The sequence below is a fragment of the Watersipora subatra genome, chromosome 9 (genome assembly GCF_963576615.1).
Source record: "Watersipora subatra chromosome 9, tzWatSuba1.1, whole genome shotgun sequence".
NCBI lineage: Eukaryota > Metazoa > Bryozoa > Gymnolaemata > Cheilostomatida > Watersiporidae > Watersipora > Watersipora subatra.
Genome location: NC_088716.1, coordinates 55,576,592 through 55,720,770, shown reverse-complemented (window position 1 = coordinate 55,720,770; position 144,179 = coordinate 55,576,592). Strand labels below are relative to the sequence as shown.

General features: G+C 36.4%; 8 protein-coding genes across 18 annotated transcripts in view; 3 read left to right on the top strand and 5 right to left on the bottom strand.

Annotated features, from left to right (window-relative positions):
* Window positions 1-7,657, bottom strand: part of LOC137403934 (uncharacterized) — a 14,874-nt gene extending 7,217 nt beyond the window's left edge. Inside the window, exon 1 of one of the 3 annotated variants that reach the window (XM_068090058.1) lies at window positions 7,235-7,657. Coding sequence is in view for 1 of the 3 variants with exons in the window: in XM_068090056.1 (XP_067946157.1) it covers window positions 6,101-6,103 (3 nt within the window). In the remaining 2 variants the exon portion in view is untranslated. Of the gene's footprint in view, window positions 1-6,100; window positions 6,124-6,596; window positions 6,621-7,234 lie in introns of those variants that run through there. The other 2 variants (XM_068090060.1, XM_068090056.1) reach the window with 2 other exon arrangements.
* A 19,018-nt stretch (window positions 7,658-26,675) lies between these two features.
* Window positions 26,676-34,473, top strand: LOC137405245 (trophoblast glycoprotein-like). The gene is made up of 6 exons (XM_068091475.1): window positions 26,676-26,827; window positions 29,227-29,401; window positions 29,987-30,144; window positions 30,364-30,512; window positions 32,392-32,513; window positions 33,513-34,473. Exons 1-6 carry the CDS (start codon window positions 26,676-26,678, stop codon window positions 33,753-33,755), a joined length of 999 nt encoding a protein of 332 aa, XP_067947576.1. The 3' UTR covers window positions 33,756-34,473.
* A 1,588-nt stretch (window positions 34,474-36,061) lies between these two features.
* On the bottom strand, window positions 36,062-51,232 carry LOC137403526 (uncharacterized). Its single transcript, XM_068089465.1, has 7 exons — window positions 50,968-51,232; window positions 50,253-50,309; window positions 45,651-45,772; window positions 44,908-45,052; window positions 40,457-40,612; window positions 38,357-38,516; window positions 36,062-36,538 (listed from the first exon to the last, which is right to left on the bottom strand). Exons 1-7 carry the CDS (start codon window positions 51,115-51,117, stop codon window positions 36,492-36,494), a joined length of 837 nt encoding a protein of 278 aa, XP_067945566.1. The 5' UTR covers window positions 51,118-51,232; the 3' UTR covers window positions 36,062-36,491.
* Window positions 51,233-54,600: 3,368 nt separating this feature from the next.
* LOC137403759 (uncharacterized) lies at window positions 54,601-61,089 on the bottom strand. Of its 3 annotated transcripts, none has more exons than XM_068089785.1 (9): window positions 61,037-61,089; window positions 60,414-60,565; window positions 59,210-59,387; window positions 57,304-57,360; window positions 56,385-56,506; window positions 55,928-56,060; window positions 55,639-55,815; window positions 55,301-55,532; window positions 54,601-55,065 (listed from the first exon to the last, which is right to left on the bottom strand). In XM_068089785.1, the coding sequence occupies exons 1-9, from the start codon at window positions 61,070-61,072 to the stop codon at window positions 55,001-55,003; spliced, it is 1,152 nt and encodes a 383-aa protein (XP_067945886.1). In that variant the 5' UTR covers window positions 61,073-61,089; the 3' UTR covers window positions 54,601-55,000. The 3 variants fall into 3 exon arrangements, with proteins under 3 accessions (XP_067945886.1, XP_067945887.1, XP_067945889.1); XM_068089786.1 differs by having other exon boundaries at window positions 61,014-61,047; XM_068089788.1 differs by lacking the exon at window positions 61,037-61,089 and adding an exon at window positions 60,972-60,993.
* On the top strand, window positions 57,657-58,490 carry LOC137404113 (adventurous-gliding motility protein Z-like). Its single transcript, XM_068090267.1, has one exon. The coding sequence runs from the start codon at window positions 57,657-57,659 to the stop codon at window positions 58,488-58,490; it is 834 nt and encodes a 277-aa protein (XP_067946368.1).
* Window positions 61,090-61,425: 336 nt separating the features above from the next.
* LOC137403659 (trophoblast glycoprotein-like) lies at window positions 61,426-75,878 on the top strand. The gene is made up of 8 exons (XM_068089647.1): window positions 61,426-61,445; window positions 66,009-66,152; window positions 66,286-66,442; window positions 68,931-69,105; window positions 69,691-69,848; window positions 70,068-70,216; window positions 74,252-74,373; window positions 75,410-75,878. The coding sequence occupies exons 2-8, from the start codon at window positions 66,020-66,022 to the stop codon at window positions 75,650-75,652; spliced, it is 1,137 nt and encodes a 378-aa protein (XP_067945748.1). The 5' UTR covers window positions 61,426-61,445; window positions 66,009-66,019; the 3' UTR covers window positions 75,653-75,878.
* Window positions 75,879-76,744: 866 nt separating this feature from the next.
* On the bottom strand, window positions 76,745-93,302 carry LOC137403657 (uncharacterized). 7 transcript variants are annotated; one of them, XM_068089639.1, is made up of 12 exons: window positions 93,042-93,302; window positions 90,173-90,244; window positions 88,316-88,344; window positions 87,554-87,607; window positions 84,707-84,857; window positions 83,684-84,544; window positions 83,555-83,578; window positions 82,150-82,197; window positions 81,688-81,741; window positions 79,802-79,845; window positions 79,129-79,576; window positions 76,745-77,238 (listed from the first exon to the last, which is right to left on the bottom strand). In XM_068089639.1, exons 1-11 carry the CDS (start codon window positions 93,211-93,213, stop codon window positions 79,145-79,147), a joined length of 1,941 nt encoding a protein of 646 aa, XP_067945740.1. In that variant the 5' UTR covers window positions 93,214-93,302; the 3' UTR covers window positions 76,745-77,238; window positions 79,129-79,144. The 7 variants fall into 7 exon arrangements, with proteins under 7 accessions (XP_067945740.1, XP_067945744.1, XP_067945742.1 ...); XM_068089643.1 differs by lacking the exon at window positions 79,129-79,576; XM_068089641.1 differs by lacking the exon at window positions 82,150-82,197.
* A 1,464-nt stretch (window positions 93,303-94,766) lies between these two features.
* Window positions 94,767-101,281, bottom strand: LOC137403655 (leucine-rich repeat neuronal protein 1-like). The gene is made up of 3 exons (XM_068089637.1): window positions 101,170-101,281; window positions 97,450-97,669; window positions 94,767-96,785 (listed from the first exon to the last, which is right to left on the bottom strand). Exons 2-3 carry the CDS (start codon window positions 97,595-97,597, stop codon window positions 94,897-94,899), a joined length of 2,037 nt encoding a protein of 678 aa, XP_067945738.1. The 5' UTR covers window positions 97,598-97,669; window positions 101,170-101,281; the 3' UTR covers window positions 94,767-94,896.
* Window positions 101,282-144,179: the final 42,898 nt, after the last annotated feature.

Sequence of the window (144,179 nt, the reverse complement as noted above, 5' to 3'; positions counted from 1 at the left end):
CTGTTGGGAGTGGCAGCTGGTGTGTTTGTCCTAGTTGACTGTCGAGAGAATGACTTTCACCTATCCATGTCGTCAGTATCTGCAGGACAAAGTCTCTGAATTCCATCGGCTTTTCCTGGCCATGCTTATTGAGCACATAAGCGTTGTACAGGGACCAGTGAAAGCATTTGCGGTCGATTCGCGTGTACCACTTATATGACTTTCGAGAGCGATCGAGTCTTGCCATTTTATCATTGAGGTCCACACCACTTATCATCTGATTGTATACGATGACGGATGGTGTGGCCTTCACTGTCAGCTTCTCACCTTTTTTATTTCTACGGATTACAGTTGGTGGCTCAGACAGCTCAGCTCTGACATAGTTTGACAGGAAGTAGATCGGTTTCTTGTCATTCCAGCGGGTTGCTACAATTCCTGTTTTCGCACACTGGAGCCACTTAGAATCCCCTTGCTCCAACCTCCGAGCTTCCGCTTTGGTGGCTATTAGCTGTTTCGGGTACTCCTTTCGGTTGGTCATACATGTACCAGTACCAGACATCTGAAGCTCACGTAGCCAGTGGAGAAGATAAGGTGACGTGTAGTAGCGATCAGTAACTACATGGTAGCCTCGACCCCAGTAACTTTGAACTAGTTTCAGTACTACTGCGGCAGAGTTTTTCACTGTGGTCAAGTCATCAAAGTCTCTGTCCTTCCCAGAATAGACATCTAGGTTTAGCGCATATCCGCTGGAAGCACAACACGCCATCCAGACTTTCACTCCCCATTTGATTGGCTTTGAAGAGTCGTAACATTTCCCACTCCAGCGACCCCGAAAAGGAATCATGCACTCGTCTACTGACAGATCCTGGGAGGGAGAGTACTCTGCTGTGAATCGCTCTTTCATGTGGTTGATGAGGAACCTGATTTTGTAAAGTCTGTCGTATTCAGGATGGCTACGATCCTGAATTGACGTCTCTTCATTACAGTAATGCAGGTAACGTTTTATCTGGTCATACCGTCGTAATGACATGACAGTTGAAGCTTTAGGCATCTGGAGAAGCTCGTACTGCGGTCTCCAGATACTTCGCTGCCTATCCTTGCAGAACATTTCTATGAATGCTCGGAGCGCGTAGAACGCTCGGAGTTCGTCTGTCTCGAGTTTAGTCCACTTTCCATAACCACTGTGGATGGTACTCTCGCTTATCTTTCGTCTGGCAGCATTCTCGTTCGTGAAATCACATACTGATTGTAAAAGTTTCTCATCGTAGAACAGCATGAAGAAGTCAGCTGGCTTTGAATCAGCAGGCATTACTCTTGTTGGTCCATGTGGTGCAGCTGGGTCAAAGTTAGGGCTGCACATTACTTTCTCAGTAGGCTGCCAGTCGAACGTGGGTGTTGGGGTATTATCCAAGTCAGACAGGATGAATCCCAGATAACCTGGTGCTGCCAGATTTCCTGAACTACCGTCATCACCAGAGGCTCCAGTAGAAATGTTGGTAGCAGTACTAGTACTAGCAGCTCCAGTATCAGTTGTACTAGTAGGTCTACTAGTAGTAGCAGTACTAGTAGAATTTGAGTCCAGCTGATCAAAATCTGAATCCGAGTCGAAATCAGCACCTAATTGTGAGTCATCATCACCAGTATCAGCATCAAAAACAATGTCCCTTGTTCTAGGATGAGCTCCAGTAGCATTGTCCACAAAATCATCTGAATCATACTCAAAATCACTAGAAAAATCCATAAATAAGCCAGCACTTCAAAATGTTACAACTTTCAACAATCAAAAATGGCCGCGTAGTTGTGAGTTTCCTTCCGTATATTTTCATTGGCCTTTACTCAGAAAACTTTCATTGTAACATGGTTCAATATTAGCCAATAAGGGAAGCTTAGCATCTCTTCAGACCTGCCAACCCAAGAGTGGGGCAATGCGTGAGATTTGGTTTTGGGGCAATTGATGTATCAATGATAGTATATATAAAATTGTGGAAATTGGGGGCAAAAATCTCACGCATTTTCATTTTTTCTTTGGGGCGATTGCGTGAGTCTCACGCCCAATGCGTGAGAGTTGGCAGGTATGCATCTCTTCTTATTGGTTGGCTACTCTAAGACTTCATTTGGATTGGACAAAGGCTGAAATTAGTCTATGCCAAATAGAGTTACACTAAAGCCTCTACAGAGGCTAGGAGGACTGTGTGCAGACAACTCCAAGCCTCCACAGAGGCTTGTATGACTGAAATGGTTAATACAAAGAACATATATACAGTTAAAGTAGCAGCTGGGACAGCTGCTAATACATTTTGTAGGAGTCGTACTTTGAAGGAAGCTTGCCACGATTGCTACGTGCACTTGTTCGTTGCGTTGACTTTGGAGTGTCTTGCTTCTTCGGTGTGCTACCGGGAGCTAAGTCTTGTGATTCATCAGGAATAGCTCGTTCATTCATGGTTGTCATTTCATCTGTTTCATCGGGTATACTTTGGACTGGCTTGATATGAGTTCTAGTTCTACGAAGGTGTGATGTGCCAGTGTCTACCATATAAGACCGTGGATGTGGTGTTTTACTTAACACTTGTCCTCTGCTCCATTCATTTTCGTCATCTGTTCTGATGACTACCTCTTCTCCTTTATGTAAAGGAAGCAAGTCTCTAGCCTGTCTATCACTGCTTAACTTTTGACTTTTTTGTCTCTCTGATAGCAAGGGATATGCGTCAGGAATCAATGGTTTTAAGGTCCTTCTAGTGTAAGGCAATGGACCGCGAATACATCTGTTAAAGAGCATTTCAGATGGACTGAAAGGTAGACCTTGGACTGGAGTTTGTCGGTAGGCTAACAATGATTGATAAATGTCCGACTTAGATTCATCAGCAGCTGCCTTTTTCAAGAACTGCTTAACTGTTTGAACGTATCTTTCGGTCATACCGTTGGATTTGGGATAACGTGGACTAGAAGTTGTAATGTTAAAGCCCCATTCGGATGCAAACTGACGTAGAGCCATACTACCAAAAGGCATGTTGTCTGCAACTACATCAATAGGTACCCCATGAACAGCAAAAATACTTTTTAATGCTAGCGTGACATCTTTGGCAGTCTTCCCTTTGATGATCCTTAGTTCTGGATAATGAGAATAAAAGTCCACCACTAGTAAGTAGCTATTGTTTTTAAACTCTAGTATGTCCATTCCAACTTTATTCCATGGTAACTTAGGTACTTCATGTGGTAGCAACGGCATTTTCTGTTGTCTATTAGAAAATCTCAGGCATATAGGACACTCAGCTACAAGTTGCTTAATCTGTTGATTCATGCCAGGCCAGTACATGCTTTGTTTCGCTCTCTCGATGCATTTATCCATTCCCAAGTGTCCTGAGTGAAGCTTTGTGAGGTATGGGCGTTGCTGAGACTTAGGGATCACTAGACGCTCACCTCTGTAAATCAATCCATCACTGAGATATAACTCATCACGTACACCCCAATATGGCTGTAACTCAATTAGAACCTGTTTTTTCACAGCCCAACACCAACCACTTAGAATTGCCGATGTTAGGAGTTTCATGGTATCATCCATGGCATAATGCATCTTTATTTCTTCTTTGGCGGACTCTTCTAACTGAAGTGAGTGAATCATGACAACATCATCTTCAATGTTATCGCTGATGCCCTCGAGATATGCCCGTGACAGAGTGTCAGCTAAGTATAGATATTTGCCAGGCACGTAGTGGATCTTTTCAACTCTGTATCTTTGTAATCTTACAAGAAGTCTCTGTAGTCTAGGTGATGCTTTGCAAAGTGGTTTCTGAACAATGGAGACCAGAGGTTGGTGATCTGTCTGAACATCAATTCCACGTCCATAAGTATAAGTGTTAAATTTTTCACACCCATATACTATAGCTAGTAACTCTTTATCAATTTGTGGATAGCCCTCTTCAGTCTTAGTTAGAGCCCGTGAGGCATAAGCTACTGGTTGATTCGCTTGAAGCAAAACTGCTCCTAGACCACCCTGAGAAGCATCTACTTGCAAAACAATGTCTTTCTCTGTGTCAAAATACTTCAGAACTGGTTCATTAGTTAGAACAGCTTTTATTTTAGTCATAGCCTCTTCTTGTTGAATGCCCCATACCCATGGAGTATCTTTCTTTAGTAGGTCTCTAATTGGTTGAGTTTCCTTTGATATATTTGGAATATATCCTCTCAGAAAATTAAGTGATCCCATGAGCCTTTGAATTCCTTGTCGGTCTACTGGGTTTGGCATCTGCTTGATTGCTCTGACCTTTTCTGGATCAGGTTTTAGCCCATGCTTGGACACAATGTGGCCCAAATAGTTAACTTCCGACTGATTATGTTGAATTTTGTCCTTGTTAAATTTAATGTTGTTCTCTCTTGCCCGTTGTAGCAATCTTCTGAGTTTTCTATCATGATCTTCTTGGTCTGTACCAGCAATAATCAAGTCATCAAAATAGATGCAAACATCAAGGTCACCAAATACTTCTTCGACTCTCTTTTCAAATACCTCTGCACTAGAGTTAATCCCAAAGGGTAGACGCTTGTAGCAGTACCTGCCAAATGGCGTATTGAAAGTTGTAAGTAGCTGTGATTGGCGATCGAGTGGAACATGCCAGTATCCTGCTTTCATGTCTACAATGGTGAAAACAGATTTTTCTGTGAACTTGAATGATATGTTTTCTAGCGTTGGAATATGATGATGCTCACGAAGAATCGCTTTATTTAACTCTTTTGGATCTAGACATATTCTGACACTGCCATCTCGTTTCTCTACCACCACCATACTGTTTACCCATGGTGTTGGTTGGTCAACTTTGGCAATTATGTCATTGGCTTCCATTTTGTCTAACTCAGCTTTCACTTTGTCTACCATACTCAGAGGTACGCGTCTTGCTCTGTTGATAACTGGTTTCACTTCAGAATTTACCCTAATAGTATGTTCTTTTTCGAGACAGCCCATTCCCTGAAAACAATCTGCATACTCCTCTAAAATGGCTTGATTGTTAACACTGTCAATTCTCTTGACTATATTCAGTTCCACACATGCTTGAAGGCCTAATATTGGTACAACATCCTCGTCAACGAGCTCAAATACGAGTTCATCTTCTGTTTTGTCAGTATTTAGCTTTAGCGTGGTTTTGCCAGCATTTGGTAGGACATCATTGGAATATGTTATAAGTCTTGCAGTGCTTTTTTGTATGATAGCCTTCAGATCTTTGGCATACTTCAATGGTAAAACATTTGCCTGTGCACCAGTATCTACTTTAAAAGTGATTTGTTTTGAAACAGAATCATGTGAAAGTTTGTATGATTTATACCATCCTTTTTTCGAATCTCTATCGTTGGCTATCATTCCAATGAATAGGTCACTAACCCCAATATCCGATCTTTTTACCGTGATTGAATTTACTTCCTTCTTGGTACCAGTACACTTTTTTCTAAAATGATTTTTCAAGCCACATTTATTGCATGTCTCTCCATAGGCAGGACATTTCCCTTTAAAGTGGTCATAACCACAAAATTTGCAGTCAATAATTTTCCTAGGCGCTGGTATAGGAGGTCCTTTACTTGTTCCGTTGCTTCTGTTTACAACTGCCACCACTTTTTCACTAGCCATTTCAGCTAACTGATTTTTTGTGACTTCTGATGCTCGGATCATATCAATGGCATCCGATTATTGCATGTCCTGCCTATGGAGAGACATGCAATAATCTGCCTATGCAGATTTATTGCATGTCTCTCCATAGGCAGGACATTTCCCTTTAAAGTGGTCATAACCACAAAATTTGCAGTCAATAATTTTCCTAGGCGCTGGTATAGGAGGTCCTTTACTTGTTCCGTTGCTTCTGTTTACAACTGCCACCACTTTTTCACTAGCCATTTCAGCTAACTGATTTTTGTGACTTCTGATGCTCGGATCATATCAATGGCATTGTTCAGGTTTACGTCTCTATTTTGCAACAATTTTTCCTTGAGCCTCTGATCTTTTATTCCAAACACACAGCGTACTAATATCATCATGTCTCGTTGCTCAGCAAATTCACATTTATTAGCTTGAGTTTTTAGCCTTTTAACAAACATATCGATAGGTTCACCTTCGGTTTGAGTCAAAGACATAAAAACATACCATTCATACAGTAGGTTTCTCCTCGGGTTGAAGTAACCTTCAAATTTTGCCAAGACATCAGGAAGGCGAGTCCTAACTTCAGGTGGCTCTGCCTCCTCATCAAATTCAAATTGATCTAATATTTCCACAGCATCCTCGCCAATGCAATGTCGTAGTATAGCTATTTGTCTCCTCCATATTGCATTATTTACCGGTGGCCAAGCCCCATGTTCATCAGCAGGCCCAGCAATGAGGTTTATTGCATCCGAATAATTTTAAAAATTCCTCCTCCATTTCCTCCAGTTTTCCGCCAAATTTCCATCCATGCACAGCTCAGCCGGTGAGGTTAATCCAAAACCATCCATAGCAACACACAAGCAGTACACAGAAATTGGAAAACAAATAAGAAGCAGGCCTAATCAGCTGATATTCAAAATATATTACTTGGCTGGGTTCTCATCAATCAGCAAATCTTGATGTATTTTGCTGCCACCATGTTATAAGTTGTGATAATTACCTAAATGTTGTCTGGTTAGTTGATGATGAAACCTAATGGCTGGCCAGCCCTAAACTATCTAGATGATGTCAATCGTTAAAGATTAAAGTTACAGTCGTAATTTATTTAGCGTTCTAGCATTTCATCAGATCCTCAGGAAGTGCTATTCTTGGCTGCATCATGGGAAGGTCTTGTAGCATCATGGGAAGAAGGGTAGACAACTCTTATCCAGACTGATTATCAATTACTAATTAATAAAGATATGATAACTCTAACAATATACAACAAGGTACACGTGTCCAGTATTAGACGAAAGTGCTCAGTACTGTTATATGGTTTTCTAGGTAATTTGACTTACTTGAATACCACACTAACATCAATGATTAATAACCACAAGTTCTACTTCAATCTAAACTATGCTTGTTGTGGTTAATTAGGCTAGGCAAGCTGTCTTGTTTATTCAATGGTTGCAAAGAGCGTGAGTATGGTACCTGACCCAGATCTTTGTGCAAGCCTCAACTATGCTAACTCTCAGATGTTTGGTATAGCAATCAGAATATCTTTTATTATTATGAACCAAAGCCTAATACACAAGTAGCAAAATTCTAAAATATAAGATAGTTAACATGCAGTGCTAAGTAAATAAAATAATCTCTTACGCCAACAGCTAGCTGTATCTGCTCTTAAGCTCGGCTTGTACGTCTACAAGTGTCACTGTCAAAAGAGGATGAGCTAATAAAAATTGTTAGCTTTTATAGGCATTCAGGATAGCCTGAGGACGGTACGTATAATGTTCGTATTATATCTTTGTGTTGTAGGAGTAAGTCCATTGGAGGGAACGCTGTCTCTGAGCCGTCATCTGATTAGCGCTATATCTGTGTCTTGAAACTGGGATTGCATAACATTGATTGGCGCTGTGTTATGTAATGGAAAAGTGCTGACTCAGGGTAAGCTCAGTTATCTTTGGTTGTGCTTGGTCATGGTTGGTAGATGTAATTGTATTCCAAATTCCTTTGGCGGTGTTGACGTGGTGTTGACGCAGCAGTTTCCAAGATTGATGTTTTCTAATTCTGACATTTTAAAATTAGAGAATCTTTTAATGTCTCTTTACATTCCCTGCTGGTATCTTGTTTTCGAAGTATTTCCATACAACAGTACTATTTCCTGAAAATTCACGGTGATAAAACAGGAACACTGCAGTCACTGCTCCACATTTTAAACACATCGTATGCAGTCCACGAAAGTGTGAAAAACTATAAAATACTTTTAACAGAAACACCATATTAAAAAACTATTGGAGAATTTTGACAACCACTTTAAGTAGGTGATACGCTTTTCACGTTAGCATGAACGAGTTAACGTAATAAAGACACATTTCTAAATGGGCAACTCTACATTAAAAAGTGATGTTGTTATCGTTTCTACCAATAATAGTTTGTTAGTGAGCGGGCCCAGCAAAACGGTATAGCCAAATGAACGTAATTATTACGATAAATTCAACATAACAAAATTATTAGAACTGAACTATTACGGTCCTCAGACAGGTACTTTAGCTGATAGTCAGAGAGCAGGATAACCCTATCTATCATAAAAATAATTTCTATTACTTTTCTCAACTTATGCAATATGATGCATACAAAATATTCTTCAATATTTATATATTGCCTGTTTGCACGTTGCACTCTGTAATCTCGTTACTTATATACTTTCATGTTTAAATTACATCTCATCAATTGGCGGAGGCGTAATAAACAAGCCGATCACTGTTGCCACTGCGACAAGGAATTTCACAGACTGTGATTGGATAATTGGAACCAAACGTCATAACCCGCCAGATTGCTCAGCAATGGCAGCCCAAACTAGGACCGTGTGTTGGGTGCCCGAGCGACTAACCTCAAAGGTTGACTTGCAACAAAATTCACATTACAGTTATTTGGTATCAAAAGATTCGCCATGTCTTACTCTATTGTGTTGTAGGTGCCAAATATGTGGGAATGTGATTAAAAGCTCGTAAAAGCTCAAAAACGAACAGAAAATCGCAGCCACACGAGACCGCCCTAGTTTGGATTCGTTTTCCAAAACAGCTAAAACGTGACGTATGTGAGCTAAAACGGCTAAAATGTGTGCAAGATAGTTTATGTTTACACTTTCATGCATCCTTATTCGTCGAACTATTTTCACAAATATACTTCACGCTTGCGATAAAAACCATGTCTATTGTTCTTACGCGTCTATTTTATCGGCATCGTAATGCTGCAACTTTGAGCACTGATATCTCAAAACATAGCATAAAAATGTGTTTACTATTTTAAACTTAGCTTGAACGATTGCATATCATCCTCTGATAAAAATGATGAGCCTTTTGGTCCGCTATGATGGTTGAAAAATGCTGTAGAAATTGTTCGCGCCATATGGCGGGAATTGTAAGTCACATGATCAGATAATGTTAGTTTCAGTTCAAGTTTGATCTATCGCGAATAGCAAACACGCTTTCTCATATTAAACTTGTTAATTTCAATTCGTCATAATGTCTAACGCGCCACATAGTGTTTGTGCAGCTGCCAAGCTGAGAAGCACCCTTTTTTTGCCAAGAGCTGAGAAAAGACCAGACCTTCACCGGGCGTGGAGCAACTGGATGAAGCTGGATGTGACAAACTTTATTTATTCGCCTGCTTACTCTTACCTTTGTTTTCGCCAGTTCAAAGACGACATGTTTTCTCACCTGTTTGCATACTCCACATATCACCAAAGCACGTGAGTAATTTATTTTATGAACTACTTGTATTAGTAGTTGTAACTCGGGTCATTTTCTAATATTCTCCTAATAGTACTGTATTAATCTATATTTAATATAACAATATTAATGTCATTTAATTGTAATATGATATTATTAGTATTTTATCTTTTTAATTACGTGTATTATTCTTATTATAATAACAAAACTAATTCATACTGCATATCTATCTGTAAAACGTAATATATTAATCTATAATTGATAAAATAATGTTGTTTCACGATTAATTTCGCCAAATTTCTTAACCCCACTCACTTATAGATATGTTATATAAAATAGTTATTGTCATTTTCTGGTATCATCGTTAATAGCATATTAATATTACTAGATGATTATTATTAGTATTAGATGAAGAGTTTGTGCCAACCACTGAAGACTGGGAAGAGTTTGAGCGCTATGTTGGCCAGCGCTATTATAAACTGTTGGTAGGTTTAACTCACCGATGCTTGTAGATTTGTATTTGTAGAATTGTAGTAACTCATATTAATGCAGACGCCATGGCCATGGTCTTGTTGAATGAATGCTTTACTTGACTCGCTGATATAGTCTCTAATAAATGTGTATATTTATAATCTCTAAGTCAACATCCCATCACTTTTTGAAGTGTGTTATTACATATAATGTTTGTGATTATGTGTGCAGATCGTGTAGATGATGGTCTGCGCGTGATAATATAATGTTCGGTAGTTGTGATAATAGCTTGAAGAAATCCATCCTTCGTATCTGGTTAAATGCGGTTAATATAAATGATTGTCGTTGTGCGATTTACTGTACATAATCGCTCAGATAGGACGGCTTCTTGATTAGTCGTCCAGACCTAGCGATCCTTGGCGTATCTGGGGTATCTTGTTCAGGTACGATACTCTGTTCCCCTCTCTTCTTTCCTTGTGGGTGATTGCTTGCTTGTCTTTCAGGTGGCGCATTCTGTTTAGGAGAGGGTGTCTCCTCTGGTACTGCTTGTATAGCCACTCGATTTCTCCGGATGACATGTCCACCCTCATTCTGCAGTAAGTACGACCGATCGGATAGGGGTTCTAGTACCGATGCCGGTTTCCATCTCTGGGCTCGGTCATTCACTGTCCGGTCTGGGCTCGGTCATTCACTGTCCGGATTAGTACCGACTGACCATGTTTTAGAGGATCTAGGTCGTGACTTCTTTTGTTGTAGCTTGTGGCTATCCGCCGTTGCCGGATGTCTCTTGCTTGTGCCACTTCCTCTCCTGACTGTATCTTGGGCCTGTAAGTCTCTTCGGGTTGCACTAGCAGGGTCCTCAACTTTCGCGAGTATAATCGTTCGCTGGGACTACAGAAGTCTCTGTTGGGAGATGCTCTCCACTCCAGCAATGCCTTCCAAGGATCTGCCGCTGTCTTGTATAAGTGCTTGACTATCTTGACCGCCGACTCTGCCTTCCCATTGCTTTGGGCGTGCGTCGGTGATGAAGTGGTGTGTTTAAATTGCCAGTCTTCAGCAAACCTTTTAAATTCGTTGCTCGCATAATATGGAGCATTGTCACTTTGTACCCAGATGGGGATGCCGTGCCTAGCAAAGATTGCTTTGCACGCCTGTATGACTGTTTCGGCTGTCTCATCTTCCAATTTGGCCACCTCGATGTAGTCTGACATATAATCCACCACAACTAAATGTGGCTTTCCTTGGTGATATAGTATGTCTGTCCCCACTTTAGCAAATGGTGTCACCGGAACTTCATGCATTCTGATAGTTTCTCTTTGGTTCTTTGGTTTGTTCAGCTGACATGGTCTGCATGCTTCGGCTGTCTTCTGTATGTTCTCGGCCATGCCCGGCCAGTAGAGGATGTCTTTAGCTCTTCTCATCATGCTTTCTGCTGCTTGATGAGCACCATGTAGTGCGTCACATATCTCTTCCACCATGTTCCCTGGTACTACAAGCCGCATGCCTCTGTATACCAGCTGTCCACGCACTGCCAGTTCCTCCTGAAAGGTCCAATAGTTTTGCAGTTCTTTGATGCAGTAATCACGTCGTTTGGGCCATTCTTCTAGTATAGTTTTCATTAGTTGTATATATGTCGGGTCTTCAGCTCCTCTGACTTTCATTCTGTCCAGTCTTACATCTGTCATATCTGTGTATTCGGTGGGATCACTGTTTTCAAGTCCCATTAGAAATACTTCTGATTTGTTGTTTTGAGAGGCTGTCATCTTCCGTATTTAGCGTTGCCCTTGATAGCATGTCAGCTACCACCTGTTCGTGTCCCGGGCGGTATTCTAGCTCCAGGCCATACCTCTGTAAAGACAACAACATCTTTTGCAGTCTTAGTGGGGACTTGTCCATCTCTTTTTTTGAAGATTGTCTCCAGAGGTCGATGATCTGACAACACAGTTATGTCTTTTTTTCCATATATATACTGGTCGAACTTCGTGCATGCAAATATAACAGCCAAACATTCTAGCTCTAGGGGATGATATTTCTCTTCTGTCCCATTCAAGGTTCTTGACGCAAAGCTAACTGGTCTGCCCTCCTGCAGGAGTACGGCTCCCAGTCCTTGGGTGGAGGCATCACATTCTATCACGGCTGGTTTGTTGGGATCATAATATCTAAGCAGCGTGTCCTCAGACAACGTAGCTACCAGTTTGTCCCATGCCTTCTGTTCTACCGCTGTGAATTTATATTCAGCACTTTCCTTCGCTATATCTCTTAGGGGCTCTGCCATTTCTGACAAGTGAGGTATGAATTTTGCCAGATAGTTTATTGTTCCCAGGAATCGCTTCACATCCTGCTTGTCTTTAGGATATGGCACATCTCGCAATCCTTGGATTTCGGAAGGATCAGGTTTGATGCCCTCTGTCGTTAGCAGGTGGCCCATGTATTTGATTTCAGACAAGTGTAGCTTCATCTTGTCTCGATTTATTTTAACACCTTTCTCCTTGAGTCTATCTAGCACTTTCACTAACTTTTCATCGTGATCTTGACGTGCTTCTGCAACGGTGTCACCAACTCCATATAACAGTATGTCATCAGCTATAACTTCTGTTCCATCTAGACCATCCAGCACCATGTGCAATCGTCGCTGGTATTCTTCAGGCGCCGAACTTAGTCCAAATGGTAAGCGGTTCCAACAGTATCTCCCCAGTGGCGTCCAGAATGTCGTGAGCTTTCTGGACTTCTCAGCTAATTTCACTTGAAGGAAGCCATCTTTGGCGTCTAACAGTGAGAAGCATCTCGCCTTTGTCAGCTTTGGCAGCACATCCTCCAATGTGGGTATAGGGTAGTGGTTTCTCACTATGGCTTAATTCAAGTCCTTTGGGTCTAGACATGGTCGTATTTTTCCGTTTGGTTTTCGAAAGGCCACCAGTGAGGAAATCCAATCTGTGGGCTCATCCACTCTTGACACTACTCCTGCCTTCTCCAGTTCTTTGATCTTGTCGATGATGTCCTCTTTTAACATTACTGGTGTTCGTCTAGGTCGGTGTTGTACTGGATTGACTGAGTCATCTATTCGGATCTCATATTCCCCCGGCATCTCCCCCAGTCCTGTAAAAACTTCTTTGTAGTGCTGTGTTATCCACTCCATGTTAATTTTCTGTTGCATTGTCTTGACTTCAGCTGCCGTATGTATTAGGCCTAATTGCAGACATGTCTCCAATCCGACAATTGGTATCTGGGACGTTTTGGGTGACACTACCTCAAATTCTATGCTCTTGAGTCCATCAAACGTCAGTAGCACCTTTCCCTCACTGCGTATTTCGGTGCCATCATATGTCACAAGGGTGACCGGGCTAGGCTTCATGGTTGGCCTGCCCAGCTTCCGATAATAGTCCGATGTAATAATATTTCTCGCTGCTGCTGTATCTAACTGACATCTGACTTCTCTGCCATCCAGATTCAGTTTAGCTATCAGCTTCTTGCCATCCTTGATTACCGTGATTGCTAGGAGTTCATCATACTCTTGGGTAGGTTCTCCCATTGTCATACACTGGTCTCCAGTTTTCCGATCCCGAGCTTTCTGCATACATGCGGCTTCGAAATGGTTCTTTCTTTCACAGTATTTGCATTGCTTACCCCATGCTGGACAATTAGATGCTCCTCTTCTGTGGTTTCGTCCACAAAATTTGCATGGCAATTGGTCTTTTCTCTCATTGTCTTGTCGCTCAGTGCTCTGTCTCGCCCCTGTTGGTTTGTCATTGCGCACATACACCTTGTGAACTCCTTCATTTAGTTCCTTTCCAACCTCTTTCATATGCTCTGTTGCCGCTGTATATTCTCTTCCTATTTTGATAGCATTGACTAGCGTTAGTCCTCCCTCGATTGCTTTCATTAGCAGCTTGTCGCACAGCTTTTTCTCATCCACACCTTCCACAAAAGCATGACATGTCAGATCGTCTGTCAGTTCACCGAGCACACATTTTCGTGCTTGTGTGCGTAATTTTGTTTCAAATTCTTCTATCGATAGGCCATCTTGTTTCATGCACAGCAACCTGTGTCTAGATATGAAACTTTCATCTTGGGGCTCACAAAATTTGTTGTATTCGGCTAGCACTTTTGCGTAATCTAGCCTGTCTGTCCCTGTGAGCGGAAAATTTTCATAAATATCATTCCCACGCTCACCTATAACCCTCAACAGTATATTTACTTTTACCCTACCCGCAGCTTCAGTTTTTTCTGTTGCTTCTAAAAATTGCTCAAATTCTCTTTTGAATTTTCTCCATCCTTCTGCCAGGTTACTATCTTTCAGCTGCTCAGGTACAAATAGTCGTTCCATGTTTCTTTAGGTTCGTTCTTCTGACACCATATAAACTGTTGGTAGGTTTAACTCACCGATGCTTGTAGATTTGTATTTGTAGAATTGTAGTAACTCATATTAATGCAGACGCCATGGCCATGGTCTTGTTGAATGAATGCTTTACTTGACTCGCTGATATAGTCTCTAATAAATGTGTATATTTATAATCTCTAAGTCAACAGCTATGTTGGCCAGCGTCAAACGCTCTCCAATTACATGTAAGATAGGGGAAACGGTCCCAACATCGACAAGTCCGAACCTAGACAAGTCCCAATCTCGACAGAGGTTGGTCCGAATCTAGACAAAGGTTGGTCCGAACATCGACAAAGGCTGATGCAGTTTTACAATAATTTAATCTTCAACAAATAATAAATGTTTTTTTTGCAGTTCTATCCTCACTTCAAAAAATAAAAATCAAAGCTACTCACTGAAGTTTAGATTTCAAATAAAACATTTTGCTAGCATAACAGTCAACCATATTTATGATTGTTACTTGTTTTAGCATTCGTTCTATATTTAGGTTGAGCAAAATATTGTTAGGCGTACATTAGCTGGGGAGTGCTGCATCAAATGGATCACAATATATTTTTGCGCAAATAAATCTTTTACATATAAATCGCTCATTTACTATGAAAATAGTAGATGGTAAAATAGTAAAACTGCTGTCGAGATTGGGCCAACCGTTGTCGATATACAAACTCGTCGAGTTTCAAACCAGTTGAGGTTCGGACTATAAACCGTAAGATAGAGCTGAACTAAACCAAACTTGACAAAATATAAAGAATATCCATAGAGTTATTACTCGCATTTTTATGTTTACAATATCATGGATTCTGATAAGGTTTTGTAAAATCTGTGTCATGATTGCATGACTATATATTTATTCTTTTTCTGATCAAGCAAATATGATATAATAACAGGAAATGATGTTGTACAAATCTTATTGCAAGTCAACTATTGTGTGGTGATTTCAGACCCGAATCCTCCTTCAAAGAGGAGAAAATAATAGTAAGTGTGACAGCACTCCAGCGACTATTTCACTGTCACGCCTGCGCCCTCCCCTGCTCATTCACGATGGTGCGAGAAGGCGGATGGGTAGAGTTCAAGGTTACATGTGCCTCCTGTCACCGATCGTACACTTGGGAAACAACTGCCAGGGTGAACAGAGCTCACGTCATCAACCCCCTGCTGGCAGCTGCATCGCTCTTTTCTGGCGGATGCCTTACGCAGAACCTCCGTTTTCTGTCGCTCCTGAACATCGCGATACCAAGCCACAGCGTTTGCCTCTACCAACAAAGAGAATACTTACATGGTGTGAGTGTTAATATTTACTCATAAACTTGGAAAATGTGAGTAAAAGCTTGGCACACTAATTGAATAACGACATTTAGAAACAATTTTCTTCTTGAAATGAAAATATGTCATCCTTCAAGCGAAATATATTATAATTTAAAATTCTGATTCTTCATCATAATATAGCACAAAAAGGGGGAAGAGGATTCTACATTCTTAGACTAATGATAATGATACAAATTAATCTTGTATAATGAAGTTTTACAATATTTTACAGTGTATTGCTGAGCAGTACACCCTGCATAACGAGGGATTGATGGCAGCAATCGATTGGGAGCTTGATTTGGCAGGTGACGGTAGATGCGATAGTCCGGGGCATTGCGCACTATACAGGGCCTACACTATGATGGATCAGAGCTGCGGTTTAATAGTCAGCAGCCATCTTGTCAAGGTAAAACTTTGACAGTTTTTACTTCACAGCCTGACAAAAACCCAAATTTTTTAGTAGTTATCAATACATAAACATGAAGTTGCTGATCTAGCTAAATAGTTCATTCAAATAATGTGAAAGTGATTGTTGGTCGTAACTTTCTTTACTTTGCAGTCAACAGAGACCACCAGCTCTAACATCATGGAGCTGGAAGGCTTCAAGCGATGCCAGTCCGATCTAATTTCCCACGGCCTGAGAGTGAGGTCTATTACAACGGATGTTGTTACAAAGGTTGTGTGCATACCGCAAGCTTGTGTTTTGGCTTATGCCGCAAATTCGTCGCCGTGAGCGACGGCCTCTACCTGCCTGCTTGGTGTCTAAGATTCGGGCTCTTTTCCCACCAACGGATGATGAAGAAGAGTTTGCAGACTTGCAAACAAGATTTGCGGCATAAACCAAAACACAAGATTGCGATATGCACACAACCTTTTCCGAGCATTTGGCGATGGCTCTCCAAATAGGAATAGATTATCTACCAAAACGATTATTGAAAAACAATAATTGCTGATCATAAAAATAATCTCGATCTTTATATAATAAAATCATAAAACTAATACACTCTCTACTGTAGTAAGTGTACAAGCCAAATATAACAGTTCTCCTTGTGTTCCACGATTTCAGAATATGTGTGTTCAACCGATGCATTAAATGTTTAACACAAGAATTGTAGATAATGCATGACACATTAGCATAGCTTTGGTGTTGTTGGCATTAAATGAAAATCCAACTCACTGTGATATCGCAGGTAATTATTCCACCCCAACTCAAGGGGTGCAGGCGCTACAAGTTCGTCCACACCAGGATGCATACACAGGTATTCATGCTCCCCGCAGTCATGGAGACGATGCGCAAACTCAGCATCATGGCAGCACAAACATTCAGGAAGAGATGGCATGTCTTGTCAGCGCTTGCAGACACACCACTCTGTAGCCGGTGGTATTAGCTCCTAAAGAAATGAACAGATATGTCTATGCAACCATAGCTAATACATCAGGTCGATGTTATCCAACAGTATATCAGTGCAGCACTAGATTAAAATTGTTAATGTTGTCATTCGAGAAAAATCTGTAATTATTTTTTCGCAATATGAAGCGATAATTATCATTACTAAAATCATATATATAATAATATTCGTTCTATCACTCTCAAGCTAAAACTATTACTACTAGCTAGCTTGGCACATAAGAGCTGGCTAGTGGCGGTGCTTACTTGCTGGGAGGTTTGATTCTGTTGAGAATCTTCTTCAGATAGAGCGTTAGGCTCGAAACGCCAGGGTCTTAACTATTCAGAATTTGACATTTTTTATGATCGCAACTGAGACATGTACACGTACGTTGAATCGTTGGACGGAATGCCCAAGCTGAAACTGTAAAGTAGCGAGCATCTATATTTGATACGGGGTCTTAGGTAAAACCCGAAGTGTTTCTCATAAACTATCGCTACGATAAGTTTTATATTGAGCTTTTTATTGGCCTTTCAATTCACGCGAGAACATCACGTGACAAGACAATAACCAAACGGCGCGGATACGTCATCGAAATCAAGAGATTCCAATCTACGGCGGCTTTTTGTTTTTGAGCTTTTAAGAGCTTTTAATCACATTTCCACATATTTGGCACCTACCACACAACAGAGTAAGACATGGCGAATCTTTTGATACCAAATAACTGTAATGTGAATTTTGTTGCAAGTCAACCTTCAAGTGATTTAGCAGTTCTATCACCTCAAAAGATAAAAACGGTAACTGAACGCGCTGACCAAACATTTGAAATCATTTACAACTATTGCTAGGTAAGGAAAACTAATTATTTTTTTGATCAAACCAAAGACCTCGTTCATTCACCACGATAGCCATTAATTCATTGAAGATTAAATCAGCCGTCAGCGTAGGTAGCAGTGAAAATTTAAAATCTATCTAATTTGATTACCACAGCTAGTTATTATGGATTACATAATTTCTTATAATCAAGCTCTACATTCTAATGAGCCTTACTAACGGAAAAAAGCCGATAATCTAAAGTTTTTATGAGATGTAGAGCACCATCTACAAACAGTCAGATAGGTTCGTAGAAACCCTATTAAAGTCATCGGAGCAACTCGCAGTGTTTGACGTATGCAAATACTACACTGAATGCTTGATGAAGATTGTTAGTGAGTCGAAATAACATAGAGCTTCTCAAGTTGCAAAGAATCTCAAACCCCTGAACAAACTAAGGTGAGATGATAGCAAACTGTTTTACTTAATACTTCGATAAATAATCAAACGATTCATCAATTGAAGATTAAATGCATTGCTTCATTGAAAATCTTGCGTTTCCTTCACCTAATCATGCTTTTCCAAAACAAAACAGCTTCTTGCTAGAGTATTGTTTGTCGGTGTTTACTGCAGTCAGCTGGATCAATGAGTGATAAGTGTTGATTATAATGAATCATTGTCAAACTTCTCAGTCCATATTGTACATATTGGTTATAAACTATACAATAAACAACTTTCTGTCATATGTATTGACACTCAGTGTTTTATACACTCAATGGCTTAATTCACTTTGTTTAATTTTTTTAGGCTAAGACGGCGGCACTACATAACATTGTTAGCTACTTAAATTATTGGGCTTCATAAATACATGTAAAATACCTCTTGTGTATTTTTTGAATAAACCAGTAATATTGGAGTATTTGTTATACAGCATGCCTCTGCTGATCATTATTAAGACTTATCTCGCCTATTTACAAAATTGTAGACTATTGCTCTTTAAAACGTCAAGCCAATTTCAAGACAACGTGTAGTACCTTCATGCAACTGTATGATTATTATGTAACTGATGTTTTGGTTAGTTTTAAATCTTTATATAGTGTCATGCAGAACTTATACTGTGTTATTGTGTTATTACATTATATTCTGGTGTATTGTATTATAATAACTGTATTATGTTGTATTGTATTGAACTGCGTTGCATTAAATTGTTTTATATGATTTATGTGTGGTATTATGTTGTGCGATATTATATATTAATACATATTTCGTTGTATTTTAATCTATCGAGTTATATTGTATTATTATTATTATAGTGCTCACATATCAATTATTACCTTACAAAAGTGTGTGATGTATGAGTTAACTAAATATTGTTGTGGCGAGGGCTGAAGGGTGTACTTCTATTCTTCTCATGTAGGGCTATGCACAATGCTTACACATCAAAATCAGTCTTGTACCTCTTCCTATTTTCAAGTTTTAAATTTATACCTACAAGATTTGCTAGATCGTTCTTTCTGATAGGTTATAATGGATAAATATTGCACCATAAACGTAAGCTCTTATATGTCCTTATGACAATTTTGTACTCATTGTATGTAATGGATGTGATTCTTTTCTTTGTAGTCAGCCGCCAGGGACTCAATATGACCGACATTTCTCATCATTATCGTATCCACTGGTCTGCCAGGAACGCTCTTCATACTCTTCACAATGGGACCTGTACAACTACTGATTGACCGGCTATGCTGTATACCTCATTGAGTACTCTGGTTGTGACGCAGACAAACTAACGAATTTAATGTTTAATATTTTAAATTAAATTATTATATTGCTGGGCGACTCATGACAAGCATAAAGTATTTATTATGCTTCTCTCAGTACTTTCCGTTGGTACATGTCATTTCTTTTTTATTTAACTGACAATTATATGCGAAATTTCTTGCTTACTTTTAGATTTATTGTACGGGTAGTGTGCAAAAACAATATTGGTGCAGTATGTTCGATGACAACTAACTTTATGGAGAATAATTAATATCATAGGACTTTGTATGTGTATTTTGATACATTGTATGATTATTATATTATATAGCATGTTTACCCATGTACACAGTCTGTTTATCATGATACATCGAAAACACTCAATTGATTCTAGAAAGCGTATTGCAAAGTATTTAATCAAACTATTAAATAGAATCTTAAAGCTCATCATCACTGTCTATATGATTACCATCTTCAACCTCATCGTTCATTTCATTGCTGCAGTCTACACAGACACTTGTGCAAGCTAAAGATGCAGTTTTGCATCATCATCGGCTTTCACATTTACTATTTTTGCATGAGCAACTAGTCCAATGGAAAAACTGCCTGGGAATAGCTCTGTGTCCATCAGGAAACCACTGCACAGCAATTTCATCGTCGTCTTTACTCCAGCCGAGATTTGTGGGACAAGCTGCATGATTAGTCGGAGACCGGATCATCAAATTCACACGAACAAAACAACAAGATACAATGGAATGTTTAACCACATCACATGTAAAATCTGGTCTGTGATGACATCTGTTAGTTACTTAGAATTTATTATCAGTCAATAGTGATTGAATCATCATATTAATATGGACATCGTTCTTGATATTCAACGACGATGAAATAATGGCTATCGTGGTGAACGAACGAGGTCTTCGGTTTGATCATGAAAATAATTAGTTCTGCTTTCCTAGCAATGGTTGTAAATAATTCCAGATGGTTGAACTTATAATGGTCAACACGTTCAGTTACCGTTTTTATCTGTTGAGGTGATAAAACTACTAAATCACTTAAGGTTAGTCGCTCGGGCACGCAACACACGATCCTAGTTTTGGCCGCTATTACTAAGCAAACCGGCGGATTATGACGTTTTATTTCAATTATCCAATCACAGTTTGTGAAATTCCTTGTCCCAATGGCAACAGTGATCGGCTTGTTTATTACGCCTCCGCCATTTGATGAGATGTAATTTAAGCAATAAAGTAGATAAGTAACGAGGTTACAGAGTGCAACGTTCAAACAGGCAATATATAAATATCGAAGAATCTTTTACACGCATCATATTGCATAAGTTGAGAAAAGTAATAACAACTCACAATTGAGTTACTCTGCTCCTAGACTATGACTGGATATCTCGCTCCATAGAGAACATAAACAGGAAAGCTATCGAATACGTCAAAGCGTCGCAAAGTTGAAAGGTAGGGCAACCCCTACATTGTGAATGGTAACTGGACTTTTGGGCGACAGTGTATACTGACTGCACGTCAATGTGACTGCACCACTTCTTTTATTTTTTACCGAGCATTTAATCGCAAGTTTTGCAGAAGTGCTGAAAGGTTTGTACAAAAATATATTATAAACTCTGATAAGAACTAGACGCGAAATTATATTTGCATGATTAAAATATATTGTGACTATTTGGATTTTGTTATGTTCCTGTATGAATAATAACACAAGATGTGGTTTATTCACTCTCATAGTATGTATTGCATTAACATGTAGAGACAACAAGGAAAGTATAACAGTAATAAATGTTACCTGTATGAATAATAACACAAGATGTGGTTTATTCACTCTCATAGTATGTATTGCACTGTTGCCTTCCAGACCTAGTTTATATAAGCCTCAGCTATGGCTATCTAATAAATAGCTAAACAAAAGCATTACTTGTATTAGAATATTTAGCTATATTAGAATAGATAGCGCAAATTTAGCTTGACTTAAGCTTTATGATGGCAATCTAACACCTCCTCACTAGTCTGGAGATAAAATGAACAGACGAAACGTTACGGATAAAATTGTGTTTGCTGTCTCCTTCTAGATGACCTGCGTGGATTATGTGGTCCATAATCACTGTGTAGAGGATGTCTAGGATTTGGTCTCTTTGGTTGACGCACTGGTTCTTCGGGAGGTACCGGAATAGGTAGCCTGTCACTATTTTTATCTGATGTTTGAAATATATCTCCAGGGTGTAGGTCTTCTTCTGTGCTAAATCTAGGTTGTATTTGTTCTACATGTCTCCTCCATGTGGGTCCGCGTGGCCATACTCTAACATTAACACTCCGCTGGCCATAGACTTTAGTCACTAATGCTGGAACCCATCAAGGCTGATTAGATCTTTTAGGGCCACAGTATAACGCATAGCATGGATCTCCAACTTGATAGCTGTGAATCTTGTTTACCGTGTCATTCAGAAGCTGTGTATTTTTAGATTGTTTTCCTTGAGCCGAATGGGCTGGTGATGGAATAATTGTGTCAATTTTGCATCGGATTTGCCTTCCATGTAGCAGTTGGCTTGGTGAATATCCAGTCTCTAAAGGTGTTCTTCTATAATGCATCAAGAATTCTAATAATGCTGCATTAGGTGGTAGAGTAGACTTTTTCAAAGCTTGTTTAAATGATTGCACCATTCTCTCAGCAGCTCCATTTGTTGCAGGATGATAAGGAGCTCCTGATAAATGTGTAATTCCTCTTTCTTTGCACCACTGTTGAAACTCTTCTGATTTAAAGGTAGTAGCATTGTCTGTAACTAATGTGTGTGGATAGCCAAAGTGTGAAAAATCTTGTTCTAAAAGATCAGTAGTTGATTTTGTCGATGTAGAACTGGTCCTGTGTATGCAAGGATATTTAGTGTAAGCATCTGTGAGAACTAGCCAGTTACTTCCCATAAAGTTGACAGCATGATCTAAGTGTAAACGACTCCATGGTTTCTCTGGTAGCATCCACGGATGTACAGGATACTTTGAAGGTAGTCTCTGATTTTTAGCACACGATATACACAACTTGCTTGTCTCTGCAATGTCAGCATCCATTCTAGGCCAGTATACCGCTGTGCGTGCTAGCTGCTTCATCCTTTGTATCCCAAAATGTCCGAGATGCAATATCTTCAGTACTTCTTTTTGTAAGCTGGTAGGAATTACTACTCTGTTTCCATAGAGTAGACAACCATTACACACCGATAGTGAGTTTTCTAACTTTCTAAATTCTTTGATTTCAGAAGTAGCTGGAGTTGCTTCCTCTCGATGTGGCCATCCTTCTGTTGTATATCTCATGACTGTAGAGATAACAATGTCTTTAGAAGATTCCTTGACTATTACTCCTGGATCTGTAGGGTTAAGTTGAGCTCCAATAGTTTTAATAGTGCAAATAATGTCTACGTCAGCATCGTCTTCCTCTCTGTCAAACTCAACATCTGGTCCAACAGGTAGCCGACTAAGAGCATCTGCATTCCCATGTTTGTTAGTCTTTCTATATTCAATTTCATATTCATATTGACTGAGTAAGAGAGCCCATCTTGCTAATCGGTTAGCAGCAAGTGCAGGAGTTCCTTTGTTAGGTGCAAACATAGATGTCAATGCTCGATGGTCCGTAATGATGGTGAATTTTCTGCCATAGAGAAATTGGTGAAACTTCTTCAACGCAAATATGATAGCTAGTGCCTCTTTTTGAATCTGACCATATTTTCTTTGGGTCGCCGTCAATGTTTTAGAAGCATGCATAATAGGTCTTTCACTATTATCCTCATATCTGTGAAATAAGACAGCTCCAATTCCTTTTTCGGAAGCATCACATGCTATTCCTATAGGCAGCTTTGAGTTGAAATGTGTAAGAACTGTGTCAGCAGTCAGCAGTTGCTTTAGCTGAAGAAAACTGGTTTCCTGTTCTGCACTCCACTTCCACTGCACATTTTTTCTAGTTAGCTGGTGTAATGGTTCTGTAATCGTTGATAGGTTAGGTAGGAATTTGCTGTAGAACTGTACTGATCCAAGGAATGAACGTAAACTGTTTATGTTAGTTGGGGCAGGCATCTGTTTAACAGCATCTGCTTTTAGTCCTTTAGAAATTCCTTTTGCTGAAAGGTTATGACCAAGATATTCTACCGAGGGTTGAGCAAAATGGCATTTTTCTTTACGACATCGTAAACCTTTCTCATTCAGTCTTGCAAGTAGTTGTCGCAAATTCTGTAAATGACTTGTAGCATCAGTACCACTAACCAGTATATCATCTAAATATACAGCTACCCCTGGTAGATCAGCTGTCAATTGTTCCATTATCTCCTGAAAATATCCAGGTGCTGAACTGATTCCAAACGGAAGTCTCATCTGTAGTAGTACTCCTTTTTGAGTGCTAAGAGCAAGCTTTTTCTGACTGTTTGGTCCCAGGGGAATTTGGTTGTATGCATCCGCTAGATCAATTTTAGTATATCCGTATCCTCCTCCTAACTTGTTCATCAGGTCTTCGGGTAGAGGTATAGGCTGTCGGTGAGTCTCTAATTGTGGATTGACTGTTTGTGAGTAGTCTCCACATACTCTGATCGATCTTTGATGACTGTTGGAAAGTTGCGCTTTCCTGACCGGAACTACAGGCGTACCATATTGATTAAACTGTACTGGTTTCCAGATTCCTCTTTGAATTCCAGTTTCGTAGGCTAGATTTAATTCATCTTGAATAGCAAATGGAACAGGTCGAGATTTGTGAAACACTGGTTTGGCATCTGCCTTGAATTTTATTTCTAGCTCGTAATCCTTTAAACAGCCTAGATCGTTGTTAAATAGATCAGGAAATTCATTGCAGAGTTGCTCGCAAGATTGTTGTAGACTTTTGTCAGCCGTTTCCTGGTCTACTAATTTACAAGTCGTAGTAGTTTGTTGGCTGAGCAGGTTGTCTATTGATATCCCCAATAGTTTGATTGCTCCTCGTCCTATCAGGTTGAGATTTGGAACCCGGCTAACTACAAAGTTCAAAGCAATAGGATTTCCCTTTACGGTTTTAGTATTCAGCTGGCACTGTCCAATTACTTCAATAGGATGTTTTGAAGCAGATTCGTAGTTTGTCGTTGTTGTAGAGAGTACAGGTTTTCCAAGTTTACACCAGACTTCCTCAGTAATGAAGTTGTCACAGGCTCCTGTATCTAACTCCATCTCGATGATCTGCTCTTCTATCTCAATACTCTTTTGAAGTTGTTCCATATGTATTCTTCGAATAGTTTTAAGCTGTTGTTTTGGTATAGATTTCTGTGCTATAGGCCTTTTATTAGTAGTTGCTTTTCTTTTTCGGCAGGCAACTCTTAGATGTCCTAACTTCTGGCAAAAATTACATGTAGCAGATCTGTATGGACATTCCTTAGCAGTATGTGTAGTTTTATTGCATCTGTAGCAATTGAAAGTTGTCTGTCTTGCTTCTTTGTAGTTTGAAGTTCCTGGTGGTGTTCTATGATCTGGTTGTACCTTGTTAACTTTTTGTTGTTCTCCATATACGGTTTCTTTGGCTATCTTGGCTGCGTCCTCCGTTTCTGTCGCAATTTCAATAGCTCTTTTAAAAGATAGCTCAGTTTCTTTTACTTTGAACAGTGCTTTGAGAACTGCTTCATTATTTACTGAGCAGACAAACCGTGTTCTCATAGCTTCATCTAATGGATCATCAATATTAGAAAAGTCACATGTGGTCGCTTCCTGTCTAATTCTATTCGCTAATTCATGAATAGTTTCTCCAGGTTTCCTTTTCATAGTACTCCAGAATTTATAACGCTCGCGTACTAAAAATCGTGTGGGATCATATTGTTCTTTTAAAAAATTATCTATTTCTTCCATGGTAACTTCCTTTATAAGTTTTGGGGTCTCCAGTTGGCTAGCCATGTTGCTGATCTGTTTGTAAAGAACAGGTGACTGATTAATTAAGAACACGTTAGCTTTCCTCTCCTCAGGTATAGAGTGAGCTGCTACAAAAGTGTCATATCGATTCATGTAATCAGTCAATAGTTCGGTAGCTGGATCATACTCTGAAAACTTGGGTAAGGCTGCCGATGGTGCTAGCTTCGCTGCTGTCTCGGTTTGACCTTTCACCAGCAGTTCCATGAGTTTCCTATTCTCTTCCAGATAAGCTTGTTGTTGTTCTTGATGAGCTTTGTGTTGCTCCTCCATCTTTTGGTTTTGAGCCGTAATGACTTCGATTAACTTATCCACTTCCGAAGACATACTTGTATATACTGAGAATGCTGTATAGGTTTTGGGTTATATTCTTGTAAGAATATCAGTTGTACTGCTCAAGAATATCCCATCCTTGTCGCCAATAACTTCTGTTATGTTCCTGTATGAATAATAACACAAGATGTGGTTTATTCACTCTCATAGTATGTATTGCACTGTTGCCTTCCAGACCTAGTTTATATAAGCCTCAGCTATGGCTATCTAATAAATAGCTAAACAAAAGCATTACTTGTATTAGAATATTTAGCTATATTAGAATAGATAGCGCAAATTTAGCTTGACTTAAGCTTTATGATGGCAATCTAACAGATTTTTTCATCAAAGTGTATTGGAAATTTTTTCAATACGATCACGAGTCTGAAAAATAACTTTGTACGGGGTTTCGTTTTGTTTCACAGCTAAAGCTTTTGGTAAGCTTTTACAACAATATAGCATTACACGTATATGCAAAAAATTAAAGAAATGTTAGATACTTATACAATGCAACCTTGGAGGGGGCTCTAAAGAACTCATCGTCGTGCTGCGGAACAACACCACCAGCTCCATCTCAATCCGTGCTTACATACAATTGGTTCGCCTCACCCAAAACATGCCTCAGTGTTTCATGACGTGTTTATTGCTGCCCATGCTGAAAAGGTAAAGTGCACGGGCTAGCCGGGTCACGCACTCAAGGATTTTCGTGCGTGGCGAAAATCCTTGCACGCGTGACCCGGCTAGCCCGTGCTATTAATCGTATAGCAGTATAAATCTAATTTCACCAAACCTTTAGAAAAGTCGTTGACAAAAATATATTGCCGATGGTGGTAATAACGACGCTTATGAATTACGAAAAGATGAGGTTTACCTCTATGGCTTTGAATAAAGGGATTTTCTAAAGCGATAATAACCGCTTCGATAGCCGTTGGGCAAAAAAACAGTTCGAATTAACAGTGTTGAGTTCGAGTTGTCTATAGCAATTTATCATTACGTGGGAACGGACCAAAGAAACCGTTCGAATTAACCATGTGTTCGAGCTATTCATGGGCGAGTTATCCATGTTTGACTGTAGTTGTCTTCACAGGACACGATCTGAGCATTATTGGTGACAATATCCTAGGAAATAACAGTCATAATAGCCTCCACACTCTTGATTTATCTAACAACAGGTTCAGTCGGTGAGTATGTCATGGTTATTGAGTAGGAACGAAGGCTCAGCGGTATGACTAAACACCAAGTCTCGAGATGTTCCTATCAGTAAATGAAATTTCTAAATGGTTTATTTCTTCATTCCTTTGCTTTTGGACCAATCTATGAGAAAAACTGGAATAAGTTGGGCAAAATTAAAATTTGCTTCTAGTTGTGATTGTTAAAGTTTTACTGCAGAAGTTAGTGGCTTGAGAATAAATCAATTTAATTAGCTTCAGGACCATCTCGCCACATCATCTTACAAGCATTCTGACACTGGTTGCCAGCCCCAACAAGTCTGATATTGGCTCAGTTAGGCTTACAGGCTTACACTCTGATTAGCTTGAGCTAATCATAGTCTCATCATTATTCTATACTTGGCCATTAAGCCTACAAGGGCAGGAGCCATGTTTGTATGTTCCTTTAGAATTAGATTGGCTCAAACTGCATACATTAGAAGTCTCTCATATTATAGACTAAAGTATGTATAAAGTCAAACCTCAACTTATGACCTCTACATACACATTTTTTGACATTCGATGTAACATTTGAGTGAATATTTGTGTTGCCATTTGAAGAAATTTTCAACATACGATGTCCCAAGTTTCTCAAAATACTGCAGTTTTGTAGGGGAAAGTGCAAAAAGTGATAAAAATTAAAAATGAAATTATAAAACTAGAAATTCCCCTGTCATACAGCCCACAACCAAAGTGATAATCATGATAATCAAATGTTCTTGTCATAAAGGGGCGTTGTAGTTCAGCCCTAGCTTGTACATAAGATGTAAAGAAATTTGGCTAATGTTCTAGATAATGTAATGAAACCTTCGGTAATTGGACAAAAAAACATAGGCTGATAAACTGTGTACCACATTTTCATACCTGTAAATTGGTCTCCTCCGCCTCAAACGGTCTACGTTTATTACAGAAACCTTCGGCAATTAGACAATGCCATAGACTGTTGAAATGTGCACGTTTTTCTCGTGAAATGCGCACGCCTTTATGGTTTTACTATCTGTCGCACGGCTTTATGGGCGTTTTGTTGGCCAGTCCTAATTTTGATTAAAAAGGCTTGTCAGGTTTTAATGGCGATTTTAGGCCAAATTAATCTTTCTAGTTATGTATAATCCGATCAGATGGGTAAGTTTTAGGATACTGCTGACACTTTTCAAATACTTGGTAACATATTTAAATAGGTGTATAGGTGTTTTGTATCATTATTATACTTAAACGACTCGACAGAAAAATGGTTAAATTTTTTGATGGGATTTCGGTACAAGGGTTTGGGTATGGCTGTCGGTGGATAATTTTCGGGAGTTGTGTGCACATATGCATTTATCATAAAGCTCCCAAACACTCACTTCGCTCGTGTTTGGTCGTGGGATAATACAAAGTACATGAAGTAAATTAAACTGTATCTAGTGTGAGTTACGTTGTGTATTTCTATGATTAACTCTCCCACTGAATGTAAGCATTACCAGCTCTACCCCTCCATTCATACGACTTCAAGATAAAGTGAACATACAAACCTCTTACTGATTATTCCCTCTATCATTTTAGTTTCTACATATAATTCAAGTCTTTACCTTTAGTTTTTTATATAGCCTATTGTCATATGTAATTAATTGAAATATTTATCATTTATTTGCCTTTGAAACAAATTAAACGAAATACAATGTGTTCTTATAAGAATATTTGTTCCAACATATAACTGTTTCAAAGTACGAAGCAGACATTGAAATGGATTAATTTGGTGTAGCTTATAATACATGGATGTGTCAAGTCTGAGATGCAAGAAGAAAAAAACTACATTGCTTGTCTTTGTTGGTGTCGAACACTAGCTCACTACAGTCTTCCTTTTATCACCAAAATCAACTTTTGTAATTTAGTTGAAGGGTATAATCCATTTTTGAAGACTATGCAGTCAAAGTTAAGTCTGAAAACAAACAGGGTCAGAGGCGATAACCACCTTTTTCAAAGAGTTTAAAGCTACAAACAATATTTGACGATTTAAAGCATCGAATCTGACTTGATATTTCAGAGTAAGAGTGATGAATGCTGGTTCGCATGTCGCGTATTAACACGGCTGCTTTATTAAATAAGTTCATTTTTTGTGCATCATTTGCGAGTGTCGTTTTCATCTTTCACAAATATGGAAAATTTGACAAAAATTTGTGAGGAACAAAACTCGGTTGGCTTGTGGGTTTTTGTCACCTCCATATTGCGGATGACGCAATCTTTGAGATGACTGGTAACCGCGTCATGGAAACATAGTGATAAGCGGCAATGTTTCATCCAACAGTGATCGAGTCTTATTTCTGTCTTCTGTTGGAATGTAATGCCGTCTCTACCAACAGGGTGACACCTCAATGAAGGCTTTTCTGTTGTAGAATACAACCAGGCGCCTTCTACAGTCTGAAGAATCTCAAGCAGCTAATCCTGGACGACAATGAGTGGAATATCGATGAGAGTGTATCTCACCCTAGTGTCTTCAATCATAGCAACCTAACGACACTTTCTTTTAGTAATGCCTTTGGCGCTGGCAGGGTTAGAGATATTGGAAAGGTTTGTCTGGGTTTTCAAGTTGTAGGAGCTTTTTGAGGAGGTCAAAAGATCTGAGTTAAATGTATTATGCGAGCCGCATACTTTTATTCTTTCAGCAGTGTGATGCAGTGTCAGATGGTGGAGCAATTAGGGCTTTGACTATACATACTCGAGGATGCGTTGAACGTGTTTGGTAAAGGGTGACAGCCATCCTACTAACAGTATTTGTGTAAACTAGTGAATGCATTCCTTTTATTCACCCTCATCGTGCCACACATTCTTTTGAGGCTTAATTAATAGAAATGCCATTGTTAATCCCGTACAATTGATTTCTCATCATCCTATACAGTTATAAAGGTAACACCAGACTATGCAGTCACCTGTCCTATTGTGCCTGAATGGTGTGATGCTGTACTGAAGGCTGCTTTTTCTATTCTGAATTTTTGTGTGTGATATGCAGATTGTTTAGTCTCTATGATTGGTATTTCTACGTAGTATCATAAGTATGTTAATTCATCCGCTTGTATTAGGGATTGAGCTGAACAATAGCGTCTCGTGACTTTATATATGAATCCTTGGGAGTTTAGCATTGGACTCACATTGCAGGTGATGGAGAGGCTGCAGGTGCTCTTTGTCAACAGCTCCATGCCTAGTCTGACCTCACTGCGCTTGAGTCGCAACAAGATTATCGCTCTTCCGGGTGGTTTCTTTTTTGGTATGCCCAACTTGCAGCTGCTCGACCTCTCCAACAACAAACTAGACAGGTTGGCTGTGGTACTCTTTTCTAGAACGTTTTGAGAATTTGTATATGTCTAGATAGAAAGCACGATTGAAAATGGGTATTCTGAGTCTGTATTTTGGGTTATTAATTCATGTCTGGTTTCCAAAATATTTGGACTGCCTGGTGTCTTTAGCTCGCGTCTTACATCCATTCACCTTTGCCAGCATATTCTTCATCTAATCCTTGCTTTTCTATTTCAAAGAATTAATGTCCGACTCTCAAATCTTACACACCTTCAGTCCCTTCTGTTGCACCAGAATGCTATGAATGTGATATTTCAGACGCTCATGGATGATATCGACATTCTCTATGATGATGGCCAGGGTTCTCTGCGAAATGTAACCCTCTCCGGTGGGTACCATAGATATAGGTACCATCTATAGATATAGGTACCATCTATGTATGCTGTCTTGTTTCATTTGTATTTGCAGTTGTATGCAGGTTCAATCATGCTTCACATTTTTATTTGAAACTCTACGGTGTGTAATATAATTGCCTTATCTATAATTTACGTGTTGGCAAACTTTGTGCTCGTGGTAAAACTTGAAACTCTATCTGGGCCGCTGGTTTGGCTACAGCTAAACAATAATTTAGTTGAAACAAGACCAGCTGCACTAGACAAGGCCAGTTTTCATGGGTTGACTACTTCCTCAACACCAGACACTAGTTATACATGTACGCTATATTGAACATTAGGTGATAGGTTACTCGTGTTGCCTAACATAGACTTTCTAATAGTTTGGTCTGATCATAGTGACCGACCAAAGTTGGTGGGTCATGGAGTAGACGAAGGGTGACCACTTTATTGACAACAAGGGTCTTTCCCGAGGTTATTACACAAGCCCAAACTGAAGATCACTGCCAGAAAACAAACATTGTAATTGAAATGAACATTGTAATAATAAATAATTATGTAACTAAAGACCCACCATATTGTTACAATATCAAGAACATAGCATGGTACTGTTATACTTGTTCTATTTTTACACAATTGCATTTTCAGTAGAGAAACAACATGACTTTGCTGGTAGTGATGTATTCGAGTGACCTTCCCACCAGCGAATAATACATTAACGATTCAACATCATGCCTCGGTTGTGCCTGACCAAGCCAAGTTAAACATAACTGACATATTAGGTGTCGACTGTCGTAGCTCTCTTGAACATCGTCTGCCATTGATAAAAACTGTGCTTTGGTCTCTGTGGGAGTATCTGAACCAGAAAAATATCATCACACCATCTGTCAATCTAATTTGGGTTGATATTGAATCCATTTTGTTACTGTTATATGGCAGACTTGTGAATGAAACAACTAATCTCTACTCCAGCCACTAATTTAAGATAACTTATACCAAATTTTAATAGATGTTATTAAAAAGTATTGGTTTTTTCTATAATTTGCGATTCTTTTTGATGTTTCAGGCGATCTAACTGCCAGGATGTTTCAAGATTCGACAAGAAATCGACAAAACTTGATTGAGGTTAAAACGCTCAGCTCAAGCGTTATTATGATGTCTACAGTTGTAAAGTTTTTTTTAGCGTTTTAATCGTCAGCAAATTTTGTCGATTTTAATCTTGAAACATCCTGGCATTCAGATCACCTCAAGCATCAAAAACAATTACAAATGGTAGAAAAATGTCGATACTTTCTGATAGAATCTACTAAAATTTTGTGTAAGAGCATCCTACCCTTTTTGAATCGCTTGTATTTTAATCGAGTCACATGACTGCCATAGAAATATTCTTACCATAAACCAGTTAACGTGTATCGATATGCTTTGCCTTGTTTCCTCGCGCAAAAATGTATTGCCATTATTTTGATATTGCTCTGACTCTCGAAATCCTCGTTTTGCATTTGTGACCATGGATGAAAAAATGACATGTACCCATCAGACAAAACTGCCCTATATGCTAGTAAGTGAAAGCATGCTTAGTTTTTTATATTATCTCACAAAGGTTACTCTGATAAAGGCCAAATGACCAGCACGGCCTACTAATGAGCTAACAAATATTTCTCACACGATGCTCTGCGCGCAGTGAAGCTGCCAAATGCTGCCATTAATAATTTAGAAAAATATTTAGCTGGGAGAATGTGTTTTAGTCGAAGCTTATCACTTGACTATTACTGTTTCAACAGGCAATATGTGTTTGTATATAATAATTATCTACAATGATACAAAGTTTACCAGTAAAGTAGAAATGTTGTCACAAGACTATCGCTATTTCTTCAGGTAACTTTATCCTGTGTAACTGCCTAGCCCGTAATTTCTCAAGCTGGTTGAGGTCGGGTAACAAGTCTTTACTGGTGGATGCTGACAAGGTTACGTGCTCACCTGGGCCTAATGATGCAATGGTGCGTATTCATCTCACTCACTCTGTTGGACCTGTTAGCTTTATTGAAATTAATAGTAACATAGTTATACAGGATGTTGTAGCATTAGGAAACCAGTTTAAATGTTTGTCCTATGCATAATAAAAAAAATTTTACTTTCCATAAAATGCAGGATACTTGTATACAAAAAAGTTGAGGCCCATGTAGGCCTCAACTCATGATTGGTCAGACCTACTAGCTACTTGGGTTTTGTTGAATGGTGTCTGAGGCTACGGTGTGTTTGAGTAAATACGCTTATATATACATGTTGTGCACATATACACGCGTATACAGCATATGCTCATATAACGTAAATCTATTGTATAAATTTTACATAACTTGAAGAATTTATATAATTTTTGCTTCACAGTACGTGGAAAATTTCATATAACGTAAAGTGTAAATTCTGCGCAAGTTCTCGAATTCGATTTGAATAAAAGGAGGATTGCATTATGATCTGCGAGAGAAAATGACACATAGGGTTATCTCTATTATATATACTGTAGTCTTTACTTAACGACGGGCTCGGTTCACATTGATTTGGAGATATGGACGGATGTATGTTAGAGATTGTCAAAATATGTTGTACTGTTGGTGTGTCACGGTGAACATAAAGAATATGTAAAAATCGTGATATCTATTTCAAGGTAGCCTAACATTTGTTTGCATGATCATGCATGCGCAAAAGCTAAAATTAAAAAAATTAAAATTTTATGTTGACACTTATTATTGAAAAAGCCAAGAGAAAGAGAAAAGGTGAAGAAGTACATCGCAGTGTAAATAGTCTATACATATGCTGTACAGTAGCCTACTATTCTATCCAGTAGCCTAATGACGGGTCTTCAGAACATCACCCGTCATTAAGTGAGTACCGAATGTAGTTCACTGCTGATGCCATCCATACATACTGTTACATGATACATGATAAAATCCACTGTTTGATAATGCATTCAAGGCCTTGCGCTGGTGTTATACATGCAGGCTGGCGCTGCCCTACTCGACTACAAGCTCTCCGACTTGGTGTGCAAGGAGGTAACTGATACAAAACAATCATCATATGTGATTCTCATTATCGTCATCGGGATTATCACTGTTATCGCTGTTATCGTTCTCATTCTTAACCGCTCATTCTTCATCAACAAGTACATCGCTTGCAAGGAGATGCTCGGAAGTAAGCATGACTTTTCTATCTATGGAGCGAAGTATAGCTCAGTTGTTAGTTAGTTGTTAGCTAATAGCTCATTTTTATCATTTTATAGAAGCAGGCTTTTTACCCTCTCCAAAGCAGCTAATTTTGATGCAAATCTGTTTGATATTTTTGTTAAGTTTTTACTAATTCTAATTTTTAATATCGTTGCTCAGTTTTTTTTTACGTGAATCTCCCAGTTGCAAGATTATACTTTGAATGTTTTAGCAATAAATCGACCCTTGCAGGCAAGATCGTTTTGAGATGCTCTATCTTTTTGACCAGCTTTCATAAAAATATTTGACTATCACTTTGCTCTGTACGCTGCCTGACCAATTATATACACTTGGTTAATACTTAAGTGAGGCTAATTTGTGAGCTAATAAGTGAGGCTTAAGTTAATACTTGTGAGGCTAGTTTTACAGAGGTCATTCTGATGCAAATTTATTTAATTCGAAAGTCCGCTGGGCACTGACATCTTGCTCTTTCTTTGTTAAGACATCATGCTTTCCACGAGCGAGTAATTGCTATACCGCTGTAAGTATATGTCCCGTAGACTATTCGTATTCCAGGGTGTTCTAGATTTAGCCAAAGCATGTCCTAGATACTCTAGTTAGATATGCCAAGTTTTATCCTTTGAGAAGTGACTGCCCAGATACAGAAAAAATGATGGGGCTAGTGAACTGTCAGAATACAATTCCCTTTAACTTTATTATCTGTACCTTGCGATACCAATTGACAGATGCCTTTCGTTGTTTAAAATTGGTAATCTTTAGCAAAATTCTAACCATTGTCCAGATTATTCAAAGTATTTTGTCTGTTAGAAATCACTGTTGAATGGGTGTGAGCGGGATTGACTGACTGCCAGTATACGTTTCAAGATTAAAATTGACAAAATTTAATCACGGTTAAAACACTCGGAAGAGAAATATATGCTGAAATGACATCACTAGTTGCTCGGCTGCCTCTCTTGTTATTGATATCGGCTATTGCATTCAGATTGCAGGATTTGCATCTGTATCTTGTCGATCTATTTGTTGAAATGCAACTATAGACATCATAATCGCACTTTCGTTTGCATGTGCACATTTTAACCTCGGCCAAGTTTCATTGATTTTAATCTTGAAACATCCTGGCATTCAAATCCCCTAAAACATGAAAAAAAATAGCAAATTATTTAAAAAGTACTAATACTTTCTGATAGAATCTACTACAATTTTGTGTACAATACATCTTTAACTAAGAGTAACAACGAAAGGTAATTGAAGTCGTTTCTCCAAATGGAAGCTTCTGATGTCACAGTCATCAGTTCAGTTGCTTTCAAGGTAACTGAAACTAGCAGACGTGATTCAGTGGTTAGTCATTCGACTTAGATCAGCAGGTTGCTGGTTCTAGTCACAGAAGGACTATTGGTGGCATTAGAAAGGACGTCCAATCACAATTGCTCATGTGCCAAATCTCAGGAGCAAATGGTCACAAGAGTAATATACCTAGAGGAAGATCATTTGCGATGGTGACCACAAATGACAAAACCCGAAATAAGAGGTCAATGTAACCGAAGCATGAAACTTGTAACAGAATGACTTCAATTCTTCTGAGCTCAGTCTAGATAGGTGCAACTGGAGCTCATCCTTGATCAGACTGCTATTATTCACCAATTTTTATTTCTTTTGTATTTTGCTAAAAAAACTGATTTAATCTTGATTCAGTCTGCAACAGATAGAGTTGTTCATCCAGAAACTACTGGAATTAAAATGACAATTTTTTGCTCTATTTATAGCCCATATAGCTTCTCCTTACAATAGGAGAGTTACTTCGATCGAGATACGGGCATTTTTGAGGCTCTGGTCTGGTTTGCTGTGTTCACCTTTTTGGGTGGTTATGACAGGTAGTAAATTACTAATAGTGTACTAGCCACACCAATAAAAGTTTATAAACAACACACAGAGGGTCAAATTAAATTAAAAATATTTTTCATAACACTCTATTATTATTACACTATTATTTTTCTAATTGGAATTAACCGCTGTTTGATAAGCTTACGTATATAAACATAGAAACTTTCAAAAAGGATTTAAATTATATAATTACATGTAACTACTTGGTTATATAAATTTTCGATTAATGGATTTTAAATACATATACTTTACCAAGTTTGATAAGAGCTACTTATATAAAACTTATATAATGCGAGTGTGTAGTAATAAATTATAACAGTGGGGGACTTGAAAAAATATTTACATTATGTAATTAACTACTTGGTTACGGTATATAAGTTTTTGATAAAAGGATTTAAATACACGTTACATGCATATTGCCAAGTTTGATGAAGTACTGTTATAATATTTATGTTTCCGACTTCAACTCATAGTTTAAAGAACAGCTTAAGTATTCTCTAACTTGTTTATTTTTAAATACATACATGAAAAATACTTTAAATATGTGAAAAAATCTTTAAAAAAACATATAAAAGTGAGCGAAAAGTATACTGGATTCTAGCATGACAGATTAGCAGCAACATTAGTACAATGAGTACTATGCAGCAGTTGTGTAAAACGCAGTAGAGTTCAATTAGCTTCCCAAAAAGCTTCAAGTTGCCTTCCAAATGTCTGTTACATGTTGTGTTGACAAAAAGCAGTTACAGTTTACCAAAATAAACATTTCAGTTGTGCTGTTGCAGGCCATCAGCAGCTCATCAGAAGTAGGAGATCGATAAGTAGATATTTCCATGGCAGTTTTGAGGGAATGAATATTATCTTACAATGTAGAGGATCTTAACTGAGAGTAGAGTACAGAGGAGGAAGCTGTCCATATTTTTGTTCTAAAAAAAAATTAAATCAGTTAGAAGTTGCTCAAATAAAAATCACCTTGCCGGGTGGTAAGGTATATACCATTGCTGCCGGGTGGTAAGGTATGTACCATTGCTGCCGGGTGGTAAGGTATATACCATCGCTGCCTGGTAGTAAGGTATATACCATCGCTGCCGAGTGGTAAGGTATATACCATCGCTGCCGGGTAGTAAGGTATATACCATTGCTGCCGGGTGGTAAGGTATATACTATCGCTGCTGGGTAGTAAGGTATATACCATTGCTGCCGGGTGGTAAGGTATATACCATTGCTGCCGGGTAGTAAGGTATATACCATTGCTGTCGGGTGGTAAGGTATATATGGGCACAAAAAGTTTTGAAATTTTGAAATTGTTTTAGTTCAGCTCTAAAGAAAAATGAGGTTCAATAGGCCAAAGTGTTGGTGTTTTGTATTTTATTTTTAGCCCAAATATTATATAGCTTCATCGAATAGCTAGCTTTGATTTTCATGACACATTTGTTAGGTTTTCTTTTTACACTCGTGGTGTATAAAAAATTAAATGCGTATACTAGACTCGTTAAAATAATGACTTGATAGAGAGACAGCGCTAGGTCACATGCTGTCAAGTAATGTTAGCTGAATACAAATGAGGCAAAGGTAATATGTAACACAGCTATTTAGCGTACTCATGAGAAGGTTACAAAACAAAGTAATATAATGTATATATATTTAATTATGCCACAGATAAGACAACAAAGATATATATTGCACGCCGACAAAGTTACACTACCTCCAAGTTTCCGTTTAAGCTATTAGCGATAAAAAACTGTCTGCACTCGTCTGAGTTCTAGTAGTGAGAGAGCGCATCTTTCTCAAAAGCGCAAAAAAGACTGTACAAAATGCTAGCCCAAAATATGACACAAAGATGATTTACTATTTTTAATTATTATAATTTACGAACACAATCAATGAGGAAAAATACGCAAATAGGTTTTTCGCCAGGTAATTTCACTACAATATGTAGCGCTGTGATCTAGCATACACATGTACTGCATACAGACTTTAGCACATAAAACACCGTAAGTAAATTTGTCGGTAAAGGATAAAGGTCCAAAATTTATTCAAAGACCTTGATTTTTTTCTAACACTTATATGCATATACGGAAAGGAAACTTTAAACAATTGGCTTTTCAATGTGGCACTATCAAAGGATATTTTCAAGGTGTTAGATGTACTATCGATATTACTACAATTTCTCTGACATTTCCATAAGTGGCCTGAAAGAAGTTGTTAATTGACTTTGTAACTCTGTCATAAAAAGTATCTATCACACTCATTCATTCGCTCAAGTCATTCACCTATGTATAAAGCGGTACCGTAACTGTTGGCAAGGTTCTGATTGCATTTTATTAAAGAGAGACGTATCACGATGCAAATATTTATCGATAAAAAGTGAAGCTCTTTTTGGTTTTGTATGGCCAACTGTTTTTCCATTACAGAATAGACCAGTTGAATTTTAGATACAAATTAGTCTGAAAGGCATTAGATTTTTTCAAATGTTCCTTTTTGTTATGACAACCCAATTTCACCTTGGACTTTTCGTGGCAAGAGAAAAAACGATTGCATTGCTTGGAAATTTGGCTGATGAAAAGTGGACTATCGCTAGCTGCCAGTCAACAATGAACACAGCTACACAAAAACCAACTTGGTAATATCTTAGAATGTGTATATATACTGTGATCTGCGCGGTAACTCTAAAAACTTTAGAAAATATCTCCACAGAGAAAAAAAGTAAGCTCACAAAAAGACTACAGCATGCTGAGTTCTACCTTGGATTGGAGCCAGTGCAGAAGGTGCAGGAGGTGTAGGAGGTGCAGGAGGTGCAGCAGAAGGATAAGCCGATGGAGTGGTTGGAATAGGTCCCATAGGCGTACTAGGCAAGACCAGATGTGCCCGTCCAGTATGGTAAGTAATTGTGGGCAAAGAAGTCTGAAATGCAGCTGGAGAGCATTAATTTCTAATAACTGATAAAAAAGGTCTTTAAACTACAATGAAATAATATTGATTAATATATTTCATGTGCATTCAGATATTAGTTGCATTCAGAAAGTAATCATGGTTGAAGGAGTCTAGATAACTACTTTTCTTCACTCACTTAAACTTTTTGTATTACATGTGGATTGAACTAGAGGAGTTTTCATTTATATAATCAATCTCTGTTTTATTGAGATGACTACATACTAACAGATTTTTTATAGAAGAAGCAAAAAGTATTAATTTCATGCAAACTTTCACCCATTTCGTATGCACTCTGATAATCAGAGACCTTCTAGTCTATAAGTTCTATGATTATCAGAGAGCTTCTAGTCAATAGGTACTATGACTATCAGAGACCTTCTAGTCTATAGGTTCTGTGGCTATCAGAGACCTTCTAGTGTATAGGTACTATGACTACTAGAAACCTTCTAGTATGTAGGTACTATGACTATCAGAGACCTTTCAGTCTATGGGCACTACGACTATTAGAGACCTTCTAGTCTATAGGTTCTATGACTATCAAAGAACTTCTAGTCTATAGGTATTATGACTATCAGAGACGTTTTAGTCTTTAGGTACTATGACTATCAGAGACCTTCTAGCCCATAGGTATTATGACTATCAGAAACCTTCTAGTCTATAGGTTCTATGACTATCCAAGACCTTCTAGTCTATAGGTATTATGACTATCAGAAACCTTCTAGTCTATAGGTAATATGACTATCAAAGACCTTCTAGTCTATAGATACTATGACTATCAGAGACCTTTTAGTCTATAGGTAATATGACTATCAAAGACCTTCTAGTCTATAGGTATTATGACTATCTGAAACCTTCTAGTCTATAGGTATTATGATTATCCAAGTCCTTCTAGTCTATAGGTACTATGACTATCAGAGACCTTCTAGTCTATAGGTTCTGTGACTATCCAAGTCCTTCTAGTCTATAGGTACTATGACTATCAGAGACCTTCTAGTCTATAGGTTCTATGACTATCAAAGAACTTCTAGTCTATAGGTATTATGACTATCAGAGACGTTTTAGTCTTTAGGTACTATGACTATCAGAGACCTTCTAGTCCATAGGTATTATGACTATCAGAAACCTTCTAGTCTATAGGTTCTATGAATATCCAAGACCTTCTAGTCTATAGGTATTATGACTATCAGAGACCTTCTAGTCTATAGGTAATATGACTATCAAAGACCTTCTAGTCTATAGATACTATGACTATCAGAGACCTTTTAGTCTATAGGTTCTGTGACTATCAGAGACCTTCTAGTCTATAGGTACTATGACTATCAGAGACCTTCTAGTCTATAGGTATTATGACTATCTGAGACCTTCTAGTCTATAGGTATTATGACTATCCAAGTCCTTCTAGTCTATAGGTACTATGACTATCAGAGACCTTCTAGTCTATAGGTTCTGTGACTATCCAAGTCCTTCTAGTCTATAAGTACTATGACTATCAGAGACCTTCTAGTTTATAGGTTCTGTGACTATCACAGACCTTCTCGTCTATAGGTACTATGACTATCAGAGACCTTCTAGTCTATAGGTATTATGACTATCTGAGACCTTCTAGTCTATAGGTACTATGACTATCAGAGACTTTCTAGTCCATAGGTATTATGACTATCTGAGACCTTCTAGTATATAGGTACTATGACTATCAGAGACTTTCTAGTCCATAGGTATTATGACTATCTGAGACCTTCTAGTATATAGGTTCTATGACTATCCAAGACCTTCTAGTCTATAGGTATTACGACTTTCAGAGACCTAGTTCATAGGCAATAATCACATCAAAAATTAAAACACACGCATGATGAAACTGGCGGCTTTGCCAATAGATTTCCAATAACAACTATCTCAGTTTTTCTACCAACCTCATCAACATCAGGGTTACAGCAGTTGCAACAATCATGGCAGCAAGTGCAGGCAGCGATGCTGTTGTACACAATAAGAGTAAGAGTGACAAAGAATTCTCCCAGACCACACAGCAATGCAATGACATCAAATGTCAGCCAGACTTTGAAGATACCCTGTAAAGACAAGACAGACTGATGAGTTACAACCCCTAGTCTCTGAGACATGTAGAACCTGTTGCTATACATCCGGGTCCCATTATACTTAGGACCAAGTCTATAGTGTGTTTGTGCTAAAGGCTAAGATTTGTGCAGAAGGATAAATGTACAAGCTAAGCTACACTATTTTAGGCCAAAGTTGCGAGTACATATACACGTATTTGAGTTATCTTTAGTCTTAGTTTCTAAAATATATTGGAAAATTGAAGCGAGATCTTTTGTCAATTAGATTGCAGGCTCAGTGATGATTGTAAACATCAACATAGCTAAAACATTGCGCGTTGCAGAACTGAGAGTCTCTTCTAATGGTAGAAGCTGCAGATGTGTTTTAATCATGGACTCTTTGAACTTAGAACCAGTATATTACAGCTTCACTCACAATTTCAACATTTTGCCAAAAAAAGGCTGCACCTACTTTTTCCGTTTATGTATCATTAACAGAAAGAGAGAGAGAGTTAGGAGTTAAAGTCTTGTTTATTGCAAAAGCTTGAGCAAAGTTGAGAAATTTCCTTTTTGGCTAGTACATGAATGGTAAGATAGCACAGATATTACTAGAAATTCCACTGTCATACAGCCCACGACCAAAGTGATATTGGAAAAAAGAAAGGGTACTGATGGTTGAGAAATGCAATATTAGCAGTCAAATGGCACTGCTGTGCAATAGGATAACTGCAATGGTAACTGTAATGTACTGGGTGTGGGTGTTATTATATACAACAAACAGCAATAATGAAAGAAAAGATTATATGTTTATATCTCTCCCCCTGCAATAGGAGAAATGCAACATTGGCCAATATTAGAAGTAAATTGCACTGATATTATTAGAATAACCAACATTATTAATATAGTAATAATATAAAACCAATGCACAATTTTGTTTACATTTCAAAACGTCATAGCTAACAATATCAAGAAGTGATATTTATATAGATTTTTAGCAAATCTATTTAAAAAAGTGTTTGGTCATGACAAACAGCAATAATGAAAGGAAAAGATTATATGTTTATATCTCTCTTCCTGCAATAGGAGAAATGCAATATTAGAAGTAAAATGCACTGATATTATTAGAATAACCAATATTATTAATATAGTAATACAGTAATAATAGAAAACCAATAAACAATTTTGTTTACATTTAAAAACGTCATAGCTAACAATATCAAGAAGTATCAAAAAGAATATCCAAACTTAGTAATAGTAATACTGTAATAATAGAAAACCAATGCACAATTTTGTTTACATTTCAAAACGCCATAGCTAACAATATCAAGAAGTCTCAAGAAGAATATCCAAACTTATAATTAAATATCGTAATCTCATAAAAATGGTTAGAAAAAAATATCATCGTCATTTCCTTTACTTACACTGCGTTGAACATCAGTTAGAATACCAAAGTACTCAAATGAGTCTGAAATGTCAGTTAATTTGAAATCGGCAAAAATGAAACGATTTCAGTACTCCTATGTTAATTACCGAAACCTTCGGCAATTCGACAATGCTATAGACTGGCGAAAAGTGCACGTTATTCTTTCGTGAAATGCACACGACTTAATCGTTCTATTCTTTGTCGCTTGGCGTTTCAATTTCCGGTCTTAACTTTTATAAAAGTGTGGCTTAGCAAGTTTTAATAACGATTTTCGTCCAAATAAATCTGTCTATTTGTGTATAATCCGATCAGATGGGTAGGTTTTAAGATAATAACGACGGTTTACAAAGACTTGGTAACATATTTAAATAGGTTTGTATGTGTTTTGTATCGTTATTATACTTCAACGACTCTACAAAACGATGGTTAAATTTGTTGATGAAATATTGATACCAGGGTTCGTCTCATTGTTGATGAATAATTTTCGGGAGTTGTGTACACATGTGCATTTATACATGCATTATACATTTGTACAGCGCTTCGCTCTGTTTGGTCGTGGGAATATGAAATTCAGGGAGATCTGTTATAGGAAAGAAGACTATGCAGTTTTGCAATCTCGGCCTTTGATTTATGATAATTTGATGTTGCAAAAATACATTACTCTAAAGGAAGAAAAACTATATATGTATATACACCTCAGTGTTTGTTTGTTGGTCTTTCTGTTTCATCCCTGGGTCTATATAGAGCAATTAAAATCTAGCAATTAAAAATCTGCTTTGCAGAGGATTTCAACTCACGACATTTAAATTAGAAGTTTACAAACGAGAGTGCATAACCACGAGGCTAAGCTATTCTTATCATTACTAACACTCTTACATACAGATATATCTCTATCACGATTGCACACGCTAAATATGCACTTATTATTATTTAATATTACCTTTTAGTTGTTAGAAATTTTTTTAAAAGCTTATTTTTTCCTTTAAAAACTTATTTTATGTGTTGCTGGATTTTACTAGCAAAACATAACACTCAATACGTTCAGCAACACTATATGTTCACAAAAATAGTAACCACCCACCCACTGCTATCAAAAACCTACATCACAAGATTAACGTAAGACTAACTACACTCTCCAGTAAAGAGCATGAATTTAACAAAGCAGCACCCCCTTACCAGAAAGCACTCAACGACAGTGGTGATAGCCACACACTAAAATGCAAATACATCAACTCGGCCAGCAATTAACAGGAGACAACGAAAGCTACATAACATGGTACAACCCACCTTTTAAAGTCGACGAGCAAACTAAAATAGGCAGAAAGTTTATAAACATTACTGATACATACTTCCACCTACACACTCACTGCACAAATTGTTTAACAGACATACATACAGACTGTACACTAAAACTTACCTACTTTTGCATGCCTAACATAAAACAGCGCATAAACTCGCATAACAGACGCTTGCTAAGTAACCAGCAGAACACAACTACAAGTAGGAACTGCAAATGTAGAGCAAGAAATAACTGCCAACTGGACACAAACTGAATAACTACAAACATAATATATCAGGCCATATTGACTAGGGAAGACACAGGCCTCCAGAGCTCCTACATGGGACTATGCACTACCACGTCTTTAAATCTCAATAGAACCACAAGGCCTCATTTATACACAGTGACAAACAAAACAGCACAAAACTCAGGAAACACATCTGGAGGCCTAAGACTGACAAGACTAGCCATAGGATTAAATTGAAAATTATGCGGAAGGCTAAACCCTTTTCAAGCCTAGCAAAGGAATGTCATCTGTGCCTTCCTGAAAAATACTACGTCATTTGCAGGCCAAAGACAACAAGAAGTGAAACAAACCAAACAAAGGAAGTGAAATCAACAATGCATGCAGACACTCCAAGAAATATCTTATAAGCTAATACAATTCAGGCAGATGTGGAGCTACGAACAACACCAATAACAACAGGAGAGGCAATTCAACCAGCCATACACCACCGGTCACCAGAAGAGTGCAGAAGCACGAAACAGACCTGTCATAACACCAGAGAGAGAGAGAGAGAGAGAGAGAGAGAGAGAGAGAGAGAGAGAGAGAGAGAGAGAGAGAGAGAGAGAGAGAGAGAGAGAGAGAGAGAGAGAGAGAGAGAGAGAGAGAGACATCAGCCTAGAAAAAGATAAGTCATTTTAACCTATTCCAACACTCTAGTTATTTATAACACTCTGCACTTTTCAAAGTGTCAACTGCTGTTAGTAGTAGGTCTGACTACTTATTCATTATATATATTTACTAGCCAAATGCTCAATATTCTTTATAAAAACTACATGTACATGATTGCTGACTAAAGGTTCTCGCGGCAGAAATTTTAGTAAAAAATCGTCTAGGTTTAATATACTCATCTTATTGGGCAGCCCATAATCATTTTCATAAAAAAATGCTTTACATGTGGTACCACAGAAAAATAAAACATAAATAAAATGGTATTGGCGTGTGGTGTCATAAACGCAAATTCTTTTTATCTATACAAGGAAGACTTGAAAGTGTTAAGTTTAGGCATACACTTGATCTCTGGACAAAAATATTAAAAGAGTTAGCAAATTGTGGCACCTTTGGAGAAATCATATAAAGTAAACATTTCACATAAACCCGAATAGGTTACATCATTTTCTGCGTTAGTTTAATCAAACCAAAAAGGTTTCAAGGCTTTGAGACTCCAGAGGTATCTTTATTACAAAAGTGAAGAAAACTTCTCCTACCATGTACTAAACTATTTCTTCTGCTCTATGACAAGGCACAAAATATTGTAATTACCTAGTCTTCAGACTACCCAACAACACCCAACTATAAGGCAGGTCGATGTAACTGGGGCTTACATGGCGACAGTAAAAGTTTCCAGACGCTCCTTCTATGCTTTCACCATAGAAGATGTAAGTCTGATATGGCGTAGTAGAATATTGTGCAGCTGTAGTAGTATTTGCTTCGGCAGATTTATTACGTGGAAAAGTATCATCACGGTTTCTACAGAATGACATAAACCTCTTAGTCAGTGATTCAGACAAATATGATATTTGATAAATACAGACCCTCAATCTATAGTAATGCATACTCTAAAAATAATGGAAGATGTGACAAGGTAAATCACCATGGAAATAAAACCGATAATTTGTTTATTTTAAAATGTCTCATGATTTGCTTCCTTCAAAGTTATGTCAATATTTTTGTATATTTTACATTGGTTGGTTTTAAATATATATTATTGCCCAAAGTTTTTTTCCTGTGATTAGTGAATAGGTAACCATTACAGTTGGACTTGTGATCAAATTATATAACTATTGCACAAGTGTTTGTACAGCCACCAAGGTCCAGTCTATTGAGATTCTATATAACAGCTTAATTCTAACAAGTATTTTAACAATACCAAAGTATCAGTTGCTTTCAGCTGCTGCATCTGGAAAACAAAAAATACACATTTTTGTTTAAAAAAAAATTTTCTTGCAGCAAGAGCAATTTTATGCATGCTCAATGTACAGTTCAGTTGATCACCTACAAAGTTCTAAATCTATTGTTACTAATATTGTCACAAACCAGACAGAATTAGCGTAATTTGGAGTCTAACCTTTCATAGTCTTGTCCTTGACTCCTACAGGAATTGAGTTCACTGATGGTTACAGAGAATGTAATTGTGACAACGAGGAAGAAGACGAAGGCTATCATGTTTAAGATCAAGTGGGAAATGATCTGTAACAAACAGATACATACATTCATAGATGACTGGTTGGTGGAGTAGTCAGTCTATTGCGAATTGTCACGTTACACTTTATCTTTCTCTACAAGCATGTTCTACTATACGCTATTACATTGTAACATAGTTTAAATTTAAATTTCAAACTCATTCTAGTTAGTAAATAATTCGGAAGGCTTTCATTACATACAATTAGAGAGGTCATTACTTACATAAGGACAAACATTAGACTCGAGTTATAACAAGCCAAACAGTTGAGTTATCAAAATCATTTCTGATTTTGATAACTCAACTTAACTCGCTATCATTGCTTTTGCAAGTTTTGAAAAATGGAAAAAAATAGTTAAAAGTACTGTAATAAGAACGCATGCAATTAATTGCTAAAACATGTTTTATTATTGTTATTTATAAATATACGTATATGCTTTAATTTCGCTTTGAATTTTTAATAGCTTTTTACTTTTTTGCTTTTTATTTTTACGCTTTTTTTTAAATAGCTTTCATCAGAAGTGGGCTGTGAGAAGCCTTTATATACACTGCACATGATTCTCTTAAGTTCACACTATAATTATTTCATGCTTTGGGTATAAACGCAAAATGCCTGTTGTAAACTTTTACTAGTCACTGATGCACTTTAGATTGGAATCAAATCTCACTCATCCTTGGCTTAACTAAATATAATACAAGTTCTCATCAGCTTCTCAATCAAATCTCACTCATCCTTGACTTAACTAAATATAATACAACTTCTCATCAGCTTCTCAATCAAATCTCACTCATCTTTGACTTAACTAAATATAATACAAGTTCTCATCAGCTTCTCAATCAAATCTCACTCATCCTTGACTTAACTAAATATAATACAACTTCTCATCAGCTTCTCAATCAAATCTCACTCATCTTTGACTTAACTAAATATAATACAAGTTCTCATCAGCTTCTCAATCAAATCTCACTCATCCTTGACTTAACTAAATATAATACAAGTTCTCATCAGCTTCTCAATCAAATCTCACTCATCCTTGACTTAACTAAATATAATATAACTTCTCATCAGCTTCTCAATCAAATCTCACTCATCCTCGACTTAACTAAATATAATACAACTTCTCATCAGCTTCTCAATCAAATCTCACTCATCCTCGACTTAACTAAATATAATACAACTTCTCATCAGCTTCTCAATCAAATCTCACTCATCCTCGACTTAACTAAATATAATACAACTTCTCATCAGCTTCTCAATCAAATCTCACTCATTCTTGGCTTAACTAAATATAATACAACTTCTCATCAGCCTCTCAGTTGAAAAGCCAAATTTCTTTTTGCTCGCTTATCTGTTGATTTGACTTGTTAGAGAGACTGTGTTACCAAGCCATATGTCTGATTTATTGCTAAATTATTTGAGAGACAACCGTCCAAGAAGTCAGAGAGTCGCGAGTAACATGGTAAATAATATACTTCATTACACAATATCACAGCTGGGGAAAAACATAAAACCCACGTGTTCAGTGAAAACACTGAAAAAACAGGTTGCGGTGTAAACACAACATCTTTACTTGAATGGTAGTGTAGAATGACACTTAGCCCGAGGCAGAAATCGCCATTCGTCGAAAGTGTAGGGTGGGAGTCATGGTCTTTTGAGAAAGTACGAATAACTATGGTCTTCTATTATACGTTTTTCCATGTCACCATTGTCAATAAACAGTAGGTCACAAAACATCATTTCTGATTTTGATAACTCAATTTAACTCGCTATCATTGCTTTTGCAAGTTTTGAAAAATGGAAAAAAATAGTTAAAAGTACTGTAATAAGAACGCATGCAATTAATTGCTAAAACATGTTTTATTATTATTGTTATTTATAAATATACGTATATGCTTTAATTTCGCTTTGAATTTTTAATAGCTTTTTACTTTTTTACTTTTTATTTTTACGCTTTTTTTTTAAATAGCTTTCATCAGAAGTGGGCTGTGAGGAGCCTTTATATACACTGTACATGATTCTCTTAAGTTCACGCTATAATTATTTCATGCTTTGGGTATAAACGCAAAATGCCTGTTGTAAACTTTTACTAGTCACTGATGCACTTTAGATTGGAATCAAATCTCACTCATCCTTGGCTTAACTAAATATAATACAAGTTCTCATCAGCTTCTCAATCAAATCTCACTCATCCTTGATTTAACTAAATATAATACAACTTCTCATCAGCTTCTCAATCAAATCTCACTCATCCTCGACTTAACTAAATATAATACAACTTCTCATCAGCTTCTCAATCAAATCTCACTCATCTTTGACTTAACTAAATATAATACAACTTCTCACCAGCTTCTCAATCAAATCTCAATCATCCTTGACTTAACTAAATATAATACAAGTTCTCATCAGCTTCTCAATCAAATCTCACTCATCCTTGACTTAACTAAATATAATATAAGTTCTCATCAGCTTCTCAATCAAATCTCACTCATCCTTGACTTAACTAAATATAATATAAGTTCTCATCAGCTTCTCAATCAAATCTCACTCATCCTTGACTTAACTAAATATAATATAACTTCTCATCAGCTTCTCAATCAAATCTCACTCATCCTTGACTTAACTAAATATAATACAACTTCTCATCAGCTTCTCAATCAAATCTCACTCATCCTCGACTTAACTAAATATAATACAAGTTCTCATCAGCTTCTCAATCAAATCTCACTCATCCTTGACTTAACTAAATATAATACAAGTTCTCATCAGCTTCTCAATCAAATCTCACTCATCCTTGACTTAACTAAATATAATATAAGTTCTCATCAGCTTCTCAATCAAATCTCACTCATCCTCGACTTAACTAAATATAATACAAGTTCTCATCAGCTTCTCAATCAAATCTCACTCATCCTTGACTTAACTAAATATAATACAAGTTCTCATCAGCTTCTCAATCAAATCTCACTCATCCTTGACTTAACTAAATATAATATAAGTTCTCATCAGCTTCTCAATCAAATCTCACTCATCCTTGACTTAACTAAATATAATATAACTTTTCATCAGCTTCTCAATCAAATCTCACTCATTCTTGGCTTAACTAAATATAATACAACTTCTCATCAGCCTCTCAGTTGAAAAGCCAAATTTCTTTTAGCTCGCTTATCTGTTGATTTGACTTGTTAGAGAGACTGTGTTACCAAGCCATATGTCTGATTTATTGCTAAATTATTTGAGAGACAACCGTCCAAGAAGCCAGAGAGTCGCGAGTAACATGGTAAATAATATACTTCATTACACAATATCACAGCTGGGGAAAAACATAAAACCCAAGTGCTCAGTGAAAACACTGAAAAAACAGGTTGCGGTGTAAACACAACATCTTTACTTGAATGGTAGTGTAGAATGACACTTAGCCCGAGGCAGAAATCGCCATTCGTCGAAAGTGTAGGGTGGGAGTCGTGTTCTTTTGAGAAAGTACGAATAACTATGGTCTTCTATTATACGTTTTTCCATGTCACCATTGTCAGTAATTGTAATGTCACCATTGTCTACTTACCAGTAGACTAGCTACCAAGTAGTGAGTAGTGGACTTTAAAAGTATGAAGAGACAAATCCTCTCTATGATGTCAAGTAGGTTACACTAGTAATGCATGTAATCCACTACCACCTGTGCAAGGGTTGGACCAATGGTGACTACACTATCCATCCCTATACAAATGAAGATGGTGAGCTGGATGCCCTTAACATAACCAAAAACAACATCATTAAAAGCGCTGCACTATACTAGTGATGCTCCCTGGCAGCATCTAGATGGCAAAGATATCCGAACCTATCTATAAGATGTTGATTAATAAGATAAAGGTTCAATGAATAAACAGTTTAATGAGTATATGTCTTCACTACGTAGTTACAGGAAACAGACTGATCGCTCATAGATTAAGTGTTCAAAATATGAGGTCAAAGTTATACATAAAGCTGAATAAGCATAATAACACACTATCTATGAACTGGTCGTTGCGACAGAATATAAATGTTAGCGTCTCAACCAGTTCTTACCCGCTAGATACCACTTCCTTCTTGTCAAGAGAGTGCCTCTGGTCTTACGAAAGTTATAAATCACTTCAAAATTCTCATGCAGCTCTGAGGAGAGTGCGGTTACGCCATGAGATAAACATTCTATAACTAAAATGCTCACACAAAACTCTTCAAGCTCTCTAAAAATTCTTTTCTAGCTAGTAGCTAGTCTACTTACCAGTAGACTAGCTACTGGTAAAGTCAAAACAATCGGCTGACAGCTGAGTTTATTCATATTTTGTCCTCTTTTAGCAAACAGCTTTAATAGCGAAATACAAGTATAATAATTTGATTGTGAACACTATGAAAAGTCTCAAGTTAGCCAGTCTGGTTTGGTTATAGAATTATTAGTTGTTTCTTAGTATCATTAAGTCTGATCAACATCAATAATAAGGCAATGATCTACTTACGAAGCCTCTTCTCTGTGTTCGGTGACCCACTGTTCCAATTGATGCAATCAGGATCAACTAAAAATAGAAGAAAAAATAATGTGGCAAGAGCATTCTCAGTTATTTCAATATTAAGACCATAATATTAATATATTGATATTATATATTAATCTGTATTAATCTATACTAAGTATTGTGTACTTCCGATCATTCATTCCCATAGATATATATACCTATGTTTATATATCTATGTTCATTCCAGATTACCCCACATCCGCCAGTCACATTACAAAATCTTTGAACCTATTGCCTTAATCCAAACTCACTCGTTTCTGCATTTGTGTTACGGGTTGTAGAACTCTGCCTAAACTATGTTCAGAATATTTGTATTTATCCTTCCACACATGTGACAAACATTGTTTTCTACTCTGTAACACCAACATACTACATCCATCATCATATGTTTTAGTTTATGAACTTTCTGTTACTACAACCTTCAATTCACTGTTCCGACTCCGCAATACTATTAGACTACCAACTTTTAACATTAAAACACTATTGTACAACTTATTCAGTTATTCCTGATTACTTTCTTTTCATTTTAATTTTGACATGTAACGGAAAAAATCATTTTGTTGATGATTACTAAGGCTAATAAAGAATTATACATACAAGATCTTTTAATTACTCTGAACTGCTTAAAAATCAAGCGATAGACAGAATGAAACCTACTCACCAGAAGCCCAACCCAGATGCCTGTTCCAATGTGGTCAACCAAGTATTCAGTATAAACAAATTCTCGGTCTCGCAACTTCTCACGTATTTCGATGACATTAGTGTGGAAAGTGTCGTTTATTATCAATGTCGTCAACTGCATGAAGACCATGATTATTGCGAGAGCGAGCTGTGCAGTCGTCAGCCTAAAACAGCCATGGTGTAATACAGCTACCTAAAACAGCCATGGTGCAATATACGGTAGTTACCTTCCTCTGATCATGCCATGCTGGAGAGCTAGTTTAAACTGGCCTATGGTAACTCTCACAAGTAAATGGCAAAGTTACAATTAATCGGTCTCCAGTATAACCAATCAGTCTAAAGGGCATAATGAGCAAAAGACTTACTAACATTGGAAAGCATCACAAGGTTTTTAGTAGAAGTTGTCTCCGTCCCAAATGCATGCTTACACTGCCTCTATATTTTCCATTGACATAGACACTATGGGTGATATGGTAGAAATACAGAGCACCATTCAATATAGCAAAGTTTTTACCTGTCGGAGTATTCAGACATAGCCCTGTCTATCGTATTTTTGTTATAGCAACAACTGTCCCAAAAGATTTAGTCAAAATGATGGGAGAGAAGGGGGTGAAAGATGCTTAGCTGTGGTCTGTAATATCAGCAACTACTAACAGTTTTTTCACAAAGCTACAACCTGTAGCAGAATTACCATACTATAATAGCAGTAAAGTCGATACACAACCAGACATTGTATGAAATATTCATTGGTAAAACATACTTTATACTTTTAATTGTTCATTCATCTATTTTTTATTCATTCATTCTTTCCTTTGTGTTCTTTTATTTGATTGTTCATTGGCTTGTTCATTTATTTAAGCATTGATTCATTCATGTGTTCAATATGTTCATTCATTCATTTATTTATTCATTAGTTCTCCTAAATCCATGTTAATTTTCTTACTACAATTTTTTGAATACATCCGGTAAGCTGTAGCAGAACTTTGAAGTTATAGAAGACCAAAAGCTGTAGTTGTCGTATTAACTAGTAGTAGCTACTAACACTGATGTGCCATTCACACGGCAGTCTGAAAAAAAACAGTTGTGTTTCCATTGACAGAACGAACAAGCAAACCATAAAATCCCGTAACCCTATAAGGTATCAATAATAACATAGCCTTGCTTCCATAGATTTACTTTAGCCCAGAGGACTAATTTTGTCAGTTTACTGTCTTAAAAAATGACTTCGGACTGTTGTTCTACAACCACAGGCTGCTACAGACAAGTAGCTTGCCTCGTACCGATTAGTTGGTCTGTGAGACAGCCAGGCTTGGTAATTGATTTTGGTTGGTAATTTTTGGATTGAGGACTTTAAAATGGAGGATACTGGATACCAACTTCGAGGCATTGAACCATTATTATTACTATAATTTGGTTTCAAGTTAAATATGCAACTTTTGATGACCACAAAGATTACTAACGTAGCTCCGTTCAGCAGTTTACGTTACCAACGTGTTCATCTTTTTCAAAGTTTGAGAGGCTTAAAAGTGAAAGTTTAAGATAATGATAATATCTGCATCTTGTAACAAGTGATTCCTCTGAATGAATATAGGCGCAAAGTAGTAATGTAAAACATAATATTTCAGAATAAAGCAAACGCTTAAAATGATCAGATGAATGCAAGCGATTTCTACTAAAGAGTGTAAGTAGTTTCTTTCTATAATAGATCTACTAAGTTATAGAGCATGACAGTTTTTCTCTATAGAAACATAGATGACACTGTAGAATCAAAACTACTATACTTCTTATCTCTTAGATTGTTGATCTCTTAGATACTAGCAGAGTTTCTGTAGATACCTCTATATAATGCTTTATAATAGTCTTATTATCTTTTAGATACTGGCAGTTTCTATAGATACATATACCTCTATAGAATGCATTATAATAGACTTCTTATCACTTAGACACTGGAAGAGTTTCTGTAGATGATTCCATAGAGGACGATATAATAGACTTCTCAGAACTTACCCATTGACAGATCCAATGTTAGCTTTTGAATATTCTACCTTATTTTTAGTACGAGATCCCCCATGCATGACAATATATGGAACAGGAAATTGGTCTGGTGAAACTTGGTTCCTTGAAGATAGATGTGTTCCTGGCTCGTTTACAGGTGGAAGGGGCTGTCTGATAGACATGGTGCTGCCACTACTGAGCTGTTGCCAGATGAATATAAAATTACTAATCTATAACATTCTATTGTCTACAGGTAATTGTTATTCCTTGGAGTTAACAGTAAGCTGTTGCGGCTGCCTCAGTAAGCACTCTTTGTGAAGGCTGAGAGATGAATATTGATTCCTTATAGATAATTTTTGATAAATACTTAGACATATTATTACAAATGCACGTATATTAGTGAATTCATTTGCATGCAGAGTCCACATAAAAACAAAAATACCAACCAATAAACAAAGTGCTCAGGACTGGTAAAAAATATTGACTCGCATCCAATGTAAGTAGTGTTTTCTCTAGAGTTGGTCTGTATTAGTGTGGTAAAAAGGAACTAGTCATTTGTAACAAATTGTTTGTATTAGGTCTGTTCATATATTGTAAACTACATTTTAGAATAGATTTTCTAACTACATGTAGAAAATCTATTCTAAACTTACATTGACTAGTATTACCAAGTAATACTAGCCAGTGTGATTTACAATGTAATTACAGCGGAGCTAAGTATTACATTACATGATTCACTTAGTTCCACATTTACCAATCAAGCTTCCTTTTTTAAGCTTTGTGGTTTTTATGTCATACATTTGATCGTCACTGTACCTGCTCGACACATTTCAGTTTTTGTGCAGAACTTGGTATACTGGTCACACCTTAGGTGTTTGTAAGCAAGGTGCACTTTCTGGAAGCTGGCAGAGACAACTTACTGACATAGAACATTCAGGTAGAGATGTTACTGTCCCAGGAAGCTACATGCCACAGGAAAGCAGTTTTGCTAATAAACTGGTGACCCACTGTTCTTTGAATAAAATAAGACCTCTCTGAAGGCTAACATTTTGTATTTTACTAGCGAAAATCATTTTTACACAGCCTGAATTTCGTTTCAAGAACAGAATACACCAAGGAAACTTGTTATTGTATGTGAAAAATGACTGGTACCTTCTATTACAAAAATGTAATGAACATACCTAACTTTTTAACCAGAGACAAAGCAGAAAATCATACTGGTGCAAATGCCCTGTATTTTCAGAATTTATGCTCAAAATCCTGAGACGAATGCAAACAGATACCTATTTCGGCTTTCAATGAAGCTGTTGAGCTGTTCTCAAAACTATTGAAGGTTGTACCATCAACAATGACTGCACCCTTACTTTTGTCATTTGCTACAAGGTAGAAAGACGCCCAAGTGTTTTAGAATGTTACTGTACAGTCTCAAAGACATTCATAAAATGTAACCTCAAACTAGATGTAGGCACATTGAAGATGACGTGTCTGGTCATTATTACGGGAATACTAAATAGTATGAAAGCATATAGATTTGTCTAGATCCAGTACACAAACCATCGGCTCAAAATAGTGACCTTATCGCTAAAACAAATAGAAATAGCCAAGTTTTGCTAACATGAAAGATTTCTATAGATGTATTTTTAGTGCTAAATAAACTGTATAGAAGGATCATAGTTGAAAGTACAATATATAATAACGCGGTTTCCTTTAGTTGGAAGTAACAGCAGTAAGATAACAAGTAAAATAAGAATATTCATTAAACACAAATTACGATAAAAGGTCGGCAGCGCATTGGGATAAGACATTGCAACAGAGACAATGGAGTTGTTCAGAGTTTAAAAAGCAATCGTAATAAAACTCTGCAAAAACAGTAGCCGATGGGCTAGTTATGAGCAGCATGTATAACCGGTGCTAGATGAAAATATAAACACACATAAAATATATATGAGACTAGGATATCTTTTATCATATACTCTTCTGTTAGTCCTAAACCAAAGAACTCGAGTTGGTGGACAGAACTAAGCAGAACTATTATTCTGCAAGACACTAGCATACTCGGGTGGCAGCTCTTCCCATTTCGCTTCTAAAGAATACAAACAAGAATTACACGGTTTTCAATAATCATGGATCTTCTCATTAAAAGTATTCAAGTAGAAGCTGTAAAACCAAAGGCTTTCCACAACATAGAGCTACCTGCTAATGAAATAGAATAGAACAAGCCTTAGAATTACCAGATTAGCAAGTTAACATCTGAATACTGCTACAGCTGAACAAGTTATTTAAAAGACAATTCAAACAATCTCTGTTTAAATCCTAACCTGAATTGCTGCCAGCTCCCTGAGAAGGAACTGCAGGCGCCGCTGTCTGAGAAGAAAGGGCAACTGGAGTGGCAAAATTAGGAGTGGCTGCACCAAATGGTTGCTGCATATACTGATAGTTGATGGCAGCTGGTTGACCATGCACTTGTGGCATGACTTGCAGCTGTGGAACAGGCTGCATCTGCATTGGTGTCATCCTTGGCTGAGCGTGATAGGAAACCACATGGTCGGCCTACACAGAACCATTACCACATGATATTAAACAGAGCTTGAAGGCAGTCAGATGTGCAGACTACAGTCAATCACAACCAACACCACAATTGAATAAATGAAGTTACCTCATCATCAGGATCATAGCAGGACCGACAGCAGCAACTCCCGCAGCAACCAGTTCGTCGGCAGCAGCCACATACAGCCATCGAGTTGTTAATAAGGAGACCCATAGTGATGGCAAACTGTCCTACTGCGCATACGAGCATTATTGCATCAAGTGCTACCCAAGCCTTAAAAATTGCCTAAAACAGTTTTGACAGGGTAAGGCTAAGTCGAATAGTGCGACCAAGCCCTTCCAAAGAGCAAGTTAGATGAATTACCGTTGTATACCACTAAAATCATAAAAAAACTTACATGTCGACAATAGAATGTTCCAGAACTCCCTGAGAACTCCTCCCCGTACAAGTAGAAAGGCTTTTGTGTGGTTGTACTGCCATAGCGACCATAACCGCTGTCATAGTGGTAATCGTAGTTGTAGTAGCTCCTCCTAAAGAGAATTTGTTATTGCTACTATTGTTATTACTATTGTTACCGCTGACAATAGAATAATTAGTAATTCCATTGCAGAAACAAAACAACTCTGTTTATAACCCCCAACAGCAAAATCAACATCTATATTTAAAAAAATGTGGCCTGCAGTAAAACAATTTGTATCTAACTGTAAAACAAAAATGGTAAACAAACTAGCAGAAATGTAACTAAACAGACAGGATTATTCAAATGGCTCAATGCATATTGAAAGCATGTCAGTTGTAAGGAAATAGCATGACTATGATAATAGCATTCACAAGCAGGTATACAATGTAATTACCTGTAATAGGACTCTCCTTCATTCCTGCAGGCTAACAATCGCCCCATGTTGCCGGACAGAGTCGCCATAAGCACTGGATATGCTATGATAAGTATTACGTTCAGAACGAGGTGAGTCACAATCTACATGCAACAATGTGTTTATGGAGTGCATGGTAATCATTGTTGATTAGTTACTGATGAAAGGTGATGTTTGTGTGGCTACTAGCTTACTGTCATGTGTAAGGTATGCCTGAGTAGAGATCAAGCTATATTTGTCAGCTGAGAGGGGGACTTTTATAGAAGCCTAGTAAAAACTTGAGCAATATTTTCTAATCAAATTTTTGGGGTGATGGATACATAATAAGAATCTGGCAGATTAAGGATGCAGCAAATTTTGTTGCCTAGCTTTGCTTACCGCATCTCACAAATGCTGCAAAAGGAATCCACACCTTTCTATACATTAGTTGACATCTACAAAAGCTGATAGGCATATTAATAAACTTGCAGTCACAGTAGATACTGGTACCACAGCAGGCTTACTAAACACTCTATATATATACATCTTTAATGTCAGAGTGAGACGAGCCGTGTCTGAAAACATGCCTAACAGGAAGTCTTTAAGCGATGAGTAATACGATATACAATATAAAGAACGCTTGACCTGCAAAACACAGGCTGGGGTTCAGTTGCCGAAAAAATATCACTGGTAGTGACAGGAATAACAAGATTGATCTCAAATTGAACACAAATTGCTCCCTGCAACTGAACATGTCTCCACTCCTTAAGGTTCCCTTGTCACTGGACTCAGACATGTTCAGCCAAGATTATAGAGATATTGTCAATGCTGTTAAACACACGTACAGCCCCTACTAAGGAGACATCATACTCGATATTTGACGGATTGTTCACACAATACGAGGTATAAATCTGAATCTTACCAAACTTTTCCTTTGCTGTTTGTAGCTTGCCACTCCGATGCTTGCAGCGATCACAGTCTAAAATAGAATGTTCTCTGACTAATGAAAGTTACCTAGTCTATATCAGTCATATTTTTGACACGTAATTACAAAAAAAATCTGTATGCATTTAAAAAAGTTCACTATAAAGTAAAATGTAAACAAGTCAGAAATTCAAATTAATGGCTTGAACCGAGTATCAAGTAAGACTTCATCTAGCAATCAGTTGTGTTGTGGCAGGATTAATTTGGTTGCAGAGTGGAGTAATACTAAGGTATGTTATGAAGTTAAAATTTGAAACATGACCTCAAAAATGGCACAAACTTCTTAGGCGGATGACAAAGCTTGATACAACAGGTTATCAGAGACTACCTATAACATCATGGGCTATACCTATAACATCAGGGACTCTACCTATAACATCAGGGACTCTACCTATAACATCAGGGACTCTACCTATAACATCAGGGACTCTACTTATAACATCAGGGACTCTATCTATAACATCAGGGACCCTACCTATAACATCAGGGACTCTACCTATAACATCAGGGACCCTAGTTATAACCTCAGAGACTACCTATAACATCACGGAGTCTACCTATAACATCAGGAGTCTACCTATAACATCAGGGACTCTACTTATAACATCAGGGACTCTACTTATAACATCAGGAATTCTACTTATAACATCAGGGACTCTACTTATAACATCAGGGACTCTACTTATAACATCAGGGACTCTACCTATAACATCAGGGACTCTACCTATAACATCAGGGACTCTACCTATAACATCAGGGACTCTACCTATAACATCAGGGACTTTACTTATAACATCAGGGACTCTATCTATAACATCAGGGACTCTATCTATAACATCAGGGACTTTACTTATAACATCAGGGACTCTATCTATAACATCAGGGACTCTATCTATAACATCAGGGACTCTAGCTATAACATCAGGGACTACCTATAACATCACGAAGTCTACCTATAACATCAGGGAGTCTACCTATAACATCAGGAATGCTACTTCTAACATCAGGGACTTTACTTATAACATCAGGGACTCTACCTATAACATCAGGGACTCTACCTATAACATCAGGGACTCTACCTATAATATCAGGGACCCTAGCTTTAACATCAGAGACTACCTATAACATCACAGAGTCTACCTATAATATCAGGGAGCCTACCTATAACACCAGGGACTCTACCTATAACATCAGGGACTCTACCTATAACATCAGGGAGTCTACCTATCACATCAGGTTCAGTTCAAACTTCGCATTGGTGAAGGTTATCACAACGGCTAATCTTCAAAATAAATAATGTTTATTCTCAACCAGATCTCACTACTTTATGTAACTGGTGGGCTGATGGTTTTTATTGCTAATTAGACAGCTGCAGGATAAGTATTATTCAATACACCCAACAACAATAACATAATTAATTGAGTGTTCATACACAGTACTAAAATAAAGGAAGTTTCACTAACCATTTAGAAATATAAATCATTTAAAATACAGTCATTTTAAATTGTGCATAAATTATACAACGCCACTTTAATCGAGGAGATGATCTCAAAACTCACATTGGCCAAACGAGTTTTAAGAAGAAAATATGACTAAACATAACATTTCTGTTTGCACATGCCTCTGCTCTGTCAAAACTCACACTCGGGTTCAAGCTGTTACCCATAAGCAATGCATTCGAAAAGGTCAGACTTCAATGGGGAGCCAGAGTTCTGTGGAAGTCAGACTTCAATTCGTTTTCATTTTATTGGCACAAGAGGCAGCAGTTACTAAACCAAGCTGCCAATCAAGTTCAATACAAATGAATACACTCTCAATTAAACGATAGACACAGAATTACTTACAAGAAGCCCAACCCAAACACCTGTAGCGCCGTTGTCCACAAAACCATCGAGGAAATAGTAACTGACATACTTGTCCTTTAACTCAGCAATCAAGTTGTTCAGGTGATCGTTAATTGCAGTTGTTACGACATGGAGGATAAAGACAGTCAGTCCGAGTACAAGCTGAGCTAGTGTTAACCTATAAACAGTTGTTTGTTAATATTCCATTATAATTCACTACTGACAAGTTACTGAGGTCTTTTCAAAACAGACTGCAGTATCAGTGATTTAATAAACAATGCAGTGCAAATATTAACCAATCTGCTAAAAGCAAACAATACATGACACTGTACTTTTCAGCAAATCAAAGAGACCAAAGGTCTCTCTTTCATGTAACTAGGAGACAATCACCGTTTCATACGTTGAGGATTATAGATAAGATGAATTTGTTATCAGGATGCTTAGTTTTAAATTACTATGTGAAAGGTTGGTGAGAGCTGGACATAATAAGAGGTTATGAACAATAATTTTCATATTATACTAGAATACCTTTAATGATTGATAATAATGATTACCATATACCTTTTTGTTTGCTGAAAATGAAATACTAAAATATTAATTATGACAGTAGAAACAATATCTTTTAGAACCTTATGATTGGCTGGACTATTTCAATACGTAGTTATAAGTAGGAAAACGTATAAATATAGTTAAGCGAGAGAAAACTTGTAAAAAAAAATTCAATTAGTGTAAGCCATGTTTTATTATGTATCACATATCTGATGTACAGCAAAAGAAAAAAACAAGACATGTATACAGATTTTCATAATTAAAATGGAATTTTTATCTTTTCAAACTGCAGAGCAATTTGGATCGATGAATATAATCCATACTTGAACTATATAAGTGAACAGTGATATACAAAATGTTGTACCTCCTTATCATTCAATAGTATACAAAATTGAGTTAGCCAAAAGCAATACATAAGTAAAAACATACATTAGTGTTATTATCCCCAAGCAAAATTTCAAACTATTCACCCATTTTGCAAAATATTTTCAGAATAAGCTACTCAACTTACTGGACATTTTACAACTTCGGCCTACAATCCATGATAAATAAACCCTAAGGTAGCTACATACCGTGATAAAACACAACTCATCTCTTTTTTGTCTTAACTCTCACCAGTCCAGCTTATCAGCTGAACTCATCATTCAAAACCTACCCTTTAACAGCAGCGATCTTAGACTTGAAATATCGCACATTGAGCATGGGTCTCGACGAAACGTTACTTTGAGCCGAGTTGATATACACAAACTGTGGCTGCATTGGCATCTGTTGCTGGGGTATTTGGGCAGGATGTGACGCCATGTTGTTCTACAATACAGATAAAACAAACACCTGTACAGGTATTACCAAAAGACAAGCTAGGTACACGTGTCCAGTATTAGACGAAAGTGCTCGTTACTATTTCCTGAAAATTCACGGTGATAAAACAGGACACACTGCTCCACATTTTAAACACATCGTATGCAGTCCACGAAAGTGTGAAAACTATAAAATACTTTTAACAGGAACACAATATTAAAAAACTATTGGAGAATTTTGACAACCACTTTAAGTAGGTGATACGCTTTTCACGTTAGCATGAACGAGTTAACTTAATAAAGACACATTTCTAAATGAGCAACTCTACATTAAAAATGATGTTGTGATCGTTTCTACCAATAATAGTTTGTTAGTGAACAGGCCCAGCAAAACGGTATAGCGAAATGAACGTAACTATTACGATAAATTCAACATAACAAAATTATTAGAACTGAACTCCTACGGTCCTCAGACAGGTACTTTAGCTGACTGGATATCTCGTTCCATAGAGATCATAAACAGGAAGACTATCGAATACGTCAAAGCGGCGCAAAGTTAAAAGGTAGGGCAACCCCTATATTGTGAATGGTAACTGGACTTTTGGGCGACAGTGTATACTGACTGTCCGTCAATGTGACTGCACTATCTCTTTTATTTTTTCACCGAGCAATTAATCGCAAGTTTTACAAAAGTGCTGAAAGGTTTGTACAAAAATATATTATAAACTCTGATAAGAACTAGACGCGAAATTATATTTGCATGGTTAAAATATATTGTGACTATTCGGGTTTTTTCATCAAAGTGTATTGGAAATTTTTTTCAATACGATCACGAGTCTGAAAAATAACTTTGTATGGGGTTTAGTTTTGTTTCACAGCTAAAGCTTTTGGTAAGCTTTTACAACAATATAGCATTACATGTATATGCAAAAAATTAAAAAAAATGTTAGATACCTATACAATGCAACCTTGGAGGGGGCTCTAAAGAGCTCATCGTCGTGCTGCGGAACAACACCACCAGCTCCATCTCAATCCGTGCTTACTACAATTGATGCTTACCTACTACCTCACCCAAAACATGCCTCAGCGTTTCATGACGTGCTTATTGCTGCCCATACTGAAAAGGTAAAGCGTTTGCAATGACGAGCTTTGAGATATGTCATGAACCCCAAGCCGACTGATACAGTCACAAGAATCATCAAAGCCATCAAGTAGCTCCACTGTTCTACAGAAGAAATAATCGCTGACTGAAAGTCTTTAGTGTGTTTTATAATTTTACCAACAGTACGATAGCACAGCTTACAGCCATCTCTTCTACAGCTAGCAATACCAAATACCGTGTCATATGGGTGTTTAGAAGTTTTTCACAGGTGCAACGTTAAAGAATAGAGAGTCACGTTTGGTTCAAGTATGACCAAGTCATATCGGAAGCAATAGATTGTCTGGTGTGTTTTAGTAGAATTGACAAATTTTCTGAGCGCTTGGATAGAAAATGCAAGGCTCGACTAAAGCTATTGAAGAGTGCAATTGGTTATTGTCAAAGCTTGATGGCTAAACACAAGAGCATCAGTGCATCGGATATCAGTGCCAATTGATGTTGCAAAAGTCATGATTTTGAACTACTTAGATATTTGTATGCTTGATACTTATGCTAAGAGATTATGCAAATTGTATAACTATCAAATATCAATCTTTATTAAATCAAGAGAAGCACAAGTAAACAGCAAATAAACACCACAATAATGACACAAAACAATACGAGTCAACTTATACTAATAGGAAACAATGTCTTTATAAAATACACACTGCAGTGACTCAGTAGTGACCCCAAGTTGCAATTGTTAGTGGGTTTTGGTATTGTAACAAATATAGGGGGAGCGATGAGAAGAAGTTGATTCTCTTAGTTATTTATAATGTTAGGCCTGTGATCTTGGCTGTTAGCTGTTCCTTATCATCACTTCAGGTTGGTATTGGTATGGTAGGTTCACATCTGCCATGGTTCTGCAAGTTTATGCGTGCATTCATAACATTCTAGTCGCAACAATCTCACTTTCATCATCAGTGGTCATTCATTGTCAAGATGAATGAGGATGTACACCAGCTATCAATGGACAAATTCTTTTTTTAAGTTAGTCAATCATCTGTCTTGTCCCAGTGGACTGCCAACCTTCTGCTACTTTGGTGGTATTGGTGCCTTGATATGGAACGAATAATGATTAGTGAGAAAACAATTGTACCTGCTGTCTTATGTTAGATGGCGATAACGAATGGAATGAAAGTAACTTTTATAGAATAGATTAACTTGTCAAATATAAATATCTAAAAAACTTTGAAACAAACATTTGGATGGTTTATATAATGTGAATGAATATTAAAAGGGTATTTCAACAAACACTCTCCGGTCATGTTGATGTTCATGCCTAAAAGGTTCAGCACTTATTTCCAATAAATCAAGTTTTTATTTAAGTTCATGCCTACATTCATTCCACTCCTGATTCACTTACAATTAAGTGATTATTAGTCTTAGTTCATTTCTATCTAAAGGTGGAACGAGACAGGTTTTTTAAGTTTGAGACGAGACTCGAGACACTGTCTTGTAAAATTTCGAGACTCGAGACACGAGACAGCAAATAATGAGCATTTGGTGACGATTTCACTACACAAGTACTAGCTACTTGGTATATATAAAATTAATAAAACTATTTTTAAATTGAACTTTTACCTGGTGTAAACGATTTAAATACAACATTTTAATAGTGATATGCACATAGTTTTTGTAAACAAAAGTGACACAAACAGCTCTAAAATACTGAAGTTATATATTCTAAAAATTTTGCGCTTGATTGATCATAATTATTATAAACATATTGCTTTGTACATGTATATTTTTACCATCTATTGAATAGTTCTTACTTTTTAATGTAATGAAACCGATAGCCGTCGCTCTACAAAGAAATACCGCAACTAAAAGAACACACGATAACACTTTCATTCTTATCGTTTCACTAATGTTAAGTGTTGTTTGTGTATTAACTGTAGTATGTGAATTATATTTAAATTGTACTCATGAAATTATATTAATTACTGTATACATGCACATGTATATTCCTATATTGAGCTAACAAAACGTCATTGTTAACCGAACACGGACTATGGTCGACACGGCCTTTCGTTCGTTTCTCCGTGTCCGGGCAAGTTTTACCCGCGATTGGTAGTATATACGTAAAAGAGGCCCGAATTTTATGAAGGACAGTTGGTGTTTAGACACGATACGATAAAATACAGACATTTTACCCGCAAAAGTCCTATTTATTAAATTGGATTATCCGAAGGGTAATTAGATACGACCCGGTATCTGTTGTAAGGACACAGAACCGAACTAAAATATAACAGGGCCGTTGTCCGGACTACATGATTAGACTCAGTGGCCAACATAACAAATAGCAACAGGTAGTAACGGACCGGGTATAACTTTAAAGGCAGTTGCCCGCAATCCATTACAATATATGGAGTTGTTGCTACCGCAAGAAGCCATGTTTTAACCACCGTGCGCAGGCGCTTTAGTTCTATTTCCTGTCTCGAGTTTGGCAATAGTCAAGTCGAGACGAGACCGATACGAGACGAGACAGGTCGATACTCGAGACGTCTCGTGTCTCGTTCCACCTCTATTTCTATCCGTCCAATATTTTAATGCTCAGTTGTTTTTCTTTGTTACATACAAAATACATCAGCAAGTATGTGTAGCATCAGTCTTTGTAGGCCTATGTGATGCCTTATTGTTAATCCAGGGTAAAAAGTATCAAAAGTTAAACTTAGATAGTTATCATTGGTCTCTGTAATTGGCGAATTGGTGTCAAAATGAACATAGTGAAAATTACAGCCGAAATCACTTAGGATGTGCATTGTCGTTTTCCACATCTGAATGTTGACAAATTACTGAGATCATTTGCATTCAGTTTAGGTTTACAATGAAAATTATGTAAATGTCTTTCACAATATTCTTTTACTCACGAGGCTCAACTGCAATGGAAAGTTGTTGTGGCCATTCTACAAAAGCTACAGCCATTTTTATTTAGTTTACTAGTTGTTTAGGGTAAAAGGCATACGAACACTAACTACTTGTTATATAACGTGCAGGTACCTACCTGGTTACAACACTGTAGAATAAGAGCGTCAGTAAGGTCCTGTATAGCTTATATGCCAAAAATCCCGAGAAGCCAATAATCCCGAGAAGCCAATAAAGCCGTGAATCTTATACTGTTAATCTGATACCTTCATCATCGTGATAGCATCCTTGACCTTGAATCCTAGTAGCCTCTCACCATTGCCGTTGATATCGTTATGCGACATAAGACCTCCAAACACGTTTACACACCACTACTCATGCGCCCAATCTAAAAGGTACTTTACGAATTGAAGTTGGCCATTAGTCCTTCAACAACAAGTACCCTATAAGCATTTTACTAGTCAGACTTGTACACTAAAAGCTTTCATTAGATCGAAAAATCTGGATTAGATTATATTGTTCTATAACATATAATTCTTTATTCTAGTTGGTATTACAATACTGGCTACATTTTCATGTAATAGTTTTAGTTTTTAGTTAAATGTATTTGTTTGTACATGTTTGAACACCCTTTTTTAACCTCGAAACAATTTCATCATAAAGCATCACATGCAAGCCACTAACATACCCTAATGGTTTAACTGCATCATATTATTGTGAGGGTAAGATTAATTAAACCACATTTGAAGAATATTTTATAACAACTTCTATAATGCTGTCAAGTTCAGTTCTTTATTTTTGTGCCTTGTGGTAGAAATGATGAGTGAGCATAACATGGTTGAACGGCTTGTTTTATTTGGTCTTCCACAGTCCAGCAAGATAAGCAATTGCTGTTATGATATGCCAGCTGAACACAGCTAGTTTTTATGCACCATTTACATACACATCAGACTTTTAAGTCTCCCGCAGTCAAGAAATGATAAGCAATTGCTGTTATGATATGCCAGCTGAACACAGCTAGCTTTTATGCACAATTTACATACACATCGGACTTTTAAGTCTCCCACAGTCAAGAAATGATAAGCAATTGCTGTTATGATATGCCAGCTGAACACAGCTAGTTTTTATGCACTATTTACATACACATCAGACTTTTAAGCCTCCCACAGTCAAGCAAGATAAGCAATTGCTGTTATGATATGCCAGCTGAACACAGCTAGTTTTTATGCACAATTTACATACACATCGGACTTTTAAGTCTCCTACAGTCAAGCAATGATAAGCAGTTGCTGTTATGATATGCCAGCTGAACACAGCTAGTTTTTATTCACAATTTACATACACATCAGACTTTTAAGTAGACTACGAGAGTAGCCTGCTTACTAATCTATTAATGAACAGAAGTCTTTGTACAATGGCCAAAGACAGCTAGTTTATATCGTTGCAGGTTCAATTATAATGTGCATATACATCGGACTTTTAAGCTTCATCATCCTGGTGAATGGTCACTGTGATATACCTAACTTGGGCCATTGTACCTGCAGCAGCACACTGCTAAACTGTACTAATAAGGGAGCCCGAGATTATGCAGGTTTGTCTTTATTTTGAGGCACTTTGCTTTTACACCTACCTGGAATCCTACCTGTTTGCTAGTGATATCATTCCCAGCCTCTTCACATCACCTAACCTATAGATTTTTAAACTGCTGTGACATCTTTTTGAAGGTTTTGCTGACATACAAGCCTACGGACAGGCTCATCCTTTTCTCAAAGTAGTTGTCTTCACAGGACACGATCTGAGCTTTATTGGTGACAATATCCTAGGAAATAACAGTCATAATAGCCTCCACACTCTTGATTTATCTAACAACAGGATCAGTCGGTGAGTATGTCATGGTTATTGAGTAGGAACGAAGGCTCAGCGGTATGACTAAACCCCAAGTTTCGAGATGTTCTTATCAGTAAATGAAATTTCTAAATGGTTTAGTCCTTCATTCCTTTGCTTTTGGACCAATCTATGAGAAAAATTGGAAGAAATTGGGCAAACTTAAAGTTTGCTTCTAGTGTGATTGTTAAGGTTTTACTGCAGAAGTTAGTGGTTTGAGAATAAATCAATTTAATTAGCTTCAGGACCATCTCGCCACATCATCTTACAAGTATTCTGACACTGGTTGCCAGCCCCAACAAGTCTGATATTGGCTCAGTTAGGCTTACAAGCTTACACTCTGATTAGCTTGAGCTAATCATAGTCTCATCATTATTCTATACTTGGCCATTAAGCCTACACGGGCAGGAGCCATGTTTGTATGTTCCTTTAGAATTAGATTGGCTCAAACTGCATACATTAAAAGTCTCATATTATCGACTAAAGTATGTATAAAGTCAAACCTCAACTTATGACCTTTACATACACATTTTTTGACATTCGATGTAATATTTGAGTGAATATTTATGTTGCTATTTGAAGAAATTTTCAACATACGATGTCTCAAGTTTCTCAAAATACTGCAGTTTTGTAGGGAAAAGTGCAAAAAGTGATAAAAATTATAAAACTAAAGATTCCCTGTCATACAGCCCACAACCAAAGTGATAATCATGATAATCAAATGTTCTTGTCATAAAGGGGCATTGTAGTTCAGCCCTAGCTTGTACATAAGATGTAAAGAAATTTGGCTAATGTTCTAGATAATGTAATGAAACCTTCGGTAATCGGACAAAAAAAACATAGGCTGATAAACTGTGTACTACATTTTCGTACCTGTAAATTGGTCTCCGCCTCAAACGGTCTACGTTTATTACAGAAACCTTCGGCAATTAGACAATGCCATAGACTGTTGAAATGTGCATGTTTTTCTCGTGAAATGCGCACGGCTTTATGGTTTTACTATCTGTCGCACGGCTTTATGGGCGTTTTGCTGGCCAGTCCTAATTTTGATTAAAAAGGCTTGTCAGGTTTTAATGGCGATTTTAGGCCAAATTAATCTTTCTAGTTATGTATAATCCGATCAGATGGGTAAGTTTTAGGATATTGCCGACACTTTTCAAAGACTTGGTAACATATTTAAATAGGTGTATTGGTGTTTTGTATCATTATTATACTTAAACGACTCGACAGAAAAATGGTTAAATTTTTGATGGGATTTTGGTACAAGGGTTTGGGTATGGCTGTCGGTGGATAATTTTCGCGAGTTGTGTGCACATATGCATTTATCATAAAGCTCCCAAACACTCGCTTCGCCCGTGTTTGGTCGTGGGATAATACAAAATACATGAAGTAAATTAAACTGTATCTAGTGTGAGTTACGTTGTGTATTTCTATGATTAACTCTCCCACTGAATGTAAGCATTACCAGCTCTACACCTCCATTCATGCGACTTCAAGATCAAGTGAACATACAAACCTCTTACTGATTATTCCCTCTATCATTTTAGTTTCTACATATAATTTAAGTCTTTACCTTTGGTTTTTTATATATTGTCATATGCCATTGAAATATTTATCATTTATTTGCCTCTGAAACAAATTAAATGAAATACAATGTGTTCTTATAAGAATATTTGTTCCAACATATAACAGTTTAAACGTACGAAACAGACATCGAAATGGATTAATTTGGTGTAACTTATAATACATGGATGTGTCAAGTCTGAGATGCAAGAAGAAAAAAAACTACATTGCTTGTATTTGTTGGTGTCGAACACTAGCTCACTACAGTCTTCCTTTTAACACGAAAATCAACTTTTGTAATTTAGTTGAAGGGTATAATACATTTTTGAAGGCTATGCAGTCAAAGTTGAGTCTGAAAACAAACGGGGTCAGAGGTGATAACCACCTTTTTCAAAGAGTTTAAAGCTACAAACAATATTTGACGATTTAAAGCATCGAACCTGTCTTGATGTTTCAGAGTAAGAGTGATGAATGCTGGTTCGCATGTTGCGGATTAACACGGCTGCTTTATTAAATAAGGCAAGGAGTTCTGCGCCAGAGAACATAGCGCCGCACTCCTGTCTTGCTTATCAGCACATTTTCGAAATAGGAACAACTGAAATGTCGAAAATGTTTAAAATTAATTAGCATACGCTATATTTTTTTGTGCATCATTTGCGAGTGTCGTTTTCATCTTTCACAAGTATGGAAAATTTGACAAAAATTGGCGAGGAACAAAACTCGGTTGGCTTGTGGGTTTTTGTCACTTCCATATTGCGGATGACGCAATCTTTTGGATGACTGGTAACCGCGTCATGGAAACATAGTGATAAGCGGCAATGTTTCAACCAACAGTGATCGAGTCTTATTTCTGTCTTCTGTACGAATGTAATGCCATCTCTACCAACAGGGTGACACCTCAATGAAGGCTTTTCTGTTGTAGAATACAACCAGGCGCCTTCTACAGTCTGAAGAATCTCAAGCAGCTGATCCTGGACGACAATGAGTGGAATATCGATGAGAGTGTATCTCACCCTAGTGTCTTCAATTATTGCAACCTTACGACACTTTCTCTTAGTAATGCCTTTGGCGCTGGCAGGGTTAGAGATATTGGAAAGGTTTGTCTGGGTTTTCAAGTTGTAGGAGCTTTTTGAGGAGGTCAAAAGATCTGAGTTAAATGTATTATGCGAGCCGCATACTTTTATTCTTTCAGCAGTGTGATGCAGTGTCAGATGGTGGAGCAATTAGGGCTTTGACTGTACATACTCGAGGATGCATACATCGTGTTTGGTAAAGGGTGACAGTCTTCTTACTAACAGTATTTGTGTAACTAGTGAATGCATTCCTTTTATTCACCCTCATCGTGCCACGCGTTCTTTTGAGGCTTAATTAATAGAAATGCCATTGATAATCCCGTACAATTGATTTCCCATCATCCTATACAGTTATAAAGGTAAACACCAGACTATGCAGTCACCTGTCCTATTGTGCCTGAATGGTGTGATGCTGTACTGAAGGCTGCTTTTTCTATTCTGAATTTTTGTGTGTGATATGCAGATTGTTTAGTCTCTATAATTGGTATTTCTACGTAGTATCATAAGTATGTTAATTCATCCGCTTGTATTAGGGGTTGAGCTAAACAATAGCGTCTCGTGACTTTATGTATGAATCCTTGGGAGTTTAGCAATGGACTCACATTGCAGGTGATGGAGAGGCTGCAGGTGCTCTTTGTCAACAGCTCCATGCCTAGTCTGACCTCACTGCGCTTGAGTCGCAACAAGATTATCGCTCTTCCGGGTGGTTTCTTTCTTGGTATGCCCAACTTGCAGCTGCTCGACCTCTCCAACAACAAACTAGACAGGTTAGCTGTGGTACTCTTTTCTAGAACGTTCTGAGAATTTGTATATGTCTACATAGAATGCACGATTGAAAATGGGTATTCTGAGTCTGTATTTTAGGTTATTAATTCATGTCTGGTTTCCAAAATATTTGGACTGCCTGGTGTCTTTAGCTCGCGTCTTACATCCATTCACCTTTGCCAGCATATTCTTCATCTAATTCTTGCTTTTCTATTTCAAAGAATTAATGTCCGACTCTCAAATCTTACACACCTTCAGTCCCTTCTGTTGCACCAGAATGCTATGAGTGTGATATCTCAGATGCTCATGGATGATATCGACATTCTCTATGATGATGGCCAGGGTTCTCTGCGAAATGTAACCCTCTCCGGTTGGTACCATAGATATAGGTACCATCTATGTATGCTGTCTTGTTTCATTTGTATTTGCAGTTGTATGCAGGATCAATCATGCTTCACATTTTTATTTGAAACTCTATGGTGTGTAATATTATTGCCTTATCTATAATTTACATGTTGGCAAACTTCGTGCTATTGGTAAAACTTGAAACTCTATCTGGACCGCTGGTTTGGCTACAGCTAAACAATAAACTAGTTAAAACAAGACCAGCTGCACTAGCCAGTTTTCATGGGTTGACTACTTCCTTAACACCAGACACTAGTTATGCACGTACACCATATTGAAAATTAGGCGATAGGTTACTCGTGTTGCCTAACATAGACTTTCTAATAGTTTGGTCTGATCATAGTGACAGACCAAAGTTGGTGGGTCATAGAGTAGTTGAAAGGGTGACCACTTTATTGACAACAAGGGTCTTTCCAGATATTGTTACACAAGCCCAAACTGAAGATCACTGCCAGAAAACAAACATTGTAATTGAATTGAACATTGTAATAATAAATAATTATGTAACCAAAGACCCACCATATTGTTACAATATCAAGAACATAGCATGGTACTGTTATACTTGTTCTATTTTTACACAATTGCATTTTCAGTAGAGAAACAACATGACTTTGCAGGTAGTGATGTATTCAAGTGACCTTCCCACCAGCGAATAATACACTAACGATTCAACCTCATGCCTCGGTTGTGCTTGACCAAGCCAAGTTAAACATAACTGACATATTAGGTGTCGACTGTCGTAGCTCTCTTGAACATCATCTGCCATTGATAAAAACTGTGCTATGGTCTCTGTGGGAGTATCTGAACCAGAAAAAAATCATCACACCATCTGTCAATCTAATTTGGGTTGATATTGAATCCATTTTGTTACTGTTATATGGCAGACTTGTGAATGAAACAACTAATCTCTACTCCATTTTGTTACTGTTATATGGCAGACTTGTGAATGAAACAACTAATCTCTACTCCATTTTGTTACTGTTATATGGCAGACTTGTGAATGAAACAACTAATCTCTACTCCATTTTGTTACTGTTATATGGCAGACTTGTGAATGAAACAACTAATCTCTACTCCATTTTGTTACTGTTATATGGCAGACTTGTGAATGAAACAACTAATCTCTACTCCATTTTGTTACTGTTATATGGCAGACTTGTGAATGAAACAACAACTCTCTACTCCATTTTGTTACTGTTATATGGCAGACTTGTGAATGAAACAACAACTCTCTACTCCATTTTGTTACTGTTATATGGCAGACTTGTGAATGAAACAACTAATCTCTACTCCATTTTGTTACTGTTATATGGCAGACTTGTGAATGAAACAACTAATCTCTACTCCATTTTGTTACTGTTATATGGCAGACTTGTGAATGAAACAACAACTCTCTACTCCATTTTGTTACTGTTATATGGCAGACTTGTGAATGAAACAACTAATCTCTACTCCATTTTGTTACTGTTATATGGCAGACTTGTGAATGAAACAACTAATCTCTACTCCATTTTGTTACTGTTATATGGCAGACTTGTGAATGAAACAACTAATCTCTACTCCATTTTGTTACTGTTATATGGCAGACTTGTGAATGAAACAACTAATTTCTACTCCATTTTGTTACTGTTATATGGCAGACTTGTGAATGAAACAACTAATCTCTACTCCATTTTGTTACTGTTATATGGCAGACTTGTGAATGAAACAACAACTCTCTACTCCATTTTGTTACTGTTATATGGCAGACTTGTGAATGAAACAACTAATCTCTACTCCATTTTGTTACTGTTATATGGCAGACTTGTGAATGAAACAACTAATCTCTACTCCATTTTGTTACTGTTATATGGCAGACTTGTGAATGAAACAACTAATCTCTACTCCATTTTGTTACTGTTATATGGCAGACTTGTGAATGAAACAACTAATCTCTACTCCATTTTGTTACTGTTATATGGCAGACTTGTGAATGAAACAACTAATCTCTACTCCATTTTGTTACTGTTATATGGCAGACTTGTGAATGAAACAACTAATCTCTACTCCATTTTGTTACTGTTATATGGCAGACTTGTGAATGAAACAACTAATCTCTACTCCATTTTGTTACTGTTATATGGCAGACTTGTGAATGAAACAACTAATCTCTACTCCATTTTGTTACTGTTATATGGCAGACTTGTGAATGAAACAACTAATCTCTACTCCATTTTGTTACTGTTATATGGCAGACTTGTGAATGAAACAACTAATCTCTACTCCATTTTGTTACTGTTATATGGCAGACTTGTGAATGAAACAACTAATCTCTACTCCATTTTGTTACTGTTATATGGCAGACTTGTGAATGAAACAACTAATCTCTACTCCATTTTGTTACTGTTATATGGCAGACTTGTGAATGAAACAACTAATCTCTACTCCATTTTGTTACTGTTATATGGCAGACTTGTGAATGAAACAACTAATCTCTACTCCATTTTGTTACTGTTATATGGCAGACTTGTGAATGAAACAACTAATCTCTACTCCATTTTGTTACTGTTATATGGCAGACTTGTGAATGAAACAACTAATCTCTACTCCATTTTGTTACTGTTATATGGCAGACTTGTGAATGAAACAACTAATCTCTACTCCATTTTGTTACTGTTATATGGCAGACTTGTGAATGAAACAACTAATCTCTACTCCATTTTGTTACTGTTATATGGCAGACTTGTGAATGAAACAACTAATCTCTACTCCATTTTGTTACTGTTATATGGCAGACTTGTGAATGAAACAACTAATCTCTACTCCATTTTGTTACTGTTATATGGCAGACTTGTGAATGAAACAACAACTCTCTACTCCATTTTGTTACTGTTATATGGCAGACTTGTGAATGAAACAACTCTCTACTCCATTTTGTTACTGTTATATGGCAGACTTGTGAATGAAACAACTCTCTACTCCATTTTGTTACTGTTATATGGCAGACTTGTGAATGAAACAACTAATCTCTACTCCAGCCACTAATCTAAGATAACTTAGACAAAGTTTTAATAGATTTTATTAAAAAGTATTGGTTTTTTCTATAATTTGCGATTCTTTTTGATGTTTCAGGTGATCTAACTGCCAGGACGTTTCAAGATTGAAATCGACAAAACTTGATCGTGGTTAAAACGCTCAGCTCAAGCGTTATTATGACACCTGTAGTTGTAAAGAGGCCAACAGAATAGAGACGTGTAACGCTGCAATTTGAATACAATAGTCGATATTAACTATAGCAATGATAGCAACTAGTGATGTCATTTCGCACATTTTTTTGGCGTTTTAATCAGGAAATTTTGTCGATTTTAATCTTGAAACATCCAGGCAGTCAGATCACCTCAAACATTAAAAACAATCGCAAATGACAGAAAAATGCCGATACTTTCTGATAGAATCTACTAAAATGTTGAGCATCCTACCCTTTTTGAATCGCTTGTATTTTAATCGAGTCACATGACTGCCATAGATATATTCTCACCATAAACCAATTAACGTGTATCGATATGCTTTGGCTTGTTTCCTCGTGCAAAAATGTATTGCCATTATTTTGATATTGCTTTGACTCTCGAAATCCTCGTTTTGCATTTGTGACCACAGATGAAAAAATGGCCTATGCCCATCAGACAAAACTGCCCTATATGCTAGTAAGTGAAAGCATGCTTAGTTTTCTATATTATCTCACAAAGGTTACTCTGATGAAGGCCAAATGACCAGCACGGCCTACTAATGAGCTAACAAATATTTCTCACACGATGCTCTGCGCGCAGTGAAGCTGCCAAATGCTGCCATTAATAATTTAGAAAAATATTTAGCTGGGAGAATGTGCTTTAGTCGAAGCTTATCACTTGACTATTACTGTTTCAACAGGCAATATGTGTTTGTATATAATAATTATCTACAATGATACAAAGTTTACCAGTAAAGTAGAAATGTTGTCACAAGACTATCGCTATTTCTTCAGGTAACTTTATCCTGTGTAACTGCCTAGCCCGTAATTTCTCAAGCTGGTTGAGGTCGGGTAACAAGTCTTTACTGGTGGATGCTGACAAGGTTATGTGCTCACCTGGGCCTGATGATGCAATGGTGCGTATTCATCTCACTCACTCTGTTGGACCTGTTAACTTTATTGAAATTAATAGTAACATAGTTATACAGGATGTTGTAGCATTAGGAAACCAGTTTAAATGTTTGTCCTATGCGTAATAAGAAAATATTACTTTTCATAAAATGCAGGATACTTGCATACAAAAGGGTTGAGGCCCATGTAGGCCTCAACTCATGATTGGTCAGACCTATTAGCTACTTGGGTTTTGTGGAATGGGATCTGAGGCTATGGTGTTTGAGTAAATACACATATATATATATATATATACATGTTGTGCACATATACATGCGTACACAGTATATGGTCATATAACGTAAAACTATTGTATAAATTTAACATAACTTGAAGAATTTATATAATTTTTGCTTCATAGTACGTGAAAAATTTCGTATAACGTAAAGTTTAAATTCGGTGTAAGTTCTCGAATTCGATTTGAATATAAGGAGGATTGCATTATGATCTGTGAGAGAAAATGACACACAGAGTTATCTCTATTATATATACTGTAGTCTTTTCTTAGCGACGGGCTCGGTTCACATTGATTTGGAGATATGGACGGACGTATGTTAGAAATTGTCAAAATATGTCGTACTGTTAGTGAGTCACAGCGAACATAAAGAATATGTAAAAATCGTGATATCTATTTCAAGGTAGCCTAACATTTGTTTGCATGATCATGCATGCGCAAAAGCTAAAATTAAAAAAACTTAAAATTTTATATTGACACTTATTATTGAAAAAGCCAAGAGAAAGAGAAAAGGTGAAGAAGTACATCGCAGTGTAAATAGTCTATACATATGCTGTATAGTAGCCTACTATCCTATCCAGTAGCCTAATGACGGGTCTTCAGAACATCACCTGTCATTAAGGCACCTAAATGAAGGGTGATGTTCCCTTGTAGTTCACTGCTGATGCCATCCATATATACTGTAATGATAAAATCCCACTGTTTGATAATGCAGATATAATTGAGCTGCATTCAAGGCCTTGTGATGGTGTTATACATACATGCAGGCTGGCGCTGCCCTACTCGACTACAAGCTCTCCGACTTGGTGTGCAAGGAGGTAACTGATACAAAACAATCATCATATGTGATTCTCATTATCGTCATCGGGATTATCACTGTTATCGCTGTTATCGTTCTCATTCTTAACCGCTCATTCTTCATCAACAAGTACATCGCTTGCAAGGAGATGCTCGGAAGTAAGCATGACTTTTCTATCTATGGAGCGAAGTATAGCTCAGTTGTTAGTTAGTTGTTAGCTAATAGCTCATTTTTATCATTTTATAGAAGCAGGCTTTTTACCCTCTCCAAAGCAGCTAATTTTGATGCAAATCTGTTTGATATTTTTGTTAAGTTTTTACTAATTCTAATTTTTAATATCGTTGCTCAGTTTTTTTTTTACGTGAATCTCCCAGTTGCAAGATTATACTTTGAATGTTTTAGCAATAAATCGACCCTTGCAGGCAAGATCGTTTTGAGATGCTCTATCTTTTTGACCAGCTTTCATAAAAATATTTGACTATCACTTTGCTCTGTACGCTGCCTGACCAATTATATACACTTGGTTAATACTTAAGTGAGGCTAATTTGTGAGCTAATAAGTGAGGCTTAAGTTAATACTTGTGAGGCTAGTTTTACAGAGGTCATTCTGATGCAAATTTATTTAATTCGAAAGTCCGCTGGGCACTGACATCTTGCTCTTTCTTTGTTAAGACATCATGCTTTCCACGAGCGAGTAATTGCTATACCGCTGTAAGTATATGTCCCGTAGACTATTCGTATTCCAGGGTGTTCTAGATTTAGCCAAAGCATGTCCTAGATACTCTAGTTAGATATGCCAAGTTTTATCCTTTGAGAAGTGACTGCCCAGATACAGAAAAAATGATGGGGCTAGTGAACTGTCAGAATACAATTCCCTTTAACTTTATTATCTGTACCTTGCGATACCAATTGACAGATGCCTTTCGTTGTTTAAAATTGGTAATCTTTAGCAAAATTCTAACCATTGTCCAAATTATTCAAAGTATTTTGTCTGTTAGAAATCACTGTTGAATGGGTGTGAGCGGGATTGATAATGTCGAACATGTTCCAAGCTTTAATTTATGTCAGCACCAACTAACAGCTTGTCCAGTTTTAACCGCTCTGCCTCGCTATATGCCTCTGTTTAGCTTGTCTTCTAGATTCTACTAACTCCTCCCATAGTCATATTTTAACCATGGATGACATATATAGAGTTTCCCGTTTTACTATTAGAATTTGCCTGTCCTCAGCTGTTAACACAGAGGTTCTGTAGGTATTTATGATTGATGTTACACAATGTCAATGGTTTGATGTATGATACCACTCATTGCTTAAATTTTATTTATTTATATTATCCTTTGATCACATTTTACAACAATGGGATACGTTACACGCCATTGGTATTATAATATATGTAATAGCCAAAGAGATATGCAATATGCAATGACAGTTGTCATCCATACACTTAGTTTATAAGTGTAATAATAGTAGAGATCATCATTGTACTAGGGAGATGTTACAACTTAGCCAAATGACAATGTAGCACATTTTAATCAAATGGCAGTGTTTAACAAAATGACTTACCATGGCCAATATAGCTGTCTCTAACACACATCACATTTATAACAAAAAGAAAACTGTACAATATTTTAAGCGATGAAATAGCTAAAAATTGCATCAATAATAAGATGACTGATAAGAAAAGGATTTGTGTGGAGCAGACTACCGACCGACGCCAGACATAGATAAAGTTCCAGAACAAATGTTCTAGAAGGAGCAGAGATAGCAAATACTTGATTTCCTGTCTTTCTACATGTCCTACAAGCAAATGAAAATGTTCACATGAACGCTAACAATCACTCACAGCTAGTGACATGTACTAGGCTATCAAAATTTTTTTATAAAGCTATCAAGAATTTGTCTTAGCTGTTACATAATCACGTTACAAAAGAAACTATGTATACGTTTTGATTGTTATAAATCGAAACTGATTTAAAACATATCGTTAGATCTGATCTGACATTGTTGCACAAGATTGTTTAAACTGCTACTTTTTCATAGACCCTTAGTAAAAAAAGTGTCATTTTCCGCTGTGTCAAATTCGTAACTCGTAAAAGTCTAATCTTCTAATCCTAATCTCACTCATACAATATCGTGTTTGCCTCGATCTGACCGCCTGCCTTAGAAGACAGAGCTACACTAACAAATCTAATCAAACTATCATAGGTAACTACACTCACAATTCTTTTAGATGCCAGTATGATTATATGCTTGCAGCTAATGACCTGTTTGACAATCAGGAAAACGCCCAAACAGCCAAAACAAATACTATACAGGAATCTTGACAGGTAGCTTGGTATTGGCAGATATCTATTGTCAGTCATGTTTGTATATAATTGTTTAAAGGCTAATGCGTATATTTTTAATTTCCAATCTAATACGAGTAAGCATTGCCCAACCCCATTGCTATTGACGAGTTAAAAACTCACAGAAAATAATAACTTTTCAAAACATTCAGTACCGATAAAGAACAACTGGCATTCTAATATTTGCCGTCGATGTACTACTGAAAACATCCTCTTTCTAATCAGCTACGAATAAAAAATATTCACAATGTCACACAAGTTTACTTCAATACAAACCAACTTTAAACAACTGTTGTGATTTCAATAGGTTGGTTGATTTAGTGTGGCTACAAAAACGCAATAACTCCTTGAACAACTGCTCATCTAATGATAAACCTAAGATTTTCTCATTAGAACAGCTTGGCATAATTTTAGTGTGGAACAGAATTTATTGTTTTTTGTTATTGAATTTAGCCATATGTGAGTACCACAAAAGGTGATCTGGAACCTCATAAAATAGATTAGAACAGCTTACCTTTTGTCCCTAAAAGCATTGAATTCAAAAGGGAAGACATTTCCCAATATAAAAAAAAACAATTAAAGAGATGGGCTGAAAGCGTTGATGACTAGAAAATTTAGAACATTCATGGCATCTACATTTGCTGTCGGCAAAGAAAGTCGCGCTTATTTGTAATGCATGCCATGGGCCATAACAGTGTTAGGGCTAGATCAAATGCTTTTATTTAATGTAACCATGAAAAGCATCTTTGCTGGTTGCAATCTTTAACCACTGAAATTAGATTATTATTTTTACCCAACAGAATTGCCATCACAGAGACCACCATTAAAATGGTCCCTAAATTATGTAACACCATGGTAAGCACATCTATAGCAAGCACCAACCTTCACCATTTTTCTCATTTCTCCTGGGTCATGAACATAGCAAGTTAATAAAAACATCAGATGAGTGTTCATGAAACTCGGGATTTGCTACGGAAAAACAACCTAGATATCTAGTGCATACATGAACACAGCTGTTAGTGTGTACAGCACCAGACGGACAACTGGCTGGAGTCTTATGTTAGTATCGGGGAAGCAATAAGTCAAATGTAACCTTATACTAGTTCATGGGATGAACCATTGTGACAACTCAACCTCCATGAGCCATCATGGATATTGAGGTTATCCATCAACCGTGACACATTGTACAAGCAAAAGGAACCTAGTACATGTACCAGTATGGTATGGGGAATGCTATAGTTAGAGCATGAAGTGGCAGTAGCTGACATTTATGACGATAATGGGAAACATTGCTTGGGTCCCGCTTCCACAATTAATAGCTTGCCAGCTTCTTCACTTTTACCTAGAAAACGAATCCTTCATCTGCCCTTCAGTATATCCACCTTATCGGCGGACTCGTACAGCAAACCTTTTCTGGGAGAATCTTCTTCAGCCGCCACATTTCTATCACCTTGCGCAGCATTGTCATCATCATCTACATTAACCTTATCACGACTAAGGTTTCTATTTTCCGCTGGAGCCTTGAAAAACTTGACCGTTTCAGCAGCAGGTGGACGTGGAGCAGCATTGTTGGGTATATCAGCATCTCGACTTTTCTCTTCCATTGCATTGTTTGGTGAATGCGCACTTTTATTTCTCGACCTTGACACTGAAGGCTTCGATATAGCTTGCTGACCCTCTACCTTACCAGTTTCAGGGGACAGGGACCGACCCTGTGCTAGTGGCGTAACCTTAGATTTAGGTATGACACCTTTTGCCGCAGTAAATAGATTACCCCGATTGACAGAGTGCTGCAATATTACACAGACTACAGCGCAACTGGTTCATTCTTACTCAATTTAATGAAGTATGTTAACTCCATCGCTTAGATATCCGAACATACATTATGGCTATTCATTTTCTTACATTATTGTTGATAAGAAGTTAAAAACAAACAGCCATCCATTCTAGCATTCATTCCAAACAGTCGCTTAAGAGCATGTTTGCTAATTCCAAATAAGGAAAAGTTGCAGTACCTGGTCGAGGTCTTCCTGTTTGGAATTATCCCCTAGATCATCTCCTGTAGAAAACAACAGACACCACTCGATAGGGACACAAAGTGATCAGTGAAGCAGGTCAACTAAACACCATCATTAGTAGTAATTGTAGCGCATTAGCAGTGCACCACCAGAGTAAACATGCATTTACACCATCTTATCTTGTAATGTCCAACAGAGTGCATAAAGAGTTCTCTGCTGTTTGCTAATAAATTTAGTCAATGGAGTACTTCAGTAAAAGATATTATAAAATCAACAGTAGGAAGTGATAAAATGCAGCTAGCAGTTTTATAATCATGCATGATTTTGCAAGTATCTACTCCTAGAAGGCAATAAGATACTGTGATAATCACTACAGCAGCAATACATCCGCAGCATGTGATGCCACAAGTGAGGCCTCGAGTGATGTCACAGGTGATGCCAGCGTGTGATGTCACAAGTGATGCCAGCGTGTGATGTCACAAGTGATGCCAGCGTGTGATGTCACAAGTGATGCCAGCGTGTGATGTCACAAGTGATGCCAGCGTGTGATGTAACAAGTGATGCCAGAGTGTGAAGTCAGAAGTGATCCCAGCATGTGATGTCACAAGTGATACCACGAGTGATACCACGAGTGATGTCACAAGTGATGCCAGCGTGTGATGCCACAAATGATGCCAGCGTGTGATGTCACAAGTGATGCCGCGTGTGATGTCACAAGTGATGCCAGCGTGTGATGTCACAAGTGATGCCGGAGAGTGAAACATTATTAGTGAGAATGAGCATAATTCTAACTGCGTAAAGTTTGATAGAGTTCATTCTTGCTGCCAAAGATATGAGCTTTATGACTTGCACAGTTTCTCAGATTCATACAATGTACCGTGCATAACCGTGCACCCATGATCTGTAATTTGTATACCTCCAACCATAAAGGGTTGGTCAAGATTGCACATTTGCGTTGATTTTTTTGACACCGCTCATTGTTATTAGCAAATATGCATGCATGTAGTAGGAAACAGTTCAATTGATAGAAAACCAGTTTAATTGGCTAACCAGTTAAACTATTTGTTATCTTTAAAGAAAAGAATCCATGCATGCGATTTGTAAAACTAATGGTACGGCCACACGTAACGATTTTTTCATTGGTTTTGACTGAAATCATGAAATAAACAAAAAACACAGAATTATTCGGCCAAAATTCACAGAATTGTCAAAGCTGTGCAAGCACACCGAAATCGTCGATGAAACGCTTTTAATTGGCTGAACAAATTGTTAGCGAGCATGATTCTAGCAGCTTTTTCAATTTATATAGTCCGAACACATAACGCGACACGCAAGAAAAATACTAAAGCGATATGCCATCGTAAATACGATGCAACTGACTTGCCATCTTTAGAGCAATCAACTCTTTCTACAATGGAACTTTTGCTGCTAAAAAAGAAATCGTTATTATTAAAAAAGAAACGATTTGTAGCCATGGTGTCCGAACGATAAAGAATCAACAATAGCGCAATCTAGGCAGTTGCATCATATGTACAATGTTGAATGGCGCTGGTACTTTTATTGTGTGTCGCAATACGTTTCTTGGACTATATAAATTACAAGCTGCTAGAATCGTGCTTGCTAATAATTTGTTTAGCCAGTTAAAAGCATTTCATCAACGATTTCGGTGTGCATGCACAGCTTTGACAATTCGGTAAATTTCGGCCAAATAATTCTGTGTTTTTCATTCATTTCGTGATTTCGGTCAGAATCAATGAAAAAATCGGTAAGTGTGGCCGTACCTTAATTATGTGTTAACATAATGCAAGCTATACGAGAGCATATAAAATGTATCAAATCTGGACCTTTTCCCTTAACTGCGTAGAGAGATGTGCATGACTTACCCATAATTCCAAGTGGTTTCTGCACTACATTGGTGTCCTTGGCTAGTAGTCCGCCTGAAGTGATAGAGACAAATGAGTAGCGAATAGGAGCACAAAACAGAAGATAGTAACATACCTCAGTCAAGTAAGGAGACGTGCAAACACTTGAACAAGATGTAGCAAGAACCAAGAAACCGCGACAGGAAGTTAAAAGGTTGAGGTCAAGGCCCGCACACGCTATGTTAGAGAATTTTTTTATACATAGAGACATAGAAACTCCAAAGCAGCCAATCGCAGGCTAGGAATAAAAATTCTCACAGTTACTACTAGCAGCAGGCCAACCTGGCAGATAAAATAATAAAATACACACATCCTGTGGAGAGTGCAGCCTGAAGCAGTAACACATAGGACACACGCTGCGTGGGGGTTAACCAAGGCATAAATTCATGGTTTATGGAACACACAAGCGGGACAAACACCAACCTGAGATGCGAGTGTCTGCCCTGAGCGCCCCGTCCGCCATTTCAACATCTAACAGATGCACAAAAGACAAATTGGCTTGCCATTTGCTTGATAGCAACTGGTGCATAGAGTTCAGGTAAGAAAACATTTAATGAAAGAAAAAATTCAGTATTTCTATCATGATAGATCAATAATTCTTTTTAGATAGTTCTTATGAGAGAAGGGGGAAACAACTATGGAAGAACATACACAAATACTTCTAATTGATGGCATGTCACAATGTCTACCTCCCCCTTTCTCTTCACACGGATGCTTACAAAGTAAGGCGGCACACAAGCACTTGTTCCTCGCTTTCAAAGAGCAAAGATGTGTAAAATGTAACCATGTGCAAAATACATAAATTTTGTTATTCCAGAAGCGCAGAATTTTAATAACCTTATACAGGAATAACTTTTTTATGAATGTTCATGCCAAATAAATTATGGAGTTGTCTCCCTCAGTTTGCCCTTTCAAGCTATGAGCTGTGTAAATGTTGATGACTGCACTTTTATCGCTACGTAAGCAATACCTCATAAAGCATATATATATATTAAAAAATAAAAATAGTTGGCTGTTTTCATATTCCTAGAACAGCTGCTTATCAAATATTCTGCATTGCCATTTTGTAATATTTGAAAGTTTAATAAAAACAAAAATTTATGTAGTAATAAGTTTGTATACTCTTGAGCCATATTAAACGGCGATACAATATTACTCATAACAATAAACTGGGGCTCATCATAGACCAAGGCTTATTAGTAATACACTGTTAAAAGTTAAGATTGTATAAAAACGCACCCACCAATTGATTTGAGGAAACATAACTTCCGTAATAAACATTAAATCTATCGTATATTGTTTTACAAAAGCCTTGAATAAAAACAAATGATGAAGTAGCAATAGGTTTCTCATGATAGCGTGGAACTATTTTAGTTAGCAAAGACGATAGCCAGCTATGTGGCTATAAGGGAAATATTTGTCAAGGACCTGCATGACAAACCATTACAATTTGCTTCAAGAAAAAAATTACTCTTGATTAAGTATAGCCCTCTGTCCAGCAATGTATCACACAAAACATGTGGACTATTTCGCTACCAAACCACCTTAACCATAGCAAAATGTGTCAACAGTTATTTCTCCCAACCCAAGTTCCTAAGTAACGAAATGTAGCACAAGCTCAAGATATCTTAGCGTGTGACACGCCTACACATGAACACACGTGCACACACCTTCACACGACTGTCAAACGAAGAAGCCCTAGCGACTACAATGTATGATTATAGACTAGTCCCAGGGAGGCCCTAGAGCTAGTAGATAGCATCTATACTCCACACCAACTGATTGCATGATGTTAAGAGAGCCGTGCGGAAGAGGCAAAGATTCTTACCCTTTTTAACTCCGCCATACCGATCTATAATTGAAACTAGCCAACATAAATACTTGCTACAGACAACTACACAAAGGGCTACGCTAAGAGGTGACTCATAGAAATGATGTGCGAGTGAAGGTGACCAACCTGGCACATGCACTATTTCTTGCGCGTCGGATTCTAGCACTTTATCCAGCACCACAGCAGGATCATTGTTCAAGCTTTGGCCTGCTTCTTCTGGCTCCTGTCTATCGGCAGCTCGCCTCACAATGTTTCCTAACAGGCCAGCTTTTGTCGGCGAATTAAAAGCGACCACCCTACCAGCATCGCCTAAAGTTTTGTGAGAGTCAGCCATCGGCTGCTCATCGGCAGCATCACCCTGTTTAAGGTCCCCAACAGCGGCTGGTCGGTTATTGCCCAGTGCAGCAGCATTTGTCTGAGCAGCACCACCCTTTTGTTCAAAATTTTGATTAGCATGGTTGTCTGCCATGATACCTTGAGCAAAATCGACGTTCGCAAATGGAAGATTGTTGTTCTTCAAACTCTTGTCAGTATTCAGAGGCAGGGCATTGTCCAAGATATTTTGCTGACCATTGTTGACTTGCCCTCCTTGACCAGGAAGTGCTGCCTGTCCTCCTTGACCAGAAAGTGCTGCCTGTCCTCCTTGACCAGAAAGTGCAGCCTGTCCTCCTTGACCAGGAAGTGCTGCCTGTCCTCCTTGACCAGGAAGTGCTGCCTGTCCTCCTTGACCAGGAAGTGCTGCCTGTCCTTGACCAGGAAGTACTGCCTGTCCACCTTGACCAGGAAATACTGCCTGCCCTCCTTGACCAGGAAGTGCTGCCTGCCCTCCTTGAACAGGAAGTGCTGCCTGTCCACCTTGACCAAGAAATGCTGCCTGTCCTCCTTGACCAGGATTCACCTCGTGGTTTGGAGCTGCAGCCTGTTGCTTCAAATTTGCCAACTCTTCCTGCAGCGTTTGAATCTCTGCAACCTTCTTTGCGAGGTCAGCTGCAACGGACATAAAAAATGACCAGTTTTTACCCTTTAATCCCACAACGATGAACTCTCTACTTATAACAAATGTAATGCCAAACCAAGTGCACCTACCGGAAAAGTAAGAAATAAAAGCATAACCACCAGGATGACCTGACCAGTAGGCCACCAACTTACCATTAAAGCTATTTTCTATTTGCTCTTTTTCTTTCTGAAGAGTTGCGTACTCCTGGTAAGATTTTTGCTGAACGCGTTGACAGTCTTCTGTCTTTTCACGTAGCTCAGTTCGCAAGTTGCGTACATCCACCTCCAAATTGGAATACTCAGTCTACAACGTATATAATTGAGAAGTATTTTTTTAGAATGCATCCACGCATTTACAAAACTGAACAGACATCTGCAATCCTTCAACATTTCAAGGGTTGCTTTTACTTGTTCTTCATAAGCAAAAACTGTGTGATGAAATCTCTGTTGCACTCTGCGATTCTATGTCACTGGTAAGGTGTTTCTGAGCTGCGTGTCTTCAAGCCTACTGGCTGCAGAGACATGCAACCACTGTTGAGAGCAAACGAAAATGATATTTCATTTAACTAAAAGTCCCTGAGACACTTCAGCCCTGGTAACAACACAAAACCCTTCTCATACATAATCTCATATGCACACTAAACCTAAACATAAACAATTTAAACAAAAAAGTGATTTAGGATTGTATATTGTTTGAGCAAAGCCCGCTAGAAAAGGTAAAACATGTTTCTATAGTTCAAGAAACATCAAAGGCCAGACAACTACCAAATATGAATTTATTGAAACAGCAAATAATCTCATAGAATATGTCGAATTCGGAACAAAACAAGTCGACACACACCATCTGAGAAAACAACTATCACTGGTAGTATTAAGAAACCCAAAAAGCTTATCTCAAATGATATTTAAACGAAAGACTGATACACTTCCATGTCTTGCAGTTTGTTTAGAAAAGATGACTTTGGGATGGTTACAGGAAGTGTTCAAGGCTGCACCAACTCGAGGCCCCCTAGCTAAGCAACCAATTGGGGAAAAGCATACATGACACGAAGTTCTTTTGAATTTCAAGAGAGCCATAATTACTGAGTTTCCATGCTTCGAATGGATTCGAAGTTGATCTCTGCTGACGAATTCGCACCATACTGTTTCAACGATTTGGAGTTGCACTTTATTGATGTCTCCAAGACTAGCGATGTACTCCTCAAAACAGAATTTGTTAATGTAGACTCGCTTTCGGGTCACGGTCACTTTTCATTTCACGCTTCGTACACATGTTGTACTCACTCAGCCAGAATACCTGATTAGAATTTTTTTTAATTTTCCTTGTTGCTTATATTACAAAACAGTAACAGAACTTACTACTTGCTATACAGTTATTACTTCGAAGGCTGCATGAACAACATTTGCATTTAGTAAAAACATTTGCTATAATAGATGAGTTACGCCTAAGAAGAGATCGGCACCAGCGCGGTGGGAATCTGGTTAATCGGTAGGTTCAGTTATTTAATGAATTAGGTGATAAAATAAATAAAAAGGTAATTATTTCATCATCAGTGTATGAGCAACCCATCGTTGGCGATAGTAGTTGAATATAGCCACATGGTGGTGTGATGAAATGCACTGGATTTTTTACCAGCGATGGGGAGAGTTCTTATTAGTATTATCGATGCGAATCCATCCGCAGTGAGCAATTCTGTGATGAAGAATAGTAGTGTCACTGCGAATTCATTTGCACTAATTCAGCGAAGCGAAATGGCATCTCTTCGGATTTTACCATTTCTAGGATTCAGTAACTCCAAATCCATTCGAAGCATGGAAACCCATTAATAGAGTGTATAGAGCTATAATTCTCATTTGACTTTAAAGGCCAATATTCCTTAGGTTCTTTCTCTTGGTCATGCATAGTGAACGAACTAAATCTATATATATATATATATATTTCAGTGTTTGTTTGCTGTCTCTCTGTTGCTCGTGTTTTCAGTTATAGTAATCTATATATATATAGATTTCTCAAAGTATGTTTTATGTCTGTATGCCATATGTCTGTCTGCATTCCGGCTATAGCTATTAAAATCTTGGGATAAAGAATGTGTAGCGGAGAAAATTTGATCTCGGACCCTACCATTCACCAGTGCAACACCCTATCCAATAGGCCACAGAGATTGAGTTATTAGCTTGGCGATAAAAGTCGCTATACAAGAGCACATACCCAACGGCTTTGCGTACCATGCAGGGTGATTGCGTAAGTGATTGTCATTAGTTCGCTCACTAAAATTTTCCATTGGCAATCTGCCAGGCTAATAGCGAGTGTCAGGCGACCCTCATTACTTCTCATTGCTTGTAAGCTGATTTTTAATACTCGGGCAACACCGGCTAGCACAGCTAGTTGAAATCTAAACACAAACAAAATGTTTCTCACTGGAATTGAACTCGGAACCACCAGTTCCGCAAATGGGAGAGCTAACCACATGGCTGTCCTTGCCATACTATGGAATAACTGTATACCCACTTCATCAGCGCTCAGGAAAATACTATTGGTTACTGCATGCTTGAAGATCATTATTGCAACAGAGATCATGACACATAACAATTATAAGCTCAAGTATAAGCATGGCTCTTGATATTTAGTAGATTTAGACTAGCTGAAGTTACTCGAATTCATGGCGTAAAGAAACTTGACTAATGACAACGAAATTACCTGCTACTCTTCATAAGCTGTTGTTTTATTACTCGTGCGATGCCGGGCATTCATCTAATTATGAATAAAAATAGCATGAAGAGCTCGAATAAATCTATAGTGCTCTAATAAGTTTTCTTCTGAGATGGTATGATTAGTGGCAGCTCCTAACTTGTGCTCCACTGATTCGGTCATTGGCATGTCTCAACACGTGCTTTGAGGGTATGCTAAAGTCATTTCAAAACATGAAATAGATGCTTTGTCAAACTTCTTTGCTGTCAATGCCGACCAAGGGTTAGAGAAATATCCAAAAACAAACTTACCTCTTTATCACTCAAGGAGCCTTTTAGATCAGAGGTCTGTTTGTGGCAAGTTTCCTAAAAATAGGTCAAAGATAAAAACCTGACTGTGATCTTACAACACTATGGTGTCAATCAGCTTCATCAAATTATGAACTTTCCAATGTTTTTAGAAGCAATAGAGTAAAAACAACAAATATTCTACAGTACAATAAACAATAAATAAACATGAATTTGCTGAAGGTAACATGCTGTTTCAAAGGCTGAGTACCCGCAATAAAAAAGGCCATTGTAGGTGCGAGAATTAGCTATAATTGGCTTGATTGCTGAACAAATGAGAATAATTCACAGTTCTTTGGTGATACAGTTTACTACACGCAAGTGACATACAGTAGTGTGCCAAATAAACTGGACCCCTTTGTTGGAAAACCAAAATTCTGATTTACAACATTGCTACTCATTTTGAATTTAATCAACAGCTATAAATTATATAATTAATCCTTCTTTTGAACAAATTTCAAATATTTAAACCAAACAGCTGTAAAATTATGCGCATTTGTATAACTTGGAATAAGGAAATAAAATGTATTTGTCATCATCATAGCTGTACAGATTGTTATCTTCAACCGCTAAAAAGATGAAATATTCAGAATTTAGCCTATATAATCATTCATAAACATAACTTTACAGCTGCTTGGTTTGCATATATTTAAAATCAGAACAGAATCAAAATAAATTTGATAGAAAAGATTGGTAATAGAATTGCTATGAATAGTATGTACTTACCAATTCTGTACGCGCGTCTCTTCTCTCATCTAAAATATGCAAAGGTTGGTAATAAAAATCAAAAGATACCTTCCAGCATCAGCCATTCCAAACATGATCAAAAACAGTGAAAAGTTGGCCAGTAGTAGCAGCCATTCCAAACATGATAAAAAAAGTAGAGTTGGCCAGTAGCAGCAGCCATCCCAAATATGATCAAAGACAGTAAAGAGTTGGCCAGTAGTAGCCGCCATCCAAATCATGATCAAAGACAGTGAAGAGTTGGCCCATGCAAGGTGACTAGAATCACAAACTAGAATTTGCAAATAAATTTCTAATGTGAAACGTTATATTTCAGATTGGGTTACTTATACTCCGTAGGCGCTAAGGTGCTAAGGCTACATAAAATGTTTCCATTTATTGTAGTTTATGTTCTGATATCTATAATTAAACAACTTCTCTTCTTAAACGTGATGTGGACTATTCAAAGTTAAAACATCTGCTAATTGAGCAGTAAAAAGTACAAAATCAAAAGTGTCAATAAAACACTTTTCAAACCAAAATTAATTAATTGCAGTAAAAGAAGAGCGTGGTAGCAGTAAGTCATGTACTTAGCTGTACTGGCTACAGCTGTTTTCATGTATTGTCAGTGATCTACATTATAAACTTCTTACTGATTCATCAGATGATAAACTATTTCATGTAAAATATCAACTGGTGTTGTACTTTGAGTCATGGTCAGAGATGACAACTGCTGGACTCTGGCAGCGTGCTAAAAATGGCTACTGTGAGCAGCATTTAGACCAGGCAGCATTGTCTGATCAGTCAACCTTGTCTGGAGCAGGCAGCATTGTCAAGAGCATCTGCTAGTTAAACTGACAGGAAAAGGCATTACATGTGAAAGTTCGAGGACATGTGTGTAAAAAGCTACCTTCAAAACTGAGTTATATCAAAATATGAGCGTTACAGATTTTGTTTTAAAAAACTATGCAGCTGAATGAGACATCCATTAATTCATCTAGTTGACCAGAAATGACACAACAACCAGTTGAGCTAGAGGTGGAGCTAGAGAGCTCCTGCACTTCTCATTGAGATATGCGAGTAAAAAGAAATGGTATTAGATATTAGGTCACGATAAATGCAATGTGGCTATCATTCTGTCATCACCAGTTTCACCGAAGTATTCGGCACCATAGCTCCAACATCTTTACAGTCTGTTTCAAATACATGAAAAGGTTTGCATTCGCTACTGCACACCAGCTGCAGCTTTAGCAGCACATTTCACTACCAATTGGTAAGCTTTCAACCATTGGAGAAATGATACTGCATATGTATAATCTAGCAAGGCAGAGCTTATCTACAATGTCTCTTGAAACAAACCAATTAGACAAAGATATACATTGAAAAGGAGATATAGGGCGCTTTCGGATACCGTATGCATAAGGGGTACGTGATAGAGGTGAATGTGAGCCGGTTGGGTACCAATTGCGTAACACTCAGAATTTTAGGAGGAATTACAATTGCTTTTACCTTGATTGTGTACATTATGGTAATCAGGTCAGGTTCGACAGGTGGACACCAGATTACCGAGCGTTTGCCTTGCAAAAGAAAAAATTCGGTATATGCTCAAGCGGCTGTCTTGGATTCATCGGCGGTTCATCGATAGGCTAATTACTGTGGGAGTCACGTCACTAAAAATGATGTGTGGAGGATAACTGCAAGTTTGTAGAATTAAACGAATCCGTATCGCTTACCTCATTACACGACAGATATTTTGTTCCTATTTTGTCATGCAAACCCTTCCAAGATATGTATAGGGCATCCGAAAGTACGCATAAGAGGCGACGAAACTGTTGCCATGTCTTAACAAGTGCTACTTACTGTGACATCTTTCTTGGGCATCTTTCAGTTCAGACACTGTAACCTTCATCCGTTTGGTATACTCCTGAGACACTAAATACAGAAAAAACTAAATTTAATTTTGCAAAAAAGAGACTTTAGAAGAAACTAGTAAAAGTTGTCATGCTGACGTAAATTTTATTGTAACAGACCGGTAAAGAATGTTAGAATTGTAACAGACAGGTAAAGAATGTTTTCAATCTTAACGATCTAAAATGCAAAAAATAAAAAGCTAATACGACAAAATGATAAAAACGTAATAACAAGAATAAGAAAATAACAATTCATAAAAAGCATTAAATGGACTCAATGTTATAAAAAAATTCACAACAATCCAATGAGAACAGAGCTGCTCTCGTTTGATTTCTCAGAGCTGCTTTGTGATTTTTTGACAGCTTGTCAAAAAGAGCTTCCATTTACCAAAGCCACTGTATCCCAAAGTAATCATGGTTCGTAGTGTTATCAATCACATGTATGTGGCTTAAAAACAATTAGAAACTGTACTAAAAATATATCAATTAAATCCAGTTCATTAAAATAGTAGAAAATCTTTAACTTTTTGTTTGGATGCATATTTGGACATGAGCTGTGGCTTCTAATCCTCATGCAACACAAACATAAAAACTATTCAAATAAATGTGAAAAGTGTGCTCTATGTTAAAGGTTATACTTAGCGTCTGAAGGCGCTCCCGTCATTGGTAATTACACATGCTCTAAACATGCTGCAGTTAGTTTTTATTTCAAAGCATAAATACGAATGACTGATTAGTGATGCTCAAATTTTCTTCACAATTTATTGCAACTTCAAGGTCAAAGATGAAAAGTAGAAATTTTACAAAAGTTTAAAAAGTTTATAAAAACTTGCAAGGTCAAAATTAGAACACTGTTTTAATTCTAAAGTCAGTGCCAACATAACCTTAAGAAGTTTATTGCTAGCAAGGCAAGTGAAAATTGTCATGCGAGCTGCCATAACAGTTCTCATTTTATGTAAAACTAATAATAATTTGTATCTGCTTATATTTTACATCCGAGTCACAGTCCGTTTTACATCAGTGCTTATACTAGGTACTTATTTGGAACTTACTTAGAAGGTTCTTTCAAGACTTAGATTGGTAATATAAGCTAGTGAGTTTTCGTTTACTAGATTCCGCGCAAGCTTGAATATTCACTTGTGCTGAATGTGCTGTTAAATATGATTTAACAGCTGTAGATTTTAAGCAACTGCTGACTTGACATACTAAACAAATTACTCCTGCTGACAAAAAATTGCCTCCATTAATGCTGATGCATGTAACGCCATTCTTATAAAGTTAGAAGGTGATTGAATACTGGCTGGTGTGCGCTCTTCAATTTTTGCATTAAGCTCTAGTCTCAGCCTTTAATTACATATTCAGTTTGAATAATTTTTATTGTTATCCTAATTTCTTATGTCAGCCCTATGTTGTTTGTTTTTGTATACCTGCAGCAGACATGGCTAAAATTTTCTTCGAGGTATCTCACAACTAATAAAATGAAAAAGTCTTCTCTTGGATAGGCAAGTATCATCTTATTCAAAGTTTTGATGGATCGCTTCTGGTGGAACAGTAATCTTTTTTATACACACACTTCTATGCAAGAATTATTATTATTAATTCACCATATTCACGGTTTTTACTTGTATTTTTTCAGTTCGTATTAATTGTATCATTATCAAATCATCTTTTATTGTAATCCTAGCAAAACAGGCTTTTACACTTGAACCCTTTTGTAGTTGTTTTTTTAAATTATTTGCCCTGCACAAAACATTCTTCTCATGCTATGTAGTTTGAAAGTTAGAATGGCAAATGTTGTAATATGTTAAATACAAATCAATTTTCTGTCCAAAGACCTTTTATTACCCGGGCAACACTGGGTAGTACAGCTAGCTAGTGCTGATATAAAGATGAAACTCTTCTTTCTATATATTAGTATTTGCAGTCATGATATCAATATTGTCCAGAAATTCAGGAGTTCATCATGAGAATTAACTTTTAGCTACGTCATCATGATTTGTATTAAACAGCAGTTTTAATGCTACTCAAGCTGTTCCCTCTATAAAAATAGAGGGGCTAGCTGTGATATTTTGCAACTTGCCCCTCTATTCTCATTATCACTAAAACGTGTTGCGTTTACAGTCATTAAAACGTGTTGCGACTTGCCCCATACTTTTTGTGTTTCAACGTGCCCTACTTGGCACTGATTAACCAAAATGTTCATCCTAACTCAAGTTGATGTAATATCATGAAGTTGGTGGGTGCATTGTGAAAAGAACATGTCTAAATCTGCTTCTACTAACTTTTATTAACACGGAATAATGTATTAAGAAGATATGCAATTCTCTAAATTTGGATATAAAAATAAAAAGGCAAAAAATTACCAATAAATTTTACAAAATCATGGCTAACCAAAATTGCTGTTCTTTTCATTTCATGCAATCAAGATATCTCATAAAATAGCCTAGAAAGTTCTTTAATTAGTGAGGTAAGAATTTAAAATGATGTAAACAAGCAAGAAAGTTGAGTGTTTCAACGTTGCAATGTGCCCCATTCTCCCCTATGTTAACCTAGTCGAAGTCCTCGCAAATATACTAGACAATTATTTTTTTTCATTTAGCCATTTAATTTATTCAATGATACATTGTTTTACCTGTTGGCATCGTTTCATGTCATCGTTCCATGTATAGGTACTAGCGCTGCAACGCAAAGCCGATTACACCAGCAGACAATACGAAACAGACCAACTTTTAAATTAAGCATGGTAGTTATTTTCATGTGTCCTTCAATAACTACAAACTACAACTTTCAAACTAACATAAATAGTAATAATAAAACACCTGAAAGATGAGATAACAGTTCTTGTTTGTCGTCTTTAAGCTTCTGTCCAGTTTCGTGGCACGAACTTAGTCCATTCTTTGTGGCATTATAGAGAAACAATACATACATTAAAATTAATGTTAATACACCATATCCGACATAGGATGTAAATCCTCCTCTTGGTCGCATCATATTTACAAAATCTGTGGAATGCGTTAAGAATAAGCAATTAGACTAGTTACAAATTTTAACAATCAAAAGACAATTGTTAACCATGGCATTTCCGGTGAAAACGCAAATTGCTTGTTTTTGAAAATAAGTGTCAACGGGTTCTTTACAGAACACTCGTACTGACTTTAGGATTTTGGTCACTAACGAAAAAATACTTTTAGTTGGTGTAAAGAAGTTGTCTTCTCGGTAATAATAGCTTTTTAGGAAGAGTATGCAACTACCGATAGGTTGTTGTTCTGATGTGTCAGTGTTATTTGGTGCATCAGCTTGATATTCAATGGCTTGACAGCTGGATGTAACTTGCATGTTTTTCTAACGGCACTAATACTCCTCTTCCTTCTTCTCTCTGTCTTATTCTCCTTTGCTCTCTGAAAGTATCGCATATCTTAGGTTTGGTTTTATGGCAAGTTTTCAAAATATTCTGCTATTAGCTATCATTTGTCAAAAAGCTACTATTGCTACTATTAGAATTAAATAATAACTTCTGTGAGTTTAGACAGTGTGATTAAAATGCAAATCTGCTAAAAAAGTTTGGATGAGCTATCAAACGCAACTCAATTTTTTACAATGATTTGAATAATGCTTAATTATCTTTAGCAAAATTTAGTTCTTTTAGAACATTGTGCAAAGTTTTTCTACAAATGCTGCTAACTTCATAGTTTTATTAACTACTACTCATTTTTGCTTACACACTTTGCTTTATCAATCTCAAAACGTTCCATGAAAGTGTTTCGTTGATAACTTTGCAAACGAGTTTTAAGATCATGTACAAGTGGCTATCCTACAATTAGTGAAACTATCACAGTTTTTTAAAAATTTCTTTCAAAGAAGCTGCTTAGGAGATGGCTACATCTTATGAACAGTCTATTTCCATTATGTCACTAGTGTTGGGACACGGTTTATTTTTATAATGGCACTAGTCTTGTTGTATTGTCTATCCCAGTTTTGGTACACAGTCTATCTTTCAAATTCCACCAGTTTTCGAAATTTATAGACTTTCTGGATGTCGAAAATGGCGATACACAGTTTATGATAGTACACATTCTAGGTAGGTTTTTGGTGTAACAAGCATTGATATACATACGGCCTTTTTCTATAATGCCAACAGTCTTGGTACACAGTCTAAGTTTATGATACTACTTTTCTCAGCCGCAGTCAATCACTGGTTGTATAACTTACAGTTTCCTAACTAATCCAATGAGTTTTAAGAAAAAGTGTAGCTCAAGTTCTTTCACGGACTTATTTACCATTCTAGTTGATGCAGTAGCTAGCTCCAGTTTTATTTTGTGTTGACATATTAGTATATGAGATTACTTGGGCTTTTTATGATTATTTTTAGATTATCGTTTGCGGTGTTATTATTATTGTTGTTATTATTATTATTGTTTGACCCGCATAAATTTACCCAATTGATCCAATATCTAAATCACTAAATATCTAAATTAATGAATTAAACAAAGCGAATCTTACGTCAGCATCCAAACTTTACATCTGTGGTAAAAGGACAACTATAATAATAACACAGCATAAACTTTATTTCATGACATATATAACTTATTATGTACATATATACTCAAACATAGAAATTGTACAGAAAAATAAAAACAGTAATTTAACACAAATAGCAAAGTACTATCTTTTCAATTATGTCAGTTCATTATCACAAAGTGGCACTGTCGTTGGGTTGTAGCATTGCTCTAGAGTCATATGAGGATTGATTTCACTCGCAGCAGAAAGGTCGTTCTTTTGTCGTAAGTATACAATCTTACTACGCTTACGCCTTTGACATCGTTTATATGTAAATGTGCAGGCAACTACCAACATCGCTGTTAAAGCAATTACAATAAGTACAATCATAACAGTGTTAGTAGCTATTCGCGGCACATTTTTGGTAGAAATTTGTCGAGAGTTGTCCACCTCAGCCGTATCAGTTCGACTTTCTGGAAGCAGGTGAACTGTTAGGCACGAGTGTTCGAGCCTGTGGTGGTAGAGAAGACAAACCACATAGTCTGTATCTGGAGTGAGACCTTCAAGGGTATGCTGGGTGATTCCAACTGGAATAACTACCTCTTTAGTGTTGCCATCGCTTGTGCCGTATGAAATCACTGTCGAACCTTGCGTGTCATCCCATTTGAAAACCACAAAGGTCTTGGACACAGTTAGTGTGGTGAGTAGAATGATCGAATGAGTCGCCCTTATTTCTACAGAAGCAGAGTTTGAGCTGCCATCTGCTGAAGCGGCAAGACACGTGTAGACCCCGGTGTCGCTGTGCTGTATCGCTGGCAAGTGTAATACACCATCTTCTGAAGTGATGTTCTCCGTGAATTCTGTCGTCTTTTGCCAGCTGAGTGACACACCACCAAGAGTTCGACATTTGAGAAAAAAATCTGTTCCAAAATTTACTGAAACGCTGTTTTCAGTTTGTAAAAATACGATCGGTATGCAAGCTTGTTCTAGCTGGGAGTCCGATAACTGGTACAATGTTGCCCATTTCACGGCATGCGGACCCGCACAGACTATCTTGTCACCATCTATTACATTTACGGTTGTATTTCTCAGCCACTTCGCAAAACAGCCACATTCAATTTTGTTGTCATAAAGGCTGAGTTCTCTTAAGGATGGAAGATTGACACGGAGAGTCTCATCCAGCCCTTGGAGAGAGTTTCCATGCAAATATAAAAACTCAAGTTTTGTACAATTGTCAAAAGACGCGGGGTGAACAAACTCTAGTTGAGGATTTTCGAACATCTCCACCTCTGACAGCTCAGGCAAATTCTTAAAGGCGCCTTTGTCAATGACCCGAAGGCCTGGCATGTTGGTAAATGAAACTGTTTTCAAATTGGGCAAGTCTTTAATTGAATTTGTATTGAAAGAAATGATTGGATTACTGTTCATATTTAATATCGTAAGATTCCTCAAGGTCTGCAGTATCTCAGCTGGAACTGTCAATAGGTGGTTGTCATCTAAGTATAGCTCACGAATGCTCAATTGAAAAAACGCATCCGGATGTATCTGGCTGAGATTGTTTTTGGACAGTTTGAGCCTTTCGAGTCGAAGCAGTTGCGTGAGGTCTCCTTCTTCGATGCTTTCGATCTTGTTGGAACTCAAGTCTAAATCCCTGAGAGAGAGGCCGATGCTATTAAACAAGTTGCCATCGATTCTTCTCAAGTGATTCTTATCAAGTTGGAGAATTTTGAGGCTCGTGTGAAACTGAAACGCGTTCCTTTCAATGTAAACAATAGAGTTTCCACTTAACGATAAAAATTCTAATGATTTTAGCTCTTTGAATAGGGAGGCTTGCAAAGTTTCCAGATAATTATCGGACAAATCAAGAGCTCTCACCGATTGTAATTGTTTGAAAAACGCCTCGAGTGCTCCGACTTGATGTAACTTTAATTGATTGTTTGAGAGATCAATGTATAACACGCTAGAGAGGTTGAGCCGGCTCAGTGTTTCAATTCGTAGCTGGTTGCCTCTTAGCACCAGCGCTTCTGTGTCTATCGGTACTTTGTCCAGGATCGCTAAGTCTCTGTCTAAAACACAGGAAAGAGAATTTTGTTTAGAGATGTTCCCTCAACGCTCCGAATCAATGCACCGACAGAGTAATATCCTCTAACTAAATGGCTAGTCAGTTAGAGTCAGCGAGAATTCTTAGCAGTTAATTATAATCAAGATCCCTTGAGGCATGCGCTGACGACATTTTTATGGATTTCAATAATTCACATACCAAATCCTTCAAGGATCCTTAAATGATTTTGCATTCAAACTATTTTACTATGCAAACTTCAGAATCAATATAAATATTTTGCTTTAAACGTAGAACAATGCATAAGAATACTTAGAGCAAGCATATTTGAACAGTCTGTTTGGGTGGCAAAATAAGAAAAAATCATGAAAAACTGTTCATCATTATAATTTACATTATTTGGAGAAAAAGGAAAAATTTTTTGGATACCAGAATTGCCTAGATTAGAAAAGATGACCCTCTCTCAGAGATATGTATATACGTATTTAAAGACCTCTAAGACAGCTGCCTATTAAAAAGAATTAATAGCAAAGCTTTAATTCGGCACCAAGAGCTGGTTTTGGAATAAGAAAAATCATAAATACAAAAGTGAAGAAAAGCCTCTTTGAAAACATGACGAGTTGTGGTGCAAGAGCGTATCTACAAAGTTTGCACATTTCATATTATCTTACCTTTGCAGTCAACTGCATTCAGTATGGTTTGGAGTGGCTCTAGCTCCATCTGGTGGCAAACGCATCTCATAGGACAGAATTCTGGTGTCCACTCGCCTCCGCACCAGGATATTACTACTCCTATTAGGATATATACCCAACCTTTCATCTCTGTGTCTCCTCTTTATTTCTTGAGTTTCACTCCGAGTCAATTCACCGTTCCTCCGCTCTTCAGCTGCTCCTAATCACGAGAAAGTAATCAATCACTAGCTAAACTAAAACTCTCTCTAGTCTTATGTCAAGCTCACACCTGCTATCATCCTATTTCCATCGAGTTATCATTTTCTGTGTTTACTGAAAAGTTAGAATGATAAGAACTCTTTCTGATAAAGATGAGCTCGCACAAAATTGTAGTAGATTCTATCAGAAAGTATCGGTATTTTTCTATCATTTGCGATTGTTTTTGCTGTTTGAGGTGATTTGACTGCCAAGATGTTTCAAGATTATAATCGACAAAACTTGATCACGGTTAAAACACTTAGATCAAGCGAAAGTGCGATCATGTCGTCAATAATAGCAAAGAGACCTACAGAATAGAGACGCGTAACGCTGTAACTTGAAGACGATAGCCGATATGAGCTGTAGCAACAACAGCAACTAGTGATGTCATTTCACATGAATTTTTTTTTCTGAGAGTTTTAACCGCGATCAAGTTTGATTGATTTTAATCCTGAAACATCCTGGCAGTCAGATCACCTCAAAGATCGAAAACAATTGCAAATAATAAAAAACTATTAATACTTTTGATAAAATCTACCAAAACATTGTGACAGTTGTCTCTAAGTGATGGTCTTTGAGGACATATTTGCAACAATTGTAAAAACATTATTTTACTGACCTACTCAGGAGTACAGCCAACATTCAAATTTTAATGTGATAAACAGCCAAGAAAAACTGATGTAGGTGTTGAGATTAATTGGATGGCAGAGACCAGCAGAGAGTATACTAGTGTCTACTTCATAGATAATAACCAATTAGCGTGACAGAGTATCACTTGCATCTTAACATAGGTTTGGCAAGTATTGACTAGTCTTGTAAAATCTCGAGAACTTTGGCTCACGATTGCAATTAATTTTTCAGGCATCTTTGAAAAAGTTTTTATCATCACTCCTGTTGGATCCCACAGCGACGTAATCATGAACTTCATGCCAAAACACATTTGGCATTGTGCCAAGTCTCAACACACAAAGTAGAAAGTACTTCACAGTAAAGACGATCTTCAACAACTGTATGTATTTTGTTTTATAGTTGTAAGCACTAGCTGCGATATGAAACTGAACATAAATAATAGTCAAGCTAGCCGTGATTTCTCCATGACAGATTCTTCTCACCCTCCTTATGTCTAAGAATGCGTCTGCAAAATGTCGCCTCTATGATAGCTCTGAAGTCATTATAAAAGTTATCTCGCAAATCAATGCCAGTGTTTGCCTAATAAGACATGGCAGTCCTCCTTTGTTACGAGTAACTCGTGGATGACCCTCTATGTTTATGAAGGACTAACGATCTGGAACGGATACAGGCCTGCTGCAGCAGATATGGTAAGGCAAGAATGACACCGAGTAATTGGCGTCAGAGTGTTAAATTACTGGTGATTATGAACATAGAGAAGAGGTCTGCTGATAGCTGTCGGAGTATCAGCTCTGTAATTGCATTACTCGACGCAGAGATACGGTCATTAGCAGAGGTTGATTGACAGCATTGTTGAGGACCATATAGAAAACAGCCATTGATTACTTCTTAACTATAAGGAGAACTCAATGCGAGGCATTATGTCTAAAGTTAGAAAACTAGATTAGAGATTTGTATGACACCAGATAGATATGACAGCGGAAATTCATCAGTTGGTCGGGTGAGATATATATATATATCTTGCTGCGAAAAACTGTGTACATACAGAATGAAACTAATTAATTAGAAGTCGCTACAAAATTGCTTCATGCTATTGTGCTCTTCAGGATACGATCGGTGATTGCCACCCGAAGAGGGTAATAAAGCGATACAATTTTGTATCGACCTTTAGCTAAGGGCTAATTAGTTTTTTTTACACATTCAAGACTTCAAGTATATATTATTATAATGTAGGCCTATATATATGTATATATATATATTACTTTATTGGCAATAAAAGATATATATAAATATATATTTGTATACGCTGTATTTATTTCTCTCTGTAAGAGGATAAACACATGTTTATGTAAAGTTATACCAATGTTGTGTTGAGGGAGAATATATTACTTTTTTCTGAAGTATGGATAAAATATTGGCCCATAAAAAGATGTTATAATCACTGTTATCCAGATTAGCTTAGCCAGGCAGTCTATAATAAAGATTAATTACTCATTTGTGGTTTGTGAGGCGATGTAACGGCTTCAACAATTGGAATAAAAATCTAGGTTTTTGCTCTGAGATACCATTTCTAAAAGGTTTGTCTAAAAATCATTGAGAGCAGTACTCTCTACTTTTCCTTATATTGACAGTAATTCATGAGCCAAATAAAGAATTTCTGATTATTTCTAATTCACTACATTATATATTTTATGTGTTACCGACAAACACTCAAAGACTGTCTCTAAAAACCCATGCTAACTTTAATGCAATATATATTTTAAATATTGCCAACAACCACTCAAAGACTGTCTCTGAAAACATGTAAAATAACTATTAATTTTAAATATAATTATGTAGCTCAAAATTGCTATTCATACCTACAGCTTGACTTGAGATAACTAGACAATGCCTGTCTTCATTCTGACTTCTCCAACTCTAGACCGAAGCTAAAGGTTTGACTCACAAAGTAATACAGCTTTAGTGACACGCCGAAGCTTTTACGACGCTTGCTTTCTGGAAGCATGTAAACGGGCTGAACATCTCACCATAAAGCTGTGTGATTAACATGCGAAATTTAACATTCTTGTAAAATTCTTGATTGATGAACATCGCTAGAAAGCGCCACTAACAGTCTACAGTCATTTATCACCCATGTAATAGTTTATTTAATTGTTAAAACGGACCAAGATGACTTAAAACTCCATTTAGAAGCAAAGTAGAGGACGATTGTCAAAGTTACTGTATGCTTTCCTTTACCAGGTAGGAGTAGGAGTTGTAAGACAGTTGTACAATGGCTGCTCGGCACTTGTATATAGAAAAACTTTTGCCATAATTTTTTACTTTCATTCATTTGGTTTTGGCAGCGGTGACAGCAAAGAATGTGTAAATAATGAAGAGAACTGAAACCAGGTTTTAATTCATGCCTGACCAGAGGTTGACATGAGTTGTGCAGTTGAAGGCGTCTTCCACCTGATCTGCCATACTAGCTGTGGTTTTGCATATTCGCAGCTTAAAAAGTGCCTTGAATTTGTGGTAAAACTGACAAAATGTTTTATAAAAAAGCAAAATCATGCAATGGAATGAGAATAATTTATTGAGGCTATTTTTAACCCTCAAGTCTTAATAAAATCAGTTTTACTCACAACATTTCCTTTTCAGATCGTCACCTTCCAGATTTACTTGAATCCAATAAGAATTGAGTTTCAACCTCAAATCTTGCATTATGAGCTTTTTTGAGAAAAAATCTTACAACCGAAAAATTGAAGAAATCTTTTGGAGCAAAATCTTCATCTTTATAAAATTTTTACCTGAAACAATCTCGCACAAGCTTTCAGTATTCTGACAACAAACCTTTTATATCTTTTGAGGATGAGCTGATTGTTCTCTTATGCTGTCTTTTCTGTCTGCCTGTTTGTGTCGCTGCTATGTTGTCTCTAGCGCTCTCTTACAGCCTTGATTACCTCATTAACAACTGCAGCTGATTCCTGCCCTTGGCAAGCGCGATACAGCCCGCACCCGATTCGTCGCTAGGTTCAGCCACCTGCTCCTATTGGTCGGAATGTTGCCCAGCGAGAGACTGGTTAGGGACACACGCAGCCCATGAGTTGAATTATTTATCAGGCTCTCATAATCGACTTTGAATGTGAGAACTCTTTGTTTGTCAACTGAGGCGGTAATCGTCAGCCTAGACTTGTATCTCTTTCAAGTTGCTCGCAGCTAGGTGTCGAGTGTGAGTTGAGGCGTAAAGAAAAAGAATTGATGCTCAGCTGGTGGCATGTTGGCCAGTTCAGCGCGAGCAACAAAGATGACATAGAAGCATAGCAAAGCCCGAGGGACAGGGAGTATGTATAAGGTTCGACTGCTAGCATGGTTAACAGAAGCACGCTGTCTCCTGACTGAGTGAAAGATATAAAAACGTATATGATTATTACTAATAGCAGAAATCTATGTTTCAATGTGTTTGAACTAAAATCTGTAAACTAAACTCTGAAAGTTTTTGCCAGAGACACTGATGTACTCGTATGGCTATCCTAAGAGAAAATTATTAGTTATAATAAATAAGGAAAGATTAAATAAATTTTGTTTAAATTTCTCCTTCAATATTATCTACATGCACTAAATAGTTAGACTATAAGTGTTGATGTTCTAGGGCAATGACTTTTCAGCACAGGCCAACAATCTGATGACCCAGTAGCTATGCGAGCCAAGCATACATGCCAATATTTTTTTCACAATTCTACGTAGGAAATCACTATTTTAATGATAATTTTCAACGATAATATTTTTAATAATATTTTAATAATACATATTCAAATTAGCTAACCTAGTCATGACTTTTAAACTACTTTCAGATTTTCACTAAGTGCAAAATAAATTTAAAATAATGGCGGACTTCTTATTTCTAGTAACTTTTCAAAAGATAAAAGATGCCAAAGAAACACAAGTTATGGAGTATAGCTCTGAATAAACACCCACATGTCAGCCTTACTGCCAATGTCAAGAGAAGCTTGTTGATAAGAATATTAAAACCTACATCTATGCGCACATCATTATCCATATGAAGTGTTCACTGCAATGCCCCAAGCAGTGTTCACAGCTGTAACCACTGTGGTACCCAAAGTTGTGCTTGCAATGTTGTGGACAGCGGTGCCACAATTTTGCCCTCAGTGGCGTCCACAGCAGCCCTTTCTCAAGCTGCCATATTTGTCAACATCACTGCTCGCATTACCGAAGTGAAAGCCAAGTTGTGCTTGTTGAACAAGTTTCAACTTTCCAGCCACCCTGGCGTATGACCTAGTTTCAAACTTGCATATGACCTAGTTTCGAACTTGCATATGACCTAGTTTCGAGCTTGCATATGACGTAGTTTCGAATTTGCATATGACCTAGTTTCGAACTTACATATGACTCATTTTCAAACTTGCATATGACCTAATTTCGAACTTGTGTATGACCTAGTTTAGAGAAGAAATTATGCTCACATTAGTTAGGTTAATAACAAGGTCATGTCGGTGGTACAACTAAAATTAGGTTATATCTCTAGTTTGATGATGGTTGCCTGACTATTGACAGCGAACTGATAAATGCTTATTTTGTTTTTTTACAATTTTAGTAAGTTTTGTGAATATTCTGAAAACATTTAAAATATCTTCAGGCATAATCCCACGACCAAACGAGCGGAGCGAAGTGTGGGAGTTTTTATGATAAATGCATGTGCACACAACTTACGAAAATTATTCATCAACAATGAGACGAACCCTCGTCAAGAAATTTCATCAACAAATTTAAGCATCGTTTTGTAAAATCGTTAAAGTATAATAACGATACAAAACACATTTAAACCTATTTAAATATGTTACCAAGCCTTTGAAGGGTTACCACAAATTCCTAAAACTAACCCATCTGATCGGATTATACACAAATAGACAGATTAATTCAGACGAAAATCGCCACAAAACGCTTGAAAAGCTTGGTTTAATAAAAGTTAAGACCGGAAATTGAAACGCCGAGCGACAAATAATAGAACGATAAAGTCTTGCGCATTTCACGAAAAAATAACGTGCACTTTTCTCCAGTCTATAGCATTGTCGAATTGCCGAAGGTTTCGGCAATAAACATAGGAGTACAGAAATCGTTTCATTTTTGCCGATTTCAATTTTTTCATTTTTATTTGCCGACACATTTGAATACTTTCGCATTCTAACTGATGTCCAACACAGTGTAAGTAAAGCAAATGACGATGATATTTTTTTAACGTTTCTTATGAGATTATTACAATAATTAATTATAAGTTTGGATGGCTACAGAACAATGACTACGTAGTACAGATTTTCTAAAAATCTATATAAATATCACAACGTCGTGATGTTGTTAGCTATGCCGTTTTGAAATGTAAAAAAAATTGTGCATTGGTTTTATATTATTACTATATAAATAATATTGGTTATTCTAATAATATCAGTGCATTTTACTTCTAATATTGGCCAATATTGCATTTCTCTTTTTGCAGGAGGAGAGATATAAACATATAATCTTTTCCTTTCATTATTGCTATTTGTTGTATATAATAACACCCACACCCAGTACATTACAGCTACCATGGCAGTTATCCTATTTGACTGCTAATATTGCATTTCTCAACCATCAGTACCCTTTCTTTTTTCCAATATCACTTTGGTCGTGGGCTGTGTGACAGTGGAATTTCTAGTTATTATTGCTGATTGATTGTTATAATAGCTTGAAAAAGACTCATGTAATGCCCTATCTGCATTATAGTATTCGATACGAGAAATCGGCTCGTGTAACTCATCTGCTATGAGTTGTTGAGGACTTATAATGTGATATTTCGTAGGTTGCTAATATACACACTGTCTACAATAACTAACGCTTAATATAAAAGTATTATTAAATTATTGCCGGTTAAGAAGTAGAAAGCAACTTTTTTATTGTATTTGACTGTAGAAGCTCACCATAGATGCGTTATAGTGTTTTAGTTAATACATATCAAACAATGCATTTTTTTTAAATTTATTTTACTGACTTCAAAAAGCACAAAACAAAGATGTATTACAGGCGAAGGCAGCATACATATTGACTGCCCATGAAATCCCTAAATGCCACCTATTTCTAACTCCTTTTGCTTATGAGTATTATTAATTTAACAGTTGTGAATATAAAATGTTAAAACCATTTGACGGTCTAGTTAGGTGAGTCATTGCTCATCTAAACTCATCAGTTAAACTCACTGAACTATGCATCTCCTACTCCTCTGTGAATACACAGACATCCACATCGTGAGCACTAATTAAGAGCATCCTGTCACTAAACTGGTTTGTAAATCTTTGCTGATGCCTTACGATGCTATGAAATTATACAGCGCTGACCTATGGTACAAGCCAGGTATGCTGTCAGAAAATTGATTATAATTTTGTAGAACTGAGTATGAATAGCCCTTACGAGGGCTAGAATAGCCTTAGAATAGCCCTTTCACTCGCATCTACTAACTTCGGCTATTTCTAAAAACAAAAACACCCGTTCATGGTAAAACCCATCTGCCACTTTGTCCATTTGCGGCTTGACTAATAACTTGTTAGTATTTACATAAGTCGGTAAGTTATTGCCTTTAATTTGTGTAGACCGATTCAATCAGTGTTTGTTTTCTCAAAAGAGGAAGCTCAACGCATCAGCCACTCACGCGACGGCTCATTAGCTTTTGTCAGACTAATGACTGGCTCGCGCCTGTTTACACAGCCGCCTCAGCGTTGTCACACTTGAAGTCTTGCAGCTGCCGATGCTGTTCATTCCTCTCAGCTAATCACGGATGAGCCGGTTCACACCAAATTCCGCCTCATTCAGTTTGGATGGTTGGCTGAGCAATTACTTTTCATAGTAATTAATGCTCAAAGCCTATGGTTGTCTGTAAGGCTCCTAGCTTCAGAGCGGAGTCAGCTAAATTTGCATATTTTCATTGCCAACCTTGACCTAAGAGTTGTTCAGCTCTGCTTTTAGACTCCTCTGGGAAGTCCGTTAAATAAATATTCTTGATCTGTAATTGCTATAGACATTAACTTGTTCACAATTTATGTCATACTGTCAGTACTCAGTTGATACTGTCAGTACTCAGTTGATACTGTTAGTACTCAGTTGATGCTGCCAGTACTCAGTTGATACTGTCAGTACTCAGTTGGTACTGTCAGTACTCAGTTGATACTGTCAGTACTCAGTTGATACTGTTAGTACTCAGTTGACACTGTCAGTACTCAGTTGATACTGTCAGTACTCAGTTGATGCTGTCAGTACTCAGTTGATACTGTCAGTACCCAGTTGATACTGTCAGTACTCAGTTGATACTGTTAGTACTCAGTTGATACTGTCACTACTCAGTTGATACTGTCAGTACTCAGTTGATACTGTCAGTACTCAGTTGATACTGTCAGTACTCAGTTGATACTGTTAGTACTCAGTTGATACTGTTAGTAATCAGTTGATACTGTCAGTACTCAGTTGATACTGTCAGTACTCAGTTGATGCCGTCAGCGCTCAACTTTAACCCTATAGCTTATCAGTATCCATAGCATCACGCTCACCTTTTTTCTCTCAACAATTTAACTGCTCGTTGTTTGGTTTTGTTGTTTGTGCAATATTCCCTTACCAGTGACAGAAGTACTGGTACATGGTTGCATACATCTATTAATAGAGTAAATTTACATATTAGCATACATTTTTTAAGAAAGCAAAAAGCAAGCCATACACTTCATTGCATACGTTTATAAATAGAGCAAACCAATCTAGTCACTTACAATTATCAGTGGAAAATACTTGGTTACATACACCTATGAATAAAACAGACCTGTGTTCTCACATACTTTTATGAATAGAGCAAGACTTTAACTTGCATGTGTTTTATAGCTACTAACCAAATTGTTCTCTTTCCAGCGATCAACCAGCAATCAGGAGTTTCCTTAGCAACAAGGTTAAGGAAAGGTTATGGAAAGTTAAAAACTGCAGCTAATCTTAAGAATGATTGAGAGATTCCTTTCCTTGACAAGCACTCTGGTGGGATTACTCGTTTAGTGGTCAAACTTAAGAGTTCAAAGCAATGGTTTGGCCTGCACTCAGCCCTCAACTTTCTCCTAATGATCTTTTTATGTCGGAATTTGTAGCGTGGGCTGACCAGAAAATATTTCTACTTGTAACAGATAACAACCATCATTCACTATTTGTAACAGATAACAACCATCATTCACTGGTAAAATTGTGAGAATAGTTAGTCGTATAGCCTTTGGGTAAAAGTTACAATAGTTTAAAATGCTGAACAGTTGCGGCTAAAATGATTCGAAAGTTTTTAAAAGCAAAAATTTGAGATTCTGAAATAAATACATTGCAGTGACAAATTTTATGTCATTATTGCTAACAAAAACAATTAAATTAAATAACAATATGCGCACTTTAGCTTTTTTTTCACATGACTATATCTATATTAAAAAATCTCACTTTGTAACTGTGTCTGTCTGTTTGTCCTGGTAAACTCTATGCATTTCCACATTTTTAGCCAATTTCCTCTAAACTTCATACACATGTGCTCCATACCTTCTGCCGGGTCCCTAAAATGTGTGGTTTTAAAATTTTGTCTGGTTCCTGAGAACCAGCTTCTAAAACACCCACTTGCAGACTGATGGAAACGAGAGAAATATCCAGGCATCACCAGGCGCAGTGATAGCTAAAAGTTGGTCGTCAGGAAGCCATGGCTTCAATATCTGTATGTTATTATTAGTTGACCGCAGACGAAGAGCTTTTTGGCCTTAAGCTTGGGCTGGTCTCCCCACTCCATATAAAAGTAACCAAAGGATGTGACGGCCACATAACAGCCTAGCAATGCTGAAACTCTGAATTCCTTTCAAATCGTTTTCTGGGGTCAAGATTATGCGATCTTCATTTTAATATCTGTACTTATAGATAATCTCTGGAATGTATATGACTTGTTGCCACAAGTATGGGCTATGAAAACTGAATTGTGCAACTTTTCAGCTTTCAGCTGGTAATCTTCAGGATGTATACAATTTTATTGCTAAAAATAATAAAGAAATAAGATCAGCAAAAACTATGGGAATGAGTTTTATCTTAGTATTGTGCAAGCGTCAAGTTGTGGTAGAGATGATGAAAAGGATGATGATGAAAAGGATGATGATGAAAGCTATGATGATGAAAACTATGACGATGATAGGCAAACTTATATGGAAGAATATAACTGATATAGATTGTACTAATCTTTACATATAAAAATAATAACCCTCTATTATATTTATTTTGGATGATTGGTTAAGTAATGGCGCTGGTAGTATAGAACAGTCACATGACTTGCACACTGCGACCTATAAATAATCTCTATATTAGAGATCTATTCATACTCAAGTGGACACAACTCTGAGTAGTTCCATGTTGATTTCTTTTAGTGCAGTAGGCCTATATCTTTTCACGAATCATCGGACCTAAGCGTAATAAAGCCTTTGTCTAGATTTGAGGTATCTCGTTAAACCTGGTCTAGACGTTGTTAGTCTAATGTTGTTGGTAATTTTTTTATTTTTTTTATAAGTGAGAAAAATTCGGTGAGGATTAAAAATCATCACCGGATCGTCACTTCAAATTGCTAAGCAATCACCTCAAATCTGAGCGTATTACATTACGCCTAGATTAGAGGTCTTCCTGTGCATGATGTACTGTTTACTAGCACTTTTGTTATCTAGTTAAATTACGTAAAAAGTTAAGAGGTTAGGACAATTATAAATCGTCTCCTCATGACATTTATTTGAAGATAAAACTTCGATAATGACCTCTTAACCAAATATTGTTATTCTGACGCTGCGTTACCTAAACTTGAAGCTGTTTTATATAAAAATACTGATCTGCAGTTTTGTTTTAGCAGGTTTTTACAATGTTGACGGGGCTACGTCATTGTTATTCAGTTATTCTGTCTAATGAGTTGTATTAGTGTCTAGCAACTTTTTTATGTCTTCAATAAGATGATATAAAACTCTATTCTGTCTTAAGCCCTCACTTTATATCATTTAATAAGAAGAAATGTGACTTTTTATTCCACAAATATGCAGATCTATCTTCATCTTCTTAAACAGTGTTTAAGATAATCTATAAATCTGAAATAAATCATGCCCTTTTTGTATCTGACTTGGTAATAGCTATAGATGAAGGAATCGCCTTTCTCCGTAAGACAACGATTTTGTATCAGTTTCTCAAATCTTGTCTATAGCTAGTCACTTTACTAACTCCAGCTTGTTTAGGTTTATAAATGCCAATAATGCACTCAGGTTTGTTATATAAACTGACACGCACTAAGTTTAAGTAACTCTCGCGATCAATAAAATATTTGCATAAATTATTTGTTACTGTAAGCCTGTAAATATGTCAAGTGACAAGGCTCTTCAGGCACATCAACCGCACAAAAATTGAGTTCAGCTTTAAAACATTTACTAGGTATGCAAAGATTAAAGTTGCTTAGAATTATCTCTCCTACAACGCGTGTTTTGCAAATTTGTCTTAGTGAGTTCTATGCTAGATCACTATTATTAGGCTGTAGGAAGTATCCTCTACAACATTATGACTAGTACTCAATTAGTTGAACTTTTTAAGGCACTCAAACAGGAAATGTTCGAGTCTTAACTTTTTCGGCTTCAATAGTCACGAGCTTAAGAGACAATCCATCTATTTATAATTTAGACTGCATTTAAAATACATTTAAATCTTTCTAATAAATATCTGAATTTATGTACAAAATTGTATCGACATTTCTGCAATATTTCATGACCTAGTTATCGAGATAAATTTATAGCTGCAGGATATATTGTGTAGGTATAGAGATTCTACGCCTATTTTACATACCTTGTTAATTATGCGAAGTTGCAATCACCTTTTGAGCAAAAGATTAACTTCCATATATATAGATGGACAAGGCTGTGTTGTCAAACGAGTGATTAAGTGTGCTCCATCCATAAATAGAATTGACCACTTTTAGCAATGATCAAAGTATAGCTCTTTTATAAGTTGTTTTTCCCTGCTTATTCAAACTGTGAGGTATCATAACTCCTTCCCTTTTAAGGTTTCACGCCTTCATCGGATTATTCAGCAATGGTAATGAGATCTGCTATATTTGAAAAACAAGATATTCAGACAAACAGAGTTCTATATATCAAACACATCAAACTCGTATCAGTTTCTGTTGCATAGCAACCTCAACGGATAAACAAAGCATAAATTATATTGACCAAATGAAAAAATGCGCCATATACAGTAGCTATTGGTTACTTTATTATTTAAATTAGCCGATATAAGACAACTACTAACATTTACACAGTCAACAGTTAAGTTTCTGTCCTTTGATAGAGTGTTTGTTTCTAGTAGCGGTAATCTGGATGAAATGAGCTGTAGTCTTTTACCATCAATTTCCATCATCAGACTTTTAGACTTAACACTTGGCTCCTTCCTACAACTGTCATTACACCCTAAAAACTTTATAATCTTCCATTTTTCTTCATACACAGAAGTTGTTTTTCTCTGTTGTAAATTTGTCCTCACCTGCTAATCCTTGTTCAGATGCCAAGTCTGAATTCTGTCACACCCCCATATGTTGCAAGCACTCAACTCTGTCTCTGGTATATTTGTTACTGGTATCACTCTCTCAACCTCTCTACACCGGATGGATAACACATCGAAGGTAAGACAACTCTTCATTCTTTTGGTTAGCGAGCTTCCAACGTATACTTCGCTCAGGGTGTCTCAGATTTTTCCAATGTACTTTGCAACAGCATGCAATGACCAGTATGACAATGGCTGTCACTAATACAATGACTACCAACGTTGCATAGATGGGAGTGTAGAAAGTGTGGAATGTGAAACCTTGAAAAAAAATTCATATATTCTCATAGTGTTACTAAAATTGATGAAAATGGTCAATTGCAATTTTCCAGTTTTTAGCTGATATGCTTCAAGATGTATAAATTTTTACAAATTCATAACACAATAAGATCAGCAAAAAACATAAATAAATAAAAATATATAAAAATATATATAGAAAAATATATAAATAAACTCATTTTGATGTATGAGAAAGCATAAAGCTGTGGTAGATACGATGATGATGATAAGAATGATGAAAATTATGACAATAATAGGCAAACCTATATAAAAGAGTATAGCTAATATACTGGTAGATTGAACTAATCTTTCCATATGATTAACAGTTATGAAGTTGGACCAGTGGAGTTGTCTCCTCTCTTAGTTTTTTAAAGTCGATGTTATGGGACCGTAGAATAATGAAATCATAGCAAAATTTGATGCATTGGTTTGATGTTGAAATGTATGATTTTTTTTAAATATAATGTTATATAGTATATATATAATTAGTAAATAGATTGATATAACTTATTTCTATGTTACTCAAAAGTTGCCCTTTGGAATGTTCAGTATGTCAGCATGCCTATATAATTTTAAAAGTAGCAACTTAATTGAAAAATTCTTTTTTTTGCAAAACATATCTCTTTGCTTTGTGCATCCACTAACAGTCAGACACGAGCGACCTCACAGTTCTTGTAATGATGTCATGTTCGTGCTAAATTACAATCCCATGGGTGTCTATTTATGTTTTCTTCTTGTCACAGCTGCTGACAGCTGTTCTCTGCTTAAGACAAACCAAGATATTTTGATCAAATCAAGATACATCTTTTTGCACTGTGGATGAAGGCTGGTCCACATAAAAGTGCGTGTGTCCGACAACAGGTCTACACTCTCAACAACTAATTGCTATGCATTATTGGCGGTACATAGAAGCACTGGATGTTACATGTATCATATGCTAACCCTTGAAACTTCAAGGTTATGAATAGGTCAAGGTAGTATGGGTATATACACTGTAGGGTGCCATATAACCGAACTTAAGCAAACGATAAAACTGCTCTCATTTCAGAAGGAATGTTATTAGAACAACATCTTGATTACAGTTTTATGATTATCAGTATATATACATGAATTTCAAAGTTTGTGTGTACTTCGGTTTGTCAAGCTATAGCTATTAAAATTTAGGAACAAAATATCCGTTGCATGTTAGATTTGATCTCATAACCTCCCAATCACCAGGCAAATATTTTACCAATTAAGCTACTTGAGATACCTTGAATTCTGAAGTGATATGAGCCGTTATACAGGTTAAAATAGGCATAGCATTCTGTGTTACGCAATGCAATGTGACTAAAACTTGTTTTCACAGCTCTTATTGGTAAGTTTAGCAATAGGATAGTAGTGTACTCAGATTAGTCTTTGGCAATGTGCCAAGCTAATGGTAAGTGGCAGGCAACTATATTACCCGCAGTTGTTTATAAGCTGTTTTGTAATACCCGTGCTACACCAAACATCCGACTAGTATTACACTAAAAGTTACAGTCTTATAAGTGCAATATGATATTTTGTACAGATTCTTCTGTTGCTATAGCAAATGGCTTATTTTAGTCCTGCGTTGTATTCGTTGTGGTAATTTATAAAATAACAAACATTGAAGTATTCTGAGGAAGTCTAAATCTAAAACAAATGTTTTGCCTAGACTAGGAAAATGACAGCAGTCAAGCCTATCTGAAGCTGAAATAGTTACAGCTTGTTAGTTTTGAAAAACATGTAAGAGAGTACACATAACAATTACTTTAACTATTAGTATACTGTATACAAACCCCGTTTATGCTCTTAAATAGTGACTAGAATCATGATATTTATTCAAAGACTAACCCGTGGATAATCTATTAGAAAGGGAGAAGCACAGGTTCCAGCAAACTTAAAATACTATTAAGATGCTAAAAACTTTTTGTAATCAAGTCTGTAAAATTAGACCACAGTTGCTACTAAACTTAAATCAACATTCTGTTAAAAGTTATAAGTACATTTATTCAACATGCTGCAAGAAGATACTGCGTGATATGACTGTGTCCAAAAGCTCTCTTTGAAGAATTCATATTGAATAGAACTTACACGCAACATCTGGACACTTTCATGTATCTTATAGTTAGTTTGGGTTAAACTGAGTGTGTTTTAACTACATTCAGCAAAAGTTTAGAATGTTTACTAGCGTAAAAGTAAAAAGAAGATGATTCCAAATGCATAAGCTTGAGGTATGCTAGCCATCACACTTGGGCAACATATACAGACATAAAAGCAGCTAAATAATGCTGAGGAGCTAAATGTATTTTTAGATATTTGCTGTTTGAAATGCTCAAATCGTATCTCCAATCCGCACTATCTATAACATTCCTACTTCTTCATAAAAACCCACTACACCTTATACCAGACACCAACACCTTGCCAATTTACATTATATAACAGTGTTAGACAAAAAGTGCTTTTGTTTCAATACATAGGATTTACTTTAGTTTTTGTTTTTGTCTTATGATCTGATTTGCTCTGAACGTCATTGACCGTGTAACTAAAGTTAATATCTATCTATTTGCATGTATGCGTATTTTAAAGAACCCTCTGCTATGTCAAACAACTTCTATCATATAGTTATTCGCTTTGGTTTTATCGGTTTTCGACACGATTTTTTGAAATTCAATTGAATATTCATGCAAATATTTTCAATGAGAAAACGAATGAAATGTGAGAATAGAGAGGTTGCTACTCCACTTGAAACTTATATCCATGATGACATTCTTTGCACTGCTGACAAAAACAAAAAGCTAAATTAAGTATTTCAATAGATTTGCAATTAAACGTCGCTGAACATACTTGTCTTTTATTACAATAAAAAACTTGGTTAAGTTGTAGCCCTGACATCATGCACTCATAAAACAAACTGATACTCAGCTACTATTATCATTAGCCTACCTGAGTGTTTGTGGGGCTGCTCCATGACCAGACTGTCTCATACACACCACTGCTGACTATGCTAGGTCAGACACTTGTCCCTATTGTAATCTCATTAGGCTGCAGCACTGTCAGTTTGCCCTATCACTGTTGGCATAAGAGAGGCATAGAGACATCAGTTTGTTAAAGCGCAGCTTACTATGCTTAAGTCTAAACTGAAGGTTGCACATCGGTCTCTTGGCCAACTGGGTTCAGTAGAATATATAGTCTAGTCCAACCCATATACAGCATAAGAAGTTATTTTATCCCTTCTTCACTCGGCTAATTGCATTCCCATTTACACAGTTTTTCCATACCTCTTTCAGATTTTTTACTTGTTTGCATAGACATACGTGTACTTATAAAAATATTTTGCAGCTTTGGGGAACAAACTATGACAAAAAAAATGATTGTGGTTTTGTAATATTGTTGCTAAAGAAACACATAGATTTGTAGTTGCTTTGGTGGAAATAGACATCAGGATAAATGAATTTGGCACACTGCGAGATGTAGACATTTGAAACCAGATGTCTAAAAATTATGCAAATGTTTTAGCTGGTATAAGTTCTATCAAAAGCATACAAACCATTAAGACATGTAATCTGTTTTTAAAGATTCATAATGCATAGGATATTCTCATCTAAATATGAATATTTTAGCAATAGATGAATCAGAAATTAAAAATTACTTATATAGTAAATATATTTGCACGCTTTTATCTAACGGCAAACTGAAACAAGTGCTGTTAAAATCTTATCAATCGAAAATAATACAAATATAAGATAATATCGATTTCATTAAAATAAAGTGCTCATAAATTCCTAATGAAGAACATTAGAAAAGGCAAGTGCAAAATAGAGTCAAGCAAGAACGTCTCAGCAAAAAACTGTTATCAATGTTAAACAATTCAGGAACTTGAACAAGTTCAAGATACAAATTATTCATCCTTGAAAGATATGTAGCTCTATAACTTTAGATGGATTTTAAATTCAACGAAACATTGGTATAAACTTTTTTTACAAGAGAAGTCAATCATTAGTGTAGCTAATTAGCTTTTTCCATCACAGTGAGCCCAATTCTACAATCTTTGGTGTAGTAAGATCACAGTGAGCCCATTTCTACTATCTTTGGTATAGTAAGATCACAGTGAGCACATTTCTACAATCTCTACTGAAGTAAGATCACAGTGAGCCCATTTCTACAATCTTTGGTGTAGTAAGATCACAGTTAGCCCATTTCTACAATCTTTTGTATAGTAAGAGCCATATTCAGCTGCCCAAAACCAGGCTTTTAGGTTACGAATTGTTGCCTCCGATGGCATTCAAACTCACAACTTTCAAATTTTCAGCCTAACACTCTATCATCTGCTTCAATAAACTGACTCGTCAACTTGTAGAATAACTGTACAGTTAATTACTACATCCGATGATCTTTCATGAGCACTGAACTATGGACGAGTATAACTGGAGTGACTCAGAACCTGGTCACTTGACGGGGGAATTTTCTGTTTTTGTCACATGTCTTGCACATGCCCAGTTGCATTTAATCATGTATCATGATTAATATTAGACACTTGCCACAATGCTATATTCTATCACAGCAATATTGCAATAACCCACTACTAATAACCCAATACTGTTAAGAAATATAAGATAAGATATTATGCAAAAATGTGCATAAATAGTTGCAGAATCTTGCATAAGATTATTGTACACAGAGAGGTATTTGGAAAATGTACAGAAAAATAGAGAAATGTATAGAAAAAATATAAATCCCGAAAAAATTGGTAAGATTTGGCATGAGATATTAAATATTAGACAAAAACAGAAAATTCCCCATCACGTGACCAGGTTCTGAGCCACTCCAGTTATACTCGTCCCTGAACTATCAGCGTTCTAGCAATTATAAAGATTATTTAAACACCTGAATAGAATAATTGCTATGTACATGACAGGTACATGACAGGTACATGACAGGTACATGACAGGTGCTCGGAAAGGTATGGCCTAGCTAGGGCATAGATTATAAACAGCTGATATACTCGTAAACAGTTTTAACTGTCCAGAGGTTTATGTAATACAATATGGCCACAGCAGATTCGTGGATTTGTAACAACATTACATGATCAGTAGTAGATGAAACTTACACGTAAGTTATTTATCACGTAAGCTAGGCCAGTCTGTTCCTGCTCAACTTTTATTACTGCTCAAGTGGATTTTCATAGCATAAAATCATCACATGTAGCTAATTGTAGACTTTGGAGTTGTTTTTCTATTTAGCAATGTATTTAGCGGCGTGACGACTCCAAAGTAGTTAAAACAGGCGAGATTATCAAGCAAAATGGATTACTGATGAAATTTCATTAAAGGTTGACTTGCAACAAAATTCACATTACAGTTATTCGGAATCAAAAGATTCACCATGTTTTACTCTGTTGTGTTGTAGGTGACAAATATGTGGAAATGTGATTACAAGCTCTTAAAAATTTAAAAACGAAAAGCCGCCGTAGATGGGAATCCGTTTATTTCTCTGACATAGTCATGACAGTTTGGTTATTGTCTTGTCACGTGATGTTCTCACGTGAATTGAGAGGCCAATAAAAAGCTCAATATAAACTTATTGTAGCACTAGTTTATGACAAACACTTCGGGTTTTACTGAAGACCCCGTATCAAATATAAATGCTCGCTACTTTACATTTTTGTTTCGGCTTGAACTAATCGTCAAGTCGTAATCTGATCATGTGACCCAATACTTTGAAAATAACTTTTGCAGCACTTTCGATTATCACAGGTGACCAACAAGCTCATCATGATTATCAGAAAATGATATGTACTCCTTCGAGGTAAGGTTAAAAGATTAAATGAATTTTTACGGTAAGTTATAAGATATCAGTGCTAAAAGTGACAGCATTACAATGATAATAAAACAGACGCGCAAGAACAATAGACATGGTTTTATTGAATGCGTGAAGTATATTTGTGAAAATATTTCGACGAATAAGGTTGCATGAAAGTGTAAACAGAAACCCCCTACCACAACTACGTCACATTTGAGCTGTTTTGGAAAGAGAATCCAAACTATGGCGGTCTTGTGTGGCTGCGATTAACTGTTCGTTTTTGAGCTTTTAAAAGCTTGTAATCACATTCCCACATATTTTACACCTACAACACAACAGAGGAAGATGTGGTGAATCTTTTGATATCAAATAACTGTAATGTGAATTTTGTTGCAAGTCAACCTTTAACTACTTTCATTTAGTTGTCATGCTTTGCCCTAATGACATAAACTTTACTGGCAGAAGTTATTTCCACAAAAGAGAAATTTATTGGTGATCTAGTGATCTATAGAAGAGACTGAACACTCCTTCCTCTTTTTGTTTTTACACTAATCATTAGCTGTGAAATCTTGGCTACATCTATGAGTAGTATGCGATTTCCCCAAATATAGAAAGATTGACTAAAAACTAAACAATTAGTTGAAGCTCACACAGTTGTGTCATAGACATGCTACAGGATTTGTATATTCTGTTACAATATCGGTTTGATAGTGAGAGTTGCTGATAATGCAACCATACTAGCATCAAACAATTAATAGCTAAAAAGTAAAATGAAAATGCAAAAATGCAAAAGACGATAGCGGTAAGAAGGAGAGAAGTCTCTTTTTGTTCTCGCAATCGCCGTCTTTTGCAAAGCCCGTAGTACTCGTGAATTCACCCTGAAAAATTAGGTGTTTTTATATAAAAAACTGTTGATCATTAACTAGTGCAAAAGTGATACCAAAGTCTAGATCAAGGCTCGGTCACATTCAAAGTCTACCCATTATTTAACAAGCTTGTAACTTACTGTCTGTACATTTATTTGAGTCCACAAACCACTTTAAAACTTAGGCTAAAGAGAAATGTGACCTGTGACTAAGTGTGTTTTTTACATTTATCGTGCTTTGGCTTAAAACAAGAAGCAAACTATGTATTCTATTTGTGTTCTATACAACGCAGTGTAGTAACACAATGAAACTGTATCCATTCTTGTATTACACGCTGCAGTCAACAAATCACTGCATTTCGGCAACCACAAACGTAGTAAAGCATGTCATGTGTGTCGAGCATTATTACAGAGTCAGCGGTGGGACAATAGCAGTTTGCTTTTTGTGTATTCACTAGCAGCCCAATCAATGGATCGATATTAATACCTAACTCCTAAATGACAATAGCTTAACTGAACATGCCAATATACGGTCTGCCATTCTTTCATGTGTCAAACAGTTGTTGCTTTTATGCTCCTTAATTCCCTCATATATGAAGGTAGCGTTTCTACACTCTAAGCGTAACGTAATACAAATAGCCTTCATTGCTAATGCAGCGCTATTGGCTAGCCAGGCTGCAATCATACATTATGCAGGTAATCTAAAGTATTGGAAAAATCTTATCCGACTTCACGGTCAATGGTAAACTCAATACATTTGAACGAATAGAAACTCAGAGAGCACTCAGGAGATGATTTGGCTGACTGAGGTACAAGAGCGTAAACTGAATCACGGCAGCGACAGAAATACCCACAAGCCAGAGGTGATCGAGAAGAGACGACAGGCTGACGTCGGCTGGATATAGGATGGTCGTTTAACCTGTCATTTAGAAGGCAACTCCGAGACTTAAAAATGATCATTCAGACTCAATATCAGATATATCTGCTTGTTTCATCCTTAATCTTCCTGCCTATTTTCTCCGTGCACGGTAAGAAAATGTCACAAGGGAAGGTAATTTTTGCTTCCGAGGATTTACTTTAAGGATCGGAGTGTAGTCAGCGCTGATTGTACAAAAGTTACCTCTAGGTTTATACTAGCTAACCTCAAGTTACTGGATTTGCATGATCTATAATCTATAGATTAGAGTAGAAGTACCTGACAGCCTCTCTATAGTTTATAGATGAGAGTAGAAATATCTGACAGCCTTTGCTATGATATATAAATTAAACATAAAATACCTGACAGCCTTTGCTATAGTCTATACATTAAAGTAGAAGTACCTGCCAGCCTTTGCTATAGTCTACAAATTAAAGTAGAAGTACCTAACAGCCTTTGCTATAGTCTATAAATTAAAGTAGAAGTACCTAACAGCTTATGCTATGATCTATAGATGAGAGTAAAAATACTGTTAAAATATATCAGCTGCATCATCCGTTCTCACTTAGGAGTAATAATTTTCCATATGCCTAATATTTAGATTACCTAAATGTCAATTACTTAAAGCTTTCCAATTGGGTTTTGTATACTGCCGCATGAACAATATGAAGCAGTAAATCTAAAAGAAATAGCAGAGGTAAAGGCGCAATGCATTGTTTAACAATTTGTATGGGTCACAAATCGTCATCGAGAGGTCAGGTTACATAAAGTTCTGACAAAACACGAGTTTAGCGCAGAGACATTGGCTCTGAAGCTAAAACCTGTTCATACCGACACGTAGCTGTAAAGGTCTTGAAGTAGACATATCTTCTACTCCTACCCTCACTACCAAATAACACTCATCGAAAAACGCGTAAGCATAGGATAGGGTTTCCTTAGATTAATTGCTGATAAACAGAAAGTGCTAAATTATTCACGGTAAAGCAATGAGCTAACAGAGCTTTGTAAGCGTTGCCAGTATAGATCTTTTGAGGAGGATCAATTATTTACCGCACCTCTATAAAAAGAAATGGTTTCACATAATGGAGGTGGTTTACTTCTATAGATACAGCGTAATACATTATATAACTACACCATATCTATGCTTAACATGTTCAGTACAAAATATAATAATTTTTCCAAACACTGGTGAAGAGTTTTTAACGATATGCAGTGATCTATCAATCTTGCCTTGCAAGCACCCCAATGTCAAAACTCAAAAATTTAGTAGAATTTTCTTATGAACGTTGGCAGACAGTACTGAAAAGGAATGTGCTTGAAAACTATGAAAAAATAAGGCATGTGAAAAGCTTATTAAAGATACTACAAACACAGAAAGTCAGTTTTTAAACAGACTGCAAGCAGTGAAGGCTTACTTTAGTAGAAATAATTTCATTTAATAGTACGATCTAACATGAGTGAGTAGATGTATTAATAGTCTAACAAAATGTCTATCGAAATATTCTATCGACTAACAGATAGTCTAAGTTATAAGAATAACATCTGCGAGTTTTTATCGATCTAGCCAATACAGCCCTCTTTAGGGTCATCTTCACAGTCATCTTCACAGTCATCTTTACAGTCATATCACAGTCATATCACAGTCATATCACAGTCATATCACAGTCATATCACAGTCATATCACAGTCATATCACAGTCATATCACAGTCATATCACAGTTTTCTTACGGCTATCTTTACAGTTATTTTACTGTCATCATACAGTCATTTTACAGTCATTTTACAGTCATTTTACAGTCAACTTACATTCATCTTGGTAGTTTTTTTCTTTTATCCTCCGCAATTCTTGTCTGTTTGACTGACATTTAATGATGAATAGTTTAAGTTGATCATTTGGTTCACAACAGGATTCTAATGCTGTGTAGTCTGGTTGACACAGGAGATAAGTAGATAAAATTGCAGATACTGAGTCAGATACCAGGTCTCTGACTCGGGGTATTAAGTACAAGCCCATCTAGTGCAGCAGATGTTAAAACATAAACTAATCTATGAGCAGGTAATGCAAACATTGACTGTTGAGAATCAGGTCTTAGAACATGATATCAGATATGAACACATTGTTTTCAGTATGAACTTCTGATATTGAATATGAGCCCATGGTGTCAGATAAAACCACATGATGTTGGATATGAGCCCATGGTGTTAAATATGAGCCCTTAGTATTGAGATGAGCACATGGTGCTGGATATGAACTCATGGTATTGGATAGGAGCACATGCTATGGTATATGAGCATATGGTATGAGTGATGAGCATGTGAAATAGGTATAAGAATATTGAGGTAGATATAACCAGAGAGTACAAAGTGTGAGTGTAAATGGTAGACAAAAGGAGCCACAATCCCTGCAGTCCCCTCAGCACAGCCAACTAATTCTCTTATTATACTGACACCTATCTAGTAATATAGTAGTAATATAATCTTTTAAAAATGTAATATAAATACAATATAATCAGATATAATTTGATGCTATATTATATAAAAACGTATCATATAATGTTATGCCATATGATATAAACAATAGCATATTATATAATACCATATTCTACAATACATTCATAGAAATAAGTTGCAATATATTACATAGTATGTTAGTGCATAGCATAGAAATTATTGAAAGATAATAAAAAATACTTTGAAATAATTTGGTGTAGAAAGTTATAAAGAAACACTGTACAATATGTCACAATATAGTAGTATCTAATAAAATGAAATACAACACACTACAATACAATAGTAATGCAATATATAGCAACTCAATATAAAAATAATATAATACATTTTAATATATTACTGCAGTATTATACAATAGTAGGCTATGAAATCAGGGATAATGTGAAGTAAATATGCTTATAATAAACATAATGCTGAATACTAATAGAATCAGTACGAGTTGAGGGATAAAAAAATCTAATCAAAATAACAGATAGAATAAAATAATCATATATTTGAGGAATTCTGATGTTACTAAGTGCATGTCAATAGATGTCTGTTTATTATAAGTAGAGTCACTGAGCAGCAAATAATATGTAAATCGTGAAGATAAAGCCAAACTCTGACAGCTTGATAAAACTGCTATTACCAGAGTCACCTACTTCGGACTTGATAGGTTCAGAACATTATTACTAATATATATATTTATATATAATCATATAAGCGTGTATACATATATATTCATATGTATTCAAGTGCTGTTGGTTAATCAAATAATATAACACTTTATATTCTAAATAAAGAAAATTATCAAGTAGCCATCAGTAAAATCAATTTGAATGAACTTCATATCAAGAGGTAGTTGCGACAGTCGTGTCATTTTTAGGGACTATTTGAAAAGCGCCTTGGCACTCCTGATAGAATAGAAGGTTTTTTATATAACAGCAAGAATATTTAAAGCTGCCTCGAGATCCCAAGCTTCAACTATTGACGGTTTGTCACATCAGGCCTGAATGGGCTGACATTCGATTTACACGTTTAACTTTCCTTGACTGCTCAGCCCGTTTGCCAGCAAAGGCCGCTAGAAGACAGGCCTATTGATTTCTTGCTAGTAATATGTAATTTTATATCACAAAGTGTGTGCAATTCATTAGATGACCATTTCTCAGTCTCACCGATTGCTGAGTAAAGAGTGTCAATGTTGTGTGTGAGATGGTTAGAGCTAGTTTAAATTGTCCATTAAATGTCTCTCACGTGTAGACTTGCTACGATAACTTTTTCAGTTTTATTGGAAAGTTTAACTGTACAAAGTGCTGTATCATGCATAACAAGCATATTATGTCAGCACATATTTTGTCAGCAAAAATGCGTAACATGACATTATAAACATTTTAGAGTTAGCGGGTGAGACAGTTCGTTTGCCCATTGTATTTGATATCACGTTTACACTCTCCCAAAACAAAAATGCATTCAACAGTCGCACGTGATACAAGATGCCAGCTGTTTCTGAATTAAGGGCTGTTGCATTTGGGTGCAGTAGTATAAATCGGTATACAGCAGAAAATAGTATACACAATAATACACAGTAAAACACACTAGTACCGTATACAGTACTATACTGTATACACAATAATACACAGTAAAACACACTAGTACCGTATACAGTACTATACTGTATACACAATAATACACAGTAGAACACACTAGTACCGTATACAGTACTATACTGTAGTTGACAGCAGTACACAGTAGTGTGGACTAGTAATGATTACTATAGAGTAGTATAGACACATGCTGCTGCTGTCGCCGCTGCCTTAAGACAGTACATGTATAAGTGTAATGTTTATGGGAAACATCAGTCTCTTTCTTCACAGCAGCTCCTCTACACTTTTCGGTAGCCTTTCACATTCCTGCTAATCTCTTACTCTGTGGTTATCTCGGTAATATATAGTTAGCAGTCATTTTTAGTTCATATATCAATTGAAACATTGAGACAATTTATCAGTCGAGCAGATGAGAGGAGGTATAGGAGGAGCCAAGAAGCAAATAGTGAGGTGTTTTTTTAGAATAAATACATGTTATATGATAGTTGGAGGATGGATGACTTTTGAGCTTCGACATAGATTTTAGAAATTTAAATACTCATACAGTATATATTTATAAGCTTTTATATCAAAACTGTTGCCTCAACAGTTTTCAGGGTTTGTATATAACAATACTCGGAGTTATAAGGTTTGTGGTCACATTCAGTTCACCCTACCTTAGCTATGAAATAATGAGTTGCTTGGATGAGTCGTCATTCAATCATAATATACAGGGTCAGAAGAAGTTCTCATCAATCACATTCTATAGCCATATGGTTACGAAACATAATTGGTCAAACTCCTTCATGATTACATCAACACCAAAAGCTTCTATCACTTACAGCTAATTAATTTTTAAAATGTTCCGAAAAAATGACTTCCATTTGAAACAGAAGTTCTCTCATTCTGAATAATAACAAAGAATTTTTGCTTCAAAACTGTATAAAAAAAGTTTTCATAAATTTTTAAAAAAAGTCTCAATTAATTTGGAACTGATAAATTTTTTTTAATTTTTAAATTTTTTTAAAACCTAAAACAGTACTGAAATATTTGAAGCCGAAATTACATTTTACTCTTTAATCATTTGACAAGAGCCCTGTAATGTATGTTATATAGAGCCCTGTAATGTATGTTATATAGAGCCCTGTAATGTATGTTATATAGAGCCCTGTAATGTATGTTATATAGAGCCCTGTAATGTATGTTATATAGAGCCCTGTAATGTATGTTATATAGAGCCCTGTAATGTATGTTATATAGAGATGAAATATATCTAAACTATTGCGCTTGTAACATGGATTTATGAATGATTGTCATTTTAAAATATAATAAAATATTTATTATTTAAGTTTAAGTTAAGTTTATTATTTAAGTTCAAGTTCGATACATTATATAGTACAAATAGTGGTTTGTAGGCACCTTTTTTATATGCCCTGGTTTGTGTCTTTTATAGCTCAACAAAAGAGAATAGTTACTGGCACATTTAGAGACAGTCCTGAAATACTGACCAGATCGCTGCAACTGAACTGCGACAATGATGGTGATAAAATAAAGGTAAGTTTAACAGCCATATTGTTCTTTTGTACAGTACGTCATATCCTATTACATAGAGGAAAGGCTAGTTTTTTAATTCAAAGCTATGGAAAAGACAGTTGAAAACATACAAACAGATTTGGAGTAGGCAGTACAGTAGACTTTAGAGATCATCTCATCCTTGATACAAAGATCATATACATGTATGAATGTGTCAGGCATATACGGGATAAATAAAGATAGCTCATGTGTGATAAATATATACTATACGAATGTGGAGTGTATAGTTGTCAGTCATATTTGCATCCGTGTGATATACATACCTGAGTGGATTAGTCAGTCTCATCAGGTCACATGTCGTATCATGAAGTTGTATTATATCCTAAGATGGACAAAGCATACCAAGGAATGCATTTTGGAAAGGATTGTTTCTGTCTTGATGTTGATGTGGCCTGTTTAGGCGTATGCACATATTAAGTGTTGATGTGGCCTGTTTAGGCGTATGCACATATTAAGTATATCTACGCACTCATCACTACCGTCTTATGAATCTCAGTTTCATCTCGACTCCTGGGACAACAAGTTACGCCGTACTCGATAATTGATTCACTGTTCTGCTCCCGAAGGGTTCGATGGTTTACTGAAATTGAATAAGATGGGAAATGAGAAGTGAATGTAAATAGAGAGAGTGATCGGGGAACTGTCAAGAAGCATCGGAGCAGCACCGATGTCTTCAGTATTAATTAATGAGATTGGTGCTAATAGTTTTTACAATAGCTCATCTCTCCCGAACTCCTATAAAAAGGTTGAGTGCATGAACTCGCCCTTTGGACTAGTGCTTACGAGCGATACATACTCTGGGAGCCATGATGAAGAATTTCGTTTCATCTAAAATAATTGACCAAGCTCTACACTCTCAATGCCTGCAATGATGTGTAGACCTTTGTGTAGGGCTGTATACTTAAGTAGACCGGAGGTCTGTGGGTAATATCTGTGTAGCTCTATAAAACTGTAATATATGGCTATAAACTTAGTAAAATATGAGTAGATAGTATGAGAACACAAACCTTACGCTGAAGGATTCCAAGCAAAGAATTTAGATGGCAAGGTCAATACTAACCATGGCCATGAAGTAACTCCGCTTTAAATATGAAAGAACAATATTTTTACTATGCAAACGCGGCAAAGTAAGTAGGAAATGCAGAGAACACTGAACCGGGTACCATGAATATCAAATCACTCAGGATTAAAGCACAAAGTTGGCAGAATATGGCTACTCTAGTGCATATTATCCTTGATAATATAACAGCCAAACAATTTTGTACACTAGATAAAGACTTATATTGCGGATAATTGTGGTATGTTCTCTTAAGGCTTGTGAATTATCTGCTTAAACATTTCCAAACACTTCAAAATTGAAAAAACTGTAGAACTTCTGTTTCAAAATGGCTAAAATCTACAATCACCAGTAGTTATATACACTATAACTAACAATAATCTACAGTCACTAGTAGTTACATACACTATAGCTAACAAGAATCTATAATCACTAGTAGTTACATACGCTATAACTAACAATCATCTACAGTCACTAGTAGTTATATACACTATAACTAACAAGGATCTACAGTCACTAGTAGTTATATACACTATAACTAACAAGGATCTACAGTCACTAGTAGTTATATACATTGTAACTAACAATAATCTACAATCACTAGTAGTTATATACACTATAACTAACAAAAGCTACAGTCACTAGTTACTGTAGTTATATACACTATAACTAACAATGATATACAGTCACAGTTATATACACTATAACTAACAAGAATCTACAGTCACTAGTAGTTATATACACTATTACTAACAATGATCTACAGTCACTAGTAGTTATATACACTATTACTAACAATGATCTACAGTCACTAGTAGTTATATACACTATAACTAACAAGGATCTACAGTCACTAGTAGTTAAATACACTATAACTAACAAGGATCTACAGCTACTAGTAGTTATATGCACTATAACTAACAAGGATCTACAGTTACTAGTAGTCAAATACACTACAATTAACAATGATCTACAGTTACTAGTAGTTACATACACTATAACTAACAAGGGTCTGCAGTCACTAGTAGTTATATACACTATAACTAACAGACTACAATCTGAGTAAGTTGGTTGAAGCAGCACCGACCTGATTCTTTATTGTAACTTTTTATATTTTAATGTAGATTTTATTTTCAATATTGTAATTTTAACTTGAGTAAATACGATTGGCTCATTTACTATATAATATAAATTATCATAATTATTATAAATATAATATTAAACCAGCATTTTTTACGCGAGAATGATTCCACTAATTGAAGCACAGCACGTCTATTAATGTCTCAGATTTCTAGCAAAATAACTTGGACCAGTTTGTTCCTGAGTTTTTACACAGCTAGAGAATTTTCGTACCACAGGACACTAGAATAGATTTCATGATTCCTTTTAGCCTTAGGTTCTTTCTGAATTATGCTCGTTAATCTCATGGACACTACCTTCTTCTCCAATATAAGTGTAATCATAATTCTCTCATATGTTATTATTCAACCGACATGGCTTCTCCTGCCATCACCGTAATTCACTACTTTCCTTGCTTCAACGGTCTGGACAACACCGCGAATATTGGTAGTTAGTTCAGAAAAACCTTGACATGTACTGATAAAGTAGCAGACTTTGTGGTGATTGCCGACAAAAAACCCTGATCAACCATCACTGACTTCCATCTTTTTTTCCGGCCTTGACCCAAGTATCAACTGGGATTAAAAACTAAGTAACTCTCTTTGTCTGAGAAATAAACATGACTTACTCCAAAGGGTCCAGAAATATCAAATGGATACCAAATAAAGTAAGAATTTACTCTCTATAATCTTTTACAGAACTATCAAAATTCTAATAGCTTAGTTATTGCAAGGGCTCAAATAATTTGTATCTTGCCACGCAGATTTCGCCATAAAAATAAACTGAACTAATTAAAAATGAAAAATTAAAAAAACATTTCTACAATTTTCGGTATATTGTCATCTTGTATCATCTTTCTTTGCCTATTTTGTAGATAATGGATATCCTTTATAAAACTATCAACTGCGGGGACTCTAAGGTACGAGCGAGGGGCCCTGCAGCAAACAGTAATATCCAGTTTATTCAGCAATGTACTGGGAAACGCACGTGCGTCGTTCCTGCAGACTATATAACCAAACCATTTCAGCCTAAACCAACCAGTAGCTGTGAAGAATCAAACAAGTTTCAGATTGAGGTGGAGTACTCATGCGTGCCACAAGGTGAGAACTACAAAAGCTATTTTACAAAACACTTTGACTCTATTGTAAACTGTGGTTCTAAAAACTTGCATAGCTTGGAGACAATGTGTATCATATGGGGAGCTATGCAAAAGTATACACAGTAACACTATGTATAGTTCTACTAATCTTAACAACCAGAATGGAACCACAGATACCGTAAAACCTCTAATTGAACACCATGGCGCTCTATTTTTCAACCCTTTTTATATAGTGGTGGCCAACTGGAGGTGGTGTACACATAAAGGCTTGTGTTGTATTTTTCAAATGGCTCGTCAAAATTTTGAGAAAATAAATTTAGTCCTATTACGGGCGAAGGGAATGCCGCCTATATTTTCAAGTGGAGCAATATTAAACCTTTTGGATGCAATAAATCTGCTAATTTCCCTTCAACTTGTCAAAGATTTCTTTATAAATATTCATTAATAAATATATCTACCAGTTGATATCTATTGTTTGAAATTGACCTGCGATGATATTACAGCCTGCGTTCTGCTCTGCAATTTGTTGGAGCTTTCAATTTTTATTTCATTCTAAATTTGGAGACATCTTTATATTTTATATCTATATTTAACAATTTTGCATAAAAACTCATTGCGCTCTCTGATATGTTTGCTACAACTTGCAGTTAAAACTTACTTTTTATGTGCAATAGAAAAGGAGTTGCGAACGTCGATCCATTGTAAGATCAGATTATTTCATGGTGCTATCAAATAACATGCTATCAAATAACATGCTATAAATCTGCAAATTTATCAGTTATAAAATGATAATTGATCAAATGCTATAAATATATATATTCATGAACAAGTGACATAAACGAATCATACTTATATTACATGCAGAAACAAAAACTAGCGTTTTCAAAACAAAAATATTGCATCGTTTGCTCGGATAACTGCATTCTGATTGTTGCTTTCGAGAGAACTAACATCTTTTAGTTGTTCAACGCCTTTCACAATGTCTTTTGACCTCAACTCTTCTTCTGCACTGCTGAACTAGTTGATTTAGCAGTGCAGAACTGCTAACTAAATCTGCTAACTAGCAGATTTAGTGCCCAAACAACTTTTTTGGCAGAGCAATACTTTTACGCGTTGCATTTAGCACAAATGCAATGCATATAAAAGTTTTGCTTGCTAAACGCAACTTTTAGTCTAAAATTAGTCATTCATATACCATCGTAGATGTAAACCGGTTTTTATACATTTACTTCCCAGTATCAAGATTGTGTTGAACTAAAAAATACTATTAGCCTGAGACAGTTATTAGTTATCTCTGTGGTATTGCTGTCAAAGTTTCAACAAAAATAACGAAAAGCTTTAGAGTTGGACAACGAGAAAATTAATTGTTATTGATGTAATGGACTCATTATTAAAGTGATTTTGTGAACACTTTTCTACTGATCACTTGCCATTATGCATTTTTAAAAATCAAAGATTATCAAAGTAGCGATCAAATGGAGGTGACGTTCAAATAAAGGTTGGTGTTCAATTAGAGGTTTTACGGTGTGTGTAATGTATATTATATACAAAACCGTGAAATATATACAAAATCATAGGTGTAAACAAATAATAACTCCAAAAACTACCTAACACCCGTTATATTAGCAGATAAAGTATTTTAAACACTATATGTCAAACTATTTATTCGATTTTATTGACTAACTGTTGCTTTTTCATGATTTCTGTGCAACAAAATTAGAAAATTTTTGTTTGAAATAAAATTGTTGCCAATAAATTGATATACATGTTTATATATATTGGCAACAATTTTATATACTTTGAAAAATATATATATTTCTCAAAGTATGCCTGTAGGTTGGTACGCATTCCGGCTATAGATCTTAACATTTTGGAATAAAGTTTTCGTACCGAAGAAGATTCAATCCCCATTCAAGTATGGGTTGCTATATGGTTACAAATAACCAATGAAAAGTCTTTAAACATCTGTCTTAGTATTTTATTACTCAACCTATTTGAATAACTAGCAAAGAAGTTTCATTATTTCTGTTGCCCCTTTAAATATATTCAACAGATCAAATTAACATACACTATCACTTTTCATTAAATATATATGCTCTTATGCCTTTTGTATTTAATTTTATAAAAATGCTCTTGGTATACTTTGTCAGTAACAATTATGTCTAAAATAAGATTTGTGAGAGTATTAAACTTTCTTAGACATCTTTCTGACATGAGCAGTGATACTAGACTGTAGGTGTCATATAGGAAATTCTGTCATTTACTTGGCTATTGATAAATAATGACTTTCCCATAATTAATATGGATTGACATGTATTTAGTCCCATGTAAATCTTCATGTCTATAATTAACATTAGCTTGTACGCTAATGAATGGCCCAACAGCATGCTCTGATAGCCTGTACTCACCAGACAACCAGTGCGAAGGACCAGCTATTCAGACAGTCTCTGTTAGTAATCCCCTAAAGGACACACATAGGGATTGCACTTGAGCAGCCAAGCATATCTTTGGAATTGGTAGAGACTTTGTTATGAAAACATCATTGTAGGTCATGCTGCGTGTAATGCAGGCCTACACGGGAATTACATAATTTTTAAAATTTTTGTTACCCAAGCGGCAGAAACAAAACATTGTCGATAAGTTTTTTTCTAACATTACAACCATGGCACTAATATTTTAGAATTATTTCGACTTTTAAGCAAAAATACAATTAAATTAGATTTGTTCCTAAAGGAATACCTGACAACCACAGATATTATGAAGCAATGAAAAGGGCAGCAGCGTAGTACTCGTGCTAACAACTGAAAACCTATAAAAAAAGATGAGCAAAGAATTTTGCGTTGAGAATTGTTTACTCTTTCTTTATTATTTCCCAAAATAGTTATTTGCAAGAGAATTTTATTTGAACAGTAGTTCATCATACTATGACAATGGTGACAACTCCCAAATTCAACACAACTAGTTAAGCAATAAAAGCATTCCATCTTACATATAGTTCCTTGGCGGATTCTAAAAGTAGGGCAGTCCTTCAAATGACCGCCTTTAGTTGATGATTGCTGGCTCTTTACTGTGAAGGCCTTATTACAATACAAATGATTAAAACCATCATCTCAAGTCTTTACCATAATAAGAATGTCTGTCTGTCTGTTCATCTGTCTGTTCGTTCATCTGTCCGTCCGTTCATCTGTCCGTCCGAAGCCAGGCTTGAAGGTTAAGATAAAAGACTCCTTCCAAGAGGATACAAACTCAAAACTTTCAGCTTGGTAGATCGACACTCTATCATCTGCACCAATCGACCACTTTGCTATATTTTGGAATAATTGTACACATAGTTATTAAACCTGATGATCTCTCACGGCACGCAAAACTGTCAGCGCACCAGTGAGACATAATTATGGCAGCACGTAAAGCATTAGTACCTGTACAATATAGCCTTCGTACCAACCTATAGGTAGCTGCCATATGACCATAGAGTCAGCTACGAAAGTAATCATCTTACTCTCATATAAACTAGAGCCTCGCAGTCAGATTCTATGTCTAATTGTAGAAGAGATCAGATCAATGTGTGAGACATTCACAACCCAGGAGTACATGGGGTATCTCTCTACTCCATCATACCCCATGTTACTACAACCAGGGGTACCTGTTGCTCCTTGTCGGTGCCATCTAGAAGCTGTGCCACCCACTGCAAGGATATCCTTTACCTTGCTGGAGTATAATTTGGTATGAGTTTTTACAATTATTCATCTGAGTTTAATTGCCTTACGCTTTTGGTCCTCCTCCAGCAGTTATAGTGTTTTCATAGATGCCATTTTGTAGTTTTTTACTGAGGTGTGTGAAGTTTTCATGTCAACCTCCTCTACACAAGTTTGAGCTTTTGAGCAGTGACTAAAATGGCATCTCATGTTGCTCTGTTTGGTGAAAATAATGTGCACACAACCCCGCAATCACACCGCATTTTATGTCCTGTCTGGCTCCTTCAACAAAAATACTGGCAAATAGTTGTGCTATATAGTGACCCAAAACCATCAACAGCCAGTTAGACCACAGTGCATAGCGTAAAGTACAGACCACTAGCAAATTTGCCTTCTTGAAAAAAACTTGACCTCTGATTGTCCTGTCAGTATCACTTCAGTCTATTGCTGCCATTCAGCTGAAAACTGACATCCTTTCAACTGGTCACTGATTGTATAATAACTTATGGAATAATATATTATAGCTAATAGTTTAAAGACAATAATAACAATAAGATAGTAAATAGCAAGAATATAACAATATGTTCCAGCAATCATAATTATGTTTTTCATTAATAATATATATGATGTGAGCCATGATATCTACTATATATCTAAACTTTGATTAGCTCTATAACACATGATTTAAATGTTTGCTGTATTTGAATCTAAAAAAAGATAATTGTCATAGCGCTCTGGCAACTTAGCTTCTATAAAATAACACAAGATGTTAGTATTTTTTTTTCTTCAAATGTTTTTCGATGTGTGAGTTAAACACATATCCAAGTAAATTTGTGTGCTTAACGATAATTTTATGTAGAAGTACATGTACATATTTATACATACATGTATATGTTTGTGACACTGAGTTTATTGGCAAGATGAGCCTAACTCTATGAGATAATTCTATGCGAGTATAATATATCCAGGGTCTACGGCGGTACGGACCGATCCACAACTTTGTAAGAACACTATGGCACTTTATATCCAGAGCAAGTCTATTGTACCTGCACCTATTGCTGCTAGCTCTCTTTCATTTGAAGTATTTCATAGACTTTAATGGCCAGTAGACAAGCATCGCCAGAATATTTCTGTTGATTAGAGTTATGCCCTCCTCTGCTATCACCCAAAGAAGTTATTTGTGTTCTTTGATGATTTATCAAATTGGTCGCTGTAGTTATGTTAAGAACATATTTTGCAAAGAACATAAATTTCTTCGAAACCATGTTTTGTAAACTTTTACACCCTATCACCACACACTGATACACCATTACTAACCATAGACATAATATTTACCATTTCTCTGCCGTAACAACTGTAAATATTGTGTCTATGGAGCCTGCTACATGTCCGCAATTAGAAATGGCTTTGGCAACCCTCACTACACATTACGCCTTATTTCTCCTCCAGCCCGCTCAGCACAGATTTGTAAGCTTTAAGCTATCTGACCATTCTGCTGCTGCTTCTAGCTGCACTTCATTTGTTTATCTCTCGGTCAGCGGGTACAGACAGTTTGTATGTAAACTCTTTATTAGATCTCATCAAGCACGCATATTTTAATACATACATTATGTATGTATTAAAATATGCGTGGCGGAGTTGAATGCAAACATTATATGTTTGCATTCAACTCCGCCTACAAGACAACAGAGCAGGAAAGAGCTTTGCACTTTCTAATAACATTGATTTCTTACGTCCGCAGCATCGGCAGCACTTGAGGCCTTTTCGCAGATGTTGACGCAACGTCAGCAGAGGCAATCAAGAATTATGGAAACTCAAAAACTTTAAAGTTGTTCGTACGCACCGAGAGGAAATAGATGAGTGATTCATTAGAAATTCTTGCAAAATAAATAACTGGTGTCTCCAGCTATATTAATTGATTGCCCATAGTCATAGCCCGCGAGTTAACAGGGGAGGATAAATCCTTGTTTCTTTGCAATTATCTAATATTTTCATGACGCATTCATGCTTTATTGATGGACAACATACTGTAGATTAAATGCAGTCTTTTGAGTGGTTTATTTCCAGACTAGGGAGGAATAAGTTATGGTATGAGGCTGAGAGAATATTTATATAGCTCAATATGACCTAGAAAAACTCATCATTTGTAGGTTAGCAACCTTAGTGATGTGGACATGCTTGCCTGCCAATCAGAAGTTGACAGACAGTATCTAGATGTTGACCATGGTAAGTCGCCTAAGTATGACTCCCAGAATACTTTGAGAAATTATCGCCTAAATCACAATTCGCTCCAAAAAAGCTATTTGAGAAGTGCATTGAAGTTAACTAAAAAGCAATGCCATGCCGGAAAAAAATTTTTTGAAAACAACTTTATAAACAAATCTGTGTGTTGTTTCCTTTGGCCTGTGATCGGATGGTTTAGGATTGCAAGAAGAATATTATAAATTTGTTGGCTTGTTCATTTTTCATTTTATCAAAAACTTGGTAGTTCATTATTTCTTTTATTCTCTTTTCTTAAAATAAATGAAAGCATCAACAGCCTCACATATACACGACCCCATCAATATTTAATGATTTAAAAGTCTACCGTTCATGTATCGTAAGGTGACTGCAATAATACGATAAATAAATAATAATAGTGATTATACTAATAATCATAATAGTATTAACAATAATACTACCACTAGTACTAATAACAAAATTTCTCTGCCCTACTAGAACTGGCAACTAAGCTGAGAAAAGTGTTGGACATCTTAGGGGTTCTAACTAGATGCCAACAAAATCTGACTGAAGAGCTGAAAAAATCAACTCTTTTCTTTAATAACAATATTTACTATAATAAGAGCTACTATACTATTTGTTCAAAGCCATGCTTGGAGGTTGGGAGAAAAATACATCACGCGAGTATTGAACACAGATATCTGCCTTTGCAGCCGAGCGCACTACCAATTGTACCACTGGGCCACCTGGCAGCATCACAGAATAATTGTGCCCATACCTAGTACACATGATGATTTCCCACGATGCAAGGGACTGCTCGCATATGAGTAATAATAATAAATAATAATAATGATAATAGATAATGCATTTTATTGCTATTCTATATCACAACCAAGTGATAATACCAAATGGGAATAATATGCACCCGAGCTGCTTAATGTTTTTGTTATATCATTACATCATAAAAAGTTAAAAAGACATTGCCATTTTACAGTTCAATAGCGTTGTAGTCAAAACAGATAGCTCATAGAGAGGGTGAAAAGATCACCCTCTCCATCCTCTCCATGAGCACCCTCATGGAGAAGATGCTCAGTTGTTACCTTGTAGTCTTTCCATGCCATGTCTATTGCCAGAATAAAGAGTCTTTAAATCCGTACAGAGAAAATTAAACAGTTTTTTTGCTTGCCAGTCTCTGTAGCCTTCCAGTTATCACCTTTCCTCTTCCTGTCTGGCTAGATTAAATATAGCCTTTGGTCTCGCTTTATTATTACATTACCTTCATTAAGTTCTTCTCAATTTTATTAGAACGATTATTAGTTATTGATTTTTCATATTATTCAAGATGGCACTCACACATACCTTCTATGTGGACACAAATATAATGACCAAGTCCCATCGAGCCCGACCCTTGACCTCACTTTTGAGAATCCAATAAAAAGAGAGGCGGGAGCTCTGTGGATGCAATACACAGGTATGAATGCTTTGAATCTGCCTTTTGAAGACGTCTGCTTACGGTGTTTTTAGATTTAGCTCTACTAACATTTTTTGTAAATAATGGATGAGAAATTGCCCAGTGAACTGCTATAAACTTTATTAGACACAAGTTTGTCAGAAAAGTTGTGAAAAACTATTAAGAATAAAATCTTTGCTAAAATAAACTTGAGAGAGCTGATTATCAAGATAGCATGGTAGAACTTTGTAGGGCTGGCCTGGTGTTGATTACCAAGATAGCATGGTAGAACTTTGTAGGGCTGGCCTGGTGTTGATTACCAAGATAGCATGGTAGAACTTTGTAAAGTTGAACTGGTGTTGATTACTAAGATAGCAGCACAGAACTTTGTAGAGTTAACTTGGTACAGATTACCAAAATACATGGTAGTACTTTGTAGGACTGACTTGGTACAGATTACCAAAATACATGGTAGTACTTTGTAGGGCTGACTTGGTACAGATTACCAAGATACATGATAGTACTGTGTAGGGTTGACCCGGTACAGATTACCAAGATACATGGTAGTACTTTGTAGGGCTGACTTGGTACAGTTTACCACGATACATGATAGTACTTTGTAGGGCTGACTTGGTACAGATTACTAATATACCATGGTGGTACTTTGTGTGGCTGACTTGGTACAGATTACCAAGATATCATGGTAGTACTTTGTGGGGCTGACTTAGTGAGACTACAACTATCAAAACAATGATTCACGTTTCATCCATAATATAACTTTTCTTCTCCTTTGAGAGTCCCACTGACTAAGAAGGTAATAGAGTACTGAGCAGCAACAGGCTTTGACAGTACCTCATGGACAATGCTTGATTATAGTGCAAGCCTTTATCTCTATATTATTGATTAAATGTAAATTTTTGAGATATTTCACTGGACAATGCTGAGAGCAATTAGTTCTGTTGACACTAATGACATAAGCCTTGAAACCTTAACCTAGCAAATGGCAGCGTGAATCCGTTCTATACATGAGTTCATTTCCTGTGTCTGGTTATGGTCAAAGCCCGCCGTGTACATACCAATGCAAGGATACAAATCAAACATGCAAATCTGAGAAACTGAAAATGTTGTTTGTCAAACTGTAAAATATCAGTATTGGCGACTTTTATATAAACTTCATGGCAGAAAAAATCGATCAACTCTCTCACAACTCTTATCAAGAGAGTGCAGGTATTTATCAGATAAACAAGGATTTCTCATATTTCATAGGCTCTGGTTTTCTTTTCTCTATTAAATTTTAGACCCTATTGTACTATCAGTGTCAAAACCAGAGAATAGAAGATTTTATGTTGAATTCAAATTAACTTAGGAAATCTTTCTCATCTTTGCTAGTTAATGTGGTATATATGCTGCTCTTCTTTAGCTGGTTTTTCCTATCTCACTATGACCTTTAAAACACCTCTCACTTTCTAAATATTCCTTTCCAAAGAGCGAAAAAGGTTTTCACAGCATATTCGAAAGTTGCCTTCTTATCTTTGCTTGTTTATGTAGGAGATTATTAGTAGCTGATTATATCTGTCTCATCATAACCTTTAAAATACCTCTCACTTTCTAAATATTCATTTTCAAAGAGCAAGAGAGGTTTTCACAACATATTCGGAAGTTGTCTTCTTACAAAAAGCTTTAATATCTGTTTTGTTTGCCCTTATGTTTTGAGTAGAAATGTCATAGACTAGGTCGGAAACCATCAAGAGATCTATACAATATGATTAGATAAGTTCCTAATTAGTTTAAAGGCCAATCTTAAACGTTTTGCTAATTTCTTTGTAAATCAGAACCAGCCTTTTCGCGAGCAGCTAAAGGTTACATAACTAACACTAACAGTCCAGCAACTCGCATAGAAATCAATAAAGCATGAGTCAGCGTGTCCAAGTTATTCAAGAACTTTGAAAAAAAAGAATAGAGCCCAGAGTTTGTGTTTGTTTAGGAAACTCTCTCTCTAGTTGTACACAAGCCATCGCCTGCAGTTATTTAGGTCAATAAGGTCAGTAGGTCAATGATTAACAGGGTTTCTTGGTTTATTAGCTTAAGTTCTTACAACTAATCACAACGAGTCTAACATGCCAGCAGTAGTCCGAGCTGCACATTTGTCAAAAAGAGCACATGTGATGATATTCACAATCCTTCGTTTTTTCTTGACATCATTTTATCGTTGTCGGCCATACTTATAGACAATTTTATCATTGAAAACACGAAGCTTTTGCAATGAATTTTTGAAAACGATGCTTTTGTTTGCAATTCTTCTATTATAGTATCAAAACAACACCAAAAAGTACTATTAATTAAAAGAATAACGATCGTTTTCTCCAAATATAGCAGCTTTTTCGTGACCGAGCGCATGTGCAAATGGCTTGATGACATAAAAAAAACAATGGATTACTGTATATGAAACTCTGGGTAACTTTATTACAAATGCCAACTTTAAACATTCTGACTAGAAGAACATGATGATTAAGATCATGAACAATTATTAAATGCAGTAAAACAAAACTTCTTTCTACTTTGAAAAGTATTTATTATAGCAAAGATCATTGCACCAATCGAAATATGTTTGTATAAAGATGCCTTGTCACAGCTAGACAGTAATCAACTTTCCATCGATAAAAGCAAATTATGTCTAAAAGTGAAGGTCCACAGACAACCTTGGCAATATGAGTTCTATTACTGCCTTTCTTACTCAGTAATTGGAGTCCCTCGAAGGCATGAATAACTAGTATGGTTAAAAGAGAGCTAATCACATGGCAAACAGATCTCGGCACAAACAATTTTTCCACATGCTCTTGTCATAGAGTGAATAGAAGTGATGCTTTATTCACTCTATCATCAAAGTAAATAGAGTAGACCGACAGCAGATAGCAAGTTTAGTCAGCAACACTTCACAAATGATAAAATTATGTTTTATATTTTGTCCACCATAGTATAGGTCTAGCACAGTTTATAGCCCTATGGCTAGGTTGACTGATGACATGATTGTCTCCTCAACAAGTCATTTGATCTCACAGTAAAGGTGCAATATATGTACAAAGATGTTGCTTTGACTCAAGCCATTACTTTGTGTACACGAGTACTATGTACATTGCAGAAGGTCGCCATGCAAATAGTACCTGTGCTTGTGTAATTTGATATCCTCCTAGCGAGTCAGATGAGCAGCAACTATTTTACTACTCTCAGCGTCTACCAGCCTCGCTAAATATTCATGTTCAACCATGAGTTGCAATAGCGTTTAAATTTGGCTAACACATTCATTGTAATGGTATGGATGTTACCAATAGCTCTAAATAAGTGCGTAAGATATAGCGTTTCTTAAATATTATGTTATAATTTTAAAAGAATTGACAAAGCAATTTTTTCTTCGTGTTATGTTGTACTCTGACTTGAAGCTTTGCAAGTTACCTTCCAATGCACATCAATTTAAATAGTGTTATTTAAATGTATAGATTATATATTTTTATTTTTATAGTTTTCAATTGTGCTTTAAGTTGTAGCATTGCAAGGTGATTTACTCACTGTAAATTTCTACTTCAGCTGACGAGGCCCAGTCGATGGTGAAAGTGTCATGCTTTGAGCCAGTCGTCACGACAACAGCCCCCAAACATTACACTGATCCTACTCGCAAAAGCGTTGGAGGAAAAAAGAAGCTTTTAGGAGGTACAAGAGAATCAAACTGTATACGGTAGTTAAAGGCTATAGCAGTTGCTACAGAAATATTAGTGCGCAACATTCAATAACTTGCGCAAGACCGCTGTACATGTGATAAACTACAATTTATAATAATTGCTAGTTAATATGTTAACTAGTTAATATGTTAACTAGTTAATATGGCATTGATGGTTGCATGTTTGAATGTTTAAACAAATTTGAATCCTTCAGTGTAGATTATCAGACTTTTCTTCTAGCAATAGATATCGCAGAGTGCGATCGTAATAGTGATGTATATACGAGTAATTACCTGATGGGGCAACAAAAAACATCTTTGCTAAATTCCTTACTTACTGCATTAACTTGTTACTTATAGTAAAGCCGCAGCCTAACGGCGTAAAAAAGTAGAAATGAATTTTTCATTACTGCTTTGCTCTACAAATCTCATTTCGCATCAATAGTGACAATTTATTTTACGCTACATTGACAGCTTTTTGAATAATTTGGCGCTAGTTTAGGAATAACCTTTGTTGTGTATTAAATGGCAAATGGTTATTTCTAGGGGTGACAATGGCCATTACTTGTTATATCAGTTAGCTTTCACAAACTTAATAAGCTACTGATGCGCACACCTTAGAATATGGTTCACTAACCACGCATAATCATCTAGTTTTATGATATATCATGCATTCATTATTGTAATACTCCGGAAACTGTTGCAGCTGTCAACTACAAGCTGATACTAGGAATCGTCGCAGCTGCTCTCTTCATTCTCGTTGTCATAGCCATTCTCATCATCACCATCAAATATAGCAGGTACATAAAGTGACATACAGTGAGCCTAGTTTACAGCAAAGAGATTACAAAAGGAGTTACTCCCTCACATCAGACAAAGCTGTACTGGCCAAGAGCAGGCGACTCCTTTTAAAATTGAATTGATTGCATAACAACGAGCCTTAAGTGTTTTCTTGATGCAGAGATTGTAATACTACTTGAGACGGTCAACAACACAAGCATGAGCACTCAATATATTGTACTTGAAAGAAATTAGCTTATTGGTTGATTGCTAATCAATGGCTTCAAGAATATTACAAAATTTAATATGAAATCTACAAATATGGTGGATAGGATACAAACAAATCAGCGGCCATTAGACTGCTCTCATAAACTATATAGAGTAATGGCTGTTAAAAACAAATTGAAATTGACAAAATGATTTTCTATTCAACATATAAAAGTTTAAAAGAGATTGCCATACTGGAAAGTTTCTGTTAATTATTTATCAATAAAAATGAAAGGTTTTTGTGTACTCGTCGAAAAGAGTTGTTCATTTCTTACAGTTCATGGGTAGGATAGTCTAAATTTTTTCAATACATGGGCGCTTGGGTGCTATATTTTAGAAACTTTCTAGTTAGGTTTTATAATACTGCCTAGTCTCAACGTATGATCGTCTCTGACTACATTTTTTTTTAAATAACATGAAGTTACAGCAAATATTGCTCCTGACTATTTTGTTAGCAATAGTCAGAAATAAAATAACCATTAAAAACAAAATGCAAAAAAAACATATGTAAACTAAATTAATTGAAACTATACCCAGAGTAAATGAGCGTAAGTTACGTCATATATTTCCATCACTCACTCTACTACTGAGCTTATGTATTACCTACACATTGCGCAAACCTTTGGTACTTACTTTTTAATCCTTTATTAATGTTTTTGCGTGTAACTTAAATTTTAATGGTTGGTTTATTCGAAAAGTTTTATAGAGTGCAATTGTTTTAATTCTATGTAATTACTTGAAGTTTTATTGTTGTATTTTAGTCTCTATGAGTGAAACAAAATAAAACGTATTTTTGTAAAAATATTTGCTTCAACATATGATAAACAAAAACCTATTGACCTGTTCTAACATTTTCTTCAAAATGTTTGAAGAAAAACTGATAAAAATGTTAGAACAGGTTGAGTTCATATGCCAAGGCGCAAAATTAACAAAAAAGCAAAATTCTTTAAAGGCTTTTCGATCACAAAGAACAGTGTTACTGTTGTTGCGACCACGTGACAGGCCTTGATAAACAACCAGGCATAGTTAAATATACATTATTACTTTTTCTTTTTATTAATTATGAGCTAAAAATTTATTTGAATACTTATGTAATCCAGAGCTTCGATTACCATGAGCAAAATGGTAGATACTTTGGGCAAGCGGTATGTACCCGACGTCCAACTAATTCATGAGTGCTAACACTGTATTTACTAACAGAATAGTGATTAGTCATAGCACAAACGCTGTCATTCTATAGTAAAAAACATTCGAGATTTTTTTTGCATTTGTTTTAGGTGCAGCTACATGATTTTTTGCTTATATTTGTACCACCTTGTAGTTCATTTAACACCGAATTTCATATCAAACTAATCTAGAATGTTGTAAGATAGTTTATATTGGAATTTATATTTTGCTGTGTTGCAAGTTTTCCTTGTTCAACCAAATGAACAACATCCCATATCTGTTGTCTAAAATTGATGAAATGTGGTTTATAGCAGGCTCAGCCACTATATGATCTACAAATATTCAAAAAGACCTCCAAAAGGAAAAAGAGAACTGAGGCAAGATCTGTCACCTACCTACGATGGAAACTGCATAAAAAGTATGTGAATAATTATTGAGTCAACTTCCTCAGTTTTAATAGCAAACCCGAAAAATGGTAAAATGTTTACAAAGTTTAGATTCTCGAGCATTCGGTTGTTTGCTCTGAAAATGTCGAGAGTCAACCTTCGGCTGGCCCTCAAATATGGCAAGCAAGGTGATTGGCCTTTTTGACCAGTCATGGTTATGATTGGTAAGGGGAGCATGTAGAAATACATTTTGTTGACCGGTTTTACAACTACTTTTATCTGCTTATCATTTGCAACCAGCAATGTATGCTTATGCCGTACGGTGAGATTCTCTTTGCACCAAAAGGCAGATATACTGATAAATTACATGTGATGCGAAATTTCAAGACTTCAGCTATCAAAACTTATGTGCCCCCTTTAATCCTATTATTACATTTCTGAATGTATTTTTTTAAATGTGCTAATTTTAAAGGGTAAAAGAGTAAGTGTGTTGGACAGGTTTTATGAGTTTTCGAATAACTTTATTCTGTTCTCAAATTAATCAGTCTTCAATGTTCCGTTTTGAGCTTGACAGAGGAAATTATACCCAGTGTTGTTGCAGTATTTCAGAAATACTAGAAATACTAGTAATACTAGAAATAGAGAGAGAGAGTCTTGAATTTATAGTTAAATGAGGGAGTCTGTGCGGAGTTATTTCAATTTTTATCACAAATTTCTATTAGTGAAAATATTGTAATCGCAATTGCCATTGAAGGTAATTTTTCATTGAAGTCAGGAGTATGACATTGTGAGTAACATTTAACATGCTGCATTTCAGCTGAATAAATTAGCTCGTTGTTGGCAAGAGGAGAATGGATTTTTAACTAAATGTTAGACTGAAAGTTTATCTGTCTCAAAACTAAAAACTTTAGAAAACATAATTCTATTATATTGTTTTATAAAAAAAGTTATTGGCACCATGGTAACTGCTTTATTGTAATTCATTGAACTGGAAACTAAAAAGACTGAACTGCTGAAAAAAATTTTAAATTCAACTGCTGGAAATACTTCCAACAATAATCAATCCTTATGATTCAGAGAGTAGTTTGTTAGTAAGAATATAGTCATTTTAAAACAAATCCTGGCTAGAGAAGACAACTCTTAAAAATAAGAACTGCACATTGCACATAGCAACCTAAATATAATGCAGTTCTGCAGTGCATCATGCACAAAAAGGCGTTGAATTTAGGCATAATGTAATACACTCAAATTTGAAGTAATTGCTAAGCGATTTGAAATCCTTAGGTTTTTCCCGAAATTATTTAAAAGTCACACTCAAATGGTTATGAGATTTTTAGTCATCACGCAGATACACAAACCCCAAACCTCATTTAAGGTAATTGCTAAGTAAATATGCCAAATATGTACGTAAATGTAAAATATGCTAAGTAAAATATTTTTCAAATGAGAAAAATTCATCATCAAATTTTTCTCACCTATGACAAAATAATAAAAACGACTAACAACATTAGCCTAACAGGGTTTAGACCAGGTGTAACAAAATACCTCAAATCTAGACAAAGATTTTATTACGCTTAGGTCCGACGATTCGTGAAAAGATATACTGAGCTGTGGATGTTCACCGAGCAACATCATGCGATGTATAGAGCAGCACATAAAGTGACTTATTGTATTTCGTATGAACATCAAAAATCTGTTTTAGCCTACGCCAATGGCTATCAGGAGACACACTTTGACAGTGTTGATGAAACAACTTTATGTGGTAAACCAACAGCTCATATAAACCCACAGCTGTCTGTCAGTGAAAGGCTGAACAAGTTCAGCGAACCAGACCTAAAAAATCAGAAAGAGAGAGAAAAGTATTTACCACTCGCCAGCACTTACCTGTCTCCACGCGTAAGTATATCTAAGAACTATCTATTCAAAGTGTAAGTAGAGTAAGTACATATCTTATGTAATACTTTGTACATTTACTCTAGCACTCTCCTACCTAGGTGTGTAAGAGTAACAAAGCTGATACCTTACCTATTATTGTAAGCATATGCAAATGCCTTACAATTGTGTACAAGATGACAGCATCCTGTATTTACCTTCAAGCCATAATTTTTAATGATGTATAAAAGATTAACAGATGAAATAATCTTTTGGCAAATTTTCAAATGTGTACACTTTCATCCACTAGGGCATCCTACTTTTTATCTTTTTCTATATATATATATACTATAGGAATGCCCGGGATTGTATGGGTATTAAAAATCAGCTTAGAAATGATGAGAGGCGATGCAGTTGCCTGCCACTTGCTATTAGCCTGGCAAATTGCCAATGGTGAAATTGAGTATGCTTGCTAGTAAGACGAGCTCTCCATGACGTTGTGCCATGACGTTGCACCGTAATGGAGAACGGTAGCATAATTGCACCCATATTACGAGATATATCGCCTAATGAAAATTCATTAAGCTCGTGTGGCTTAATTGGTAAGGGATTGGACCATAGAGTTATCTTCCCTTAGAGTGATAACAGTACCTTCAACAACACGAGCGTTTCCGGTGCCAACAAAGAGCGTTTTGGCCACACCCTTTTTTGTGCTGGTCAACCGTAGTGATTGACTAGATCAATAACATCAGCCATGAGAATGGTTAAACAATGATCATGAATTTCCACAGTTATGATAGTAATTATTGCTCATATTAAAGAAATGATGATTATAGTTTATTACTCTAATATATGCTTATTATTTAAAGCAATTCAATACCTACATGACTTGCAAAGGCACTGAATAGATTGTGTTAAGTAAGTGAGTTAATGCAATCAGTTACTCATAGACAAGATAGATAGTCATACTGGGGTTGTATTACATTGGTGTGATGGGAAGCTAATCGACTGTCACCTGTCGAATGGCAGTAAGAATTTATTTATATATAAATAAATTCTTACTGTCAAATTTTAAAACCTGATGTTTCCATGAAGCCATTAACGACCACAATCATCCAGCTACAAAGTTGTAGTAGTTTTAATGGTTCTAGCTGTCTACAAAGTAACCCAAACTGGTACAAACATTTTATCTGAAGATTGCTCTTACCAAGCATGAAACTATTAGTAGTGAAGTGTTTTATCTAAAGTTATAGTCTGTTTTACGGATTATATATATGTATATAAATGTATATGTATATATACATATATGTACATGTATATATATGTATATATATAGAGATTAACCAACAGATAACTACTCTCGATACTGTACTATATATACATGTATGTATAAATAAAAGGGTGAAAGGTAGCAATTATATATATATATATATAAGTTATATATATATATATAACTAGCTGTGCCTCCCGGCGTTGCCCGGGTATTAAAAACCAGCTTATAAACAATGAGAAGTGATGGGATTTGCTTACCACTTGCTGTCAGGAAACTCTCCAGCAAGTGGCAGGCCATTGCCAAGTGGCCTGGCACATTACCAATGGAAAACTCCACTAACCTAGTTAGTAAGCTTCAACTGCCGGTAGGCAATGACATTGCGTCAGCATTGTTGCCCAGCTAGGCTATTCTAATAATAGCTATAGCCGGAATGCAGACAGACATACGGCATACAGACATAAAACATACTTTGAGAAATATATATATATATTATATATGTATATATATGTATGTATATACATATATGTATATATATATGTATGTATATATATATATATATATATGTATAGAGATTAACCAACAGAT

Bases quoted from the DNA above. Each gene is read 5' to 3' on its own strand.
- LOC137403759 (XM_068089785.1), bottom strand. From the start codon at position 61,072: ATGATCTCTATGGAACGAGATATCCAGTCAGCTAAA. The intron at 60,566-61,036 runs GTACCTGTCTGA...TCTGTATTGTAG, and splicing joins GAGATATCCAGTCAGCTAAA to AACAACATGGCGTCACATCC. The intron at 57,361-59,209 runs GTAAGTAATTCT...ATTCTATTTTAG, and splicing joins GTGTTTGGGTTGGGCTTCTT to ACTGTGATCGCTGCAAGCAT.
- LOC137405245 (XM_068091475.1), top strand. From the start codon at position 26,676: ATGTGTTCGAGCTATTCATGGGCGAGTTATCCATGTTTGACTGTAGTT. The intron at 30,145-30,363 runs GTTGGCTGTGGT...TCTATTTCAAAG, and splicing joins TCCAACAACAAACTAGACAG to AATTAATGTCCGACTCTCAA. The intron at 30,513-32,391 runs GTGGGTACCATA...CTATTTCTTCAG, and splicing joins GCGAAATGTAACCCTCTCCG to GTAACTTTATCCTGTGTAAC.
- LOC137403657 (XM_068089639.1), bottom strand. From the start codon at position 93,213: ATGATGCGACCAAGAGGAGGATTTACATCCTATGTCGGATATGGTGTA. The intron at 81,742-82,149 runs GTTGGTGTTTGT...CTATCACTTCAG, and splicing joins GGCAGACACTCGCATCTCAG to GCGGACTACTAGCCAAGGAC. The intron at 79,577-79,801 runs GTACTGCAACTT...GTAATATTGCAG, and splicing joins AACAGGAAGACCTCGACCAG to CACTCTGTCAATCGGGGTAA.
- LOC137403659 (XM_068089647.1), top strand. From the start codon at position 66,020: ATGTGCATATACATCGGACTTTTAAGCTTCATCATCCTGGTGAATGGT. The intron at 66,443-68,930 runs GTGAGTATGTCA...TTTCTGTTGTAG, and splicing joins TCTAACAACAGGATCAGTCG to AATACAACCAGGCGCCTTCT. The intron at 69,106-69,690 runs GTTTGTCTGGGT...CTCACATTGCAG, and splicing joins GGGTTAGAGATATTGGAAAG to GTGATGGAGAGGCTGCAGGT.
- LOC137403655 (XM_068089637.1), bottom strand. From the start codon at position 97,597: ATGAAAGGTTGGGTATATATCCTAATAGGAGTAGTAATATCCTGGTGC. The intron at 96,786-97,449 runs GTAAGATAATAT...CCTGTGTTTTAG, and splicing joins GAATGCAGTTGACTGCAAAG to ACAGAGACTTAGCGATCCTG.
- LOC137403526 (XM_068089465.1), bottom strand. From the start codon at position 51,117: ATGGTCTTCATGCAGTTGACGACATTGATAATAAACGACACTTTCCAC. The intron at 50,310-50,967 runs GTGAGTAGGTTT...TTCTATTTTTAG, and splicing joins GCATCTGGGTTGGGCTTCTG to TTGATCCTGATTGCATCAAT. The intron at 40,613-44,907 runs GTAAGCCCCAGT...TTGTCTTTACAG, and splicing joins GAAACTTTTACTGTCGCCAT to GGTATCTTCAAAGTCTGGCT.
- LOC137404113 (XM_068090267.1), top strand. From the start codon at position 57,657: ATGACAAAGCTTGATACAACAGGTTATCAGAGACTACCTATAACATCA.